Source organism: Lethenteron reissneri, chromosome 68 (genome assembly GCF_015708825.2).
Source record: "Lethenteron reissneri isolate LAM-NWPU_2019-01 chromosome 68, ASM1570882v1, whole genome shotgun sequence".
Lineage (NCBI taxonomy): Eukaryota > Metazoa > Chordata > Hyperoartia > Petromyzontiformes > Petromyzontidae > Lethenteron > Lethenteron reissneri.
Genome location: NC_083846.1, coordinates 866,807 through 1,003,822, shown reverse-complemented (window position 1 = coordinate 1,003,822; position 137,016 = coordinate 866,807). Strand labels below are relative to the sequence as shown.

General features: G+C 49.7%; 2 protein-coding genes and 1 pseudogene across 2 annotated transcripts in view; 2 read left to right on the top strand and 1 right to left on the bottom strand.

Moving 5' to 3' along the window:
* Positions 1-47,830: 47,830 nt before the first annotated feature.
* LOC133360423 (THO complex subunit 7 homolog) lies at positions 47,831-48,570 on the top strand (annotated as a pseudogene).
* A 15,990-nt stretch (positions 48,571-64,560) lies between these two features.
* On the top strand, positions 64,561-92,170 carry LOC133360412 (muscarinic acetylcholine receptor M2-like). Its single transcript, XM_061579127.1, has 3 exons — positions 64,561-64,694; positions 88,474-88,819; positions 89,255-92,170. The coding sequence occupies exons 2-3, from the start codon at positions 88,586-88,588 to the stop codon at positions 91,103-91,105; spliced, it is 2,085 nt and encodes a 694-aa protein (XP_061435111.1). The 5' UTR covers positions 64,561-64,694; positions 88,474-88,585; the 3' UTR covers positions 91,106-92,170.
* Positions 92,171-136,862: 44,692 nt separating this feature from the next.
* LOC133360292 (RING-box protein 1-like) overlaps positions 136,863-137,016 on the bottom strand; it is a 464-nt gene continuing 310 nt past the window's right edge. Inside the window, exon 1 of the mRNA XM_061578934.1 lies at positions 136,863-137,016. This exon is cut by the window's right edge and continues 310 nt beyond it. Within this exon, the coding sequence (XP_061434918.1) occupies positions 136,997-137,016 (20 nt within the window). The 3' untranslated portion in view covers positions 136,863-136,996.

Below are 137,016 nucleotides of genomic sequence, written 5' to 3'. Positions count from 1 at the left end.
AACACCAGAGATACACACGGGAGAGAAACCCTTCAAGTGCAGTGTGTGTGGGAAGGCGTTTGCATGTTCATCTACTCTTGTAAAACACCAGAGAACACACACGGGAGAGAAACCCTTCAAGTGCAGTGTGTGTGGGAAGGTGTTTGCATGTTCAGATCATCTTGTAACACACCAGAGAACACACACGGGAGAGAAACCCTTCAAGTGCAGTGTGTGTGGGAAGGTGTTTGCATGTTCAGCTCATCTTGTAACACACCAGAGAACACACACGGGAGAGAAACCCTTCAAGTGCAGTGTGTGTGGGAAGGCGTTTGCACGTTCAGCTCATCTTGTAACACACCAGAGAACACACACGGGAGAAAAATCCTTCACCAGAGATCACACAAGCATCAGAAGATCCACAAGGATTGGAGTCTGAAATCAGCTTGTGAAAGTCAAAGTGCCTCAATGAGCCCATCCCTCATCAAACAAGAACCGGAAGAAAATCCCAGCTTGGACGCTTTTAAAGGTATCGAGGTGAAATGTGAAGAAGTGATGGTGAAGAGCCAAGAAGTGAAGGTAAAATTTGAAGATGAAGATTCAACTCCAAAATGGGACCTTCGCATCGATGGAGGCAACGTGAAGCAGGAGGAGAATTTTGACTGTGAGGCAGAGCGAGGCAACTCCCAGCAGTTTGTGGAAGTGGAGGTGTGGGTGGACTTCCTCCGAGAATACAAAGTCAAATGGAGACCTGGTAGATGTGTAAGCCAGTGACGATGTCGCTCCAATAGATGCACCTTTGTCACAGGCCTTTAATGACAAGAATGTGAAGTTGAACACTCAATTGCTAGGTTCAACCTGCAGGGTAAGAGCGGCCAGTCTTTGTGGACCTGTGTGTTGGGTAGATCTCTAACCAGGAGCGAGAGCCAATAAGCTCCCAAGCATTCACTATGTTTTCATAATTGCATTTATATTGTGCTTGCTTAATTGCAATTCGTAGTTTTGTATCGTTTCTCGTCTCAAACACTCGAAGAGCATCCCCAAGTAGCAGCTGCCCCTGTGTGGCACAAGGTGGTGGCCCTGCACCGGCCTGCATGTGGACAAGAGCCTGTCAGTAGGGGGCGATGGTTGATGTGGCATCTCAGTTGTGGAGTTTGTAGGTAATGTTTGGAATTTGCTAAATTTTTACCCAGATGCCAGCATGCAATGGCCGACTCGTTTTGAATGGTGCATTAGTATGTTGTACATACACTGTTAAGCAGACGGTGCGTTTTTTTAAAATTAGCTTCTAGTTAATAGGATGTAACCTAATGCATTATATTTCAGTGCAGTAATTCAATTTTGTTAACATGCCTGTCACGAATTTAGAATGAATACTTGTCTGATGGTGTGCGTACATGTAACTTTTTGTCTATAAGGGTCAAACATTGAATAAGTCATGTTAGGACACAGTGTGTGTTTTGCAAGTAACCTGTACAGATAACTCAGGTGAGACTCATTGTTCTTGTGATACAGGTCAAAGGGTACTTTTGTGTTTTTAAGGAAGCATCTCCCTCTGCAGAAACTCATTGTCTTTGAAATAGGGAGCACACTCGGACCATTCATCTGTTACAAGACAAACCACTCAAAAGTTACACGTAGAGGAGATACATTCTCAACAACACGAATTATAATTTTGTATTATGTGTTGACGTAGATTTTGTCGAATTAGGACGAGAAATTGTCCTTGCCGATTAACGTCTGGATGTTCACAACCATGGGGTTGAAGCAAGCCTGATTGCGTGCGGTGCCCCTCACAACCATTTATGGCCTTGGGCCAGGAAAGTCACGAGGAAAATTGCACACGAACGACGCATCCACGCAAGCTCCCGATGCTCCGTTTTGAAGTTTTAAAATGAAACAACTTTGAATTGTATTATGTTTTGAATTGTGTTTCTTCAATAAAAGCTTATATCATTTTACATCGGGAAGACTTAATTGAAAACGACATTTCGTGTGAATTTTCTCTCGTCGTTAAGTAGGTGGCCTTGCCGGGGATTCGGTTTGATGCGGACTTTCACCTGGTTGGGATCGCGGGATTGAGATGAGGCGACACAGAGCTGGCCGTGCGAGAAGACCGCCGTCTGCAGATCGATTCTAACGTGATCGAACGTTTGTCTCTGCGCCTCCGTCGTTCATGCAGGGGGCCCGTAGGGTTATAGCGCCCCCTGCATGAAAACGACGGATAGTGCAGCATTCATCACAGATTAATTCTAGATTTGAAGCTTTCGTGACTGCAAGGATTCATATTCTTAGTTCTTTCTGTAAAGTCACGTAGGTAAAAAATGAAATCAAAATTAATAACTTTAAGAAAAAACTAAGAATACAGAGAGATAAAGTTGTGCACTTATATAAAAGAGCATCGCCAGTGGGTTTTCAAAGTACCTTCGTCTTACAGAAATCAATTTCGCGTGAGCCCACCGCATTAAAACAATGCTCAGCTGTAGCTCACGTGACTTCTGCCGCGACAATGTCTGGATGTTTTCGCCTGAGGACGACCGCTCGTGTTGCGATCGAAACTTCGTCATTTATTTATTATTTTATTTGTTCTACCTACGTGACTTTACCGAAAGAACCAAAGAGTATGAAAGACGTCTTGTATGCTGATGATGTTCATGTCCGTGTACATCGATATCCCACATGGCTAACACTACACACCACACACAATGAAAACAGGTCCCTGCGGGGTGGGCTGGTAGGAACGAATAACCAAAGAATATAAACATAATGTATTATTACACTTGTTTAGCCAGGAAAGCCTCACTGAGTGTAAAGGTTTTTGTAGGGTCCTGCCAAGTGTTTGCAGTAGGGGTCGATGTTGCTACACCTAATCGGACGATAGTGTCGTGGTTATCATTCGTCTATGTTTAATGAATATTCGTAATGCTCCTCGTCACATTATTATTTTGGGGCTTCGCCAAGTTTAGCTCTCCAGAGATTGGTGTTTTATTCCGAGTTATATTTTAATGTCCTGAGGTCAAGCGTAACCATGTCTCCACTTAAGCTCTCTGGAATTCGCACTCCTTAGTTTTCAGAAAGGCCGTGTAGGTAGGAAACATATACTAATAATAAAAATATTATTGTTTGTTGGTTAATTATCTTTGTTAAGTTTCTACTCTTCGGTAAGGAAAACGTTAAGAAAACGCGAGTTGCAACCGTCACTTACTCTGCACCTTATCTGTACATCTCCAGATGTCCTGGGAGGCTAGTCCATACATCTTTTGTCCATCTGGATGTCTATGCCCTCTCCGTGACCGAATTCCTATCATTTCAACCGCCCTCCATGTCTCATGGACTCCCGGTGTGGCCGTGAGGAGAAGTGAGCCGTCCTCATTATTAAAAAAATATATATATATAATAAAAACAAAATTTTGTTTTCTTAATTATTCTTAATATTAATAACGGAAAACAGGGCATAGATACAACACCTACCCGTACCCTACCCGAAATGAGTGACAAACAGTTACTCACCAGTGACTCACGGTCTACCCGTATCCGTACCCGGCTACCCGTACCCGGCCGGGTACGGGTAGCCGGGTATCGGGTAGGGTATGGGTATCGGGTACCCGGTTGCGACCTCTGCCGTGAAGACGCCGCACAGCGCCACTGCTGCTGTCACCGCGACAGGCACTGCAGTATTACCACGTGACCACACGGTGGCGATACAACACCATGCTGGTTAAGTTGTTTAGCGAGTGTCCATGTTGGTTAGGTTATTTAGCGAGCGTCCATGTTGGTTAGGTCATTTAGCGAGTGTCCATGTTGGTTAGGTTATTTAGCGAGTGTCCATGATGGTTAGGTTATTTATCGAGTGTCCATGTTGGTTAGGTTATTTAGCGAGTGTCCATGTTGGTTAGATTATTTAGCGAGTGTCCATGTTGGTTAGGTCATTTAGCGAGTGTCCATGTTGGTTAGGTTATTTAGCGAGTGTCCATGTTGGTTAGGTCATTTAGCGAGTGTCCATGTTGGTTAGGTTATTTAGCGAGTGTCCATGATGGTTAGGTTATTTATCGAGTGTCCATGTTGGTTAGGTAATTTAGCGAGTGTCCATGTTTGTTAGATTATTTAGCGAGTGTCCATGTTGGTTAGGTCATTTAGCGAGTGTCCATGTTGGTTAGGTTATTTAGCGAGTGTCCATGTTGGTTAGGTTATTTAGCGAGTGTCCATGTTGGTTAGGTTATTTAGCGAGTGTCCATGATGGTTAGGTTATTTAGCGAGTGTCCATGATGGTTAGGTTATTTAGCGAGTGTCCATGATGGTTAGGTTATTTAGCGAGTATCCATGTTGGTTAGGTTATTTAGCGAGTGTCCATGTTGGTTAGGTTATTTAGCGAGTGTCCATGATGGTTAGGTTATTTAGCGAGTGTCCATGTTTGTTAGATTATTTAGCGAGTGTCCATGTTGGTTAGGTCATTTAGCGAGTGTCCATGTTGGTTAGGTTATTTAGCGAGTGTCCATGTTGGTTAGGTTATTTAGCGAGTGTCCATGTTGGTTAGGTTATTTAGCGAGTGTCCATGATGGTTAGGTTATTTAGCGAGTGTCCATGATGGTTAGGTTATTTAGCGAGTGTCCATGATGGTTAGGTTATTTAGCGAGTATCCATGTTGGTTAGGTTATTTAGCGAGTGTCCATGTTGGTTAGGTTATTTAGCGAGTGTCCATGATGGTTAGGTTATTTAGCGAGTGTCCATGATGGTTAGGTTATTTAGCGAGTGTCCATGTTGGTTAGGTTAATTAGCGAGTGTCCATGTTGGTTAGGTTAATTAGCGAGTGTCCATGTTGGTTAGGTTATTTAGCGAGTGTCCATGTTGATGTGTATGTTTAACTTCTTTCACACCTTACATAGCCAACCAAGCGCATCGGAGGTACGGGGAAAGGACAACAAACTCAGCATAAAAAGCAGTCCTAGAGACAATGTATTTTCAATGTAAATAAATAAATAATGCGCTGCTCCAGTCACTTCCTAATATCGGAAGAACATTCCAGACGGCTGCACAAGTGCATCTGAACGCGTGCAATGCAGAGACCGTCTTCATTCGATGACTTGCCAAAAGCTGCTGCGAGGATGACCAAATTTTGCGTGATGGTTGATGCTCTTTGATGATACCAGCAAGGTATTGGGGTTCATTTGTGGCAAGCGCTTTGTATGTAATGCGTGCAACCTTTTCATGTATGAGTTCGGTAACAGGAAGCCAAAGCATTTCCGTGAGCACTGGACAGACATGGTCGTATTTTGCAGTACCCGTCATGACGCCTGCCCAAGGATGTTGTACTCGCTGCAGCTTGGCCATGTTTTTGCCAGATGTGTCGGAGAGTAGTGAGTCAGAATAATTGAGCCCTAACGCTATCCCTAACACTAACCCCTAACCCGAAACCCGAACCCTATCCCCTAACCCCTACTCCTAACCCAACACCTCTAACCCCAACCCATAACCCTAACCCCTAACTACTAACCCATAACCCTAACCCATTACCCTAACTCAAACCCAAACTAACCCTAGCCCCTAAGTCTAAACCCAAACCCCTAACCCTAACACCTAAACCTAAACACTAACCCTAACCCCTAATACTAACTCTAACATTGACCCTAATCCTACCCTAATCCAACCCTAACCCCTAACCTCTAACACTAAACCTAACATTGACCCTAATCCTCCCCTAATCCTACCCTAACCATAACCCCTAACCTTTGTTGGATCTATGCCCTGTTTTCCGTTATTAATATTAAGAATAATTAAGGAAAAAAAAAATTCTCTTTTTATTATATCTATATATACCTTTTAATTAAAAATTGAAAACAACCCACTACAAACACACCAGGAATCTGTGAAACGGCCATTAAACTGGTAAGAAGTCGGTGACAGAGAGGTCATAGACATCCAGATAGACAAAAGATGTATGGACTAACCTCCCAAAGACATCTGGAGATGTACAGATAAGGTGCAGAGCAAACAACGGTTGAAACTCGCGTTTTCTTAACGTTTTCCTTACCGAAAAGTAGAAACTTAACATAGATAATTAACCAACAAACAATAATATTATTATTAGTAATTCCCTTATATTCACCGCATACATATTATTTAGAAGTATATGTTTCCTATCTACACGACCTTCCGAAAAACTAAAGAGTACGAATTCCAGAAAGCTTAAGTGCGTGCACTTAACCTCAGGACATAAAAAAATTAACTCGGAATAAACACCAATCTCTGGAGAACTAAACTGAGCGAAGCCCCAAAATAATAATGTGACGAGGAGCATTACGAATATTCATTAAACATAGACGAATGATAACCACGATACCAAGACCGAAGGAACTCATAAAATATAATTCAAGAATAAATGTAACACACAGGACCACATAAATGTATTGCAAACATCTCCTCAGCCACCTTTGTCTTCCAGCAGGGCCTGACAAGCAAGGAGGGAGCAAAAGGTCACAAGGGGCGGGGGGGGGGTTTGTGCTGACATGGTTTGTTTTCTCTCGCAAGAGACGCGGAGAAACGAGTGGGTGCTCGCGTGTTTGAGTTAAGCACGGCCGCCTTTGTCTCCCCGCAGCACAAACAGATGGCCCAGGAATGCTTGGAGGGTTAGGAAAAGGTCACGAGGAGGGATCGCACCGGTGTCTGGTTCTTCTCGCTCTGTTTGTTTGTTTTTTTTTTGTTGCCCGCTCGCAAGGAATGCAGAGAGAAGGGAGTCACGTTTTAAGTTAGACACACACAGCGAACGAGCAGTCTAGTCCGAGCCGAGCTCAGCGTTGCGACGGGGCACGCAAGGGAGCTGTGGCAGTCGTGCCTCGAGGAGAGATGGAACGACGAGACATCGTTAAAGTGACAGTCTGAGAGCAGTCTGTTCGAGTCGCGCTCAGTCTCGCAACTCGGCTTGCGACGCAGCGTTGCGACGGGGGCTCGCAAGAGAGCTGGGGCGGTTGTGCCTCGAGAAGTGATGGAACGAGAAGGAGTCGTTCGAGTCGCAGAAGTCTGAGTTCAACCTGGGTCGGGGCTGGGTTTCAGCCGTGCTCCGGCTGGTGGAGCGTCGTGAGGACACGAAACACCGATGCCGATAGCAGGTGTCGCTTCTCGCAGAACGAAGTTAAGTGCGAGTAAAGCTGGCAGCCGCACGAACAAAAGGAACACGGAGCAGAGAGAGAGTGACGAGTGACGATAAGCAATCAACCTGTAAAAGGGCGGAGATCGCCAAGCGTCGACCAAGCGAGCAAAGCAGAGAGCGCGAAGCAGTGGAGGAAGCCTGGTCAAACGGCTGCGAGGGAGAGGACAGCGACATCGAATGCGCCGTGTGCCTGAGGGCACACCGACCAACGACCAGTGTGAACACACAAGACGTCCAGAGCGACGGCGAGCATCGTGCCGACTCAACAATCAATCGAGCAGTGGAGAAGCCGGGGGCTGCCACCAAGAAAGCGCGTGCGCCACCTTGCGCCACCGTGCGCCACCCTGCGCCACCGTGCGCCACCGGGCGCCACCGTGCGCCACCGAGCGACACCGAGTGACACGAGCGACCGAGCATCTTCAAGGACAGCATCGTGCCAACGCCGCTCAATCCAGCAGTGGAGAGAGAGAGAGAGAGCAAAAGCCGAGCGACACGCCGAGCGAGGGAGCAGCAGGAGCTTGCGGCGGCCACGCCCAATCGAGAGGAACACCTGGCCGCTGTTTGTATCCTCCTACACCACACAAGCTAACGACACAATTAATATTACGAGAGGACAACGCACACACAGCACGCACACGAATAAGACTTTCAAAAAGTGATCTTTGCGTTTCAAAAAGGGTTGCCATTTCGAGGTGGTGCGTTCAAAATCAACTGATCGTGCAAAGCAGTTGCTGCCGTCGAGTTGCATGAATAAGAAATGTTTTAGTCATTCATTTTCGTTAACTGCATAATTTCGCCAATGAAGAAGTATTTTTAGTCATTCAATTTCGTTAATTGCATAAGATTGCCCATGAATTTATTGACGTATACTCGCTTTCGCATACTAGAGTGTCATGTGCTTGTTTAGAATAAAAATTGCTTAACACCAACTGTTCGAGTGCTTCTTTCCAAGTCCATGCAAAACTGTCTTATTCTTGACAACTGTATCCTGTGATGAGATCTGAACCTGGAGACTAAAAATAATAAACACACTAAGATAATCAGCAAATGTTTAATCGATGATAATCGTGTTATCCTGATTGATATAACCCTGGATAAACGAAACCAAGCCTAATTAACATAACTGCACACATTAACATAACCGCAAGCATCCGCATAAATTACTACGATTATCATAATTTATGCATATAAATTACACGCATTATCATAATTTATGCATATTAATACACACACTATCATAATTAATGCGATTTGCGCATTTTTCGGAAAATTATTAATTTTTATTATTTTTATCAAAATTTCATAACACAACACATACAACATAATGGGTGGCGTCGTCCGGGATCTCTCGCAGACAGTGTTTTGCATGGATGATGGAATGAATCACTTCGTGTTAACCAGAATATCAGGATCGAACATTGCATGGTGATTGTGAACGGGCGGAAAACTAAAAAACGCCCTCTAAGGTTAAAACCCAGAATAGCAGGTTAAAACAGAGACAGTGGAATTAAGATAATATCGTATCAAACCAATTGCATCCTCTGATAAATGGTGTTAGAGGTACGCACTCTGAATCGGAAAATAACAGATAGCTCGAGTCAAATTGACTACACTCTGTGAGATAATTGTTTTATATGCACTCTGAAAAGAAATGTCAAAGTAACTTCCGCCATACCTAAGATGCTAGGATTGAGAATAATTTTTGAATGGGTTACGGGATGCGGGGAGCTCGTATTTAAACGTACCGACCAATCTGTTACAAAGCAGTACAGTCAGAGAGACATATGGGAAGGGAGCTGTATCGATAACACGAACACACCTCGGGGGAAACTAATTGACTGGATAAAAGGTAACGAAGGCGAACACGATGCAAAAACTGCAGAGAAGGCAGGACAGGACTCATTCCTTCTCACACAGGCATACAGACAGGGATTGTGGAATGAGGGAAAATTTGGAAAGGAAACGGGAGAGAAATCAGTGCTCGCGACACCAGCGAAACTCACAGACGTGGATCCACAGAATAAATATGGAAGTGACATTAAATCACACTCTTGGGTACGTGGACAGAGTCCAGGGATTGATCGCACAAAAATTATGGATATCGAACAAAAAATCCTTGACAAAGGGAAACCCTCACAATTCGAGAGAAGGGATGGAGAGATACATATGCAAACAAAAACATGTGAGACTGACAACTTCACAGATAGAGGGAGGAAAAATGTTAAAGTAAAATCGCCAGGACATGGTACACTAAGGGCAGAGGCAAAAACTGAAGGGAAATGGCAACACGAGCGACACGGCACTGGGCGCGCACACAGAAAATGCACACCACTTAAACACAAGCGACACAGCACAGACCAAAGTGACAGATTGCCTGATGATAACTTGTTTGATGATGACGCTGTCGGCAATCAACTTTCGGAATACCTATTCACCAGTAAAACCCTTAAATTGATGGACAAGGCTCTAGTCAGAATTCCCGATTTTGACCCCCACAATAAGACTATGGATATCCACACACATATCGCAACCGTAGAAGAGGAGGCAATGATTAGAGGGCTGAGGAGACGGGATGAAAAAGCGAGTTTGTTGAAACGGACCTTACATAAAGAATCTATTCCATGGGTAAAGTCACTACCACACAAGGTTAGAAATGATTTTAAACAATTAAGCCTGGCAGTGATTCGGAAGTTTGGAGAATATTCGACACTCACTGAAGGGTTTTATGCTGTAAAATCGATGACCCAGGGCATGGACCAAGATCCACGTGACTACCTCGTCCAATTTAAAAGAGCGTATTATGCAGGCGATGTGAATCAATACCACGAAGGAGATAAAATGTTCAAAATTATGTTTTTTGAATCCTTGAGCCCAGAGATTACAGAAAGGGTGAGGATGGTTTTGAATCCAGAAACCGCATCCTTACACCGCATAGAGAGCAAGGCGTACATGGCATGGTTATACAGAGCTAAGAGTCATAATTCGGATCCAGAACACAGGGAGAGGGATAAGGAACCCAGCCTCTCAGAGAGAAATAAAAATCACCGAGCAGTCCCACGATGCAGGGAGGAGCAGAAACGCACGCACACATGGCAAAATAAACCAGAGAGAGGTTGGCACGAGAATGAGAGCGGCACAAAGCCGAACATTCAGGAGAATCACAGAATGTGGAGGCCAAGGGCAGAATCATATCAACACCCCATGCCCCGACACACGCAAGGTCAAAATTACCCACAGGGATGGCGAAGTAACGATCCAAAAAAAATTTGGCACCCAAATGGGAGAAACACTGGGCCAAAAATGTACGAGAATCGCAGGAGGGAGAGGTTCAGAGCAGAACCATATCAACACCCCATGCCCCGACATGCGCAAGGTCAAGATTACCCACAGGGATGGCGAAGTAACAATCCAGGAAAAATTTGGCACCCAAATGGGAGAAATACTGGGCCAAAAATGTACGAGAATCGCAGGAGGGAGAGGTTCAGAGCAGAACCATATCAACACCCCATCCCACGACACACGCAAGGTTCAAATTACGCACAGAGATGGGAAGATAACCACCTAGCGGGAAGGTGTTACACAGACCGCGGAGGTATGGATGCGAACATTCAGGAGAATCGCAGGATGGGAGGTCAAACACAATCGATCCAATTCCGACCAATTCCTCCACCGGCTATACCAGGAGGGAATAGAGGAATAACACAGAATGCGGTCCAAATACGTGATGAACCATCCACAGTGATTGAGAGCGGGCAGCCCATACGCGCCACGCACGCTGAAGTTTTGTTAAACCCTGAGCTCATCGGGAAATACAGGCAGGCTGCAAGTGACAGGGCGGGCAAACACGTGGACAGTGCTCCCGTAAATGATGCGCGGATCGAATACAAGGACAGGGTTGCATTGAAGCGTGATCGGACAGTACAAAAACAGACAGCAGGGACACGCCCTGAGGAGCGCAGGCATGAGCCTTTGAATGGAAAATATCCAAGGGAAACCAAAAATTATGTGGATCGGAGTGCTAAAATGGAGACGAATGTCCATGACGTATCGGGAATGGTGTTGAAATCCAACACACTCGTAAAAACAAAGAGGGCAACATTACGAGGGACAGAATTAAATCGACACACTGACTCGGCAAATGTGCATGTAATCGCAGAGAGAGCGAATGCCTCGAACCAAGTGTCAAAGTGGGTCGTGTGCGCGAATTCTGGTTATATGCAGCACAATTTTTCACCACACACTCCCACGACGCGAGAGAGTGAGAGAGGAAACTACAAAAACGAACCCGAAAACCGTGATCGAATTATCAAAGTGATAAGTGGTAAACGAGGCAACATGAGGAAGGTAACGCATAAATGCGTTCGAAACCGCTACCTAGCGTTTCCCAGGATTTAACAAAAACAAAAATGAATATTCGTCGGAGTTATGATGTATCAGAACCGATGTAACGCAATATCGATGTTTAACGTTTGTTTAATTTTCTTTGCTCAATTCAAATGTAACCATGTTAAGCAAAAACAAAAATGAATATTCGTCGGAGTTATGATGTATGAGAACCGATGTAACGCAATATCGATGTTTAACGTTTGTTTAATTTTCTTTGCTCAATTCAAATGTAACATATCAAGACTGTAATACGTGCACGCGCGTCGTAAGAAATAACCGCCGAGAGTGAGGGCGGCTGATGGATTTATAACGAAAAAAAACAGGGCATTTACTTTGTTTAAAAATTCGCCAGTGGCCGAATCGACCACTGAAAATTTTTAAAAGGGCGGTTTGTTGGATCTATGCCCTGTTTTCCGTTATTAATATTAAGAATAATTAAGGAAAAAAAAAATTCTCTTTTTATTATATCTATATATACCTTTTAATTAAAAATTGAAAACAACCCACTACAAACACACCAGGAATCTGTGAAACGGCCATTAAACTGGTAAGAAGTCGGTGACAGAGAGGTCATAGACATCCAGATAGACAAAAGATGTATGGACTAACCTCCCAAAGACATCTGGAGATGTACAGATAAGGTGCAGAGCAAACAACGGTTGAAACTCGCGTTTTCTTAACGTTTTCCTTACCGAAAAGTAGAAACTTAACATAGATAATTAACCAACAAACAATAATATTATTATTAGTAATTCCCTTATATTCACCGCATACATATTATTTAGAAGTATATGTTTCCTATCTACACGACCTTCCGAAAAACTAAAGAGTACGAATTCCAGAAAGCTTACGTGCGTGCACTTAACCTCAGGACATAAAAAAATTAACTCGGAATAAACACCAATCTCTGGAGAACTAAACTGAGCGAAGCCCCAAAATAATAATGTGACGAGGAGCATTACGAATATTCATTAAACATAGACGAATGATAACCACGATACCAAGACCGAAGGAACTCATAAAATATAATTCAAGAATAAATGTAACACACAGGACCACATAAATGTATTGCAAACATCTCCTCAGCCACCTTTGTCTTCCAGCAGGGCCTGACAAGCAAGGAGGGAGCAAAAGGTCACAAGGGGCGGGGGGGGGGTTTGTGCTGACATGGTTTGTTTTCTCTCGCAAGAGACGCGGAGAAACGAGTGGGTGCTCGCGTGTTTGAGTTAAGCACGGCCGCCTTTGTCTCCCCGCAGCACAAACAGATGGCCCAGGAATGCTTGGAGGGTTAGGAAAAGGTCACGAGGAGGGATCGCACCGGTGTCTGGTTCTTCTCGCTCTGTTTGTTTGTTTTTTTTTTGTTGCCCGCTCGCAAGGAATGCAGAGAGAAGGGAGTCACGTTTTAAGTTAGACACACACAGCGAACGAGCAGTCTAGTCCGAGCCGAGCTCAGCGTTGCGACGGGGCACGCAAGGGAGCTGTGGCAGTCGTGCCTCGAGGAGAGATGGAACGACGAGACATCGTTAAAGTGACAGTCTGAGAGCAGTCTGTTCGAGTCGCGCTCAGTCTCGCAACTCGGCTTGCGACGCAGCGTTGCGACGGGGGCTCGCAAGAGAGCTGGGGCGGTTGTGCCTCGAGAAGTGATGGAACGAGAAGGAGTCGTTCGAGTCGCAGAAGTCTGAGTTCAACCTGGGTCGGGGCTGGGTTTCAGCCGTGCTCCGGCTGGTGGAGCGTCGTGAGGACACGAAACACCGATGCCGATAGCAGGTGTCGCTTCTCGCAGAACGAAGTTAAGTGCGAGTAAAGCTGGCAGCCGCACGAACAAAAGGAACACGGAGCAGAGAGAGAGTGACGAGTGACGATAAGCAATCAACCTGTAAAAGGGCGGAGATCGCCAAGCGTCGACCAAGCGAGCAAAGCAGAGAGCGCGAAGCAGTGGAGGAAGCCTGGTCAAACGGCTGCGAGGGAGAGGACAGCGACATCGAATGCGCCGTGTGCCTGAGGGCACACCGACCAACGACCAGTGTGAACACACAAGACGTCCAGAGCGACGGCGAGCATCGTGCCGACTCAACAATCAATCGAGCAGTGGAGAAGCCGGGGGCTGCCACCAAGAAAGCGCGTGCGCCACCTTGCGCCACCGTGCGCCACCCTGCGCCACCGTGCGCCACCGGGCGCCACCGTGCGCCACCGAGCGACACCGAGTGACACGAGCGACCGAGCATCTTCAAGGACAGCATCGTGCCAACGCCGCTCAATCCAGCAGTGGAGAGAGAGAGAGAGAGCAAAAGCCGAGCGACACGCCGAGCGAGGGAGCAGCAGGAGCTTGCGGCGGCCACGCCCAATCGAGAGGAACACCTGGCCGCTGTTTGTATCCTCCTACACCACACAAGCTAACGACACAATTAATATTACGAGAGGACAACGCACACACAGCACGCACACGAATAAGACTTTCAAAAAGTGATCTTTGCGTTTCAAAAAGGGTTGCCATTTCGAGGTGGTGCGTTCAAAATCAACTGATCGTGCAAAGCAGTTGCTGCCGTCGAGTTGCATGAATAAGAAATGTTTTAGTCATTCATTTTCGTTAACTGCATAATTTCGCCAATGAAGAAGTATTTTTAGTCATTCAATTTCGTTAATTGCATAAGATTGCCCATGAATTTATTGACGTATACTCGCTTTCGCATACTAGAGTGTCATGTGCTTGTTTAGAATTAAAATTGCTTAACACCAACTGTTCGAGTGCTTCTTTCCAAGTCCATGCAAAACTGTCTTATTCTTGACAACTGTATCCTGTGATGAGATCTGAACCTGGAGACTAAAAATAATAAACACACTAAGATAATCAGCAAATGTTTAATCGATGATAATCGTGTTATCCTGATTGATATAACCCTGGATAAACGAAACCAAGCCTAATTAACATAACTGCACACATTAACATAACCGCAAGCATCCGCATAAATTACTACGATTATCATAATTTATGCATATAAATTACACGCATTATCATAATTTATGCATATTAATACACACACTATCATAATTAATGCGATTTGCGCATTTTTCGGAAAATTATTAATTTTTATTATTTTTATCAAAATTTCATAACACAACACATACAACACCTTAACCCCTAACCCTAACTGCTAACCCTAAACCCTGAACCCTATCCCCTAGCCCTAACGCTAACCCCTAACCCCTAACTCCTAACCCTAAACTCTAACGCTAACCCTAAGCCCTAACCCTAAATAACCCTAACCCCTACCCCCAACCCCTAACCCCTAACATTCACCCTAACCCCAAGCCCCTTGCCCTAACCCCTTCCTCTAACCTCTTACCCTAACCCCTAACCTTCACCCAAACTGAAACACAATTTTGTCCAAAAACGGCATAGATTAGAATGCCAATTTGCTTTTTGGCCAAAAAAGGTGTGTCGATTTTCTGTGAGTTGAGAAATTTATCGTGAAATTTTTAATTTTGTACGTAATATGTAGCATACTACAGCAAACACCAAGGAGGAATGAACTTGTTGTTGAAAAACTACAGCTATGGAAATTTGGCTCATTTTGGCCATAAACAGCAGAGATTAGTATGTCGTTAATTTTTTTTGGGACGTGAACATTTCATCGTAAAATTTTCCACTTTTAATCTAATACATAGCATACTAAGGGTAAATACAATGGATGAATGAACTTTTGTTCAAAAATAAAGCTGTGAAAGTTTGGCCAATTGTGGCCAAAAACGGAATAGGTTAGCATAACGATTTTCTTTTTGTGGGACGTAAACATTTCATCGTGAAATTTTCCCCTTTTAATCTAATACATAGCATAAGAACGCTAAATACAATAGAGGAATGAACTATTGTCCAAAAAAAAGCTGTGAAAGTTTGGCCACTATTGGCCAAAAACGGCGTAGAATAGTGTGCCGATTTTCTTTATTTACTTGAAAATTTCATGGTGAAATTTCCAACTTTTTAACGTAATATATCGGATATATAAGGCTAAACAACCCCGAGGATTGCACTTTTGTTGAAAAAGAAAGCTGTAAAAATTTGGCCAATATTGGGCAAAAACGGCATAGGTTAGTATGCCGATTTGCTTCTTTTTTACATGAAATGTTCATGGTGAAATATCCTACTTTTAATGCAATATATAGCATACTAATGCTAAACAAAAGGGAGGAATTAACTTTTGTTGAAATAGAAAGCTGTAAAAATTTGGCCAATATTGGCCAAAAACGGCAAAGGTTAGTATGCCGATTTGCTTCTTTTTTACATGAAATGTTCATGGTGAAATATCCTACTTTTAATTCAATATATAGCATACTAATGCTAAACAAAAGGGAGGAATTCACTTTTTCTTGGAAAATGTAGCTATGAAAATTTGGATGATTTTGGCATAAAACTGCATAGGTGCCCTAATCCTAACTACCCCAACCCTAACCCTCAGCCATAACCCTAACCCCTAAACCTAAACCCTAGCCCCTAACCCTAAACTTAACTCCTAACCCTAACCTAAACCCCTAAAAATAACTAACCCGCACCCTAACCATAACCCTAACCCGTAACCCGAACCCCTAATCCTAACCCCTAAACCTAATTCCTAACCCTAATCCCAAACCCTAATTAATATGCCTTTAAACGCATCTTAGCGAGATGAGTTGAAGTGTATATGGCGCGACTCTGTCGAGTAGAGTCGAAGGGCACACACCACTTGCTTGTTGTGTGCCTTGTGGAACCGGGGCGGCATTTTGCCTTGAAGTCAATGATGGCTGTGATTGTTGCCGATTTGAAGCGCACGGTTTGGGAATGTAGTGCGTTTCACTATTTCAGCACCGATGTTCACCAAATATGCAACGGTGTAAACGTATGGGACAGCTTGGGATGTCAATGCAGTAGTTTGTTACTTGAAAATTCGTGAATAAATAAAGAATTGCGGTGCAAATCGGCCGCAGAGTTTCGTTTTTTTCCCGGCGCTGGACGTGTTACGTGTGCCCTCTAGTGGACAAGTTCAGTACCACAGTCAATATTTACTACCACAAGCATTCAGTCCGTGGTGACGTCTGCGATGTGGTGGACATGTGCAGTGTAGGCCAACACAGCACGCCAGCAGTTGCCGCTGTCAGGCGTCACCCCGCGCGTTCCCCGCAGTTGTGAGTCGCTGCTGCTGCTGCGGCGTCCTGGCGTTAGTCCCAAGCGCGTTGGCGGCGATGAAGCCGTGAAGACACCGCACAGCGCCACTGCTGCTGTCACCGCGCCAGACACTGCAGTTGTACCACGTGACCACACGGTGGCGCTACAGCACCATGTTGTCTTCTTGTTTCTTTCGGTAAAGTCACGTAGAAGGGAAGTAATAAAATAATAAAAATAAAACATAATAAAACAATTCTCACGACGTTTCGGCTACAACGCAAGCAGCCGTCTTCAGGTGAAGAATGAGACACTACCAAACTAGGAGCTTATATATAAGCTGCATTGGGGGTTGAAGAGCGCCTTAACAAAAAGAATGTGCATGTGAAGAGGAATTTAGCATATTCATGGAAAATGCGTAGGAGTTGGGCGGGGGGGTGTCAAAGTCATATTATGCCCATGCATTATGCAGGATCAGCAGCAACCAAGGGGGGTGCAGGGATTAGCAGTAACAGAGGAAAGGAATGTTAATGATATGTAGCTGCAGTTACTCAACAACCACGTAGAAAACTAAAGTATAAACTACATAAAAAAAAAAACAACTAAAGTATAAACTGCATCGCACCATCAGTATACTTACTATACTCTATAATAAGCTGAGTTACTAACAGCAAGTAATACATTACAATTCTACCTCGTAAAAATTCTATAATATGCTTCCATCTAAACCTTATTCTCTTACATCACACGAGCATATACCGTACTATATACTGCCATAGATAAACCCAACATTAAATTATATACTGTATTGCTGTAAACCAACCTATATCTTATACATTTAATATAACACTATGTATTATTCTACACACCCTAATGTGTATCGAAATGGTTTATTACGTCCTTCCAATGATTGCTGAGCCAGAATCCATCTTCTCGGTTAAAATTGTCTCTGTGTTTGTATATGTGGATCGCCTCATGAACGAATCTCTCATGATAGCCAGATGGCTTGCAGAGAACCTCTGTCTTGGAGAAGTCGATATCATGTGAGCCCACTGAGTTGTAACAGTGATCTGCCACGGCTGAGGTGTTTGTCCTACCGTGTTTCAGGTCAGCTTTATGTTCACGGATGCGGTCCGAGACATGTCGTTTGGTTTCCCCAATGTAACTGCTACCACAGAGGCAACTTAGTTTGTAGACGCCAGGGTACTGTATGTCTGGAACCACATCTTTTACAGACGGTACCAGATCACGGATTTTATGTACTGTGTTTAATCGGACCTGGATCTTGTGTTTAATCAGGATTTTGGAGATCTTTTTTGTGACCCCAGCAATGTAGGGTAAGGTGATGGTCTTGAAAGGCTCCTCAACAGGATCCTTCTTGATGGTTGGAGTGATGGCTTTGCGGATTGTATAGTCGGAGTAACCATTTGCCTTAAGAGCTTGGCGTACGTGTTTGAGTTCACTGGAAATGTGTTCATGGTCGGAGATGCATTGGGCTCTATGATATAGAGTCTTGATGAGGGAATTCTTCTGGGATGGATGGTGGTGGGAATCCGGTTTTAGATAAGCATCCGTGTGGGTGGCTTTCCTGTAGACAGAGTGGCTCATTGAACCATCAGGTCTCCTTTTGATTAGGACATCCAAAAAGGGGTAGCTTGCCATCATTTTCGACTTCCATGGTGAATCTGATGGCTGGGTGTATGGAATTGATGTGGTCGAGAAATTGGTCTAGAGCAGGCCGGCCATGTGGCCAGATGACAAAAGTGTCGTCTACGTACCTCTTCCATAAGGTCGGGCGTAGAGTGGCAGTCTGGATAGCGTCCGTCTCAAATTTCTCCATGAAGATGTTGGCTACAACCGGAGATAGGGGGGAGCCCATTGGGGTGCCCTCAATTTGCTTGTAGAAGGTTCCATTCCAGGTGAAGTATGTATTGGTTAAGCAGTGTTTCACCAGGGGGGGTACCCCAGCATTCAGTCCTTGATGAACCAAGTCTTCAATGATTGCGATGGTGTCAGGCACAGGTACCTTGGTGAACAAGGAAACCACATCAAAACTGACAAGCAGGTCGTCTGGGGACAGGGCAATCCCCTTGATTGTCGATACCAGGTCAGTAGAGTTTAGTACTGCAGAGGTGGTTTTTCCAGTGAAAGGCCGTAGGATTTCGGACAAAAAACGAGCCAGTTTGTAAGTGGGGGAGTTGATAGTAGAGACAATGGGACGAAGAGGTGTATCTTCTTTATGTATCTTTGGCAAGCCGTACAATCTTGGTGGTCTGGCTGCAGAAGGTTTCAACGAGAACTGTTTGGTCTGATCAATTAATGCGGTTGAAGCAGAAATGATGTTGTTGGTTTTGGAGACGAGGCTGTTGGTGGGGTCTCTTTTTATTTTTGTATAGCTGCCATCGTTTAATAGTTCTTGAATTTTGTTGTTGTATTCTATTTTGTCCATGATGACAGTGGCATTGCCTTTGTCGGCTGAGAGGATGACAATGTCATCCCTCTTTTTTAATTGAGCTAATTCAAAACGCTCCTCTTTGCTGATGTTGCTAGCTGGCATCTTAGCGTTTTTGAGGGTTACAGAGATTTCAGATCTTGCTACGTCTGCAGCGATGTGACTCAAGCCCTTGAGAGCTACATCTACTCGAGCAATTATATCATTAACTGGTATGTGTCTAGGTGTGACTGCAAAGTTTAGTCCTTTAGCTAAAACGGATTTCAAACCTTCAGAAATAGGACTGTTACTGCGATTAATTACGACTTTGTTAATATCTAGCTTTTCAATGTGTGGGTCCGGTTTCTTGTTTGAGAGGCGATTGAATTTGGAAATCAAGTTGTCCTTACATTGTTGGTTAAGTTGTTTAGCGAGGGTTCATGTTGGTTAGGTTATTTAGCGAGTGTCCATGTTGGTTAGGTAATTTAGCGAGTGTCCATGTTGGTTAGGTTATTTAGCGAGTGTCCATGACGGTTAGGTTATTTAGCGAGTGTCCATGTTGGTTAGGTTATTTAGCGAGTGCCCATGTTGGATAAGTTGTTTAGCGAGGGTCCATGTTGGTTAGGTTTTTTAGCGAGTGTCCATGTTGGTTAGGTTATTTCAGCGAGTTTCCATATTGATGTGTATGTTGAACTTCTTTCAGACCGTACATAGCCAACCATGCTCATCGGAGGTGCAGGGGAACTGCAACAAATTAAGCACAATAAGCAGTTCTAAAGAAAATTCATTTTCAATCTACATCTTTAAAATGCGTAGCTCCAGTGACTTCTTAATTTCGGAAGGAAAACATTCCAGATGGCTGCAGAGGTGCATCTTAAAGCGTGCAATACAGCGACCGTCTTTATTCGATGACTAGCCAAAAGCTGCTGCGAGGATAACCAGAGTTTGCGTGATGGTTTATGATCTTTGATAATATCAGCAAGGTATTGGGGTTCATTTGTGGCAAGCGCTTTGTATGTAATGAGTGCAACCTCTTAATGGATGAGTTCGGCAACAGGAAGCCAATGCAATTCGGTGAGCACTGGACGGACATGATCGGATTTTGCAGTACCCGTCATGACGCCTGCCAAATAATTTTGTACTCATATTCCTTGGTTCTTTCGGTAGTCACGCCGATAGAAAAAATAATAATAAATTGAAATTAATTAAATTTAAAAAAAACACAATACAAATAAAAAATTAAAATAGTAAAATAAATTTGTATATATTTTTTAAATAAAAAATAAATAGAAAATAATAAAAGCAAAAAAACACACCACGTTTCGATCGCAACACAAGCCGTCTTCATCAGGCGGAGAGAAAAGAGGGGGCAAGCCTCCAAATGTAGCTGCTTATGCGGGTTCCAAAGTGAGTGGACGGGGGACGAGAGCTGCGCAAGCAAATGAGCTGCGCGAGCAACACGTGAATGCAGGAGCAGAACAATGGGGGGAGTTGGGAAGGAGGTGGTGGTGGTGGTGAGCTTGTGCAGCGCAAACAGCATGGGCGGGGCAGCCAGTCAGCCAGCGCTAATGCATGAGCAGACAATGGGGGGAGGGGGACAGAGACAAAGGAGGGAGGGGGGGGGCAGAGATAGGGGAGGAAGAGAGGGGTAGAGATGGGGGGGTGGTATTGCACCTCGCTACACATCCACACTGCTGACGGTAGAGGTTGACAAGAAAACACATTTTGCTTTTATTATTTTCAAAAAAATTTTAATTTCAAATTTATTTTACTGTTTTTATTTTTATAGTGTTTATTATTTTCTATTTAGTATATTCATGTTTTATTTTATATTTTTATTTCATTAATTTTATTTTTTGTTTTCTATCAACGTGACTTCATCGAAAAAACCAAGAATATTAGTTCCCGCAGTCACGAAAGTTTTAAGTCAAATTTTTTGACATGCTGCAGTTTGGTAATGTTTTTGCCAGATGTTCCGGAGAGTAGTGAGTCGGAATAATCGAGCCCTTACCCTATCCCTAACCGTAACCGTAACCCTAAACCTAACACCTAACCCTAACTCTAACCCCTAACCCTAATCCCTAACCTTAACCCTAACCCTCTAAACCTAACCCTCAAACCCTAACCCTCTAACCCTAACCCTAAATCCTAACCCTAACATAATCCTAACCCCTAACCGTAATATACCCCTAACCTTAACCCTAACCCCAACCCCCTGACCCTAACCAATAACCCTAAACCCTAACCCTATCCCTAAACCCAAACCCTGACCGTAATCCCTAACCCCTAACCGTAACCTCTAACCCTAACCACTAAACCCTAAACCCTAACCCTAACCCCAACCCCTAACCCCTAACCCCTAACCCCTAACTTCTAACCCTAACTTCTAACCCTAACCCCTAACCCAAACCCTAACCCTAACCGAACCCCTAACCCTAAACTCTAACCCTAAACCTTAACCCTAAACCCTAACCCCTAACCTTAACACAAAACCAAACCCAAACCCTAACCATAACCTCTAATTCTAACTCTAACCCAAACCCAAACCCTAACCATAACCCTCTAACCCTCCAACCCTAACCCTCTAACCCTAACTCATAACCCTAACCTAACCCTAACCTCTAACCTTAATATACCCCTAACCTTAACCCCTAACCCCTAACCCCTATCCCCTAACCCATACTCCTAAACCCTATCCTTATCCCTAACCCTAAACCCAAACCCTAACCGTAATCCCTAATCCCTAACCCCTAACCGTAACCATTAACCCTAACCCAACCCCTAACCCTAAACGCTAAACCCTAACCACTAACCCTTAACCCGTAACCCTATATAACCCTAACTTCTAACCCTAACCATAACCCCTAACCCAAACCCTAACGCTAACCCCTAACCCTCAACCTTGATCCTAATCCTAACCCCTAACCATAACCCAAACCCATACCCAACCGTAACCCCTAATTCTAACCCTAATCCAAACCCTAACCAAAACCCCTAACCCTAACTAAACAGATGAAAGAAAAATGAAAAGAAAGATACAGTTTGCCACCTGGAATGTAAGAACACGCATGGGCAACATGAAGAGTGATTGCCCTGAACAAAGAAGGGCTAATCGCGTCCAGAGAGTTAGCGAAACACAACATTTATGTTGCTGCTCTCAGAGAAACACGACTTCCCGGAGAGGGACAACTGAGGGAAGTGCGATGAGGGTAAACCTTCTTTTGGATGGAGAAGCTGGACAGTGAACCTCGGATCAATGGAGACGGCTTTGCGGTCAAAAATACAATTGCTGATGTGCTCCTCGAAATCCCCACAGAAATCAACGAAAAGCTGATGACCCTCCGCCTCCCCCTCAACCAAAACCAACACACAACTGTCATCAGCGTCTATGCCCCGACCCTCGACATGGATGATGGCATCAAGGAGCAGTGTTACTCCGATCTCGATTATGCCCTCACTGACATCCCAAGGAGTGACAATGCCCGGGTTGGACGTGACACCAGCATCCGGAGTGGAACCATTGTCAAAGACGAGGTGGGAAAAGTCAACGCCACAGTTTTTCTCCGAGCATAACAATAAAAGACCACATGGAAGCACCCCAGGTCCAAGTACTGGAACCTCCTGGACGATGTCATCGTCCCTGCCAGTGATCTGAGATGCATTATTTTACAAAGGCTATGAAGGGATCCGAGGACTGCTGGACCAACCATCGTCATGTGTGCTATGTGATGGTTATTCACCTGGCGCTGAGACACCGGAAAACCAGGAAGGCCAACCAGAGAAAGCTGAATCCTTTAGAATGAAAGGCCCATGGAAAGCAAGAGGAGCTTCAAGCTCAACTCTGTACCACATTGACAAACGTTCGGGCACCAGAGTCTGTCACCCTCCACGCACAATGGGACCAGCTCAAAGCCACTGTACTACACCAATGTGCCCAGACCATCGGCGATGAACCCCAAAGACAAGAGGGCTGGTTCGATGCAAATGACACCCAGATCCGCGACCTCCTCGAGTGCGAGCATGCAGCCTTCCTCGCCTGCCAAAACCACCTGAGGACACGGCACAGGACCGCAGCATACCACCAACTAAATGTCGAAATGCAATGGCAGATCCACACCATCAAGAACAGCTGTTGGGTGGTAAAGGCACAAGAAAATGAGGGATATGCCGACCAGCATGACAGGCATAACTTCTTCCAGGCAACAAGGACAATTGTTGGACCTCAGTCTACCAGATGGAGCCATGGACAGCTTCTCGAACTACATGGTCGAAAAATGTGTTAAATAATGGAGCCAGAGGACATCAATGTCACACTCCAAGGTGAACAGGGAATGGCTCTTAATCCTGGCCAAGTAGCTTTACCCGGGCCCACATACCATCATGAATGATTGTGAGCATAGAAACAGGGACTCCGAAAGCACGAAGAACAACCCAGAGCCCAGGACTATTATGCTATCATCGGCCTTGGCCAGGTAAATAGAGCAGAGATGTAGGTTCTGTTGGAATTCCCTACACCTCTGCTGCAGCAGCCAGACAAAAAATATGGCGTCTGTGCAGGACCATCCTGGTCTGAACCACATTGGGGCTCCACAAGCCTCCTCAACATGACTGACAAGGCTATGTCAAATAATCATTGCCAGGATCTGTCTTGGCACACTGAGGAGGGAGATGCCCCTGTAGACTCACAAACTCACACACGCACTCACACTCACACATGCACTCACATACACGAAATTGGTCCTCCCCCCATGGCACTGCTCACCACAACGTTACTGTCCGGCACCAACGAAGAGGTCGGGGGTTGTTTTGTCGGACTACTCACACACTCACTCACACACTGACTCACACACTCGCTCACTCACTCACACGCTCACTCACTCACACTCGGCAGAACACGGAGAACACACACACTCACGCCCGCACGCACTCAAACACTCAGTCACACACTTAGGCACTCACTCACAGACTCACGCATGCACTCACACTCACGCACCCACATAATCACTCAATCACAAACGCACTCACACATGCACGCAGGAAGATGAAATGGACGTATGCGATGGAATGAATGCAGCGTGGATAGATGGATTATTGAATATGGTCATGAATAAATAAATGACAGCTCTACAAAATACGTTCCGCGTTCAATCGTGTAATGCCCTATAACCTCTGCTGCCGCATGCAGCCCGGTCGCTGCGCTGGCCATGTCAAAGGAAACGCGCGCCCCGGCGCAGAAAATGAATTAATCAAGCAGCTATTAAAACCCCTGTATTATCTGCCAGACAAACATCCGCATGCCTATCAATTCACCCTGCCTGCGTTGTGTGTGAGGAGTGGCGCACAGGGCGGCGTTGATTCGAGGCAGAAACGGCCAGTTTCTAGAACTGCGCTCGGTATTGATAGAGAAAGGCGAGATGTTAACCACCTCGCCTGGGAAACAAGAGGTCGTGGATTCGATCCCGACCCTGACTCCTGTTGTATATTTTGAGTGTGCGTGTCTCTCTCCTAGCGGACGTGTGGATTTTTACTCGGGGTGTTCCGATTTATTTCCTCCACATTTAGAAACCATTCGATTAGAGTATTTGGTTGATGTAAATTTCTACACGATAAGCCACTTCGTTGAGCTATCATTCACATAGCGCCATAATCTAACGCGATTTACCACAATGATTGTATTTAAGATGCTAGTGGTTAAAATAAAGTGGTGGTGTTGTTATTAAAAGTGGTAGAATAGTTCTGTTGGCACTTGCCCCATTAGTCAGCAGTTTACCTGCTGTATTTTTTCACCTGAAGACGATTGCTTGTGTTGCGATCGAAACGTCGTGATTTTGTATTATTTATCTATCTACGTGACTTTACCGAAAGATCCAAAGAGTATGCTGTTAGCAAGTAGCAGCTATTACGGCCGGCACGGCACACGAGGGGGTGGGTGGCCAGGAGCTCACTTGGCCTCCTTTGTCTCCCTAGTGGGTTGGTAGCGCAGCGCACTAAGCACTACATTACCTGTCCTCATTCACACACTCAAACACTCATGTTCTCACTCACCCACTCACCAAACTCACCAATGTGTAATAAAAGGACTCAGACGCTTCTCGCTGACTCCGTGTCCTTTATTTGGGGTTCGCGTTTTCCTTCCCACACGGCACTCCTCCTGAGACTCTCTCCCTGGCAGCCCCACATCTGCCTTCGCTCCCGTAGCCTTCCACGCTCCTGCAGTTCCGCTGCAGGCTCTTGGTACAGCCCTCTGGCTGCTCCCCCAGCAGCTCCATCGCTGCTCCCTGTTCCTCCGTGCGTGGCGATCTCGCCACCTCCCAATGTCAGCCCTTCGTGGCCTCTATGGCTATCTCGCCATTTCCTACCTCAGCCCTTCGTGGCCTCTGTGGCTATCTCGCCACTTCCTACCTCAGCCCTTCGTGGCCTCTGTGGCTATCTCGCCATCTCCAACCTCAATCCTCCACTCTCCCTTCCACCCCGCTGGCTGGCGCCGTCATGAGCCCCTCAGCCACCAGGCTGAGGCACGGCGACCACCCAACGTGTTCACCACCCTTCACTCCCCCGACTCCCCCGACTGACCCAGATAGCTTCCTGTCTCCCCGCTATAACTTCTCCCCCACGTCACCCTGACTCCTCCCTCTCGGATCGTCATATCCGCCCCGCCCATTTACGCCCGCATTACAAATGTATCCACTAACCTACTCACCGATTCACTCACCCACTCACTCCATTTTACGAAGCTAAATAACTTATTTTCTCAGAAGCCATCTGGCTACAAATCATAGTTCAACGAAGTCACTTATCACGTGGAACTATAAAAGCAGCCAAATACTCGACACGCACGTGGATTCTAAATGTAGAGGAAAAACCCGGAAGACTCGGGACAAAACCCCCATGGGGAGAACACGCACACGCCAAATATACAACAGGTGTCAGATTCAAGATCGAGCCCACGACCTCCTGCATACCAGGCGAGGGAGATAACATCGCACTGCATAACAGTGGGAGGCCATACAAACTCCACACAGAAGGTGGCGCCCGAGTCAGGAATTGAACCTGGTTACTTCTTGCTGTGAAGCAGCTGTAATGATTCCACCGGCCCGCCCGTTCAGGCAAAGGACGCACTATCTCCATTACCGTGCCAGGGACATGGCGCAGTGCAGTTCATCTCCCTTAGCTGTGGAGTGACTCAGGCTATTGATGGGGAGTGGAGGGCGGAGTGGGTGGGGGAGAGGTGGGTGGAGAGGAGGGGGTACCCAGCCGAGAGTTTAATTTCGCGATGTTCTCCGTGACTCGGATTACCGAGACAGAGAAAGGAAAAAACCCACCGAGCAAGCAGCCAACATTTTAAATAAAATTACAATCACTAAACAATCCGCAAGGTAATTGGGCTAACACATGACACAAGATCCACGCTTCATCTGCTAATCGGAGGCTTCCACCTTCGACCTGGGCGAGCAGAAGATGGGGTGGAAGTCATCTCCTTAATGCGTTTTTGTGTCACTTTCCCCCCTACCGCGGTGTTCTATCGTCATCTCGCAGATCTCGCCACTGCTGCTGCTGATCCTGCTGCTGCTATAACCGGCGGCGTCGCGAGGATGTGGAATGCGTTCGGAAATCTCTCACAGCCGTGCGGCCCCTCCGTGTTGTTGGTGTTGTTGTTAGAGATCGCGGCCCGTGGATGTGGATGTCGCAGAGCTACCTCTGAGATCCCTTCTTCAAGTGACACTCTGGTCCACGTAGAACGCTCTGTAGAAGTGGATACCAAAGAGCTACCTCTGAGATCTCTTTTTCAAGTGACACTCTGATCCGCACGGAATGGTCCGTGGATATTATAGAGCTCACTGAGAGCCCTTCTTCAAGTGACACTAGTCCACGTGATTCTACTGGTCTCTGTGTGTATCGCGCATTTTCATATGCGCTTTTGCGGCCGTCTGAAATGCTCTTTCTTCTGATATTAGGAAGCCGCTGGACCTATGCATGGTGATTTTGATTACACTGAGAGACGGAGGGAGGAGCACGTGCTTTCGAAAACACACACACAGAGTACAGACATCACCATAATTACCAGATTGATCTTCATCCAGCCGTAGATTTAACATGGTGATGCTTCAAACAAAGACGGTTACCGCATCGCGCGCTTTGAGATGCATTTCTGCGGCCTTTTGGAACGCTTTTCCTTCCGATTTTAGGAAGCCACTTTTTAAATCATCATCTAGGATGGAAAACTCATTTCTTCAGAACTGCCTTTTGTGTTTATTTGTTGTTCTTTCCCCCGCATTTCCGATTAGTCCGGTTGGCGACGTACGGTGCGACAGAAGTTCAACATACAGACCCACATACGTCGAGTTGAACACGTATCCTTGCAAAGCACTGTATTGTTAATGTGCCCCTATCGTGTTCATCAATGCCGAGTCCCTTGATCCACTTGGGTCCCCCGAACATTTACTTTGCTTTACCAGACCCAGCACACCGTGTCTCTCTCTCTCGTTCTCCCCAATCTCCCCAGCCATCAACTCGCTCTCACTTTATAGCAATCTCTTGTTTGCTGAATTGTGTGTGTGTGCGTGTATGTGAGAGAGAGAGAGAGCGCGTGTGCGAGTGGGGAGCGGTGGCGTAGCAGTTAGCGTGCTGCGCTATGAACACGGCGTTCCGAGTTCGATCCCTGTTCACGATTATCTGAACGTGTCCTGGGACTCCCCTTAAATTAATACCTGGTGTGGTGTGTTAACATCACCACTGGATAGACAAAGGCGGGCGGGCGTGGTGTTGGTCATCCACCCCCTCGTGTGTCGTGCCGGCCTTCATATGTGCTCTCTAACAGCACTTACCCCAACAGTTGGTTAAGGCTATACGGGGGATTTTTGTCTTTGTTGTGTAGCAGTGTGTGGGTGTGTGCTTGTGCACGTGCACGTGTGTGCCCTCAGTCAACCGTGAAATTGGTTGAGGCCCGGGGCGTCACTTGTCCGAAATTCTTGAGAGTGAGAGAGAGGAATGGAGAGAGAGAGAGAAAGGGAACACACATATGCTAGAGAGTAAACAACATTGTACTCACAACTCACGCACACACACAGAGGCGCACACGCACGCACGTGTAAGTGCGGAGCGGTGGTGCACCGGTTAACGCACTCTGCTAGGCAACCCGTGCGGGGTGTATACAACATGAACAACCGTGGAGGAGATGGATCGATTATGGTATCGGCTCCTCATGTGTGGTGGAGCGGGTGCCGGGTTAATCGTTACATCCAGCAGTGGATAGACGTTGTCTGCTATGATGATGATGATGGTGACGAATCCAAGTCGTATGTGAAAGCCCTTGTTAATCCACTGCCGTGCGGGGACCTCCCCACGCGGTGCGTAGCACACACACACACACGTGATTACTAACATCGACTCTCTGTCCTCCACGTGCTGTGAAATGGACTCGCGAGTCAGAGATTGCCGGTTCTAAACGAAACTATTTATACTTGTTTTGTTTACCAGATAAAGCCCGCTGAGGAAGGTCGATCAGTTTCCAGAAGCGACCTGGCTATAACAATGCATAGCTTCACGAAGTGGCTTCTTAGCATTACGTGGAAATTTATAGCAGCAGCAAAACAACTCTAAACGCGTGATGCTGATTATAAATGTGGAGGGAAAAAAACCGGAGGACCCGGAGAAAAATCCACGCGACCACGGGGCGAGAGAGAGAGACACGCAAACTCCTAAATAGACATTAAGGCTTTGTTAAGGTCGGGATCGAACCGACGCACGACATCCTGTTTATCAGTCGAGTGAGTTAACATCTCCCCACCGCGGGAAACATGGTTGGACTCCATCTCCCGGCGCGGCAGTTGAATCAATGGGGGGGGGGGAAATTGTGGTTACTCCCTCCTCTTCATCCTAGACTTCCAAGACGTCTGGGGGAGGGAAGGGGGGCAGCGTGCAAGAGGATTCAAAGTACCCTTCCTCTCGAGGGGCGAGCACTTTCAGGCCCTGCGCCTTCGTCTGTCGCACCGCGCACGCCTCTTGGCTTCATCGGAACCTCCAGCTGCGACGCTTGCGCCGACCGCACAGCGAGAGGCGCCTGGGTTTGATGACCGATTCCAGTCGCCTTCTCTGTGTGGAGTTTCTGTGTGTGGGTGTATTCTCTCCCCTGTTCTGCAGAGTGTGCAAGTGGATATGTGAGTGTGTGAGTGAGCGTGTGTGTGTATGTGTGAGTGTGCGAATGTGTGAGTGAGTTTGTGCGCCCCCCCCCCCGTGTTCTGCAGAGTGAGTATGTGTGTGAATCGATTTTACGTGTTTTCCCACTGTTCTGCAGTGTAAGTGTGCTAGTGAGTGAACGTGAGTGTGTGAATAAGTGTGAGTCGAGTTTGTGTGTTCTTTCCCTGTTTTGCAGAGCGTGAGTGAGCGACCTTGCGAGTGAGTGAGTGTATGAGTGAGCGTGTGTGAGTGAGTGAATAAGTGTTTGTCAGTCTAGTTTCTGCAGAGTGTGAGTGATTGAGCGTGCGAGTGAGTGAGCGAGTGTGTGTCAGTGTGTGAGTGAGACAGTGTGTGTGAGTAGTCCGACAAAACAACCCCGAACCTCTTCATTGGTGCCGGACAGTAATGCTGTAGTGAGCAGTGCCGTGGGGAGATGACCAATATCAATTGGCCATTCCCCTCATGGCGTTTGTAGCCACCACACCTTCAATTAATAACCTCAAAACTACGGAAAAAATATCTAGCTAAGCTGTGCCATAGGCCCCAGGGGGACAGGCGTCTATGAAGTGTCCTGGCCAAACCTCATTTGGTGGCGCCAGGAGACTGATTCTGTACCCCCAGTGTTCCTCCAAAAACAACAAAAGCCACTACGGGTGGTCACGTGGAATGTTCGAACGCTCACTGCGGAGGAAAGGCTGCAACTCCTCTGTCGGGTGCTGGACCAGTACCGTCTGGATCTCTGTGGTATTCAGGAGGTCCGGTGGACTGGTTGTGGCTCCTGTCTGCCTCAGTAGCCCGCGATCACAAATCACTCTTTAACTCCATCAAAAAGTAACTTGCAGTGCCACACCTATTGCCATAATTAGGGGAAAGAAAGGCGATCCGATCTCAGACTTCCAAGGACATGTTTGCAGATTGGCTGAGCATTTCTGTGAGGCCTTGGGGGAGGGGAAATCATTATGGGCCAAAGTGGGGATGACCCTGCTGAGGCTGTTGTGCCTCAAATATCTGATTAAGTACTTACCCGCTGTGAGTGGCTGGCTGAAGTGCCATCCATTGAGGAAGTACAGAAGGCGATCCAGAGTCTGAGACCAGGAAAAGCACCAGACAGAGATGATCTCCCGAGCGAAATTCTGAGGGAGGGTGGCATTTGTGCAAAGACTGCCCCACATAACATAGTAACAGGCTGGACAACTGGACAGGTTCCGCGGGATTGGGAGGAAGTCCTGGTGGTCCTCCTCTTTGAGAAGGGGGGCCACGCAGACTAACAACTATACGGGCATTATATCCTTAGTGTGCTGGGAGAAGTCCTGGCAAGGATGATTCAACATGGCCTTGCTAGGCACGCTGTAGAAAGGCTTCTGGAGCCGCGATGTGGTTTCAGGAAAGGGTAGTCCTGCACAGATGCCATATTTTCTGTTCATCTGCTACAGCAGAGTTGTAGGGAATTCCACCAGGACCTACATATCTGCTTTATTGACCAGGTCAAGGCCTATGCTACCATCAGTGGGCCTGGGCTCTGGGTTGTTCTTCATGCTTTCGGAGTCATTGACTCTCTGCTCAAAATCATTAAGGACCTACATGATAGTGAGCAAGCCCGTGTAAAACTACATGGCCGGGAGTCGGAGCCATTCACTGTTCACCGTGGGGTGCGACAGGGATGTCCTCTGGCACCAACATTATTTAACATCTTTTCGACCATGCAAATTGTGAAACCTTCGATGGCTGTACCGAAAGATTTCCATCTGGTACAGATACAATCGGAGGCTGATCGATGCCCGGGTTCGGTCAAAGGATGGCTCCCTATTGATCTGGCGATTGCTGCTCACTCAGAGGAGGAATTGGTTATGCTGCTGCTGAACCTGGAGCATCCCACTAAGAGGTGGAGTTTAACAATTAGCCCCACCAAAACTAAGCACCTGCCTGGGTATTTTATGCTATCAGACACCCCACCCCATAACTCCCAATTGGTGCTGGGGCAGTTGTTGAGAGAGTGGGGAGTTTTCCATACCTTGGCAGTGTGCTCATGACAGGCTCCGGATTGACTGCAGAGGTCTCAATCCGAATCAGTTCAGCGGCAGTATATTTTCATTTGCTGCGTAACACTGTGTGGAAGCTACCTGGTCTGTTGCTCCACATTAAACTTCGGGTCTTGTCGGCTTGCAAAACGTGGACACCCCTAATGGAATTTCTTCGCCGGTTAAAATATGTAGGCTGGCCTACCTACGATTCACCCTGGTTTAATCAGGCTGGGTTGTGTTAGGAGCTCACAAATCCTTGAAAGATCGGGACAAAGTCCCATCGGTAAACTCCGCCAGCAGGCAAGGCTGCGTTGGCTGGGTCATGTAGCCCACATACCCAGCTACCGCATGCCTAAACAGCTTTTGTTCGGCCGGATATAGGGGGCGAAAAACGCCCGGCATGGGCTCGAGAAGAAATGGAGTGATGTAGGACAAGAGGATATGAAGCTGAATGGAGTTGACGATGACTGGTACCAGCGGTGTCAAGATCGGCCACTGTGGAGGAGGCTCGTGAAGGATGCTACTGGGCAGTTGGAGGCATTCGCCCTCCAGAAACAACCTAGAGCAGTGGAGCGACATTAATATCAACGTGCGTAGCGCCGGGTGACTAAAACACAGTAAGTTAGCACAGTAGGAGGCACAGGTGGTGCATCGGCCAATTGTTTCAGTCGATCCATGGCACCTGGGTCTGTCCGTTGACCTCCTGCCAGCGGGCAATCGACACTTCACGTGGCCTTAACGTGCACATAGCCTGGCAGAAGCGACGTGGTGACGTTACCACCATGTAGTGACGAATGGCGATTGTTGTTGTGTGAATGAGCCGGTGGGTGTGAAGTCTGTATCTTCTCCCCAATTCTGCGTGAGTTTTCTCCTGGTTTTACGATTTCCTTCTCCCATAGCTAAACCCACACACACAGTGGAACTGCTTTTGGCCAAAACCACACCCCCCTATGCTGAGCAATCCCCTGCAGATCACGCAGCAGCAATCTCGTGACAAACCTGGCAGTGTTGAGACTCGGCGAGGCTCTCCTGGGTATCACGAGCAGAATAACCACCACAGTAGCCACCACAACCACCGCTCCAACGCCTTAGCCCCTTCCATAGCTAAGCAGTTCCATACATCCATCACCCCCACATTAGCCTCAGCCTCAATCTCCTGCCACCCTCTCCATCTTCCTGCCACCCCTCATCTACGTCAGCCCAGCGTCCACAACCGCATCTCACCAAATCACGCAAACTAAACTAAACCTATTTATTTTATTTTACCAGGTAAGGCCCGCTGAGCTATGTAATTTTATTCAGAAGCGACCTGGCTATCAAAAATGAAAGCTCAACGAAGTGGCTTATCATCACGTGATGATGATAAGCCACTTCGTTGTCAAATACTGCAAACGCCTGATGTTGATTCTAAACGTGGAGAGAAACACTGGAGGACCCTGAGAAAAATCGACGGGACCATGAGAAGAGAGAGACGCAAACTCAAAATATACAGCAGGCGTCAGGGTCGGGATCGAACTCATGACCTCATCTTTACCAGGCGAGGTAGGTAACATCTTGCCACCGCCTTGACCAAGGCGCTAAACAGAGACTTAGCAATGCTACATTAAAACGGTTGTGATGAGGTAAGTTTATGTGGAGGATGGTAGTACAGGAATAACCCTGCACTACACCCAGGATGCGTTCCTGAAAACCATAACGTAAATATAAAATACTTAAATCGAAACGAAAAGATGGGATAGTGGATCGTAACGTGGTACAGAACCTACTATAGTTCTACTACTAGTAGTACGTTCTCCTGGAGATCGGACCGTGGATTGTAACGTGGTAAATTACCAAGAGGGAGGATGCTTAGTAACCCATTGCATATCTATATTTTACAACCATCAGTGTGAAAAGTAAGTGTATATGATTAATATATTACCTCGTCTGTTATACTATATTTATGATTAGTTGTTTATCTTATAAAATAGTTTACACTTGTATGAAAAAATAGTCGCCATCAATATAGTATATGGTGGATAAAATCTGAAAAGAGTCCAGTACACGTGAGAAAGACGAGAGCCAGTCAGGAGACACCCCAATGGGTTCTCCCTTGTCTCCGGTTGTGGCCAACATTTTCATGGAAAAATTTGAGACGGACGCCATCCGGGCACCCACTCTACGCCCGTCCTTGTGGAAGAGGCACGTGGACGACACGCTCGTCATCTGGCCACATGGCCGACCGGCTGTGAATCAATTCCTCAACCACATAAATTCCATACACCCAGCAATCTAATTCACCATGGAGATAGAAAAGGATGGCATGCTACCTTTCTTGGATGCCTTAATCAAAAGAGACCAGATGGCTCAATGAGCCATTCTGTCTTCTTGGTTCTTTCGGTAAAGTCACGTAGAAGGGAAGTAATCAAATAATAAAAATAAAACATAATAAAATAATTCTCACGACGTTTCGGCCACAACGCAAGCAGCCGTTCTCAGGTGAAGAATGAAACACCACCAAGCTTGGAGCGTATATTTAAGCTGGTTTGGAGGGGGGGAGGTGGGAAGAAGAGCGCCTTGACAAAATAATTTGCATATCAAGAGGAATTTAGCATATGGAAAATGCGTAGGAGGTGGGCGGGAGGGTTTCAAATTAATATTATGCCCGTGCATTATGCCATTCTGTCTACAGGAAAGTAACCCATACTGACGCATACGTAAAACCTGATTTCCACCACCATCCATCCCAGAAGAATTCCCTCATCAAACCTCTACACCATAGAGGTCAATGTATCTCCGACCATGAACACCTAATCAGTGAACTCAAACACGGACACCAAGCTCTCAAGGCGAATGGATATTCTGACTACACAATCCGCAAAGCCATCACCCCAACCGTGAGGATGGAGCTATCTGAAGATCCAATTAAAAAAAAAAACATCACCTTGCCCTACATAGCAGGAATAACCAAAAATATTTCAAAAATCTTGAACAAAGATCCAGGTCCGATTTAACACTGTGCATAAAATTCGTGATCTGATCCCATCTGTGAAGGACAAGATTCCTGACATGCGATATCCTGGCGTCTACAAACTAAGCTGTGTCTGCGGCAGCAGATTACATTGGGGAAACGAAACGACATGTCTCGGACCGTGTTCGTGAGCATAAGGCAGATCTTAAACACGGTAGGACTAATACTTCTGCCGTGGCTGATCATTACTTTAATGCGGCCGGCTCACGTGAAATTAATTTCTCTAAGACGATGGTACTTTGCAAGCCGACTGGCTATCAACAAGGATTCGTTCACGAAGCCATCCATTAATACAGACACAATTTCAACCGAGACGACGGGTTTCAACTCAGCAATCATTGGAAAAATGTCATCAACCACTTTGGGTCATTACTTGATTTGTGTTTTCTTGTCAACCTCCACCGTCAGTAGTGTGAATGAGGTGTAGCGATGTGCAATGCCCCCCCCATCTCTACCCCCCTCCCTCCCCTCTATCTCTACCCTCTTCCTCCCCCCCATTGTCTAGCACACTTGGACTGCGCCCTCGCCTTCAGCTCCACCTCTATCTCTACAACCCCCTCCCATTGTCTAACGCACTCGCTTCGCTTGTACTTCTGGTGCTTTGCTCCTACATTGGCGCTGGCTGCCCCGCTCATGCTGTTTACGCCGCACAGCTTTGAAGACCGCTGGTGTTGCATTCGAAACGTCGCGGTTTTTTGCTTTTATTTTGTATTTTTACTTATTTAAAAAAACATATATATTGTATTTTTTATTTTCTATCTACGTGACTTTACCGAATGAATCAAGAATCTCGGTCATTAACGTTAACGCTTGGGCGCCATCTGGCGTCTCAATGTCGCTGTGCAACGTCAAAAACGTTAAACTCAGCGGTAATGTTCGTCAATGCTGTCGTGTACGTTATGGCGAGGCAACACGGTGTATAAAACCTAACTGGGTATCAATACGTGGAGCACGTTCTAGCGAGAGTAGGTACACCGGTAGTGTGTAAATCGGGGTGTTCCTGTACTTGAAAATGATGATGCCTGAAGTAAACGATGATGAGTGACGACGAGCGGTTGATGACGAGTGAGTGTGAGTGGGTAGGGAAGTTGTGAAGAGGGATGGTGGTGTTGATGGCTCCACCAGTGGTGAGTGATTTTGGTGAGCGAGTGATTGAGTTTATGGGTCCACCAGTGCCTTCGAGGAGGACATGTGAGCCTGGAGGTGTGTGACGATGATTGTGTGGGTCTCCGATGAGGAAGTATTTATGCTGGACGCTGGTCGTGATGCTGGTCGCTTTGTGACGCCATCTGCTAAATTCGAGCCCCCTCAATTAACTGGGCCCAGAGAGACAGCGAGAGAGAGCGAGAGAGAGCGAGGAAGAGAGCGAGAGACTTATTGACTTTTAAAAACTTTTATTGCCGCCAGCAGCAACAGCACTGGAGGCGATTCCGATATGAAATACAGTCACCAGCAAACAAATGCAAATAAACACGAAAGAAACGTCACGTGGTGGTGGTGGTCATCGCGCACGCCACGGTGACGAGCGAGCGCTTCAGAGGTGAACACGAGGGTGCCGTCCACGCTGGTGCAGAGGGCGGTGTACAACACGAGGAAAAAGATGCTGGAAGGTGACACTGACGGCTGCTCTGTGCTTCCAGCGTTCAGGGGCCTGCTCAAGGCGCGGCGCGGCTCCGACTGGAGCACGTGTACCACTCACATGCCGGTGATGTGCACGTCTTCTTCGAACGCTGGGGAGCCGGAAGAGAGCGATAGAGAGAGGTTTGACTTTTAAAAACACCTGACTGCATTGCTCACCAGAAGCAACACAGATTCATAATTTTGTTGAACAGTGTCAACATCTTCGGAACTGCGCAGGTTAATTTGATATGCAAAAGATACAGAAAATATACAAGAGATGGAGAGAGACTAACCAAGAGGGATAAAGAAAGCACACGCGAGATAGAGCAGCAGAGAAAGTTAGAGACGGATCTGGAGAGAGACAGACGCAAAGGGACACAGAGACAATAAGGCACACATAGAGAGAGAGAGTGTGATGTGTGTGTGTGATGCGTGTGTGCGTGTGATAGCTCCATGTATGCGATGGGTGTGTGTGTAAGCCACCAAAGGCAGAAGGCAGGCATGAGCGTTTAGTTTCAATTTTGAACTCGTGATCAAAAAACAAGTAAATTCCCCCAACACATCTCAGTAATAATGCTGCACACTCACCCTATCTCTTCACATGAATACAATTCACCCACTCACTCACCCACTCACCCGCTAACCCACGGATTCACTCACCCACCCATTGGCCCATGCAATCCTACCTGGTTAACCCGCTCATTCACTCACCCATCCCACTTACGCAATCAAGTGACGAAGGAACACGCGGATTAGAGAACACAGGCAGGTTAATGACGACGACATCATCATCATGGATCTTCATCCAGCAGTATAGTAGACCATTACGATGATAAAATCGTGGGGAGATGCATTATGAGAATGACACTGAGAGGCAGAGAGAGGAGCATGAGGATGAGAGGACATGCGGAGAAATCAGGGACAACTGCCCTCATAATAAAAATTGTCATATTTTTACCCTTTCTGGCAATAAAGCAAAAGGCGTGTTAAGATGTTGAATCACCAAAAAGACACACCTATCACAGGGCGTCACACACACTTGTGGCAAACATGCAAACAAACATGCTCTGATAGAAATGTATTAATTGTCTTTGAGACTGATTGGCCTACCCCAACAACCTTCTGCATGGCCTTGTTTCTGCACCAGTGTTAGATCAGAGAACAACGCCACAATGCGAATAGTACAAAGCCAATGCAAGTATCAGGACATGTATAGCTCTGGTTGAGCAGAGTAGCTGTCCTCATGTTTACTCTCTTCTCTCAGTCATCCTGCTTTTTACGTAAGAATACAATACCGAGACAATGTGCTTTTTGCAGTTTATTTCGTATATTCTCGAGCATTTAAAGAATATTCTGGCGACAGAACATACGTTCATAGGATCACAAACTGAAACGTGACAGCGAATATAAATAAACCGCGGTCAATCTTCTGTATTCGCTACTCAACCCAGTCACGTCCAACACCAGTGCCAATTATCTAAAACGGTCGTGGGTCACCCCTAGGTCGACTCAGCCTCAAATGACCTGCTGCTGTGTGTAAACATCGCCACTAGAAAGACAAAGGCGGCGTGGTGTTAGCCACCCACCTCGCTTGTGCGCCGTGCCGGCCTTCATAGGAGCTCGCGAACTGCCCAGACAGTATCCCGAACATTTCTTCCGGCTCGATGTGCAATTAGCGTCATTAAGACAGAGATATGGGTTGTGATTCAATTAAGCAAACTCAATAGCACCATTACAAGCTGCACGCATTCTCGCTCGTGTGCACGCAACACAGGCAAAGCTCCCCCGTAGAACCTTCCACAGACTGTTGGGGCAAGTGCTGCGGTAGAGTGTCGTGGTGGCGAGATGTTAATTCCCTCGCCTGGTCTACAAGAGGTCGTGGGTTCGACCCTGACGCCTGCTGTACATTTGGAGTTTGCGTGTCTCTCTCTCCGTGGTCGCGTGCCTTATTACCTGGGTCCTCCGGAATCATGCCTTTGAAGTATTTGGCTCCTACACAGTTCCACACGATAAGCCACTACGTTGAGCTATTATTTGTGGCCAGGTCGCTTCAGAAAAGAGCTACATAGCACAGTGGGCCTTACCTGGTACGATAACAAAAAATGTGTATAGTTTTTAGTCGGCTGTTAGCGAGCACCTAAGAAGGTTGGCATGGCGCACATACAAGGGGAGTTGCTATAGGTGATGGATGCTGGCGGGCCCGGCCACCCTTTGTTCGCTAACCGTGGTTCACTTCTCTCTCGCTCCCCCCACACTCGCAACGCGTTACATTCTCACCGCGCAGCCACCTTCTTCCACCACGTGGTGCCGTGCCGAATCGGCCTAACGTTCCAGAGAGAACTAATGGTGATGATGCCGCTTGTGATGCTGCTGCTGCTGATTATGGTGATGATGTGGTTGCGCTTTTCGATTTGAGGCCCACTAGCTTAATTTTGGGAAGAGATTAACAGAGACACCGGCGAGGAGGCCCAGAAGACGGCAGGGGGGTGGGGGTGGGGGGTGGCGACGTTTGTTGTTGGGATCAACTTGGAAACAGCGGCGAATTTTGCCATTCACTGCTGCTTAGTATTTTGCCTGGCTGTGTTTTGCGTGGTTGTATTTCACGTGGTTGTAATTCACGTGGCCGTTGTGTTTGTGCGGTGTTTTTGATTTCTCAATGTGTACGCAGTTACTTTTGCTCTCCATAATAGAGGTCTTTGGGTTAGATCGCATAAACCTCTATTTTTGGGTCTTTCGGTAAAGTCACGCAGATAGGTTCAAAGAAAAAAAACTAAAACCACGACGTTTCGATCGCAAGATAAGCGGTCGTCTTCAGGAAAGACCCAATACTACGAATTCCTGCAGTCACGAATGATTTAAGTCAAGATTTGTCGTTAAACTGTCACCGCCTGACACAGTCAATTAGTAAGGTTTGTCACGTAAACAAAACATGCCAATTCGTTACTAGTTCAGCACCCATAACAGTAATTACAACTGGCATCATCAGGAGGACAGCCAGAGTTGGCTGTCTCATCAGAGTTGGCTGTCCACTTGATGATGCAAGTTGATATTATCGGCAAAACGTCGTATTCTAATTGTACATTTTGTGGGTTTACTCTCCAATACGCCGGTGTGCTGACCTAGTAACACATTTACATCACGGGACCTCCTTTGCCAGTACCAAAATATGATCATAGGTTTATCCCCTTTTTGGCAACAAAACAGGTGTTAAGATGTTTAAACACCAAACTGAAACCTTTTACAAGGAATCATGCTGCATCAACCACAATGCTTGTGGTCAGATTGCAAACAAAAAACATACTCTGATAATATTTGCATTGTCCTTGAAACTGATTGGTCCACACCAGAGACAGCTTTTTTTTGAGCCTCGTCTCAAACGGTGTTAGACCAGAGGACGCCAAAATCAATCAGTTGGAAGCGACCTGGCACTTCGGCATGGCTGGGTGGTGCAGTGGAAAATAGGCATTGGTAGCTTAGTTGCAGACCTCGACCTAAGCGATGTCAACAATGGAGAAGAACATCGCTTATGTGACCCGGCCTCATGCGAGCCTCGGGCAAAAGGGGAGAGAGATCGATATGGAGAGAGAGAGAGTGTCGAGGAGAGAGTGAGGGATGAGCGAGTGTTTCAGAAGGTGAACACGAGGGTGCCACCCCCGCTGGTACAGAGGGCTTTTCCGGCCCCCCAGCGTTCGAAGAAGACGTGCACATCACCGGCATGTGTTTGGTACGCGTGCTCCAACCGGAGCCGCGCCTTGAGCAGGCCCCTGAACACTGGAAGCACAGAGCAGCCGTCAGTGTCACCTTCCAGCATCTTTTCCCTCGTTCTGTGCAGCGACAGGGAGAAAGAGCGAGAGATCGAGCGGGAGTGTGTGACAGGGAGAGAGGGGGAACGAGAGAGAGACAGGAAAAGAGCGAGAGAGACATGGAGAGGGAGTGAGGGACAGAGACGGGAGAGATAAATAGAGAGAGAGAGGGGGGAGAGAGAGATGGAGGTTGGTCGGAGCCAGGGTGTGGCTGGAGTTCCGCCATGCGCGGCTGACCCACGCTGTCCCGGCCTTCAAGAAGCAGTGGGCGAGGGAGGAGGCCGTGTGCTCGGTGGCAGATGACGGAAAGCTCTGCATGCAGTTATGAGCTACCCGTCGGAGGCCGTCGGACTGCGAGAAGGGCTGCGTGCGTGTAGAACGAGAGTGAGCGAGAGAGTGAGCGAGAGGTGGGGGTTTACATAAAGCAAAGTTATAAAAAAATTTTTACGAAATGATGAACGAAGCAAAGGGCCGACGACACCGAGCATCTTCTTGTTTCCACTGATCGTAAAACAAAATAGAGGGAGTGAGGGACAGAGACGGGAGAGAGAAAAGAGAGAGAGAGAGAGAGGGGGGAGAGAGACAGGGAGAGGAAGGAGAGAGAGAGAGAGCCGTGCGGGACGGGTTAATAACGGGAGGTCACGGAGTAATGCGGTTCGCGGGGTTCGCGGGGCGCGGGTGAATAAATTGCATTTCCCAATCCCGCGGCCATGCAGAAAGGGGGTCGCCGCATGAGAATGAGATGTTGATGTTGTTGTTGAATGCGATGTTGTTGCTGCTGCTGCTGCTGTTGCTGTTTGGGGTTATTTTGATCGTTAGTTAAAATGATGGAAATGGAATGTGGACAGAGCTGGTTTCTGGGTTTTTGCGTCATTCTAAATGGAAATACATCGGGCCAGTAAAACGAGTCGACACACACAGACGCACAATGAAACATTTGATAATTTCCCTTTTTAACATGCGTTATTTAATATTGAAGGGTATTGCCAATCACTACTACTCTTTAACTATTCGTAGCTATATTCTAAAACTGGTCATAAGAAAACAAGTTTAAAATATGAGTCTCCACCGGCCCCACGCTGTAAACAAGACTGTGTTGGTGAGTGGCTGGGTGGCTGGGTGGGTGAGTGGCTGGGTCAGTGCGTGGCTGGGTGGGCGAGTGGCTGAGTGGATGAGTGACGGGTGAGCGTGTGGCTGGGTAGGTGAGTGAATGAGTGGGTGAGTAGCTGGGCGGATGAGCGAATAACTGGGTCAGCGAGTAACTCAATGGGTGGGTGAATGGCTGGGTAGGTAAGCGAGTGGATGTGTGGGTGAGTGGCGAGGCGGTATCTGACCAGGTCACTGGGCCTCTCGGCGTGTGTGCCGCCCACGCCATGTGCAGGGGACCGTCCCACGCCGTGACCTCCACTCACGCACTCAGCCTTCCATGGGCGACATTCGTTAGCGCACAGTGGACGGGTTGAGTCGGCGGACGGAGTAGGCAACGAAGCGGTTCGATTTCCGGCTATGGCATCTTTCTGTATGGATTGTCTGAGCGCGTGTGTGTTCTCCCCCTGTTCTGGTGTAGCAGTTAGGGGGAGCGGTGGTGCAGCGGTTAGCACGCTGCACTACGAGCCCAGCCACCCGAGTTCGATTCCTGCTCACAACAACCAACACCAGTGACGGTTTTTTTGAACTGGTCCTGAGCCTCCCCTCGGTCGACTCAGCCTCAAAAGGAGTACCGGATGTGGTGTGTCGTAAACATCGCCACGAGGGAGAAAAAGGCAGCCAGACGTGGGGCTGGCCACCCACCCCCTCATGTACCGTGCCGGCCTTCATAGGTGCTAATCACAAACACCACTTGCCCCTACAATCTGTTCTGGCTATACAGGGGATCTTTGTCTATGTTCTCCGCCTGTTCTGTATGGGATTGCCTCTGGGTTCTCCGGTCTCATTATCCCATAGCTAAATACTGTAAAGACATATCCGAATGCTGACACACACAGACCCGAGACTCACACAGGGACCCATAGACTCACACAGAGACCCAGACTCACACAGATACCAATAGACTCACGCAGATACCCATAGACTCACTCAGAGACTCATAGACTCACTCAGAGACTCATATATTCACACAGAGACCTACAGACACACACTCAAAGACCAACAGACACAGACTCAAACAAAGACCTACAGTTTCACAGATACCAATAGACTCGCACAGGGAACCAGAGACCTACACAGAGACCCACGCCATCGTGCCACTGCACACGGGTTGTGATACTGCTGGAGGCAGTCAAGTGGCGAGGAGCTGTGAGTCTGTGACACCGGCAATTGACACGAAACTGATTCTGTGAGAGTTGAGAGAATTCCCTGCGCGTGGCTCGTGCCGAGTTCACCGCGAGTGCTCTGTTCAGAGACGCCCGTAGAGGTAGATGCGCAGTCCCTGCAAGTGCCTGACGATACTTGCTGCTGTATTTTAGGAGTTTGCGTCTCTTTCTCTCTCCCCGCGGTTGCGTGAAAAATGTATCCGGGTCCTCCGGTTCTTACCTCCACATTTATAATCGACGTCACGCGTTTGAAGTATTTGGCTGCTGCTATACATTTCCACGTGATGATAAGCCACTTCGTTGAGCTATAATTTGTGAGCAGGTTGCTTATGAAAAATAACTTAATAGCTCAGTGGACTTTGCCTCGTAAGATTAAAAATATGTATATTTGTATATGTTTAAGTGATTTGTTTACCTTTCCTATACTTTGCACTCCTATTGTGTTATTGTATTGTTTGTTGAGGAGGGAGATACCCCTGTGGTTGTTAGTCTGTGCGGTCTCCCTTCTCAAAGAGGGGGGCCACATGGTATCCTTCCAATCCTGCTGAACCCGTCCTGCTGCCCATAATATTATTATGATATCATATAGGGCAGTCTCCACACAGATGACACCCTCCCTCAGTAGTTCGCTTGGGAGCTCATCTCTGCCCGGCGCTTTTCCTGATCTCAGACTCTGGATCCCTTCCGTACTTTCTCAACAGATGTCACCTCAGCCAGCCACTCACAGCAGCGGGTGGCTACTTCCAATATTTGAGGCACCGGGTCCCAGCAGTATCATCCCCACCTTGCCCCATGATATTGTCTGGGCTGGGAGATTTCCCCTCCCCCGAAACCTCACAGACATGCTGCGCAAACCTACAGACCTGTCCCTGGGGGTCGGAGATCGGATCACCGTTCTTTCCCTTAAGGATGGTGATAGGTGAGGCGCTGCAGCCGGAACACCTCCTCCTTCAGCCAGGGTCTCTGGGGAGGTCTGGACTGCGTACCCAATACTGCCATTGCAGCTGCATGAGCCACAGTCCTGAACCTCGCCAATTCCCACTCTGCATCAGGAAGAGGGAGGGGGGGACAATGCAAACCCCAGCTGCAAACGATTATGAAATTCATAATACCTCCTGCTTTGCCAATTTGCTGTATTTTAGTCGCCCAGCACTGCGCTCCGTTGTTGCTAGAGGGCGACTGCCTCCAACTTCCCAGTAGCGTCCTTCACGAGCCTTCTCCATAGAGGCCGATCTTGACATCGCTGGTACCATTCTTCGGCATGTCCACTCAGCTCCAAATGCTCCGGTACCGCATCATTCCATTTTTTCTCCAGCCTGTGTCGTGCCCATTTAGCCCCCTCTATCCGGCCAAACAGAAGCTGCTTGGGTATGTGGTGGTTGGGCATGCGGGTTACATGACCCAGCCAACGCAGCCTTGCCTGCCAGATAAGCTCACTGATTGGAATGTGTCTAGATATTTCAAGGATTTGTGATTTCCTCACACAATCCTGCCTGGTTAAATCCAGGATGGATTGTAGGCAGGCCAGCCTAAATGTTTCTAACCAGTGCAGATGTTCCATTACAGGGGCTCCACTTTTCCAAAACATAGAGAATGGAGGGCATGACTGTAGCCGAGAAGAACCCAAGCTTTGTTTTACAGCGACAGACCAGTAGCTTCCACACATCATTACACAGCCGATAATAAAATAGTGCTACCCAACTGTTTCAGAGTGAGACCCCTACTGTCAAACATACACATACATTAATATACATATATCCCACGCTCCTCAAAGACTTCTCGCAGACGATACAGTTTCCCTGACTGCTCGGTAGCAGCGCAAACTCGAACGTCCTTGGGTCCTTGCTCAAAATCAATGCCAAGTGGGTGGGTGCGTGAGTGCAGAGAGGGTGAATTAGAGAGTGCGTGAGATTGTGCGTGGTTAGGTGCGTGGGTGGGTGCGTGGGTGTGTGGGTGGGTGACCACGTGAGTGGTGGTGAGTTAGTGTGTTGTCGTGACCTGCAATGGGGGTGACGGCTGCATGCGGCGTGACGGATGAGAGAAGATGGACACAGCTGGCAGCGCGGGGGTGGGTGGATGCGGAGGTGGTAGGTGGGGCTATTACTATTCTACTATATTCATTTTACCAGGTAAGGGCCACTGAGCTATGTAGCGTTTTTTTCAGAAGTGACCTGGCTATCACAAATGAAAGCTCAACCAAGTGGCTTATCCTCATCACCGTGTGGAAATTTATATCAGTAGCCAAACTACTCTAAACGCGTGACGTAGATTCTAAGTTTGGAGGGGAAAAAACGGAGGAGGACCCGGAGAAAAATCATCCACGCGACCATGGGGAGAGAGAAAGAGATGCTAACTCCAAATATACGACCTCCTGTATACCAGACGAGGTTGTTAACATTTCCTAGCCACCGTGGAGTGGCTGGGTGTGGTAGGTGGGGGTGGGGGACAATGACACGAGCGAGCGGAAAGTTCACCACAGGAGCGGTGCCCTGGCGGTTGGCAAAGTGGCGAGAGGCGGTGAACAATTGGCGACGTCGCTTGAATGTTACCTGCCCGAGCTCCTCACCGCGTGAGTTTTAGCGCGCCGCTTGTGGCCCTCGGATGTGTTTTTTTTGTTCCGCGGGGCGATGAAAGGAAATTACAGCACGGCAAGGAGCTGCCAAAAGTTCTGCTGCTGCGTCGGCTTCGACTGAAGAAGAGTCGTCTCCCCGGGGCTGCCGGATATAACGCGACTGTGGGGAAACGTCAAGAGCTCCCCCCTCTACTTGCCAATAATCTAAGAACGTTTATTGAACTCGCTCGTGCGCCCAGGATGAGTGAGATGGGAATTATATTGTTGGGTTGTTGTTGGTGTTGTACTTTTCCCTTTTTTACGGATTAGTTTTGCGTGCGTGGGTGGGTGCGTGTTAGATACTCACTAACAGCACTTAAGGCTACACGGGGGATCTTTGTCTGTGTCTTTTGTTAGGTATCAGCACTTGCCCCAACAGACTCTTAAGGCTATACGGGGGATCTTTGTCTTTGTGTATTGGTGTCTGCGCACGTGTGCGGATGTGTGTGTGTGTGCACAGTGGGGGGCACAGGTGGTGCATCGGCCAGTCATCTCAGTCAGTCAGCCCATGGAACCTGGGTCTGCCGCGTGACCTCCTGTCAAACAGTGAGAGCCTTCCACACCTAATATGGCCTCAATGTGCACCTAGCCTGGCACAAGCACCGTGGTGACATCACCTCTACTTGCTATCGAACGGCGCTTGTCTGTTGGAGAGGCGCAGTCGATACTAAAATACAGAAACAAACACACACGGGTCTGCCCCTCTCTCTCGCACGTGGCGGCGATGTGCAGCGCGTCTTCTTCGAGCGCTGGGGAGCCGGACAAGCCCCTCTCTGCACCGGCGTGGACGGCACCTCGTGGTGTTCACATTCTGAAGCGCTCGCTCGTCACCGTGGCGTGCGCGATGACACCACAACCACGTGACTTTTCTTTTGTATTGTGCGCGGTGCTTTCAGCACCACAGCGCGTGTATTTGTAACGATTTGTAACGTTTGTTTTCTTTTGTTTGCTGGTGACTTTGTGTATTTCATATTGAAATCGCCTCCAGTGCTTTTTCTGCTGGCGGCAATAAAAGTTGTTTAAAAGTCAAGTCTGTCTCTTTCTCTCCCGTATGATTCACGTACATTTGTAAAATAATCTCTACCATGGAATATTTCAGGGTTTTTTACATCGCACAGCAAAATCGTGTTGCTTTTGCTGAGAAATAGAACGGATTTTAAGAGTTAAACGTCTCTCTTTCTCTCTCCCTGTCCTCTCTATTTCTCTATCTCTCTTGCTCTCTCTTCTAACTCTGTCTTTTTCGCTCACTTTCTCCTCTTTCTGTTTTTCTCTCTTGCTCTCGATATCTCTTTCCCCTCTCAATTTCTCTCTCTCTCTCTACACGCCGGGAAGGGGGCGTGTCCTCATGCCGCTACTGCTTACCACTATACATCCTGACCTCACCTGGGAGTTCACGTACCTTTGGTGGACTATTTTATTTTCCTGTCGGAGTCGGCTTGCATACGCAAATCTTCTCCCCTTCACTGTAAGTAGTTGTTACTGCACATGGTGTTGCTTATTTCTGTTTATATCTGTTTCTTTCTGGTGCTTTTTCTGCCCCTACGGCTCTCGCCATGCTGCAGGCCTGCTCGTATTCCCCCCACCCCACCCTCTATTCTTATCACGTTTGTTTTACTGGTGCTGTTCCTATATCAATAATGGCACAGTATGATAAGTACGAGGCTCTAACTCGGAAGAATGGCACCAGAGGACAGCGCAACTGCTTCCTGGAGTTGCACTTCTGCACTCAGCCTCCAGCCACATTGACTCTGGGAAGCTACTGAAGCTCGGAGGCTGCAGGGACGTGTCCCTGAAAAGCGCCCCAAAGAAAGTGCTCTGCAAATGCTGCTTAAAGGTGCTGCATGTTCAGGACATGGCAAACCTACCAGACACAAAAAGGAGAGATAATTGATCTCCCTTAATTGAGACCGCTCCACCAGTGGCAGCAGATGTACAAGCCTCCCTTAGTCAAACGCTGCGGTGACCTCAAGTGGAGGTTAGCGCACTCGACCATGCCCTCGGCTGTGTGGCCTTGCCACACAGCCGAGGGCGTGTGTTCTGTGGAGCCAGGGAAGATCTGGCCCACCAGTTCTTGGGTTGTCTGTGGCACAACCCAATGTTCCAGATTTTGGGGTCGATTTTCAGGAGACTGTAGGTGCCTTTTTACAAAAGCAGTTTCATATACAGTATGGGGTTCCTTACCTGGCAAATAAGCGTGATGATCTTGCAAACTTCGTCAGTGCCCAATCAAAAGCGATAATTTACAAGACCAAGAAAATTATACTTCAAGGCAATGCTGACGGCTGCTCTGTGGTGGCAATGTTGATGGGTCTGCTCAAGGCACAGCTGGAGCACGTGTACCACTCCAACGCTGGGGATGCGCATGTGTTTTTTGAACGGTGGGGGGGCAGTCAAACCTTCAGCACCAGTGCAAACGGCAATCTGCATTTTCCTTTTTAACGAGCTCATTTGTCGCACGTGGCGTGCGTAACGACGTGTTTGTGTTGCGTGTGGCACTAGCAGTGGATGTACTGCGGGTAGTGTTTGTGACGTGCACACATAATGCTGTATTCACTGTAACTTGTATCGAAATAGGCTCCAGTGCTTTTTCTGCTGGCAGAAATATAATTGGTTTAAAACTATTTTACTCTTGGTTTTCATTCTATCTCTCACTCTCTCCCAACCTCTTCTTTCTCGCTCTCGCTCCCCTCTTTTTATCGCTCTCTCCACTATCTTTCTCTCTCTATCTATCTCGCTCTGAAAGGTGCTGCAAGGTGACACTAACGGCTGCTCTGTGCTTCCAGTGTTCAGGGGCCTGCTTAAGGCGCGGCTCCAAATGGAGCACGCGTACCACACACATGTCGGTGATGTGCATGTGTTTTTCGAACGCTGGGGAGCCGGACAAGCTCTCTCTGCACCAGCGTGGACGGCACCCTCGTGTTCACCTTCTGAAGCGCTCGCTCGTCACCATGGCGTGCGCGATGACCACCACCACCACGTGACTTTTCTTTCGTGTTGTGCACGGTGCATTTAGCGCCACAGCGCGTGGATTTATAGCGTTTATTTGTTTTCTGGTGACTGTGTATTTTATATCGGAATCGCCTCCAGTGCTGTTGCTGCTGGCGGCAATAAAAGTTGTTTAAAAAGTCAAAAAAGTCTATCTCCTCTCTATTTCTGTCTCTTTCTCTATTTACTTTGTCTCTCTATTTCTCTCCTCTCTCTATATGAGGACAGGTATCATGGGTAGCGTGGCTGCTACTGACGACGAGGTGATGCTGATTGATGGAAATGGAGGCGGAGACGATCCCCATATCAATTTCCTGCTGAAGAGCTTCATTAAGTGGTGTAGCAATGACTTGCCCTCGCAGGAGAGCTACAGACAGTACCAGCGGATGGTTGGAGCCCTGGCACCATGCCAGTTCTCTTAGCAGAACTGTGTGTGGTGCACAACACGAACCTGCGGAAGATCAACAACTACGGGAAGATCCACAAACATATCGGGGACAGCATTGCAGTTGGCCATGGAAGGATCACGCAGTGCAAGTAGGAGATCCTTCACGCCAAACGGATATGCAAGAATCGTCACGAGATGATGTTTTGGCCAAGTAATTGAGCAGCACCCTGATTGAAGAAAGACACTCAAGCAACTTGATGAGCTGGACAAAGATCTTCAGAATCGGTTACAAGCCTAAGAGTGTTTTTTTCTTATCTTTCCACCTGAAGAAGACCGCTTGTGTTGCTATCGAAACGTTGTGGGTTTTTTGCTTTTAATTTAGATTTTTGTTTTCTATCTACGTTACTTTACCGAAAGAACCAAGAATATGTTGAGAACAAGTTGGAGCTGCGGAAGAAACAGTTCCACGTGCTTCTAAACACCAACAATGAGCTTCAAGAGATGCTGGAGAATGATGAAAAAGTTGCAGAGGCTGAAGATTATACTTTGATGGAGGTGAACAGCAATTAAACCTTATTCCGCTTTTTTTGCTCATTCCACGTAAATTTATGTACTTGGCTCATTGTGCATACTTTGTTTTTCCATAATCTCGTGAAATGTATGTCTTATTAAGTATTTGAAAGTGGGTGCCATTCTCTGTAACTGTTATTAAAGCTCTATATCTCTCTCCTCTCTCGCTCTCTTTCGCCCTCTCCTCTCTTTTGCACTCACTCTCTCCACTCTCTCTCCCTCGTTCTCTCCTATATATATCTCTTTCCTCTCGTTGTCTCCTCTCTATCTCCTCTCTCTGTCTCACTATCTACACTCTCTCTCCTCTCTCGTCCCCCCCCCCCCATCTCGCTTTCCTCTCCCTCGCTGTCTCTCCTTTTCAACTCGCCATCAGAGACGTTGTGCGCACTCACAGGAGATTATCTTTTCGGTAATAATAACCTGCCGTTGTCTGAAAGCCTTTGATGGCAGTTGTGGCAGATTCTCTCTCTCTGTGTGTGCGAGAGAGGGAGAGACACGTCGTCTCTACTTAACCCATTGGAGTGAGGATTTGTCCTCTACGAAGACAATAGAATTACTACTGTGAGCAATGGTGGGGTAAAGTGTGGGTAACTCTCACCCTCTTCTTCCAAGGGACGCCGCCACGAACAAACCACAGACATTCCACTCCAGACTCGGCTCTCTGGAGCTCCCCTGAGTGGAGGAGACACCTCGACTCACACAGAGACCCATCGACTCACACAGAGACCCATAGACTCATACAGAGACCCATCGACTCACACAGAGACCCATAGACTCACACAGAGACCCATAGACTCACCCAGAGACTCATAGACTCACACAGAGACCCATTGACTCACCCAGAGACTCATAGACTCACACAGAGACCCATAGACTCACACAGAGCGCCATAGACTCACACAGATACGTATATTTTGTTGTTGTACGGTGCGAAAGATGTTCAACTTACATGCGTATTTGTTAAATATTACCCTGTGCCACCCGGGCGCGCAATGATCGACTCGTTTAATAACGACGTCACGAAATAATTTAATTTGTCCGCTCTAACCAAGGCAAGCGTGGACTATGCGTGCAGTGTGTTTCAGTTAACGCGGCGCTCTGGGGATTAACCAGGGCTGCCTGCGTGGGTCGAACCGCAAGAGCTCTGCAGCAGCGCTGGAGGCGTCGCAACCTACCACTGACAACACTCCCCTATGATGGGGCTGCTGATGAGAACGGTGGTGATGATGATGATCGTGTTGATGGTCTTTGGACTTGCCGAAGACCGCTACCAGCGGTGTCAAGAACGGCCTGTTTTGAGGAGGCTCGTGAAGGAGCCGAGTTCGATTTTAACTCACGGCCAACACCAGTGCCGAATATCTGAACCGTTCCTGGGCCTCTTCTCGGTCGAGTCAGCCTCAAATAAGTACCTGGTGTGGTGGATAAAAACATCACCACGGGGGAGACAAAGGCGGCCGGGCGTGGTGCTGGCCACCCGTCCCCTCGTGTGCCGTTTCGGCCTTCATTTGTGCTCGCTAACAGCACTTGCCCCAACAGTCTGTTAAGGCTATACGGGGGATCTTTGTCTTTGTTGCAATTCTGTGTGTCTGTGTGCTGCTGTTCTGTGTTGCTATTCTGTGTGTGTTGCCAATTATGTGTGTCTTGCTATTCTATGTGTAATGGGTTCCCGGAGACACTTTGTAGATGCAACTTCTTTATTACAATACACCACTCCAACAGTCCTGATACACTGTTACAGCATAGATACACAGCCTACTTCTAGCGTGCCTGACACTGGCTACGCTCTCGGGTCCTCCGGCTACAATTACCCTAGGGGAGGCTACCTGACCAGACCCAGCCAAGGTGCGGGTCTAGGCTCTGGCTTCCTCGGACCTCGCCCTTACAAGGGCGTAGAGCCTGGAGTCCCAGAGTCCCACCACTGGCCCGCACAGCGTCCTGGCCCTGACAAGTACAAGCGGGGCGAGGGGGTCCAGGGTCCTAAGCTGGCTGGTCTTCGTACTTGGTCTGCGACTGGTCCCAATCGGCTGGGTAGGTCCCCTTTTATGCCCCTTTGCCCATCGAGGGGTGGCGTTGCGTGGGATCGTAGATCCCCCGCAGCCCCCCCCCCCCGTTGGTGGCGCCGAGGGGATTATCTGTCTGGGGGCCTGGGCCCCCAGCAGCCCCTCCCCTCTTGGGCTGGCACGGCAGCCCCTCCCCTGGCAGGACGGGGTACCCGTAGCAGATGGGCCTCGTCTACGGCACTACATTTGTGTGGGTTTTGCTATTCTATGTGAGGGTGTTACTATTGTGTGTGTGTTTCTATTCGGGGTGTGGGTGTTACTATTGTGTGTGTCTTGCTGTTCTGTGTGGGTGTCGCTATTTTGTGTGTGTTTCTATTCGGGGTGTGGGTGTTACTATTGTGTGTGTTGCTATTCTGTGTTGGTGTTGCTATTTTGTGTGTGTTTCTATTCGGTGTGTGGGTGTTACTATTGTGTGTGTGTTGCTGTTCTGTGTTGGTGTTGCTATTCTGTGTGTGTTTCTATTCAGTGTGTGGGTGTTACTATTGTGTGTGTGTTGCTATTCTGTGTTGGTGTTGCTATTCTGTGTATGTTGCCAGTGGTGGGATGTATGTTTCTATTCGGTGTGTGGGTGTTACTATTGTGTGTTTGTTGCTATTCTGTGTTGGTGTTGCTATTCTGTGTATGTTGCTATTCTGTGTATGTTTCTATTCGGTGTATGTGGGTTGCTATTTTGTGTGTGTTGTTATTCCCTGTGTGTCTATTGCTATTCTGTGTGTCTGTGTGTGGGGAGCGGTAGTGCAGCGGTTAGCAAGCTGGGCTACGAAAGCCGGCGTCCCGAGCTCGATTCCCACTCAAGGCCACCAACACCACCAGTGGCAATTATCTGAACCGGTGCTGGGCCTCCGCTAGGTCGACTCAGCTTCAAATGAGTCCCCGGTGCGGTGTGTAGTAAACATCGCCACTGGGGAGGCGAAGGCGGCCGGGCGTGATGCTGGCCACTTGCCCACCTCGTGTGACACAGTGCCGGCCTTCACCTATCAAGGCCCAACAGCCTGTCAGACTAATACGGGGGGGGGGGGATCTTTGTCTTTGTGTGGGGACGTGCGTGACAGGAGCTTCCTCAACATTGGCCGCGCTCTGAGGAGAAGAGGCGTTGATAATTAAAATTAGGGGTTGAACGCCAACGTCCCCAAGTTTATTGTACGTCTCGTCTTACAAACGTGAAGCGTTCGTACTGTTCCAGCTGCTGTTCCTACTTATGTTCGTGCTGCTGCTGATCCTCCTGCTGTTGTTCCTGCTACTATTCATGCTGCTGCGCGAGATTCCCACTAACTAATTTCTTTAGGATAGTTTTTGTGTTTAGTTTGTTGTCCTTCCCCCGTACCTCCGATTAGCGCGGTTGGATGCGTACGGTGCGAAAGAAGCTGAACATGCATACATACAAACATGCGTGTGGTTCAGGAACCGTTTGTTACTGGCCGTTTAGCGTCGCTTCATTGTCTTTGACGCCAATGTTAGAGAGAAGCGCTGCAGGTCACGGGGACGCGACACGGATTGATTGTCACGGATAAAGGGTTTGGGGTTGGGGTTATAGGTCACAGGAGCAGCTCTAATGGGTTTTTTTCGAGCGAGATTTGGGGTTTCTCTTGGGATAAGCATCGGGGGGGGGGTCACGTGACCCCCCCTATCCACCCCCACCGTGCCCCTTCCGCGGTATTCACCCTCACCGGATGAGCGTTCTCACGGATTGTTAAGACGCACCGCACACAAAAATACATAATTTGAGTAAGACACACTTAATAATGTTCTACGAATTAAAGACAAAGATTCCCCGTATAGCCTCAACAGCGTTACCTGCGTATTGGTGTGAATCTATCTGCGCCATCTCATTGCTACGTTAATACATAAAAACACACGCACACATATAGACACACACACACATAGACACACTCACGCACACATATAGACACACACACACATAGCAACACTCACGCACACAACAAAAACCGCAAATTCGCCAAGTGACGGTGACGTCACCGTCACTTGGTGCTCGGAAAGGTGCACTTTGCGGTCACGTGAAGTGTCGAAGGCTCGCTGACAGGACAGACCCAGCAGGTGCCACGGGTTGGCTGACTGAGATGACCGGTAGAAGCACCAGCTGTACCTCCTGCTCTGCCGATTTGCTGTGTTTTAGTCGCCCAGCACTGCGCTCGCTGTTTTAAGCGTCGCTCCTCTGCCCTCCGTTGTTGCTAGAGGGCGACTGCCTCCCACTGCCCAGTAGCAGCGTCCTTCACAAGCCTTCTCCATAGAGGCCGATCTTGACACCGCTGGTACCAGTCGTCAGCAAGTCCACTCAGCTCCACATCCTCCCATATCGCATTAGTCCATCTTTTCTCCAGCCAATGTCATGCCCGTTTATCCCCCTCTATGCGGCCAAATATACGCTTCTTGGGCATACGGGCTTCATGACCCAGCCAACGCAGCTTTGCCTGCCGGAGGAGCTCACTGATGGGAATTTGTTCAGACATTTCAAGGATTTGTGAGCTCCTCACACAATTCATCCTGGTTAAACCCCGGGTGGATTGTAGGCAGGCCAGCCTGAATGCTTCTAACTAGCGCAGATATATATATATATATATTCCATTAGAGGGGTCCACGTTTCACATGAGTATTTACGGGAGGGCAGGTCTGTGGGCGAGAAGATCTGAAGCTTCGTGCGGAGCGACAGACTAGGTAACTTTCACAGAGCGTTACGAAGCCGATGAAAAGAGAATGCCGCTCGACTGATTCGGAGTGAGACCTCTGCTGTCAAACTGGAGCTGGCCTGCCTTACAAAGACAAATATCCCTCATATAGCCTTAACATTCTGTTGGGGTAAGTGCTGATAGCGAGCACCTACATCAACATGCACGTGCCAGAACGTTAGACGCACCCACCTAAACGTGTGCTCAGTACGCAAATCTGATCTCTCACGCAGACAGGCGCACGCCGGCTGAACATCTCGCCACGGTGGCTATAAGCACTGGCGGAGCCAGGGGGGTGGCACGTGCCCCCCCCCCCCCCCCCCAATGATCCGATCTAAATCCCTCATTTCGATCGGATCATTGGGGTTTATTAGTAATGAATCGGCATTTTGCGACCCCCACTGCCACTGTGTAGCATATTATTAAGTGCCAGGGACTCTAGGAGATGATAGGACAATAGTCTGAGTCCACAATTGGCAATACGTGACGGCAAAGCAGTTATAAGTGACTCACAGAATTGTGCGCAGTTGCGTACACAGGACACGACTTCCCTGACGGCATTCACCTTCAGCGAGCGCGATGCCGATCACACCACGCGGTTCGAATTCGACCCTCGATCGAGATGCTGCGCCATCGCCGCACACGCGTCGAATAAAAAGCAAGGGACAAGTCCTTGCTTACTAACAACTCTTTACTCACTAACAACTCCTTACTTACTAACAACTCCTTACCTACTAACAACTCCTCTATCATTTTTCATTGCTAGAGGGGTTGCCCCCCCTACCTGAACATCCTGGCTCTGCCATTGGTGGCTAGGAGATGTTCACTACCTCAGCTGGTACACAGGAGGTCGTGGGTTCAACCCAGCAGACCCTGACGCCTGCTATGTTATTCGAGTTTTCGTCTCTCTCCCCCCGTGGTCGCGTGGATTTTCTCTCCGGGTTCTCCGGTTTTTCTCCTCCACATTTAGAATCAACGTCACGCGTTTGGAGTATTTGTCTGCTACTATAAATGCCCACACGATGATGATGATGATGAGCCACGATGTTGAGCTATCATTTGTGATAGCCAGGTCGCTTCTAAAAAAGAGCTACGTAGCTCATTGGGCCGTACCTGGTAAAATAATGTCAATATAATACGAATATGCCTCGAACGAATCAACGCACATAAACAACGCACACACCGGATTTTAAGACACATTCAAGGGGTCGGCAACCCAAATTTTTTTTTTTACTTTATATGATAATAGGGTTTTCCCCTTTTTTCTGGCAACAAAACAGTTGTGTTGAGATGTTAAAACACCAAACTGACACCTTTAACAAGGAATCATGTCTGCATTAACCACAATGATTGTGGTCAGAATGCAAACAAAAACATACTTTGATAATATATGCATCGTCCTTGAAACTGATTGGTCCACACCAGAGACAGCTTTCTTTCCAAAAACCCCCTCAGTATGTCATGAGCCGCAATGCAATATGATGAATACGAGAGGGTGATGGTGCTTTGTAAATAATGACACAGGGGTTGCCGACCCCCTGAGTTCGAGGGCCCGGCTAAAGAGGTCCTCTCTAGCCCTGTCTAGCCAGGCCTTCTCCAGAGAGACACTCTCTAACTGTCTAGCCAGGCACTCTCTAATTGAGACACTCTCTAGCCCTGTCTAGCCAGGCCTTCTCCAGAGAGACACTCTCTAACTGTCTAGCCAGGCACTCTCTAATTGAGACACTCTCTAGCCCTGTCTCGCCAGGCACTCTCTAATTGAGACACTCTCTAGCACTGTCTCGCCAGGTACTCTCTAATTGAGACACTCTCTAGCACTGTCTCGCCAGGCCTTCTCCAGAGAGACACTCTCTAACTGTCTAGCCAGGCACTCTCTAATTGAGACACTCTCTAGCACTGTCTCGCCAGGCCTTCTCCAGAGAGACACTCTCTAACTGTCTAGCCAGGCACTCTCTAATTGAGACACTCTCTAGCACTGTCTAGCCAGGCCTTCTCCAGAGAGACACTCTCTAGCACTGTCTAACGCGGCCCTCTGCAGAGGGCCGCGTTAGACAGGGTTTCTCCAGAGAGGGCCTCTTCACAGAGCTCCCCATTCTACCAGCAGTGACGTACGCGAGCACTTCCGAGGGCTGCGCCTTCATCCCTTGCGCTGTCTCAGTCCACGAGCGCAGCGCCTGTGTTGGCCTTAGACTCGGCGGGGGGAGGGGGCCCTCCCCGCCCCCTCGATGTTGAATGTTTAATGCATTCATTGTGGTGCGCGTTCAATCACAGCCGCCAACACGTTTACGCAACACGCGCAACACACGTGTGTGTGTATGTGTTTATGGCTGTGTGTGTTTATGCGCTTGTGCGTGTGTTTTACTGAGCGGTAGTATAGCGGTGAGCGCGCTGCGCTAAGAACTCGGCGACGCGAGTTCGATTCACGCTCACAGCCAATGCCAGTGACGCTTATCTGAACCGGTCTTGGGCCTCGACGAGGTCGACTCAGCCTCAAATGAGTACCTGAAAGATCACCCGTATAGCCAGGCTGTTGGGGCAAGTGCTGTTGGCGAACACCTCGCACACAGACACACACAGGCACACACACGCAGACACACACAGACGCATGTATACACAGACACACAAAGAGACACACATGGACACAGACATACACAGGCACACACACACACACAGGCACACACACGCAGACACACACAGACGCATGTATACACAGACACACATGGACACAGGCACACACACACACACAGGCACACACGCAGACACACACAGACGCATGTATACACGGACACACAAAGAGACACACATGGACACAGACACACACAGGCACACACACACACAGGCAGAGAGCGAGATAAGGCGCGGCGTGTAGAGCCATGCTTGAAATCGGCCGTGCTTATGGTGCGACTACCTGGCTGCCAGAGTCCGTGTGGACCGCGCGCTGCGAACTCCGTCTCGACATCGTGAACTCGCACGCACAGGCGGGCACACACACTCGCACGCACAGGCGGGCACACACACTCGCACGCACAGGCGGGCACACACACACACACAAAGATCTCCCGTGTAGCGCCGATGAAGGCCGGCAAGGCACACGAGAGGGTTGGTGGCTAGCACCACGCCCGGCCGCCTTTGTCTCCCCAGTGGTGATGTTTATGCACCGAGCCAGGTACTCATTTGACGCTGAGTCGGTCCAAATAATCGGTCCCAATAATCGTCACTGGTGTTGGCCGTGAGCGGGAATTGAACTCGGGTGGCCGGGTTCGTAGCGCAGCGCGCTAACTGAAGCACAGGCATACACGGCCACACGAGACAAACACTGACACAATCATATATACACAGATAAATAAATACTCAGTGACTCACCCAGAGACACACACAAGGATACGCATAGGCACACTTCTTATTTTTCCAGGTAAGGCCCACTGAGCTATGCAGCTCTTGTTCAGAAGCGACCTGGTTAGCTTAACGAAGTGGCGTATCATCATCATCATCACCACGTGTAAATGTATAGCAGCAGCCAAATACTCTGAACGCGTGACGTTGATTATGAATGTGGTGGGAAAACCAGAGCACCCGGAAGATAAATCGACGTGACCACGTAGAAAGAGACACGCAAACTCCAAATGTACAGCAGCAGTAGCAGGCGTCAGGGTCTGGATCGAACCCACGTCCTCCTGTAGACCAGGAGAGGCAGGTAACATTTCGCCACCCACAGACAAAGATCCCCCGTATAGCCTTAACAGACTATTGGGGCAAGTGCTATGAGAAAGTAGCACCTATGAAAGTTGGCACGGCATACGAGGGGGTGTGGATGGCCAGCACCACGCCCGGCCCATAGACCCAACACTGCCCATAGACCCAACACTGCCCATAGACCCAACACTGCCCATAGACCCAACACTGCCCATAGACCCAACACTGCCCATAGACCCAACACTGCCCATAGACCCAACACTGCCCACAGACCCAACACTGCCCATAGATCCAATACAGTCCATAGACCCAACACTGCCCATACACTCAATACTGCCCACAGACCCAACACTGCCCATGTACTCAACAATGCCCGCCCATATAATCAACACTGCTGATAGTCTCAGCACTGCACCATACACTCAACACTGCCCGGAGACCCAAAACTGCCCAAAGGCCCAAAACTGCCTATTTGAATGAACACTGTCCATTAACCCAACACTGCCCATTGACCAAACGCTGCCTATCGAACCAACACACGGATGCGAATAAGAACCAGAATATGTATTTGTATTGGAGGAAGAATCTGCTGAACTATGAAGCCATTTTCCACAGATGTCCAGTAAAAGGGTACTGGGTCCGAATATTACAACAACAAATGATACGAAAACACGATCGGAGAGCAAAGTATAATACTTAAAAAATACATACAAAACTAAAAATATTATGTTTTATTTCATCAGGTAAAGCCGACTAAGAGAAGCGCTTTTTTGGAAGCGACCAAGTCACAAATGATAGCCCCGCGAAGTGGCTTATCATGACGTCAACATTTACAGCAGCAACATTTTTTGATACTCTAAACGCGTGACATCAATTCTAAATTTGGAGGGAAAACTGGAGAACCCAGATATATATACGCGACCACGGGGGGAGAGAGAAAGAGACACGCAAATTCCGAATATACAGCAGCAGCCAGGGCTAGGATCGAACCTGGGACAATCACTGCCTCTCGCCGTGTTGCAGGGTATTTGTGAAAAAACACAGCTTCATAGCTCATCGGATTCCTCCAGAATAAATACATATTCTGATTCTGTATGCAAGGCCTTGGCCATGAGTTATTATCTGCTGTCAACGTTCCCCGTTATTAATAAAAAAAAGGTCGCAATACGAGCTTTGGCTAAATTTTTCCCCTTCTTTAATAGAGAAAGCATATTTATTTAACACATAATAATGAATCAATGCATCTTCCACAACGTGTAACACGTATATTTATTTTATGGAAGAGGCTGTATTTCATTAATATTTTATGAAATGGTAATTTTATTTTTTAATGAATTTTTTTTCACACATCCCATCAGCCACAAACAAGCCCCTGCTTTAGAGCAGGGCAGCTTCTCAGCAGAATGGGTTTTTGTTCGACCACGACTCTGGGGCTGGCTTCGACATTCAGTGGCTCATCAGCAGTTGTCAAGATTTGCAGATACAGTACCTGGAGGAGACGTATACTCCGATTATTTATATTGCTTCTCTGCTCATAGAGAGGGGACCGTAAAGCTTGGGAAATTATTTGGTAGCCCTGGCATCACCACCGGTCTGGCTCATGCTGCCTCTCCCTCCGTGGTTTGTCGCTCCTCCTCGTCCCCTCCCTCTGAGTCCACCCCTCTCTGAGTCGTCCTCTTGCTCAATCTGAGTCATCCTCGCCTCTCTGTCTCTCTGAGTCGCCCTCTCTCTCTGAGTCGTCATCTCTCTCTCTCTGAGTCGTCCTCTCTCTCTCTTTCTGAGTCGTTCTCCCTCTCTCTCTCTCTCTCTGAGTTGTCCTCTCTCTCTCTCCGAATCGTCATCTGTCTCTGTCTCTATCTGAGTCGTCCTCTCTCTCTTTCTGAGTCGTTCTCTCTCTCTGAGTCGTCCTCTCTCTCTTTCTGAGTTTTAGTGCCACAGCGCGTGCATTTGTAGCGTTTACTTTCATTCGTTTGCTGGTGACTGTATTTCATATCGAAATCGCCTCCAGTGCTGTTGCTGCTGGCAGCAATGAAAGTTGTTTAAGAGTCAAACTCTCTTTCTGAGTCATTCGCTCTTTCTCTGAGTCATTCTCTCTCCTTGACTGGACGCGTGGCGGAGCTTCGAGTGGAGCAGAACGCACGCGCCCTATGACCTCGCGCAGCTCCTGAACGAGCCCTTGTTCTGCAACGGCCTCTTCCAAGGGATCAGAGGAGAGAGGACCCTGGCTCTACGCCTCACATCAGCAGGGCTGCGGACAGTCTCCCACCTCGTGCAGGCCCACCAGCCCAAGTGGAAGACCGCAGCTGAGATCACCAGCACCGCTAGGGGACTTTGCTCCGTGCTCGCCGGGGAGAAGCTGCTGCGGGACGTCCTCTGCGCCATGCAGGAGTTGCGCCTGAAGCTGGAGGTGCTGGGGGATGGTGGCGGCCCTCCCCCCTCTTCCTTCCCGGAGTTGTGCTTCTCCTGCGCGCAGCCCCCTGGCCACAGCGACTCCGGCAAGCTACTGAAGCTCCGAGGCTGCAGGAACGTGCCCCTGAAGAGTGCCCCGAACACGGCGCTCTACACGTGCTGTGTCAAGGCGCTCTACACGTGCTGTGTCAAGGCGCTCTACACGTGCTGTGTCAAGGCGCTCTACACGTGCTGTGTCAAGACGCTCTACACGTGCTGTGTCAAGACGCTGCATTCCCGGGACCTGGCTGACCTACCGGACACAAAATGGAGAGACCATTTCTCCCCCTTCATAGCGGCCGCCCCCCAGTGGAAACAAATGTACAAGTCTCCCGTAGCCAAACGCTTCGTTGACCTCCAGTGGAGATTGGCACACTGCACGTTGCCATCGGCCGTGTGGCTCAGCCGAATCTCGCCGGGGGTAACAGACTTGTGCATTTCCTGCGGTGCCAGGGAGGATCTGCCCCACGAGTACATACGCTGCCAGTACCTCAAACCAATGTTCCGCCTTTTTGGGGAAATCTTCAGGAGACTGGGGGTGTCCTTCTACAACAGCAGCTTCGTATATGGGGTGGTGCCTTACCTGGCTAACAAGCGCCATGACCTCGCTAACTTCGCCTGTGCTCAGGCGAAGATGGCGGTGTACAGAACGAGGAAAAAGATGCTGGAAGGTGACACTGACGGCTGCTCTGTGCTTCCAGTGTTCAGGGGCCTGCTCAAGGCGCGGCTCCGGTTGGAGCACGCGTACCAAACACATGGCGGTGATGTTCGCGTCTTCTTCGAACGCTGAGAAGCCGGACTAGCCCCTCTCTGTACCAGCGTGGACGGCCCCTCGTGTTCACCTTCTGAAGCGCTCGCTCGTCGCCGTGGCTCGCGCGATGACCACCACCACGTGACTTTTATTTTGTGTTGTGCGTGTCGTATTTAGCGCCACAGCGCGTGGATTTATAGCGTTTGTTATTTGTTTGCTGATGACTTTGTGTATTTCGTATCAAAATCGCCTCCAGTGCTGTTGCTGCTGGCGGCAATAACAGTTGTTTAAAAGTCTCTGAGTCATCTTCTCCTCTCTCTCTGAGTCGCCCTCTCTCTCTCTCGGAGTCGTCCTCTCGATCAATCTGAGTCGTTCTCTCTCTCTGAGTCGTCTTCTCTCTCTCTCTCTGAATCATCCTCTCTCTGAGTACCTCTCTCTCTCTCTCAGTCGTCCTCTGCCTGTCTCTCACTCGGGGTGAGATCAATCTGTGTAGCATCGCGCTACGAGCTGAGATGATCAACATTATTCATCAATACTATAATTCATGATGAATCATAATATTAATGATTAATAATATTTATAATATTATTCTGCGCTTGCTGCTGCTGCGTTCTGCCCGAGGCGATGTCGCCAAAGCCACTGAACGTGCCCACAGCCACGGAGCAAAATGCAAATCGAGCATTCAAGTCCCGTACGCTGTCTCAGCAAACACTCATTATATCATCCGTATGTATATAGGCACAAAAGACAAACATCCCCCGTATAGGCTATTAACAGACTGTTGGGGAAAGCGTTGTTAGCGAGTAGCACCTATGAAGACGACACGGCACACAAACGGATATGCGTGGCCATCACCACGCCCGGCCGCCTTTGTCTCCCCGGGTGGTGATTTTTAGACACATCGCAACCGGGTACTCGTTTGAGGCTGAGCCAACCTAGTGGAGGCCTATGACCAGTTTAGATAATCGTCACTGGTGTGGGTGACCATGAGCGGGAAACGAACTCGGGTCGCCGGGTTCGTAGCGCAGCGCACTAACCGCTACACTACCGCTCCCTATGTGTATTTAGACACATACACACACACATACGTATAGTATATGGACTCTCTGGGAGGGTGAGTGAGTGTGTGTGGATATTGTGGGGAGCAGTGGCGTAGCGGTTAGTACGCTACTATTACGAACCCGATGACCCCGAGTTGGATTTCCGCTCACGGCCACCAGTGACGATTATCTTCGTCGGTGCTGGCCTCCCATAGGTCGACTCAGCATCAAATGAGCACTTGGTTGCGATGTGTAAAAACTTCGCACACTCGGGAAACAAAGGCGACCGGGCGTGGTGCTGGTCATCCACTTCATCGTGTGCAGTTCCGGCCATCAATAGTGCTCGCTAACAGAGCTTACCCCAGCAGGATGTTCAGGCTACAGGAAGAGGATCCATCTTATTGGTTCTTTCGGTAAAGTCACGTAGAATGGGAATAATAAAATAAAAAAATAAAACATAATAAAATAATTCTCACGACGTTTCGGCCACAACGCAAGCAGCCGTCCTCAGGTGGAGACCAGGTCTGTCAGAGTCGACAGACCTGCTCTCCACCTGAGGACGGCTGCTTGCGTTGTGGCCGAAACGTCGTGAGAATTATTTTATTATGTTTTATTTTTATTATTTTATTATTTCCATTCTACGTGACTTTACCGAAAGAACCAAGAAGATGAATCCCTGCAGTCACGAAAGCTTCAAATAGGAAGAGGATCGTTGATTCCCAGCAATAGAGCGCCACGTTATAGTGACGCAACATGAGCGAGATATTCACTACCTCGCCTGGTGTTCAAGAGGTCGTGGTTTCGACCCCAACCCTGACGCCTTTTGTATATTTGCAGTTTGATTCTCTCTCTCTCCTCGTGGTCGCGTGGATTTTTCTCTGGGTTTTCCCTCCACCTTTAATTATAATCAACATCACGTGTTTAGAGTATTTGACTGATTCTATACATGTCCACGTGATAAGCCACTTCGTTGAGCTATCATTTGTGGCCAGATCGCTTCTGAAAAAGAGCTACATAGCTCAGTGGGCCTTACCCTGTTAAAAAATATAAAACAATGTATGTGTGTCTTTGTCTTGTGTGTCTCTGTGTGGTCGCGGTGTTGGCCACCCACCCCCTCCTGAGCCCTACCGGCCTTCATAAATGCTAAGAGCTAACAGCACTTGCCCCAACAGTCTGTTAAGGCTATAGGGAGGATCTTTGTCTTTGCTTTAGTTTGCACTTTGCGTTTCCCTCTCGCGATATTCGCGCGGATGTAGCGTCCTCTAGCGGCCGGCAGGCAGACGCCAATTGCCATTACAAAGCAGGAACAAATCGAGAACACATTCCTGCAGAGGGAGCTGCTGGTAGGAACGTTGGGTTGCTCGGTCAATGGCCAGGGTCAACTGCGGCGTGGTGCATTCCGCAAATATGGCCGACTGTGAGGGCGGACCAAGCCGGCGTGAGTAGGTTAAACGTTGAGTTTTATAAGGGCACCACGGGGTGACCAGCCTCTTCCCACCCAGCCCCACCCCTCCCACCCCCCACCCAGCCTCACCCCTCCCACCCCCCACCCAGCCCCACCCTCCCCACCCAGCCCCTCCCCACCCTCCCCACCCTAGCCACCCCACCCAACCCCACCCTCCCCACCCTGCCCCTCCCTCCCCACCCAGCCCCTCCCTGCACGACGGACGGACGGACACAATAATCCCCTGTGGGCTGGTCTAACGAGGAGTTTCCTACCAGTATTATCATAGTTATTACTGCTACTACTACATACAAAGAGGGTTGAGAGGACTTCATCCTAGGAGATGGAGCGATGGTGGAATCGGCTCATCGAATATAGTGGAGCAGGTGCCGGGTGGATCGTTACATCCAATAGTGGATTGACCATGGCTGGTGGTGAATGTATAGGTGAGTGTATAGGTGAATCTTCTTGGTTCTTTCGGTAAAGTCACGTAGAAGGGAAGTAATAAAATAATAAAAATAAAACATAATAAAATAATGTATAGGTAAACTTTAGGTGAGTGTGGTGGTCATGTTGTTAGGTTGTTAGTCCCCTGCTGAGTGAGATTTACTTGGCAATCGATGCACCGATTTAGACACCAATCGTCACTGATGTTCGCCGTAGCAAGGAATCGAACTGAAGCGGCCGAGTTTGTAGCGCAGAGCGCTCGCCATTGCGCCACCGTGACCCACACAGACTCACACTCGAGACAAAGACAAAGACCTCCCGCGTAGACTCAACCGACTGTTGGGGCAAGCGATGTTAGCCAGCACGGCACACGAGGGGATGGGTGACCAACCCCACACCGGCCGCCTTTGTCTCCCGAGTGGCAATGTTTGCACATCGGAGCAGGTATTCATTTGAGGCTGAGTCGACCTAGGGGAGACCCAGGACTAGTTCAAATCATCGTCACTGGTGTTGACCGTGAGCGGGAATCGAACTCGGGTCGCCTGGTCCGCAGCTACTCACACACATGCACGCACACACACAAACACACACCCGTGTATAATTTCAACTGGAGCTGTCCAGGGCTGATCTCAGGAAAATCTCCGTCCCCCCATAGCTACCACCCCAGCCCCCCACCCCTCTGCTATCTGCAACTAGGGGGAGGGGGAGCCTAAAAAATATTCCATAAGAAATTAAGCTCCGTGCATCACCCCTACCCACCATATACACACGCACACACAACACCCATGCACACACACACCACCACGAGCTCTCTCGCATAGAGAACGCGGTCCAGGGACTGCTCCTCTATCATAGCTGTGCGTGTGCGTCCTGTGTACACAGACACACGCGTACACACACCACCCATATATATACACACCACCGCTCGCGATCTCGCATAGAGAGAACACGGTGCAGACACAGTCGCGCACGATTGCTCATCTCTCATTGCCGTGCGTGTGTGCGTGCGTGTGTACACACACACACAGACACACAGGCACACAGAGAGACGGCAGCGTATACACACAGTGCTACAGGCTACACACAGGCTACACACAGGCACACAGGAGACACGTCAGGGAGACACGGCAGGGAGACACGGCAGGGAGACACGTGTAGCCTATTGCAACCGCAATGGAAGCGTAGCGTTGAAATTGCATTGCGGGCAGGCAAAGATCATGTTTAGATATTGAATTAAAAAAAATCATTGTTTTATTTTATTTTCTTAAATATTTTACGCGAAATAGCCACGACCACCACCACCACCCCACCTCACCCCCGGGGGGGGGGGGTGTTCGTGACATGCGTGGGAAGCAAAGCCGCGGGGAACAATGGAAGAAGAAGGACCGCTAAGGAACATCGCCAGCGGACACCGCGGTGGAGGGGGTCGCCGGGGAGGTGGGGGCGCGGAGGATGCAAAGGCGGCCGTGGGGAGGTGGACTGCAGTGCGCGCAATGTGACTGACGCTGGGAAGGAATTATTCATCGATATTTAATCACTGAGAGTCGGATCGTCTAGGTGAGTTACATTTTTATTTTTTATAATCAACGGAATTGGTGATGATGATGGTGGTGATGGTGGTGATGATGATGGTAATGATGATGGTGGTGATGGTGGTGATGGGGAGCGGTGGTGCAGTGGTTAGCGCTACGCTGCGCAACGAACCCGGCCAGTCCGGTTTGATTCCCGCTCACGGCCAACACCGGTGACGATTATCTGAACCGGTCCTGGACCTCCCCTAAGTCGACTCAGCCTCAAATGAGTACCTGGTGCGGTGTGTAAACATCGCCACTGGGGAGACAAAGGCAGTCGGGCGTGGTGCTGGCCACCCACCCCCTCCTGTGCCTTCCGGCCTTCATATGTACTTTGAACTTCTTTTGCACCGTACGTAGCCAACCGTGCTAATTGGAGGTGCTACTCGCCAACAGCACTTGTCCCAACAGTCTGTTACAGGCTATACGTCTTTGATAGTGGTGGTGGTGATGGTGGTGGTGACGGTGGTGGAGATTGTGTTGGTGGTGGTGATGGTGGTGGTTGGCGATGGTTGTGATGATGTTGGTGATGGACAATACTGGGGGGGTTAGAGGCGAGGGAGCATTCCGGATCTAACCGTGCGCTCTGATTGCGAAGACAGTATGTGTGTATACTGTCATAATAACAACGCTACCAGATGCTGTCAGTAATGCAATACGCGTCGGGGTAGGCGAAGATGTGGCACGTGCGACATATAGAGACGTGGGGTGGCAAATGACGGCAGCTCCCCTTCCGAGGACAAAGTCTGTAATAATAGACACAGCGTATATATACTATCACTTACAATATATACTATCACTTACAATATATACTATCACTTACAATATATACCATCACCTACACTATATACTATCACTTACAATATATACTATCACTTACAATATATACCATCACCTACAATATATATTATCACTTACAATATATACTATCACCTACAATATATACCATCACCTACAATATATACTATCATATTACAATATATACCATCACTTATAATATATACCATCACTTACAATATATGCCATCACTTACAATATATACTATCACTTACAATACATACTATCACAATATATACTATCACTTACAACATACACACTATTACTGGCAGTCGATATATTGTAAATCATTGACGGACGAGAAGGCGGGGTATGATAATAGTACGAGAAGGAGGGGATGCACGCGGAGCCAACGCGCAGGTCAGTTCGCCTGAACACTACAGGTGTAACACTACAGGTGTGACACTACAGGTGTGACACTACAGGTGTGATACTACACGTGTGACACTACAGGTGTGACACTACAGGTGTGATACTACAGGTGTGACACTACAGGTGTGACACTACAGCTGGGATACTACAGGTGTGACACTACAGGTGTGACACTACAGGTGTGACACTACAGGTGTGACACTACAGGTGTGATACTACAGGTGTGACACTACAGGTGTGACACTACAGCTGGGATACTACAGGTGTGACACTACAGCTGGGATACTACAGGTGTGATACTACAGGTGTGAACACTACAGGTGTGATACTACAGGTGTGGCACTACAGGTGTGACGCTACAGCTGGGATACTACAGGTGTGAACACTGCAGGTGTGACAACTGTGAACACTACAGGTATGATACTACAGGTGTGATATTACAGGTGTGACACTACAGCTGTGACACTACAGGTATGACACTACAGGTGTGACAGGTGTGACGGCCGGGAATGGTGCTGGTCACCCATCCCTTCGTGTGCTGTGCCGGCCCTCATTGGTGCTACTCGCTCACAGCACTTGCCCCAACAGTCTGTTCAGGTTATACGGGGTATCTTTGTCTTTGTATAGGGAGCGGTAGTGGAGCGGTTCGCGCGCTGTGCTACGAACCTGGCGACCCAAGTTCAATTCCCGCTGATGCCAACACCAGCAACGGTTATCTAAACCGATAATGGGTCTCCCCTAGATCGACTCAGCCTGAAATGAGTACCTGGTGCTGTGTGTAAACATCGCTACTGGAGAGACAAAGATGGCCGGGTGTGGTGTTGGCCATCCACCCTCTCGTGTGCCGTGCAGGCTTTCGTAGGTGCTCGCTAACAGCACTTGCCCCAACAGTATGTTCAGGTTATACGGGGGATCTTCGTCTTTGTCATGTCAGTGTAAGTAGTCTTGCATACGTCTGCCTGTGTGTTGTGAGTTGAACTTCTTTCGCACCGCACGTAGCCAACCGCGCTCATCTGAGGTGCGGTGGAAGAACAACAAACTAAACACAACAAGCAGTTCTAAAGAAATGAGCTCGAGTCTCTTCCTCATATCTGAAGGAAGAGCGTTCCAGACGGCCGAAGAAGCGCATCTGAAAGCGCGCGATGCAACGACCATATTTGTTCGAAGGCTGAGCCAAAAGCTGCTACAGCGAAGATGATCGGAGTTCGCGTGATGGTTCATGCCCCTTGACGAGATTAGCAAGGCATTGTGGTTCATTTGTGGCTTGTGTGTAATGAGTGCAAACTCATAATGTATTCGTTCAGCAACCGTATGTCTCTATGTACGTGTGTCAGTGTACCTGTGTGTGTGTACGTGTGTCAGTGTACCTGTATGTATGTACGTGTGTCAGTGTGCCTGTGTGTGTGTACGTGTGTCAGTGTGCCTGTGTGTGTATGTACGTGTGTCAGTGTACCTGTGTGTGTGTACGTGTGTCAGTGTACCTGTATGTATGTACGTGTGTCAGTGTGCCTGTGTGTGTGTACGTGTGTCAGTGTACCTGTGTGTGTGTACTTGTGTCAGTGTACCTGTGTGTACGTGTGTCAGTGTGCCTGTGTGTGTACGTGTGTCAGTGTACCTCTGTGTGTGTGTACGTGTGTCAGTGTGCCTGTGTGTGTGTACGTGTGTCAGTGTACCTGTGTGTGTGTGTACGTGTGTCAGTGTACCTGCGTGTGTGTGTACGTGTGTCAGTGGACCTGTGTGTGTGTACGTGTGTTAGTGTACCTGTATCTTCGCCGGTTGGAAACATTTAGGCTGGCCTGCCTACGATCCATCCTGGGTTTAACCAGGCTGGATTGTGTGAGGAGCTCACAAATCCTTGAAAGATCTGGGCAAAGTCCCATCGGTGAGCTCCTCCGGCAGGCAAGGCTGCGTTGGCTGGGTCATGTAGCCCGCATGCCCAGCCACCGCATGCCTAAACAGCTTTTGTTCGGCCGGATCGAGGGAGCTAAACGGGCGCGGCACGGGATAGAGAAGAGATGGAGTGATGTGGTACAGGAGGACGTAGAGCTGAATGGACTTGCCGATGACTGGTACCATCGGTGTCAAGATTTGCCTCAGTGGAGGAGGCTCGTGAAGGACGCTACTGGGCAGTTGGAGGCAGTCGCCCTCCAACAACAACGGAGGGCGGAGGAGCGACGATCACAACAACAAACGGAGCGCCGGGTGGCTAAAGCACAGCAAGTTGGTACAGTAGGGGGCAAAGGTGGTGCATCAGCCAGTCATCTCAGTCATCTCGGTCATCTCGGTCAGTCGACCCGTGGCACCTGCTGGGTCTGCCCCGTGACCTCCTGCCAGCGGGCGTTCGACACTTCACGTGGCCTCAAGGTGCACTTGGCCTGGCACAAGCGTCATGGTGACGTCACCGCCACTTAGTGGCGAATGGCGGTTGTTGTTGTTGTGTTGTTGTTGTGTACCTGTGTGTGTGTACGTGTGTCAGTGTACCTGTGTATGTACGTGTGTCAGTGTACCTGTGTGTCTGTACGTGTGTCAGTGTACCTGTGTGTGTGTACGTATGTCAGTGGACCTGTGTGTCTGTGTACGTGTGTCAGTGTACCTGTGTGTGTGTACGTGTCAGTGTACCTGTGTGTGTTTACGTGTGTCAGTGTACCTGTGTGTGTACGTGTGTCAGTGGCGAATGACAAATATCTGAACCGGTTATTGTTCATGGATTCTCATAGGTCGGCTCAGCATTAAATGAGTCGCTGGTGTGATGCGTGCACTATTAACACTGGGGAGACAAAGGTGGCCGGGCGTGGGTCCTTGGCCCAACAACATCTTACACCATGCCGACCTTTATCGGCGCTCGCGAACAGCACTTGTTCCAATAGTCTATGTAGGCTATACGTTGGTCCTTGTCTTTGTATGAGTGTAGCTGTGTCTTTGTGTGTCTGTGTGTAGCTGTGTGTAGCTGTGTCTGTGTGTAGCTGTGTCTGTGTGTAACTGTGTGTAGCTGTGTCTGTGTGTAGCTGTGTCTGTGTGTAGCTGTGTCTGTGTGTAGCTGTGTCTGTGTGTGGCTGTGTCCGTGTCAACGCACTGCGCTACGAACCCGGCGACCCGCGTAAAATTTCTGCTCACGGCCAACACCAGCGGCGAATCTGTGAATCGTTCCCGGTCCTGTCCTCGGTCGAGCCAGCCTCAAATGAGTATCTCATGCATTGTGTACATGTCAGCGATAGGGAGACAAAGGCGGCCGGGCGTGGTGCTGGCCACCCTCCCCTTCGTGTGCCGTGCCGGCCTTCATAGGTAGGAGAATGTGTGGAGGGGAGTGGAGTGAGATGAGAGGGGATAGGAGATCGTGGGGATGAGCAGCCTCCCGAATAATCTGTGGCGTGTGGAGAAGCCGGATTCGAACCAAACGAAGCTCTTCATTTTAGTCCGAGCCTACCTAGGGGATGGCCCGTGCCAGGTGTCGCCGTGGCGAGATGTTAATTATCTCGCCTGGTATACAGGAGATCGTGGGTTCGATTCCGACCCTGCCGACTCCTGCTGTATATTTGGAGTTTGCGTGCCTCTCTCCCTGTGATGGCGTGCGTTCTTCTCCGGCTCCTGCGGGTTCTCCCTCCACGTTTCGACTCAGCGCCACGCGTTCATAGCATTTGGCTGCTGCTTCACATTTCCGCGTGATGATGATGATGAGAAGCCACTTCGTTGAGCTATCATTTGTGATAGCCAGGTGGCTTCTGAAAAAGAGTTACATAGCTCAGTGGGGCCTTATCTCGTAAAATTAAAATAGTGGCATCGTGTAATAATAGGTGTTGATGCTACAGAGACAAATTAACGATGGCAGGAGTCGAGCTCGGGTAGGGGATGGCCAACAGCGCGTGGATTGCCGGCACCCGACTGCTGCAGGTCGACCTACAGCGGGTTGGCAACTGGTGTCTGAACTCATCTAGGTCGACTCAGCCTTATATGTATAATACATTTGGATGCGTAACTTGTGCCATATGCGTAAAGAACAGCAGTTCTGGGGATACAAAGGCAGCCGAACACACTTCCGTGTGCCCCGTTGGTATTTATAGGCGCTGCAACAGTCTGGTGAGGCTACACGTGGGATGTTTGTCTGCGTGTGCGGGGAGTAGTAGTGTAGCGGGTAGTGTAGCGGGTAGTGTAGCGGTTACCGCGCTGTATTATCACCCCGGCGAACCGAGTTCGATTACCGCTCACGGCCAATACCAGTGACGATTATCTGAATCGGGCCAGGGCGCCCCCTAGGTGGACTCAGCCACAATGTATGTATGTGGAACTTCTTTCGCACCGTGCATAGCTAACCGTGCTAATCGTGTGCTGATGTAAGCCTTCAATGGCGCTCGCTCACATCACTTGCCCCAACAGTCTGATAAAACTTCACCGGAGACCTTCATTGTATTTGTGTTTGCGTGCTCAGGCCGATTACAGCACACGAGGGGGTCGTGTGGCTAAAAACCACGCCCGGACCCTTTGGCTTCCCCAGTTCTGATGTTTTTGCACATCGCAACAAATACTCATTTAGGGCTGAATCAGCCTCAAGGAGGCCCAGCGCGGGGGGGCTCAGATGTCGGTGGCCATGGACGAGGATATCCAACGCAGTGCGTAGCGCAGAGTGCGCCAACCACTGCGCCACCGCTCCTGACGTGTCTGGGTGCTGCTCCCTTCACAACCCTTGTGCCAGAGGTCGCAAACGGGTTTTGATTCCTTACCCGTACCCGGCCACACCAGGGTCGCAAACGGCTACCCGTACCCGGCCGGGTACGGGTAGCCGGGTATCGGGTAGGGTACGGGTATCGGGTACCCGGTTGCGACCTCTGCCTTGTGCCCCCCCAACAGTCCGTGGCGGGCGATGGGGGCGGTCGTTGTCTTTGCGTGACGACGTGTTGTTATGGGGAGCGGTTTGTGTAGTGGTTAGCACACTGCGCTACGAACCCTACGATCCGTGGTGTAGGTCTGGAACTGGTCGTGGGCATCCGCTAGGTTGACTCAGCCTCAAATGAGTATTTGTTGCGACGTGTTAAAACATCAGCACTGGGGGGGGGAGACAAAGGCGGATGGGCGTGGTACCCCTCGTGTGCCGTGGCGGCCTTCATAGGTGCTGCTAATCGCTTACAGCACTTTCCCCAACAGTCTGTTAAGGTTAAACTGGGGATCTTTGACTAGGTACATGCGTGTGTGTGTGCGTGGGAGCGTTACGAAGCCGGCTTCCCGAGTCTCATTCCCTACCCCAGAGACGATTACCTGAACCGGCACTGACTGGGCCTTCCCTCGGTCGACTTCAATGTGTAGATGTTGAACTTCTTTCGCACCATACGTAGCCAACCGTGATAATCACGGGATATGTAGGCGTCGTAGGTGCTCGCTCATAGCACTTGCCCCAACATTCTGATGAGACTATACGGGGGTTTTTGTTTTATATGTGTGTGGCGTGGCCAGCAACCACGCCCGGCCGCCTTTGTCTTCTCCAGTGCTAATGTCTTACACATCGAATCAGTTACTAACTTAGGGCTATGTATGGACGTGTGTCTGTGTGTGTGAGTGCGTGTCTGTGTGTGTGGAAGCGGGAGTGTAGCGGTTAGCGCGCTGCGTTACGAACTCGGTCGCCCAACCCCAGTAACGATTATCTGAGCCGGTCCTGACCTCCCCGAGGTCGACTCAACCTCGAATGAGTACCTGGTGCGGTGTGTAAACATCTCCACTTGGGAGACAAAGGCGGCCGGGCGTGGTGTTGGCCACCCATCCCTTAATGTACAATGATAGGTGCTCGCTAACAGCACTCCCCCCAACAGTCTATTCAGGGTATACGGGGGTCGTTGCATTTGTATGTCCGACGCACGTGTGTGTATGTGTGTGTATGTACGTGTGTACGTGTGTGTGTACGTGTGTGTACGTGTGACGTGTGTGTGTACGTGTGTACGTATGTGTGTACGTGTGTACGTGTGTATGTGTGTGTGTACGTGTGTACGTGTGTGTACGTGTGTACGTGTGTATGTGTACGTGTGTACGTGTGTACGTGTGTATGTGTGTGTGTGTATGTGTGACGTGTGTGTGTGACGTGTGTATGTGTGTACGTGTGTGTGTACGTGTATGTACGTGTGACGTGTGTGTGTGTGACGTGTGTGTGTGTGACGTGTGGTTTATCGAGAGTAACAGCATTACGGACGGCAATTTGATTGCACAAATGGCATCAGGGCCTTTTAGCTGATGAATTCCCTCTTACGCAACAATGTCCCAACAGAGCAGAGTCGTGAGCACGCGCGGGGAAGGCGACAGAGCGGCAATACCCCGCTTTACATCACGGCGGGGGGGATGCGTTCACTGAAAGGCGCTAACGAGGGATATCGAAACGACGTCAATCGATACGAAGGACAGAGTCGGGCGGTGTGGTTCTGCATTGTCAAGGCCCCGCGCGGGGTCCTGGCAATGCAGACACGAGGAACACTCAACCCCCCATCGCCGTCGTGCTGATGTCTAAACCCCAAATGGCTTGAAACTCGTGGCGGCCCTCACCTCGCTCCACGCTGACTCGGTCTCATCGGCTAAAGCGACGCTCCCCTCTCTCTCTCTCTCGTCTGAAAATGAGTGAGGAACAGTACTTTGGAGCCTCATCGAGTCTCCGTGGGTTTCTGTGCGTGTCTGTGGGTCTCTGTGTGAGTATGTGCGTGTCTATGGGTCTTTGGGCGGGTTTGTGGGTCTGTGTGAGTCCGTGCGTCTCTGTGCGTGTCTATGGGTCTCTGTGTGAGTATGCGTATCTTTGTGTGAGTCTGTGGGTCTCTGTGCGTGTCTGTGGGTCTCTGTGTGAGTATGTGCGTGTCTATGGGTCTTTGGGCGGGTCTGTGGGTCGGTGTGAGTCCGTGCGTCTCTGTGCGTGTCTGTGGGTCTCTGTGTGAGTATGCGTATCTTTGTGTGAGTCTGTGGGTCTCTGTGCGTGTCTGTGGGTCTCTGTGTGAGTATGTGCGTGTCTATGGGTCTTTGGGCGGGTCTGTGGGTCTGTGTGAGTCCGTGCGTCTCTGTGCGTGTCTGTGGGTCTCTGTGTGAGTATGTGCGTGTCTATGGGTCTTTGGGCGGGTCTGTGGGTCTGTGTGAGTCCGTGCGTCTCTGTGCGTGTCTGTGGGTCTCTGTGTGAGTATGTGCGTGTCTATGGGTCTTTGGGCGGGTCTGTGGGTCTGTGTGAGTCCGTGCGTCTCTGTGCGTGTCTGTGGGTCTCTGTGTGAGTATGTGCGTGTCTATGGGTCTTTGGGCGGGTCTGTGGGTCTGTGTGAGTCCGTGCGTCTCTGTGCGTGTCTGTGGGTCTCTGTGTGAGTATGTGCGTGTCTATGGGTCTTTGGGCGGGTCTGTGGGTCTGTGTGAGTCCGTGCGTCTCTGTGCGTGTCTATGGGTCTCTGTGTGAGTATGCGTATCTTTGTGTGAGTCTGTGAGTCTCTGTGCGTGTCTGTGGGTCTCTGTGCATGTCTTTGTGAATATTTGTAAGTCTATGGGTCTCTGTGTAAGTTTGTAGGCCTCTGTGGATATCTGTGGCACTCTGTGAGTGTCTATGGGTCTCTGTGTGCATCTATGGGTCTTTGTGAGTCTGCGTGTCATCGCCATCATCATCAGCACCGCAATCATCATAATCGCCATCATCTTCATTAACGTTACTGTCCGTTATGATCCCCGAGTGAACAGATTTTAAACTTTTACTATTTTCAACAAAATTACTTCAATAAATTCCTTATCTCCATTTTATTTAATTACATGTAATTCCAATTTCATATTCTTTACTATATAGATAAATCTAGCTGCCGCTATTGCAGAACCAATTCGACTTTTGAGATCGGAGAATGCTGAGAGAGGCGAGCGCTGTGCACAACAGGGTTGCTGTAGGCTGCGTAGCGGGCAGCACAGCAAACGCCACAGTTGTACTGTACTTGCATGCTCCCGTGTGTGTGTATGGGTGAGTCGTCTCTTATGTGTGGGGAGCGCTAGCGCAGCGGCAAGCACGGTGCGCTTTGGACCCGGCAACCCAAATTCGATTCCCGCTCACGGCCAACGCCAGTAACCATCACTATTTTAATCGTTCCTGGGCTTCCTCTAGGTCGACTCAGCTTCAAACGATTACCTGCTTTGATGTATAAACATCGCCACTAGAGAGACAAAGGCGGTCGGACGTGGTGCTGGCCACCCACCCCCTCGTGTGCTGTGCCGGCCTTCATAGGTGCTCGCTAACAGCACTTGTCCCAAAAGTCGGTTAAGGCTATGTGGGGGATCTTTGTCTTTAGTGTCGTGACCTCACAGAGAGAAGTGCCTATCGTGAGTGGAGTTTGTATGAGTGGAGTTTGTATGTTCTCGCTCTGTTATGCAGAGTGTGAGTGAGTGTGTTAGTGGGTGTGCTCGAGTGTGAGTGAGTGTGTGAGTGACTGAGTGACTGAGTGATCTTGTGTATGTGAGTGTCTGTGTGAGTGGAGTTTGTATGTCCTCCCTCTGTTATGCAGAGTGTGAGTGAGTGTGCGAGTGACTGAGTGAGTGAGTGTGCGAGTGAGTGAGTGTGCGAGTGACTGAGTGATCTTGTATATGTAAGTGTCTGTGAGAGTGGAGTTTGTATGTTCTCCCTCTGTTATGCAGAGTGTGAATGAGTGTGCGAGTGGCTGAGTGACTGAGTGATCTTGTTTATGTGAGTGTGTGTATGTGGAGATTTTACGTGCTTCCCCTGCTCTGCAGGGTGTGAGTGAGTGTGTTAGTGGGCTCGAGTGTGAGTGAGTGGAGTTTGTATGTTCTCCCTCTGTTATGCAGAGTGTGAGTGAGTGTGCGAGTGAGTGTGCGAGTGACTGAATGAGTGAGTGTGTGAGTGTGTGATGAGTGTGCGAGTGAGTGTGTGACTGAGTGTGTGTGTGTGAGTGTGTGTGTGAGTGAGTGAGTGTGTGTGTGAGTGTGAGTGAGTGTGTGTGTTAGTGTGCTCGAGTGAGTGGAGTTTGTCTTCTTTCCCCCTCTTTTGCCAGGTTCTCCGGTTTCCTCCTCCTTATCGCTAAACCTACACCCACAGTAGCACTAACTGCTATCGGCAGCTCTAACGCTATATGTTTCACCTGATGACGATTGCTTGTGTTGCAATCGAAACGTCGTGAAATTGTAATTATTTGTATTATTTATTCTATCTATGACAAGAATATTTAAATCACAAATGAACTGCTACTTAAAAACTCACAATCTCCTTCACAGTAAACAGTCTGGTCTTCAAGAGGATTATTGCACCACCTCAGCAATGGTGAATGTGTGACATTTCATCTTCAGTAACCTGGATAAAGGCCACTACTGCTGTGCACTATTCCTCGACTTGTCAAAAGTCTTTGATATGATATTCTACTCACAAGACTTGGTCAACTAAAATTTTCAGAGAATACGATAAATGGTTTTGAAGCTACCTCTGAGACCGTCCTCAAAAGGTGCATCGTGATAACATCTCGTTCATAAATATTTAAATAACAAAGAGTGTTTCACAAGGTTCCATGCTGGGTCCAATTCTGTTCTCATCATATTTCAACTATCTTGTATTAAACTGAACTCACACAGAATTAAATATCTTTGCTGATGACACTGTCATACTGGTATCATGTAAATCTCCTACCGAAGTCAAACAGAATCTCCAACACGATTATGATTTAATTCAACATCAATTGTCCTCACTAAATTTGCTCCTAAATCCCAAAAAACAGGGATCATGGTCTATTCCTCAAACAAAAATCCAGTTAATTATCTTCACTCATATCAGAAACAATATCATTGAACAATGTGTTTACTGATTGATTCAAAACGTATATTCCAACCCCATTTTTTTTGACACATTGTTTTTTCATTCGAATACGCCTCCAAATTGTTGAAGTTATCATTCTACCACTGTTTGACTACGATGATGCTGCTTACAGATCAGTTCGTAATAAATCACTAAACAGACTCAACCCGTATTCTTGGTTCTTTCGGTAAAGTCACGTAGAAGGGAAATAATAAAATAATAAAAATATAAAACAATAAAATTATCACGACGTTTCGACTGCAACACAAGCAATCATCATCAGGTGTGAAATCCACATCAAGAAAATTTGAAAAAAGTGGCAGTTTTTTCTAAACGTCAGCACCACGGACAGCGATTTGGCAGTTGGTCAGATGGACGAGTGGGGTAGAGGAAGAGAATGGAATGCGGTCTGAAAGTCACCGTTAGCGTGAACACAATCAATTAAGACCCGAAATGGTTTATCAAATCCTTCCAATGATTGCTAAGCCAGAATCCATCTTCTCGATTTAAATTGTCTCTGTGTTTGTATATGTGGATAGCCTCATGAACGAATCTCTCATGGTAGCCAGATGGCTTGCGGAGAACCTCTGTCTTGGAGAAGTCAATGTCATGTGAGCCCACTGAATTTTTATTATTATTTTATTATTTCCCTTCTACGTGACTTTACCGAAAGAACCAATAATATGAATCCCTGCAGTCACAAAAGCTTTAAGTCAAAATTTAGACTTAATCCGCTTCATCATTCTGCTATTCGATTCGCACTGGATGTACCATACAGGACCCACCATTGTGACCTCTCCTTAAAATCCAATCTCACATCACTTCATGCAAGAAAAAAATCGACATTGGGCTCTGTTGATCCGTGAAATACTTATTGGCAAAACTGCACTATACTTCGCTAATTCATTACAACATCGTAAAATCAAAAATCCTAAGGATTCCCTCTAAATGCCTTTTAACCTTCCCGATAACAAGAATCGGAATAGGTGACAAAGCCTTATAACAGTAACGGCTATTTTAGTGCACACAATCGACAAGAGGTCCAAGAACAATGCGCTTGCATAATGTACGTTGATTACCAAATAAATAACCCAACCGGCAATGGATTCTCATTGTCATTTATATGCATTCATTGATCCCCCTTCACTTCGCTCAAAAAGGGCTCGCAAAGTGATGTCATCACATCTACCCCACTATTTAAATAAAGATTTCTCCACAAATCTGGCGGTCGCCTGATGAAGCTGGTTGTAATTACTGGCGAAACTTCGTACTCAGATTGTAAATGTCGTGGCTTGGCTCTCCAACACACAAGCGGTGTGCTGTACTAGTATATTACACTATACACTACACTATATACTACACTATACACTACACTATATACTACACTATACACTACACTATACACTACACTATACACTACACTACTAAACGGTACACTATACACTACACTATACACTACACTATACACTACACTACTAAATACTACACTATACACTACACTATACACTACACTACTAAACACTACACTATACACTACACTATACACTACACTATACACTACACTATACACTACTAAACACTACACTATACACTATACTATACACTACACTACACACTACACTACTAAACACTACACTATACACTACACTACACACTACACTACTATGCACTACACTACTATACACTACACTATACACTACTAAACACTACACTATACACTATGCTATACACTACACACTACACTACTAAACACTACACTATACACTGCACTACACACTACACTACTACACACTAGTGCTGTACTAGTAACGAATTGCCACGTTCTGTTTACGTGACGACCCTGGCTAATTGGCTGTCGGCTGATGGCGGAGTTACCGACACATTCACATTCACGTGATCTAACCCAAAGAAACTGAATTACGGATTATATTGGTCGCGAAAGCCTGCTACGTGTTAAGTTGTATTTTAATATTTTGAAGTGATATGTTTACTTTTCCTACACTTTGCACTCCTCTCGTGTTTTTGTACTGTTTGTTGTGTAACGTTCTCACCCCGTGTCACGACTGGACATCGATGAAAATTGCTTCATAGCTCATCGGAATCCTCCTCCAGTCGGTAACAAAGATTCCGATTCGAATCACTTCCGCCACCTTGCCCCCCAACCTCCTTGCCCCCCAACCTCCTTGCCCCCCACCCTCCTTGCCCCCCACCCTCCTTGCCCCCCACCCTCCTTGCCCCCACCCCCTCCACCACCGCGTTCATCGCGCGCCTCCCACACCGAGACCATGCGGTGATTGCGTGCCGTTGGGAATCTGGAGATCAAACAACCCCCTCCACCCACCCACACACTCCACCCTCCCCCACCCCCTCTACCCACCCACCCACTCCACTCTCCCCCACCCCCTCCACCCACCCACCCACTCACTCCACCCTCTTCCACCCCCTCTACCCACCCACTCACCCCACCCTCCCCCACCCCCTCCAACCACCCACCCACCCCCTCCACTCACCCACCCACTCCACCCTCCCCCACCCCCTCCACCCACCCACCCACTCCACCCTCCCCCACCCCGCCCATCCAACTCCACCCCCACCCTCCCCACCCCAAAACAAAGATCCCCCATTTAGCCGAAACAGACTGTCGGGGCAAGTGCTGTCAGCGAGCATTACCTATGAAGGCCGACGAGGGGGTGGGTGACCAGCACCACGCCCGGCCGCCTTTATCTCTCCAGTGGCGATGTTTACTACACACCGTACCAGGTACTCATTTGAGGCTGACTCGACCTAGGGGAGGCGTCGGACCGGTTCAGATGATCGTCACCGCTGTTGGGGGTGAACGGGATTCGGACTCGGGTCGCCGGGTTCCTGTGCAGCGCGCTCACCGCTACCCCACCGCTCTCCCCCACCACCCCCACCCCACACCTCCGATTAGAGCGGTTGGCTACGTGCGGTATGAAAGAAGTGCACACACATACAGATCCCGCCACAGAGCGCCACTCCATCACAGCCGTGAGCAGAGATTCATGAGCGCGCGTTGATATGTGCGGTGCCTCGGTGTGAATGGACGGATGCGTGAGGTGCTTGGCAGGGTGAGTGGCAGTAGTTGGGATGTGTGGGTGGATGTGTGGGTGGATGTGTGGTGCAGGAGAGTGGATGGCTGGGCGAGATGGGTGGTGTGCGTGAGATTCGTGGGTGGCAGGGTGGATGGATGAGTGGCTGGGTCGGTAGTGGCTTGGTGGGTGGCTGGGTGGGTGGCTGTGTGGGTAGTGTGTGGGTGGGTGGCTGGATGGGAAGTGGGTGGGTAGTGTGTGGGTGGGTGGCTGGATGGGAAGTGGGTGGGTAGTGTGTGGGTAGTGTGTGGGTGGGTGGCTGGGTGGTGCCTGGGTTGTTACTGGGTGGGTCGCGGTTTGAGTGGCTGGGTAGAGGGTCGGGTGGCTGGCTGGCTGGGTAGTGGTTTAGATGGCTGAGTGGATAGTGGATGGGTGGCTGGCTGGATGGGTTGTGGTTTAGATGGCTGAGTGGATAGTGGATGGGTGGCTGGGTGTGTTGGTTAACCATTGAAAGAAGACGACCACTGTATCGCACGCATTCAGATGCGTTTTTGCGATTGTCTGGAACGCTCTTCCTTCCGATATTAGGACGCCACTGGAGATATGCAATTTCAAATAATCGAAGTGGAAAACTAATTTCCTCTAGAGCTGCTTTTGGTGTTTAGATTGGTGTCCTTCCCCCGCACCTCCGATTAGCATGGATGTCTATGTATGGTGCGAAAGAAGTTCAACACATATACACGACTATACACTACACCACTATACACTACACCACCATACACTACACCACCATACACTACACCACTATACTAAATTGAAAACCAATTTCTTTCGAAGTGCTTTTTTTGTTTAGTTTATTGTCTTTCTCCACACATCTCCGATTATCACGGTCGGCTACATACGGTGGTGCGATAGATGTTCAACATACGCACATATATTCATCAGGGTGGCCTGCAAGCTTCGAACCGTGACACGTTGCGACAGGTTGCGGTCTCCGGTCGCTGTCGTACGGTGCGAAAGAAGTTCAACACATACGTACACGCTTGGAGAGGGAGGACGAGGTTTATATGGGCACATTGTGGAGGATGGCGTCTGCGATTCGAGCTCGCCATTGCTGCGTGGTCGCGGCGCAGGCCGCAGTGAGAGTCCTCGTTAATGGATTTTGTTTCCTCGTCAATAGGGGATTAAAATGCCATCAGGGCGCTGTAATTATTCACTCGCTCAGCAGAAGCCCGAGAGCGGGTGGGGTGGTGAGGGGTAGGGCGCGCCGCGTGTAAATCTGACGTTTAGAGAACATTGGCTCCGTGACTTCATTCATCGTTTTGCCGGGGTGGGTGGCAGAGGCTCTCGATTCGAACAGGGCGGGCCGCCCTGGTTAACATCTCGCCGCGGTGGCTAGAAGATGTCAACTACCTCGCTTGCTTTGCAGGAGATCCTATGGGTTCGATCCCAACAATAATGTTGCTGTATATTTGGAGTGTGCGTGTCGGTCTCGCGCTCTCACCTTGGTGGTGTGGAGTCTCTGTCCGGTTCCTCCAGTTTTTTCCCTCCACATTTAGAATCAACGTCACGCGTTTGGAGTATTTGTCTGCTCCTATAAATTTTCACGTGATGATGATGATGACAAGCCACTTCGTTGAGCTATCACTTATGATAGCCAGGTCGCTTCTGAAAAAGAGCTCCATAGCACAGTGGGCCTTCCCTGGTAAAATAAACAATAGTTTAGTTCTTTCGGTAAAAGTCACGTAGAAGGGAAATAATAAAATAAAATTTATATAAAACAATACAAATTCTCACGACGTTTCGACTGCACGGGATAGGCGATGACTGTTCGTCGTCCAGCTTAACGAACCTTGACCTTAGCCACACAATGAATATCTCATGGTCGATGGCGTCGAAGGCGGCTGAGAGATCGTGGCTAACCAACGCTGCGGCACACCGGTCATCCATGCCCTTGTAGAAGTAATCGGTGATCTTTAGCAGAGCTGTTTCAGTGCTGCGGAACTTCCGGCACAACGGCTGCAACAGCCCTTCGCTGAACGAAAGATTTTCCAGGTGGACAATCAGCGGCGCAAGCAACGTCCGAGCGTGATTTGAGAATCGACGCGTGGATGTAGTTGAGCGGCGATGTCTTATTTGGCAGTCGTGCAATCGACACCTCTGCCCTCGACGTTGTTGGCAGGGTCTCGAGTTCTGCATCGGTTCCAGGTTGATCAAACTCAGACGGCAGACCGGGAGAATGCGTTGCCTTCAAATTAGAAACCGCCGTCTTCGTCGTCACTGTATTATTGGCGAGGAACGTCGCAAGTGCTGTGCACAGACCGGGTCGCCTGGCCGATGCGTGGTCGGAGTGCAGCCAGGACCCTTGACGACGAGCCACAGAGCATAGGGGTCGGGAGCCGACTCATTGACGCGCAGAGCGCAGAACGATCCGGCAGACTCAATGGCGAGCCGGTTGGTAGATCTGCAAGGCGACTCTCTCATCGTCTATTCCAGGGGAAGGGCCGTGAGCGAATCTCCCTGTCGTGCATGGACGGAATTACTCCGCTTCCCCGCTCGTCATCCCGGGCCCCTGGCCCAGTGAGAGCGGACGCGGCGTCGCGAGGTTATAGCGAGTCGATATATAAATATAAACTGGCGATGATGCTGCCACTCTGCTGATACTGCTGCTGATTTTGCCGATGCTGATACTACTGCTGATACTGCCATAGGCAGGCGCTCCCACGTTCGCCACTCGTTATGCAGACATTCGCAGTTCAAATATAACTTTTATTGAGCCATTTGCACTGCCCTGCCATCAGTCACTCGATTTTTGTTGCCGTTTTTAAATTGTGTTATGTAGCACGCGCGCGCCTTGAGTAAAGGTGGCAGCGCTCTATACAAACATATATAAAACAAATACATAAAATACATACAAATAAACCGAAAACTATTCAAACTAAACCATTTTTTTGTTTTACAAGGTAAGGCCCACTGAACTATTTAGCTCTTTTTCAAAAGCGATCTGGTCAGAAATGATAGCTCAACGAAGTGGCTGATCACGTGGGCATTTATAGCAGCAGCCAAAGACTCTGCACGCGTGATGTTGATTCTAAATGTGGAGAGAAATATCGGAGGACCTGGAGGACACGCAAACTCCAAATCTACAGCATGCGTCAGGGTTGGGATCGAGGCAACAACCCCCTGCATACGAGGCGACGTAGTTAGCACCTCGCCACTGCGGCACGGCGCCGCTAGCAACGCAACTTCACACTTGATGAAGGTTGGTTTCCCTCTCTGACCATGGCTACAACAGAAAGACCCAACGCAGAAGACGCCTGGGTTTATAGGTTGGATCTTACATGAAACTCACGGTCCATCCTAAACTGCATCCACTGCACAGACCATGGCAGCAGATGCGGAAGCCTTATGCACTAAATGAATTATGTTAAGTCGTCTCCAGTCGTGTGCCGACTGTGGTCATCCAGAACAGACCGTATAACGCAATGCCTCGATCCACAAGCACAAAGGAGACATCACAGCGATACACTCCGCCGCTCCTCACGCCGCTTTCTGCCTTGACCACCTGGATGTGTGAATTGTTCGTGTTGCTCTGCAATCTGCATCATCCGTAGGAAGGTACGAGAAGAAGAAGACCACCACCGCAGTGATCGTGACCTCGCGACACAGACGGACGTTCATTTGAATGCGTGAAACAGAACGGCTAAACAACAACATAAAACAATGCGTGTGCATTTCGATTTAAAGCTTTCGTGACTGCAGGGATTCATCTTCTTGGTTCTTTCGGTAAAGTCACGTAGAATGGAAATAGTAAAATAATAAAAATAAAACATAATAAGATAATTATCACGACGTTTCGGCCACAATGCAAGCAGCCGTCCTCAGGTCACGCTGTCTCCCCGACAGACCTGGTCTTCACCTGATGACGGCTGCTTGCGTTGTGGCCGAAACGTCGTTATAATTATCTTATTATGTTTTATTTTTATTTTATTATTTTATTATTTCCATTCTAAGTGACTTTACCGAAAGAACCAAGAAGAAGAATCCATGTGCCGTAGTGTATAGTAGTGTATCATAGTGTAGTGTATAGTGTAGTGTATCATAGTATAGTGTATAGTGTAGTGTATCATAGTGTAGTGTAAAGTCGTGTATATGTGTGGAACTTCTTTCGCACCGTCAGTAGCTAACCGCGCTAATCGTAGGTGCGGGGCAAGGAAAAGAAGCGAAACACACAAGGAAAGTGAGAGAAGTGACGGGGCCATGTGTCCCATCGTCGCACACGGCGCCTCCCGAGTCGGCGGGCGAGTGTGAAACCCGTGATTCCGATCGATCGCGCGGCCCCTCGAGAGAGAGAGGGGGGGGGGCACTCGCGAGCGATCTGCGTTGCCCAAAGTTTGTAAAGCGACGAGCGCGAGAGGAGGGGGGAGAATGGGAGGCGAGCGAGCGCCGTCCGTGATCACCGGGGAGGGAGAGGGGCGACGGCTGCTGATGGCGGCATCGATTTTGGTGAATGACACCAATCTCGATGTGTTGTGTGCGTGCTGTGCGTGCTGCGTGTGTCACGAAGATGATACTTGCACACATAACGGATCTTTGTTCGCAACGTTGTGAGATGCAGGTAGAGATGGGGCGGTGACGCGGGGTGGAGGGGGGGCTCCTTGTTGCAGAGGTTCGCGGTTCGAATACAAAAATGGACGCCATGGTTAATCCTGCGGGTGCAAAGAATGTAGTACGCGTCGTCTCTGCTTGAAAACGAACTTCAAATATCCCTCCTAGCACCCCTCCACTGGAATAAAACCCCCTGTACATTGAGTAGCACTGCCCATAGACTCAACACTGCGACTCAACACTGCTCGTAGGCTTAACATTGCCCATAGACTCAGCACTGCCCATAGACTCAGCACTGCCCATAGACTCAGCACTGCCCATAGACTCAACACTGCCCATAGACTCAGCACTGCCCATAGACTCAGCACTGCCCATAGACTCAACACTGCCCATAGACTCAACACTACCCATAGACTCAGCACTGCCCATAGACTCAACACTGCCCATAGACTCAACACTGCCCATAGACTCAACACTACCCATAGACTCAGCACTGCCCATAGACTCAACACTGCCCATAGACTCAACACTACCCATAGACTCAGCACTGCCCATAGACTCAACACTGCCCATAGACTCAACACTGCCCATAGACTCAACACTACCCATAGACTCAGCACTGCCCATAGACTCAACACTGCCCATAGACTCAACACTACCCATAGACTCAGCACTGCACATAGACTCAGCACTGCCCATAGACTCAACACTGCCCATAGACTCAACACTACCCATAGACTCAGCACTGCCCATAGACTCAACACTACCCATAGACTCAACACTACCCATAGACTCAGCACTGCCCATAGACTCAACACTACCCATAGACTCAACACTACCCATAGACTCAACACTGCCCATAGACTCAACATTACCCATAGACTCAACACTACCCATAGACTCAACACTACCCATAGACTCAACACTACCCATAGACTCAACACTGCCCATAGACTCAACACTACCCATAGACTCAACACTACCCATAGACTCAGCACTGCCCATAAACTCAACACTGCCCATAGACTCAACACTGCCCATAAACTAAACACTACCCATAGACTCAACAATACCCATAGACTCAACACTGCCCATAAACTAAACACTGCACATAGACTCAACACTACCCATAGACTCAACACTACCCATAGACTCAACACTGCCCATAAACTAAACACTGCCCATAGACTCTGCACTGCTACCTATAAACTAAACACTGCACATAGACTCAACACTACCCATAGACTCAACACTACCCATAGACTCAGCACTGCCCATAAACTAAACACTGCCCATAGACTCAACACTGCCCATAAACTAAACACTGCCCATATACTCTGCACTGCTACCTATAAACTAAACACTGCCCATAGACTCTGCACTGCCCATAAACTAAACACTGCCCATAGACTCTGCACTGCTACCTATAAACTAAACACTGCCCCTGTACATGAAGCAGTCCCCTCCTCAACCTCCTTCCGTTCCTCTCTTAAAGCCTCACCACCTCTTCTCCATCATCGCCACTCCCTTCCTCTTCCCTCCCCCTCCACTCATTCCCGTCCCTCCCCTCTAGCCCCTGAGTGACCCCCTCCGTAAAGTACTCCTCCAGCACTGTCACTCAACCCTTGTAGCACGCTCCCTGCCATCTAAATCATTATCTTCTCTATGCGACTGTTGAAATATGATCGTTTACAAGTGTATATACCACCGCCTTAATCCGAGTCGCTTTACAGCAATGATCTTGTACGTGAGATGCTCGTGATGACAGTAAAGGGTGGGTGGGTTGTTATTAAAAGTGGTGGTGGACTCATGGTGACAGGAGGGCAGTTGGGAGTGAGGAGGGGTTGGGGCAGGGATCGTGATATGGGTCGGTTTATCAATAGGGGTAGTGAGGGGTAGGGGTAGTGATAGGGGTAGTGAGGGGTAGTGAGAGGGGTTGAGGTACTAATAGGGTAGTGATAGAGTTGGGGGTAGTGATAGGGGTTGGGTAGTGATAGGGGTTGGGTAGTGATAGGGGTAGTGATCGAGTTGGGGGTAGTGATAGGGGTTGGGTAGTGATAGGGGTTGGGGTAGTGATAAGGGTTGGGGTAGTAATAGGGGTTGGGGTAGTGATAGGTGTAGTGAGAGGGGTTGAGGTACTAATAGGCGTTTGGTAGTGATAGAGTTGGGGGTAGTGATAGGGGTTGGGGTAGTGATCGAGTTGGGGGTAGTGATAGGGGTTGGGGTAGTGATAGGGGTTGGGGTAGTGATAGGGGTTGGGGTAGTGATAGGGGTTGGGGTAGTGATGGGGGTTGGGGTAGTGATAGGGGCTGGTTAGTGATAGGGGTTGGGTAGTGATAGGGGTAGTGATAGGGGTAGTGATAGGGGTAGTGATAGGGGTTGGGGTAGTGATAGGGGTTGGGTAGTGATAGGGGTAGTGATAGGGGTTGGGGTAGTGATAGGGGTACTGATAGGGGTTGGGGTGGTGATAGGGCTAGTGATAGGGGTTGGGGTAGTGATAGGGGTACTGATAGGGGTTGGGGTGGTGATAGGGGTTGGGTAGTGATAGGGGTAGTGATAGGGGTAGTGATAGGGGTTGGGGTAGTGATAGGGCTAGTGATAGGGGTTGGGGTAGTGATAGGGGTACTGATAGGGGTTGGGGTGGTGATAGGGGTTGGGTAGTGATAGGGGTAGTGATAGGGGTAGTGAAGGGGGTTGGGGTAGTGATGGGGGTTGGGTAGTGATAGGGGTAGTGATAGGGGTAGTGATAGGGGTACTGATAGGGGTTGGGGTGGTGATAGGGGTTGGGGTAGTGATAGGGGTTGGGGTAGTGATAGGGGTTGGGGTAGTGATGGGGGTTGGGGTAGTGATGGGGGTTGGGTAGTGATAGGGGTAGTGATAGGGGTAGTGATAGGGGTACTGATAGGGGTTGGGGTGGTGATAGGGGTTGGGTAGTGATAGGGGTAGTGATAAGGGTAGTGATAGGGGTAGTGATGGGGGTTGGGGTAGTGATAGGGGTTGGGTAGTGATAGGGGTAGTGATAGGGGTAGTGATAGGGGTAGTGATGGGGGTTGGGGTAGTGATAGGGGTAGTGATAGGGGTAGTGATAGGGGTAGTGATAGGGGTAGTAGCACATTCTGGTTTATTGCTCGAGGGGTAAACACCTTTTATTCGTTTTCATCATTGCGTGTATTGAGTTTCTGTCCACTTTAGGTAATCTTTTACAGAACAGTTTGTTGTATATTTTGTCGTCACCAAGACATCTCATAGTGACTCCATTCCCTCTCACATTTAATATAATGTATTATTATTTTTGCTATTAAATTACGTTTAAAATTTAAGTTTTGTTTAAAATAAACCCGGATGCCTGTAAAGGGGGCAGCCAAAGAGCGGCAGGCTGCCGGGCCACGTGGGAGAGAAGGGGGGGGGGCAGCCGCACCCCCACTGCCTGTGAGCCCCTCGTGAGCCCCTTGTGAGCAGACATCACCCAGTGTCTGTACCCCCCCCCCCCCCCCGTCTAGCCTCCCCCCGTCTCCCCCCTCGTCTTGCCCCCACTGTCTGCTCCCCCCACCCGTCTCCCCTCTCCCCCCCAGAGACTCCTCCCCCAATACCGTCTCCCCCCCCCCCCCTACTGTCTCCCCCCCACCACCCCCCGTCTCTTCTCCCACCCTCCATCGTCCCCCCCACCATGCCCCCCCCACCACCCCCGTCTTTCCTTACCCCCCACCGCCTCCCCCTCCGTCTCCATCCCCCGTCTCCCCCCCCCCGCCGCACGCTGCCCTCTCCCCGAGTGCGCGGCTCTAACTAAGCGGGCTCACCTCGGCCTGCTGCCTCCTGACCTCTGTAATTGGCAGCGCGCGACCCCTGGGTGACGATGCGCGCCGCTCGCCCCGGGGAAACTGAGAGGCGCTCCCCCCTCCCTCCCTCCCCCCTCCCCCCCTCCCTCCCCCCCTCCCTCCCTTCCTCCACGCCTCTCCTCAGCCTGCCCTGACCCCCGTGCAGGGGCCAACGAACGCGCCGTCGAGAGACAGAGAGACAGAGACAGGGAGACACAGACATGGAGAGAGACACAGGGAGACAGAGAGACAGAGACACAAAGAGACAGATAGACAGAGAGACAGAGACACAGAGAGACAGAGAGACAGAGACACAGAGAGACACAGAGACACAGAGAGACACAGAGACACAGAGAGACAGAGACAGGGAGAGAGACAGAGACAGAGAGACAGTGAGACAGAGAGACAGAGAGACAGGGAGACGGAGACACAGGGAGAGAGACAAAGAGAAACAGAGACAGGGAGAGAGACAGGGAGAGAGACAAAGAGAGACAGAGACAGGGAGAGAGACAGGGAGAGAGACAAAGAGAGACAGAGACAGGGAGAGAGACAGGGAGAGAGACAAAGAGAGAGGCAGAGAGAGCGAGAGAAGAGAGGGACTCTGTGTGTCGAGAAGGGCAGCGACGATCACAATCGCCCCTCGCTCTGCGAGGATGAATGATCGCATGCAGCGTGACATTCAAATACAATGGGTGACACTTCGTACATTGTATTACATTACTCGTAATAATAATATCGTTGTTATTATTACTGCTACGATTCCACTTGTGCTACCCAAAAACGACTCACCGAGTCGAATGACTTTGTCAGCAGGATCCTGCCAACTCTTCACAGCCTTCGTACCCCCGATCAGCATGGTTGGCTACATATATTGCGAAATAAGTTCAGCACACACACACAAACCACTACAGACATGCACTACTATAGATAACACTACTATATAATACACTATACACAACACTATACGCTACACCATACATTACACCGCCACGCTATACACTAGTAAACAATACGCTACACTAATATACACTCCACTATACTGTACCCCCTAACACCTTAATTCCCATTGAATCAATGGTTGTTACAACGTGATCTTTCCATAACGTGGTGTGTTTCAGGAACGCAACTACCACCGCGTTCTAGGAGACTGTGATCGTCCATACGGGTGCCGCCGTGACCCCACAGGCAGCCGCCGTGACCCCACAGGCAGGAGCTCCTTCTCGAATGCTTGTCAACCCTGTTGGAGACTGAAGACAAATCCTTTCGAGAAATAACGCACCCACCTCCATCTCGTCTTCTCTCTATCCACAGGACTGGCTTCAACATCACCACCACCATCATCATTGTCGTTATCATAGCCATCACCACCACCACCACCACCATCATCATCAGAAGACATCTCCCCGATCATCTCATCAACATCATGGAGAACCTCACTCTGTTGGGCGACCCGGGTCCCTATGGGTCCGCCAACACCAGCAACGGTTCCCTGCCCGTGGACGCGGCCGTCAACGGCACCGCGGGCACGTCGCTGGCGATGGCGACGGCGACGGGCGGTCCCTACCAGACCTTCGAGGTGATCCTCATCGCCATGGTGACGGGCTCACTGAGCCTCGTCACCGTGGTGAGCAACATCCTCGTCATGGTCTCCATCAAGGTGAAACATGCATGGATGGGTTATTTAGATGATTCGGATTATTCACATGACTCGGATTGATCAGATTATATGGACCATTCAGATTATTTGGGCTCATATTAATTTCCAAACGATGGTGGTAAGCCACGTTGTTGAGCTATCATTGTGATAGCCAGGTCGCGTCTGAAAAGTGAGTTCATAGCTCAGTGGGCTCTGCCCGGTAGGATGGGGAAGTTTGAGTGTAATTTGTATGTTTTAGCTGTTATTTATTTGCCTTTCCTGTATTGTGCACTCCGATCGTGTTTGTGTATTATTTGTTGTTGTTGTTGTAACGCTCTTACCCCTGCTGCCCCCCTTACTGGACATCTGTTTAACAAAAAGTAAAGAGCTTCGCTGCTCACCGGATTCCTCCTGCTGCAGTCTAAACCAACATTCCGCTGATTCCGATTCCCGAAGGTGAACCGCCAGCTGCAGACGGTCAACAACTACTTCCTCTTCAGCCTGGCGTGCGCCGACTTCTTCATCGGCGCCTTCTCCATGAACCTCTACACCCTCTACATCATCGCGGGCCGCTGGCCCCTGGGCGCGCTCGTCTGCGACCTGTGGCTCGCCCTCGACTACGTGGCGAGCAACGCCTCCGTCATGAACCTGCTCATCATCAGCTTCGACCGCTACTTCTGCGTCACCAAGCCGCTCGCCTACCCGACCCGCCGCACCACCCGCACGGCGGGCTGCATGATCGCCGGCGCCTGGGCGCTCTCCTTCGTGCTCTGGGCGCCCGCGATCCTCTTCTGGCAGCACATCGTGGGCGAGCGCACCGTGCCCGACGGCGAATGCAGCATCCAGTTCCTGTCCAACCCCGCCGCCACCTTCGGCACGGCCATCGCCGCCTTCTACCTGCCCGTGGCCATCATGATCGCGCTGTACGCGCGCGTGTCCCGGGCGAGCAGGAGCCGCGTGGGACGCCGCGGGAAGAGTCGCAGGACGAGGCGCGGGAAGGCGGACGCCATCGGCAAGATGCTGAGCGGCGAGATGGGGAGGAAGGCGTCGGGACGCGGTGGCGGTGGTGCTCAGCCTGGCCGCTACGCGATCCTCTCGCGGCTCAGGCTGACGCGGCGGTTGGTGACGGAGCGCTGCGGTGGTGGTGGTGGCTGTGGTGGTGGTGGCGGTGGTGGTGGTGTTGGCTGCGGTGGTGGTGGTGGTAGTGGCTGCGTGAAGTCGAAGGTGTCGGACGCGACGGCTGTGGTTGTGATGAAGAACGCCGACAACAACGGGCTGCTCGTGCTGGAGGCCTCCTGCAAGCGACACGCCGAGGAGGAGGAGGAGAAGGAGTCGGCGGCGGTGGTGGTGGTGATGGTGGTGGATGAGGAGGAGGCGGCTGCTGCTGCTGCTGCCGCGGCTACCGGCGAGGGGAGGTGCGACGGGGAGAAGGAGACCTCGGAGTCGAGTTCGCAGACGCCGAGTTCCAAGAAGGGTCCCGAGCTGTGCGACGAGGAAGACGACGACGAGGAGGACGACGACGACGACTCGACGCCCGAGGAGGAGGAGGAGGACGAGGCGGCCACGGGGGACGCGTCCGCGCCGCGCGCCGTGACGCGCTGCGCGGGCGGCAGCAACGCCACGTGCCTGACGGTCATCGATACGACGCCGCCGGTGGCAAGCGGCGGCAGCAGCGACGCGGCCACCACCACGAGCACCGGCAGCGCCACCGCGGCCACCACCGCGGCCACCACCACCACCACGTCCTCGTCCTCCTTCTCCTCCGCCTCCGTAGCCGCTGCCACCAACGTCAACGTCACCGCGGCAGCGGCAGCCTCGGCGAGCAACGGCGATGGAACGGACGGGGCGGTGAGCAGCGGCGCTTCCAAACGACAGCGGCGGCAACAGCAGCAGCAGCAGCAACAGCAGCAGCAACTGCAGCCGAGGCAACAACAGCAGCATCAGCAGCAGCAGCAACGTCAGGCGGACGTCGGGAAGCAAGTCGGGCAGGCGCTCGGCGGAAAGAGCGGCGCCGGGAAGAAGAAGAAGCAGCGGCAGGCGGCCGCGCGCGAGCGGAAGGTGACCCGCACCATCTTCGCCATCCTGCTGGCGTTCATCATCACGTGGACACCCTACAACGTCATGGTGCTCATCACCACGTTCTGCGACCGCTGCGTGCCCGCCGCCGTGTGGATCATCGGCTACTGGCTCTGCTACATCAACAGCACCATCAACCCCGCGTGCTACGCGCTCTGCAACGCCGCCTTCAAGAAGACGTTCAAGCGCCTGCTCCTCTGCCAGTACAAGGACATCGGCACAGCCAGATGAGGAGTCCCGGATGGGGAGGAACGCGTGGCCACTCGGGAGAGGCTGTAGTGCGGTGGTGATGGTAGTAGTGGCGGGTGGTAGTGGTGGTGGCTGGTGGTGGCGACGGTGGATTTGTAGGATCCGTGGGTTGCCCGATGGCCGTGTTTCACCTTCCCATGACCGTGTTTGATCGAACATCCCAATGTAGCAAGGACCCTCGTGTAGCAGATATCTTGGGGACTCTGCGTGGACTTGCTGGGTAAAGAGTAGCTTCGTGTATCATGATAGCAGTCGTCGTATTGTCATCATTCGTCTCAATGTCGTCGACGTGGCCTGCCTTCGTACAGACGCGGCTTGCGCCACACAGTGCCGCCATCTGTTGCGATCAAATCCGAAGATCGAGCAAGCGAACAGAGACAACCACATTCTGGCACGTCTCTGTCGGGCACATTTATCGGAGTATGTGGATACACGTCACGGAAACTACAGCGGGATTCCGCAACACTTTTCTGCACCGCTCCCCTCCTCGAAGTGCAAGATACATACATTCATCGAGACCCACAGACTTACACGGACCCACAGACCTAGACAGAGACCCACAGACTCACACAGAGACCCACAGACTCACATCGAGACCCACAGACTCATATAGAAACCAATAGACTCATACAGAGACCCACAAACTCACGCATAGACCCACAGACTCACATAGAAACCCATGGACTCATACAGAGACTCAGAGACTCACACATAGACCCACAGACTCACATAGATTGGAAAATGATTTCTTCGGAACGGATTGTTGTGTTTTTAGTTTGGTGTTTGGCCCCCGCACCTCCCATGAGCATGATTGGCAATGTATGGTGCGCGACATACATTCCACATACAAACGCACATATATCGTGCGTTACACTTTTAAACTATTTTTTTATTTGACCAGGTAAGGCGATCTAGTTGCTCTTTTTCAGAAGCGGCCAGGCCATCACAAATGATAGTTCAACGAAGTGGCTTCTCATCATCATCATCATCATCACGCGGAATTTATCACTGCAGCCAAAAACGCGTGATGTTGATTCTAAATGTGGGGGGGGGGGGGGGGGATGGGAGAAACTGAGGACCCGGAGAAAACTACACGCGACCACGTGGAGAGAGAGGCGCAGAATCCAAATACACAGCCTCCACCTGTACGGCAGGCGAGGTAGTTAACAGCGCCTGGCAAGCGTGGCACCCCCATGGTGGCGAGATGGTCGAACGACGCCACTCCACCGCGAGATTTCCAAACATCAACGCCAACAAATCGTCTCGGCTTCGGTTTCTCAAAAACCCGGCCGGTTCGGTGATTTCATTTCAAAATACCAGTCGTGGTTTAAACAAATAAGAACGGTAACAATAATACATCATTATTAATGATGATCATTATAATCATCATGACGGCGGCGGCAGCAATGCGCCACTAACCGCACTGGTGGTGGAGGAGGCGGCAGCGGCGGCCCTGTTAATTACAGCAACACGGTCATTTTGGTTTCGTGTTTTCGAGGTTGAATGGTGGTAGTCAGATTCGGTATAATGATGATTATTATTTTGATTGTGTCCGTTGGTGGTCGTGGCTCTAAGTCTTTGTGTGCCACGTGGACCCTTACACATCGCAGCGTCGTCAGAGGTGGCTGCGGTGGTAGAATCGGAGTCGCGGAGGAGGCTGATGATGATGGTGGGAATGATGACCATCGTGCTGATGTTGGTGACGGTAGAATCCTGTCAACGGTCTTACAATACAGAGACTGGCGGCGAGGATTCTAAGAGCGTCGTCTGTCCGTGTGTGTCCCGTGTGTCCGTGCAAGTGTCTCCCTGTATCTCTGTGTCTCCGTGTGTGTGAGTCTCTCTCTGTATCTCTGTGTCTCCGTGTGTGTGAGTCTCTCTCTGTATCTCTGCGTCTCCGTGTGTGTGAGTCTCTCTCTGTATCTCTGTGTCTCCGTGTGTGTGAGTCTCTCTCTGTATCTCTGTGTCTCCGTGTGTGTGAGTCTCTCTCTGTATCTCTGTGTCTCCGTGTGTGTGAGTCTCTCTCTGTATCTCTGCGTCTCCGTGTGTGTGAGTCTCTCTCTGTATCTCTGTGTCTCCGTGTGTGTGAGTCTCTCTCTGTATCTCTGCGTCTCCGTGTGTGTGAGTCTCTCTCTGTATCTCTGTGTCTCCGTGTGTGTGAGTCTCTCTCTCTGTATCGCTGTGTCTCCGTGTGTGTGAGTCTCTCTCTGTATCTCTGCGTCTCCGTGTGTGTGAGTCTCTCTCTCTGTATCTCTGTGTCTCCGTGTGTGTGAGTCTCTCTCTGTATCTCTGTCTCCGTGTGTGTGAGTCTCTCTCTGTATCTCTGTGTCTCCGTGTGTGTGAGTCTCTCTCTGTATCTCTATGTCTCCGTGTGTGTGAGTCTCTCTCTGTATCTCTGCGTCTCCGTGTGTGTGAGTCTCTCTCTGTATCTCTGTGTCTCCGTGTGGTTGTGTGTGAGTCTCTCTCTGTATCTCTGCGTCTCCGTGTGTGTGAGTCTCTCTCTCTGTATCTCTGTGTCTCCGTGTGTGTGAGTCTCTCTCTGTATCTCTGTCTCCGTGTGTGTGAGTCTCTCTCTGTATCTCTGTGTCTCCGTGTGTGTGAGTCTCTCTCTGTATCTCTATGTCTCCGTGTGTGTGAGTCTCTCTCTGTATCTCTGCGTCTCCGTGTGTGTGAGTCTCTCTCTGTATCTCTGTGTCTCCGTGTGTGTGAGTCTCTCTCTGTATCTCTGCGTCTCCGTGTGTGTGAGTCTCTCTCTGTATCTCTGTGTCTCCGTGTGTATGAGTCTCTCTCTGTATCTCTGTGTCTCCGTGTGTGTGAGTCTCTCTCTGTATCTCTGTGTCTCCGTGTGTGTGAGTCTCTCTCTGTATCTCTGCGTCTCCGTGTGTGTGAGTCTCTCTCTGTATCTCTGTGTCTCCGTGTGTATGAGTCTCTCTCTCTGTATCTCTGTGTCTCCGTGTGTGTGAGTCTCTCTCTGTATCTCTGTCTCCGTGTGTGTGTCGTCTGTCCGTGTTTGCTCGTGTCTGTCAGTGTCTCTCCTCGTGCGAGTGTGTCTTTTTCGAGTTTGTGCTTAATTTGTGATTAGATTAAATACATTTGCACAACGTTATTCCGATAATTATGTTACGTATTTATTGTCCGAGCAATAACTCGGCTCTTAGTTTGTCAAGGGTTTTTGGGTTACCAGTTTGGACTTCATCGTTATGATAGATCATTGTTGTTGTAATTATTGCGATGTGTCTTTGAAGATGTGGAATCTTGGGACCTGCTTGCTTTGTGGGGTTTAGGCCCAGCAGCTCCCTAGCAGGCGATGAGGTCTGCAAAAAGTGCAAAACAATTGTAATTGAGCTCCGTGACGCGGGCGCCAGACTCGAGCGGCCAAACGTCGCAGGGAGTCGTCAACGTTCGTCGCGAGTTGGAGTGGATGGGGCGGCAGGGAGTTAAAACAAAAAGATATAAACTGTTGTGGCGAACATTCTGCCACCAAATATCCGCTAGAGGCATCGCGCAAACTGCACAGGGAGCTGAAACGTTTTCTTAACAACTGGCAACCACCACCCACAACCATCATGTCAACTAAAACATTTAAACAGGTAAGACCCACCGCTGAGCTACGAAGCTCTTTTTCAGAAGAAATCCGTTGAGTGCCACGGTGGCTAGGAGATGTTAACTACCTCGCCTGGTATGCAGGAGGTCGTGGGTTCGTTTACGACCCTGACGCCTGCTGCTGCTGTATATTTGGAGTTTGCGTCTCTTTCTCCCCGTGGTCGCGTGGAGTTGTCTCCGGGTTCGTCCGGTTTTCTACATTTAGAATCAACATCACGCGTTTTTGGCTGCTGTTATGGTGATGATAAGCCACTTCGTTGAGCTATCATTTGTGATAGCCAGGTCGCTTCTGAAAAGAGATAAATAGCTCAGTGGGCCTTACCTGGAAAATTTTAAAATAATTTAATTCATAGTCTGTATTTCCCCCGAGATCCTGAATACTTCGGGAGGAGAATGAACGAAATTTCTGCGCGTTAACAAATTTTTAATCATCATTTACTTCGACAGAACTACCACGCAAAAAACAACGACAACGACAACGACGCCCCCGTATAGCCTGTTGGGCCAAGTGCAATGAGGCAGTAACACCTACAAAGGCTGGCACGGCAAACGAGGGGGTGGGCTGGCCAGCACCACACGCCCAGCCGCCTTTGTCTCCATAGTGGTGATGCTTACACACCGCAATCAAGTATTCATTTGAAGCTGAGTCAACCTCGGGGAGGCTCTGAACCGGTCCAGATAATCGTCATTGGTGTTGGTGGCGTGAGCGGGAATCGAACTCGGGTCGCTGAGTTCGTAGGGCAGTGCGCTAACAGCTACGCCACCGCCACTTAACTTCTACAGAACCACCACCATCATCAATCACAGCTCCATTGACTGAGCCTGGCGCTGTTATTGGCAGCGGTGCTGCTGGTGCGAGAGGATGAATCAGAATCGGAATCTTGATTTAGACTGCGGGAGGAATCCAAAGAGGTGTGAAGACCTTTGTCACAGACTTCCAATATGGGCGGTGCCTTGCCCCGAGGTCCCCACGTGGCGAGTATCCGTTTGTAACCTCATTGGCCTTCTAATTGTGAACGCTGATCACCTGTTGAGAGATTCCATTGTGAGAAATCCTATCTGGTGGCGAGATGTTAACTACCTCGCCTGGTATACAACAAATCGGTGGGTTCGAGATCCAGACCCTGACGACACCAGCTGCATATTTGGAGTTTGCGTGTCTCTCTCTCCCCATGGTTAATTGGATTTTTCTCCCAGTCGCACAGCTTTCCCCCTCCACATTTAGAATCAATATCACGCGTTCAGAGTATTTGGCTGCCACTTTAAATGTCCACACGATAATGATGAGCCACTTCGTTGAGCCACCATCTGGCCACGTCGCTCCTGACAAAGAGCGACGTAGCTCAGTTGGGCCTCACCTGCTAAAATACAAAAAAGAGTATAGTTTTAATAGTTATAGTTTTATCTTATTTGTATGCATTTATTGACATATTCACGTATAAAGCGCTGGCACCTTCGTTGAAGGCGCGCGCGTGCTATATACATAACAACATTTAAAAGCGGTAACAAAAATCGAGTGACTGGTGGCAGGGGCAGTGCAAAGGGCCGCAGAATGAGTTGACCGATACCAGCCGGGTCCTTGGGGGGTCACGGCAGGGGCTCGAGGGGGAGGGACCGGGAGCATTTGGAGGGGTGAGGGGAGGAGGGGAGGGGAATGGGAATGGGCGATGATGATGGAGAAGAGGTGGTGAGGCTTTAAGAGACGAATGGAAGGAGGTGAAGGAGGAGGATCGCTTCGTGTGCAGGTGGCAGGATGACTGCCCGTGAATTGTCTATCGCTGCAGTATCGATGAGTAGACAGTAATAATAATAATAATTCCTGGGCTTCCCAAATGCAATTATATGCAAATAAGGCGTGTACATATTATGTGGTGGAAGTATATTTATATTTTTATATATGGGCACTCCGCATACATACCACAACAACAACAATCGGCATTCGCCACTAAGTGGCGGTGACGTCACCACGGCGCCTGTGCCAAGCTAGGTGCACGTTGAGGCCACGTGTCGTGTCGAACGCCCGCTGGCAGGAGGTCACAGGGCAGACCCAGGTGCCATGGGTCAACTGACGCATACATACAGACGCACATATACATGCATACTTGTGTACTCACACGTATATATAGACACGTGTAGAAGCACACACGCATTGACTCAAACACGCGCACATTATTCGCTGCGCTGATACAGAGACAAAGGTAAAGATCCCTCGTGTAGTTTTTTAAAGGCTGTTGGGGAAAGTGCTGTTAGCGAGTAGCAGCACTTATTATGAATGCCGAGATACGGCACACGAGGGGGCGGGTGGCCAGCACAACGCCCGGCCGCCTTTGTCTCCCCAGTGCCGATGTCTACTACACACCGCACCAGGTACTCATTTGAGGCTGAGTTGACCTAGGGGAGGCCCAGGATCGGTTCAAATAATCGTCACTGGTGTTGGTGGCCGTGAGCGGGAATCGAACTCGTGGCGCTGCATTCGTAGCGCAGCGTCGCGCTAACCGCGACACTCACATCGCGTCCCCCACACCACCAGACCCGAGGGAAATCCTAGCTCCGGCAAGCAGCTTTTGAGAAGCAAAAGCTGTTTTAAAAGTGGATCCAGGGGGAGTGTTTAATGAGGAGTCATATTCCTCGTCGTTGGCATCTGCAGCATTGAAACCTCGGACGAGTTCAAGAACAAAAACCACGAGCGCGAATGTCAAACCCCACGAACGCGCTTCGTGAAGAGGGCCGCCAATCCTCCAGCGCGAAACATCGATCCAAAGCTGTTTCCTCCAAGTCCTGCACACTCATCTTCGTTGGACCAATAGCGCCACAGACGCACACGTACAGGGACACTCCGAAAATGCGCCATTCAATCAACCCTCCACTCCTTAAATCCGCGATAACCCCCCAGCTCCCCAACGCCACCTCGCCCCCTGCCACCCCCTCAGGGGGCCAAGCAGCCCCCCCCCTCACCCACCCCCTCTGAAGCCCCGAGCGCTAAAGGCCAGCGGCGTTTCCACTCCCGAAATCCGCGCGCGGTTTAAAACACAAAACCGCTCCTTAAATCCTCGGTCGCTTTAAAAGGTTGGGCGGCTGCCCGACTCCTAAAATCCGCTATAAAATAAATCTTCGCGGATTTTACGAGTCACGAAGCGCGGCTGCAACAACAACAACAACCCATGCTAAAATCTGCAATGTGTTTTTGTTTGGGGATGGTGGTCGCAGTATCTGTACACACGCACAGCGGCCATGCCCCTTATCCAGCGCGGATTTCTCTTTGGGGAGATTCTCACCGTCCATACAGAGGGGGCTGCCACAGGTGTATGACGTACAGACAGCTTGTACGCGCAGACAGTGTATGACGTACAGACAGCGTGTACGCACAGACCGTGTATGACGTACAGAGAGCGCGTACGTATAGACCGCGTGTGACGTACAGACCGTGTCTGACGTACAGACCGCGTGTGATGTGCAGCCTGCGTGTGATGTACACACCGCGTGTATTACATATATATGTGTGTGTGTGTGTCGTCGCGTGTGATTTTTATGGCTTTAGGCGCGACGTGGCGGGCGAGCGGGCCGGCGAAGTTTACCGCGCGTGAGTTTTTGTAAGGTTAACCTTTGGTGAATTTTAAAGCAATATTGCTGCATCGTAAACTTTTTTTTCGAATGAGAAATATTTAAGGAAACAAAAAATACAAACAAACATTGTGTTATTGGTGGTGGTGGTGGTGTGAACATAATATTTACACGTCTTGTGTGAACACACGCAAAAAAATATCCTGGTTTAATTACGCTTAAAATATATAAAGAAAACATTTAGTCCGTTTATTAAAAGGTTGTTGTAAGAGTTTATATATGAATATTGTGTCGCTTCCGTGAGCATTTGTCGGTGCCAGCGACGGTTTTCGATCTTTGTGTGCCCCCGGTAACGTAATAATAATAATAATACCAACACGAGCCAAGTCGATGGAGATGGAAGAGTCGAATTCCATGCGGAGAGACGGGGATGGGGAGGAGGCGACATTCAGTTCGGCGGTAACATTCTCCACAACGGCGCTCAACGATCGTTTCGAGAGCTTTGCGAGCAACGAGGAACCTTATCTCACACAGAGAGAGAGAGAGACTTTGCCTCCAAACACCCGGGCGTGTTCACCAGCGTTAGTTCAAGCGAGCCTGACTTAGCTGATGATGAGATACTGAGTCTCGAAACCGGTCCTTGCCGAAAGCATCTGACTGTTCACCAGCATTTGTTCGAGCAAAGCCTGACTGGTATGAAGGAGGTTGTGGGTTCGACCCCGAACCTGGCACCTGCTGCTGTTTATTTGGAGTCTTCGTCTCTCTCTGTGGTCACGTGGATTTCTCTCCGAGCCGTCCGGTGTTTCCCTCCACATTTAGAATCAACATCACTCGTTCAGAGGATTTGGCTTCGGCTATGAATTTCCACGTGATGATGATAAGCTACTTCGTTGAGCTGTCATTCGTGATAGCCAGGTCGCTTCTTAAAAAGAGCTACGTAGCTCAGTGGGGCATTACCTGGTAAAATACAAAATACAAATTCTAGTTGGTTTAGGGGAGAACTTTCTTGTGTTGAACCAATGCTGCTGATGAGATGCGTGATCCCACGGTGGGCGTTGAAAAGGGGAATGGTGATTTTTTTCTGGCACCGGAATCCTCACCCCAAGTCCATTCCGTAAAATGCGACTCATTCCACGTCTCGCTGTGCGGGTTTTTGTTGCGGTGTTGACGTGGTGGAGGTGATGGCCGTGGGAGAATCCATGGAATTATTTACTCGGGCCCAAAGTTTTTTTTATCGTGTGTGCTTGACTGTTCCGTAAGCAGTGATATAATAACGACGACGATGATGATGACGATCATGATGATGTTGATGAGGATAATGATGATGGTGATGTTGTTGCCCCAGCGCTCATGTGCAAATTACGCGTCCCACACAGACACGCGCGTGTACATGGGGCGTCTGTGGTCTGTGTGTTGCTTGTCATGTGTTCCAGAATTCCGGGAATAAAACATTTAATATATATAACAATATAAATAAATAATTGGGTTGCAAAATAGGAAAGTTCGGCTTATAATCTACAAAAAAATCTCTGTAAATTCATAATAAAATATTTTTTGGGGAAATATTGCGTAAATATAAATGTGCCGTTTAACCCACCACCACAACCCGACACAGCTAATTAGTAAGGGTTGTCACGTAAACAAAACGGACCAATTAGTCAGTAGTTCAGCACATCGGTGTGTTGGAGTGCGACTTTCCGCTGGCAATTACAACCAGCTTCATCAGGCGATTTGCCAGAATTATCTGACAATTGAATAATCCTGCAATTGACTGGCAAATCGGCTCTGATATTTACGCGATCTAACCCATAACACCTTTATTACGAAAAACATTGGTCGTGAAAGCCTATAAATTATGATTGTTGCGAAAATGTGACGTCAGACGTGAAATGACGTCACGCGGTGTGAAGTCACATGGAATGACGTCACACGGAATAACGTTACTTGAAATGGCGTCACAGTTGAGGTTCCGTGGTGCTGAGTGACGTCACTTGTTTGGGCGATGACGTGATTGTGATAGCGAAACAACATTTCCCAAATCATTCTAAATTCATCAAATTCCGCCAATTCGCATCTTTTTTTACTGGGAAACTCAAACCTATCGCCAGCCGGGGTCATGTTTCCGAATTTCGAATTCAAACGAAAAATGATTTTAAAAAAATGTTAGACAATCGGGCCCCATACACACATTTCGGACGATCTGATTGTGTTCTTGGTTCTGTCGGTAAAGTCACGTAGAAGGGAAGTAATACAATAATAAAAATAAAACATAATAAAATAATTCTCACGACGTTTCGGCCACAACGCAAGCAGCCGTCCTCAGGTGAACAGAGTCTGACTCTGTCGCCTCGACGGACCTGGTTTTCACCTGAGGACGGCTGCTTGCGTTGTGGCCGAAACGTCGTGATAATTATTTTATTATGTTTTATTTTTATTATTTTATTACTTCTCTTCTACCTGACTTTACTGAAAGAACCAAGAAGATGAATCCCTGCAGTCACGAAAGCTTTAAATCGAGATCTGATTGTGGCTACCAGTTCGGATTGTTCTCAAGATGTGACGTCACAGGGAACTAACGTGAGTTTGCCGTGGCGTGCTGCTCACCACTGCACCACCGTTCTTCCACACACGTTGACACGCAGGCAATAACTCATTCACGGTAGGTATGAATTTGGCATTTTAAATGTTCTGATTCTCTAGAAATTATAATAAAAATTATAATTTCTAAATATTTATTGAATATTTTGCAACGGCTTCCAGCCGCGGAGCAAACTAACCCCTGCGTCCTCGTGCAGATGGCAGTGACGTCACACGACGCAGCGTGACGTCACATTGCGTCACGTGGTAATATTCTGACCAGTCCAAAATGTCGCTTCTGGTCTCGAAATTCGGGGGGAATTTTGGGGGATTTTTGTTTTTCGGAAATCTGGGACCACGACGCTCGTACACACAGACAAAGATCCCCCCAGACTTGGGGCAAGTGCTGTTCGAAGCGAGTATCAGCACCTTCGAAAGTCGGAACTGTGACACACGAGGTCGGTGCGTGGCCAGCAACTCCGCCCCAATTTGTCTCCCCAGTGGCGATGTTTACTACACACCAGGTACCCATTTAAATGCTGAGTCGGCCTAGGGGAGGCCCAGGATCGGTTCACATGAACGTCACTGGTATTGGTGGTCGTGAGCAGTGGTGCAGCTAACCACTGGACCACCGCTCCCCACAACCGACGCACACGCGCACACATCCGTTCGATTCCCGATTCCATCTCTCGGCGTAGCAGTGAGTTTGTGTGCTAAAGACAAGAGTGTGTGTTTGCTAAAGACAATAGGGAGCGGTAGTGTCGCGGTTAGCGCTGCGCTATGAATCCAGCGAGCCGAGTTCGATTCCCGCTCTAGGCCAACACCAGTGACGATTGTCTTAAACGGTCCTGGGCCTCCCCTAGGTCGACTTAGCTTCAAATAAGTATCTGGCTGCAGTGGGTAAACATCGCCACTTGTAGACAAAGAGGGCCGGGTGTGGTGCTGGCCACCCACCCCCTCGTGTGCTCTTCCGGCTTTCATTAGTGCTGCTCGCTAACAGCACTTGCCCCAACAGTTTATCAAAGGCTATAACGGGGGATATTTGTTAAACACTTACGTGCACCATGAACCTCGCTATGATAACCACCAGGGATGACATCAGCAGCATCATCATCATCATCGGTTGGTCCAGTAAGTCCAGCTGAGTCATCATCACCTGTCACGGCTAAAGGCTCAGCCCTGCAACGGCGTGCTCACGCTACTGCTATCGAGGGGGAAGCTCTCGACGAAAAGCGCGCCTGTCCAGTACGGGTGTCTCTTGGCCTACTCTTTCACGCTGGCGGGACGTCACGGTGGCGAGATGGTGCCATGGTTGGCGAGATGTTATCTTGCCTGGTATACAGGTGGTCGTGGGTTCAATCCATGTCCTGACGCCTGCTGTATATTTGGAGTTTGCGTGTCTCTCTCTCCGTGGTGGTCGCGTGGATTTTTCACCGGCTCCTCCAATTTTTCCCCTCCAAATTTCGAATCGACATCAGAGTATTTGCCTGTTGCTCTACATTCCCACGTGATGATGATGATAAGCCGCCACTTGTTTGAGTTGTCATTCGTGATAGCCAGATCGCTTCTGAAAAGAGCTGGATAGCTCAGTCGGGCCTTACCTGGTAAAATAAAAAGAGTGAAAAAATTGTTAGTTTCTCGGTGGAAGAGGTGGTGTGGGGAGGGGGGTAAAGTGTGGGTAACTTCCACCTCTCCCAAGGCATCAATCAGCGTTAAAGAAAGAGTGATCCGCAACACCACTCTAGTACAAAAGACAGAGGGGGGTAATCAAACCACCAACTAGTTTATTATTTTAGCAGGTGAGGCCCCACTGAGCTGTGTAGCTCTTTGTCAGAAGCGACCCGCCCGCCACAAATGGCAGCTCAACCAAGTGGCTTGTCTTCTTGGTTCTTTCGGTAAAGTCACGTAGAAGAGAATCAAGAAGATGCATCCCTGCAGTCACGAAAGCTTTAAATCGAAATTTAAGTGGCTTGTCATCATCATCACCACGTGGAAATGTAGAGCAGTGGCCAAATACTCTAAAGGCGTGACGTTAATTCTAAATGTGAAGGGGTGAACCTGGTAGACCCAGAGAAAAATCCACACGACCACAGGGAGAGAGAGACGCAAACTCCAAATATACAGCAGGCGTCAGGGTCGGGATCGAACCCACGCGCTCCTGTGTACCCGGCGAGGTAGTTAACACCACCTAGCCACCGTGACACCACAAATGCTCTCTCTCTCTCTTTAGAGAGTGGCTGGACGAAGGAAATTGCAGGACTCCACCTTTGCCTTTGCTGAAGTAGACACGTGCTCCTATGATGAGGTTGTTACGATGAGGTTGTTACGATGAGGTTGTGCTGCATATGAATCATAATAAACTCGCGCTGTCAGCAGCCTCATGAACCTACGCTCATTCGCGTGTTTTCTGTTGCGCTTCATCCATGACGTGTCGTGTTGTGCACTATGAAGGGCGCCCGCGGTGGCGAGGAGATGTTAACTATCTCGCCAGGTATACAAGAGGTCGTAGGTTCGAGCCCGACCCTGACTCCTGCTGTATATTTGGAGTTTGCATGTCTTTCTCTCTCCCCGTGGCCACGTGGATGTTTCTCCAGATCCTCCGGTTTTCCCACGACCTCCTGTATACCTGGCCAGGTAGTTAACATCTCCGAGCCAAAATTGCGCCCCTAGCGAGTAGCACCGACGAAGGGCGGCACGGCACACCAGGCGGTGGGTGACCAGCACACCGCACCATGTACTCATTTGAGGCTGAGTCGCCCTAGCGGAGGCCCAGTACTGGTTCAAATATTCGCCACTGTGATTGGTCGTGAGCCGGAATCGAACTCGTGTCGCCGGTTTCATAGCGCGGTGCGCTAAACATTGCACCACCACTCCCCACAGACAGCCACCGCCACCATCATCACTACCGCCGCCACCACCACTGCCACTGCCACCACCAACAAGACAAACAACCAACATTTGCCACTCAGTGGCGGTGACGTCACCACGGCGCTTGTGCCAGGCTATTTGCACTTTAAGGCCACGTGAAATGTTGAACGCCCGCTGGCAGGAGGTCACGGGACAAACCCAGTTGCCATGGGTTGACTGACTGAGATGACTGCTGCATTTTAGCCTCCCGGCGCTCCGCTCGTTGTTGTGAGATTTGCTCCTCTGATTTCCATTGTTACTAGAGGGTGAATGCCTCCAACAGCCCAGTGGCGTCCTTCACGAGCCTCCTCAACAAAGGCCGATCTTTGTACCGCTCGTACCAGCATCGACAAGTCCACTCAGCTCACATCCTCTTGTACCACATCACTCCATCTCTTCTCTAGCCCGTGCCACGCCTGTTTAGCCCCTCCATCCGCCCGAACAAAAGTTATTTAGGCATTGGGTGGCTGGACACGCGGGCTACATGACTTAGCCAACGCAGCCTTGTCTGCCGGAGCTTACTGATGGTACTTTGTCCAGATCTTTCAAGGATGTGTGAGCTCCTCACACAATTCAGCCTGATTTAACCCAGGATGTGTTGTAGGCAGACCAGCCCAAGTGGATCTCACTGGCGAAGATGTTCTATTAGGGGAGTCTACGTTTCATAAGCATACAGAAGAGAGGGCATGACTGTGACCGAGAAGACCCGAAGCTAGGTGTGGAGAGACAGACCAGGTAGCTTCCACACAGCATTACGCAGTCGATGATTCGGAGTGAGAAATCTGCTGTCAAACCGGAGCTGGTCATAACCACACTTCCCAGGTATGTAAAACTCTCACTTTCTCCACAACTACCCCATTACCAATGGTTCGTTGAGGGGGTGGAGTGTTAAATGGCACAACATACCCAGGCAGGTGCTAAGTTTTGGTGGGACTGATGGTAAGTCCCCACCTCTATATGGTATGCTCCAGGTCGAGCAGCAGCTCCTCCAACTCCTCTGAGTGAACAGCAATCACCAGATCATCGGCATACATAAGATGGTTGACCAATAGGGATCCATTCCTTTACTGCACCCAGGCATCGATCAGAGTACATCCTTGTCGCACCCCAAGGTGAACAGGTAATGGCTCTGACTCCTGGTCACGTGGCTTTACCTGGGCCTGCCGATCATCATGAAGGTCCGAAAGGATTTTGAGCAGGGAGTCAGGGACTCAGAAAGCATGAAGAATAAACCCAGAGCCCAGGCCTATTGATGGAATCATAGGTCTTGACCAGGTCAATAAAGCAGAGATGTGGGTACTGTTGGTATTCCCTACACCTCTGCTGCAGAAAATGGACAGAAAACATGGCATATGTGCAGAACCGCCCTGGCCTGAGACCACAATGGGGCTTCCCAAGCCTCTCCTTAGCGTGCCTGACAAAGTGATGTTAAATAAAACTGTGTAACAATTAGTTTTTTTGTTCCTGGGTAGTAAGTATTATTTCCAAATTGCCTATGCATGTAAAGTACAGAAAATGGCTATTATTCCCCGCAAACTTTGCTTTTGTGACCAGGACAATGATATTTAGAAATTTACGTATTTTCCAGAATATTCCAGATAGAGTCAGTCCTGAGTAAACTTGTATTAACTTCTACAACATTCTAGAACTTTCCAGTAATATAAATAGTAGTATGAATACAGGGGCCTTAAGCCCATAAGTTCAGTTTAGTTCCAGCTGCCTAAGTGGATACATATCTGCATTTTTCTGAGATGGCATCAAAAGGCTGCAAGCATCCGGCAGACTAATTTTTGCCATCTCTGTGGCCAATTTATCAAGACAAGAGCGACAAGTACTCTGTAGAAGCATCTACTCAGATGTGTGAGGCCTACAAGGCATATTTCGGCATCAAGACAAACCCTGGGCACCTAATTTCATCGGCGATCAATGCAACAAAACTCCGGAAGGTAAGATGGACAATTGTTGCTTGGAATTTTATGTTATAAAATTTGTAAAAAATAAATTGTGAAAGTTTTTGTTATTTAAAAATGTTTTACAATTTTCAATGTTATTGAAAAATATATGAAAAATGTTGCGAGAATTTCTTACACATTAATCATGGGTGAAATACATTTATTTTGGTAGGATGGTACAGAGGGGAAAAGAGAGCCATGAAGTTCGCTATCCCAAGAATTTGGTGGGAACCCACTGACCACTCAAGCAACTGCTACTTCTGCATGGTGGACCCTTCCAAACGTCGGACTGGCAAGAATGCACCTGCTATCACGTATCCGGACCTTCTTTCATCCATCACCCCGGTGCCACACTGCCATGAGCTCCCCGTGCCCACTCCTCCGGAGAGAGAGCAGCCGTCTTTAGAAGAGAGCAGCATGTCAGAGAGCGAGGAAGACGTTGTCGATCCAAATGACAATTTCAAAGGTGGAGCTGAGGAGAGAAACCCATACTTCCCCAACCAAAAAGACCTCAACGACTTGATCAGAGATCTTGGAGTGCAATGAATTCCCCAAGAAGCTCACTAGTAAGGAGAAAGCGGCTTGGGACAGCTTTGTCGCAGTGGTTCGTGGCTTCCTGGGCAATCACAAGGTAGAAAACTATTTGGAGCTGGTTGAGACTCTGGTGAAGAACTACAGCACAATGGGCTGTAGGATGTCCCTCAACGTCTATATCCTTGATACGCATCTTGATAAATTCAAGGGGAACATGGGAGCATACTCGGAGGAGCAAGGCGAGCGCTTCCACCAGGATATACTGGACTTTGAACGCTGCTACCAAGGACAGCATAACGAGAACATGATGGGAGACTACATTTGGGCGCTGATTCGTGAAAGTGATTTACAGTATAATCGTAAATCTTGAAAAACTACTCACTTCTAAATATTTTGTAGTCATGTTTGTATTGCTTTAGTATAAATACATGTTAATCTTGATTCATATGTATTTTTTTTTGACTTTATGTGAACGAAAAGACACAAATTCTCCCGTTTTCTCATTGAAAATAGATACATTTAAACATATCACTGTCCTGGTCACAAAAGCAAATTTCGTGGGGAATAATAGCCAATTTCTCTACTTTAGGCAAAAGCAATTACGAAATAACACTTACTACCCAGGAACAAAAATTGTGTTACAAAGTGTAATCATTGCCCAGGACCTTTCCTGTGCGGTCGTCTCTCCCCCCCCCCCCCCCGTCCCACACTTAATAGCTCAACGCAGTGGCTGATATTAAAATGAAAAAAGAAGGAATTGGCCATACACTTTCTGGCAATACAACAGGAGTTGTGTTAAGATGTTCAAACACCCAATAGACACCCCTACTGCAGGGCATCATGTCGGCATTAGCCACACATACTCATGGCAACCATCAAGCAAACAAACATGTTCTGGTAATAATGTATCCATTGCCTTTGAAACGGATTAGCCGACAGCAGAGTTAGACGAGAGAACTTCAACAGGTGAACAGTACAAAGGCGTCGCAAGTATCAACGTCTTAATAGCTCAGGTTGAGCAGTTACATCTACGAGACCTCTTGTGCCGCACGAATGTGTGGTCAATGCAGACATGATGACCTGCCTAGTTGGTGTTGTAATATTTTAACACCTGTTTTTTTGCCATAAATGTTCATGCATTTTCCTTTTGTTCATCATTTTGACATTGGCAAAAAGGTCCCACGGCTTAGCATCGTGTGGAAATTTATAGCAGTCCAATACGGTCTGTTCTCCTATAATGTGTGTGGTGTAAAAACGAGAATTTTATGTAACGCGATGGATGTATTAGGGAACATCGTTTTGTTATAACGCGGACGCGAATTGGATATAACGCGGTCGAGTGAATGGAACTATGTCGCGCGAGAAGGAATATGCAGTCTTTACGGCTGCCTCTGCGTAGCATCATCGTCAGACGAGGCACTGAGATGCTGCTGGATGCTTATGCTTCTCACGCGATCTCGCTGATTGTGCTCTACCCCGCTATGTGAGATAGTGTTTATTATAACGCGATTTTTCCATCACGCGTTGCACTTCAGGAACGCAACTCCTACCGCGTTATAGGAGAACAACAACAGACTGTACTCAGGTTATTCGGCTGCTGCTAGAAATCCCCACGCTTGGTGGTGGAGATGGCGATGATGATGATGATGATCTCAGCCACTGTAGCGACGATGAGCTATCATCACTTGTGGCCAAGTCGCCTCTGAACAACAGCTGATGATCATATCTCAGTGGGGCCTTATTGTGAAAATAATACAAGTTTTGGTTTATCTCTGCTTCTGCGGTTGGTTACAGCGCTGTCGGAGGTCACTCACAAAATCATTCCGCTACGTAATTTATCTCTTTCTATGTCTCTCTCTGTGTGTCTCCGTTAATGCACTCGTTAACAGTCGACTTGATGCACGCTCCGATTTCCCTATCACACTTGGCTCGGCGCGTCGCTCCCACTTTCTCTCAAACTTTCCATTTGCTTACTCTCTCGTGCTCTCTTTCTCTCTCTGGCTGTGTGTAAGCGATACGGGCAGATAGAGCGAGATGGAGAGAGAGATAGAGAGAGATGGGCTCTCTCCTCTCTCTCGCAGTCATCGAGGCACGGCCGCGAAATTAACATTTGAGACGCATTTTTGCTAAAATTACTCGTGTGTCAAATCGGCTCAGCACCTTATCAAACCTCCCCCCCTCTCTCTCTCCCTTCTCCCCCCCCCCCCTATCTCTCCCTTCTCCTCCCCTCTCTCTCTCCTTTCTCTCGACTCTCTCTCTGTCCTATAAGATTTATAGCGTTTATTTGTTTGCTGGTGACTGTGTATTTCATATCGGAATCGCCTCCAGTGCTGTTGCTGCTGGCGGCAATAAAAGTTGTTTAAAAGTCAAAGTCTCTTTCCTAAATCTCTTCTTTCTCTTTAACCGCTCTCACTCTCTCCACTCTCCCTCTGTCTCTCCATCACCGCGGACTCTTCGCTAATCGTCTGTCTGTGTTGTATCTATCAAGGAGCAGAGCGCCGCGCAGCTAAAACGCAGCGAGTTGGCACCGTGAGAGGCACAGGTGGTCCTCTCGGTCAGCACTTGTTGTTTATGTAGCGTGCGAAAACGATCGTCATAGCTCATCGGATTCCTCCGGTACGAATACATATTCTGATTCTGAGTTCGTGTGTGAGGAGTGTGATGGGTGTGTAGGGAGCGGCAGTGTAACAGTCGGTGCGCTGCTCTGCGAACCCGAATACCCAGCTTCGATTCCCGCTCACGGCCACCAACACCAGTGACGATTACCTGAACCGGCCCTGGGCCTCCCCTAGGTTGACTTGGCCTCAAATGAGTAGCTTGTCCGGTGTGTAAAATTTTGTCACTGGGGAGACAAAGGCGGTCGGGCGTGGTGGTGGCCACCCACCCGCTCGTGCGCCGTCTCGACCTTTATAGGTGCTCGCTAACACCACTCGTCTGTTACGGCCATACTGGGGATCTTTGCCTCTATGGGGGCATCTACCAGGCATCTCAATCAGTCCTGTGGGCTCCTGCCAGGGAGCATTCGACACTTTTAATCATTTTGCTGTTCTCCTTTTCCACGTGATAAGCCACTTATTGTTTTTAATGATTTGTTTACCTTTTCTATACTTAGCACTCCTATCGTGTATTGAGATTGTGTGTTGTTCTATCGTTCTAACGCTGTGCCCTGACTGGACATATGTGAACAAGAGCGTTGTATCTCATCTGATTCCTCCAGTCTAAATGAATATTCTGATTCTGAACAATGCCTTTGTGTCACTTCATTGTGACCGAGAGCGATGGTCGCTAACGATCTCTCTCTTCAACTCTCTCTTTATCTCTCTCCTCTCTCTCTCGCACGACTGCCACTCAATCCGAGGTGGGACATCGCGGGGCGGTGCTCTGCAGATTCGGGGATTCAACTGCGGGGGGAGGGGGGGTAAGGGACAGGCTAGGAGGGAAGGGGGAGGGGGAGATAAGGACCAAAAACATTCAGAGATGATTGAGAGGAAGAATCATTATTTTAATTGGAAGACGTCACCGCCAAAAAGAGATAATTCTGCAGCTATAGAGAGAGATGAAAAATGAAAATTCGTCTTTTTTGTGTAAATGATGATTGGGTGGGTGTGTGAGTAGGTGGGTGGGGTAGGTGGGTGGATGGGTGTGTGAGTAGGTGGGTAGGTGGGTGAATGTGTGAGTAGGTGGGTGGGGTAGGTGGGTGGATGGGTGTGTGAGTAGGTGGGTAGGTGGGTGGATGGGTGTGTGAGTAGGTGGGTGGGTGGGTGTGTGAGTAGGTGGGTGGGTGGGCTAAACGGGCACGACACGGGCTGGAGAAGAGATGGACTGATGCAGTACCACAGGACGTGGAGCTGAGTGGACTTGCCGACGAATGGTACCATCGGTGTCAAGATCTGCTTCTGTGGAGGAGGCTCGTGAAGGACGCTACTGGGCAGTTAGAGGCAGTCGCCCTCCAGCAACAACGGAGTGCACAGGAGCGACGCTCACAACAACGGGCGGAGCGCCGGGCGTCTAAAATGCAGCTGGTGCATCTACCAATCATTTCAGTTAGCCAACCCATGGCACCTGCTGGGTCTGTCCCGAGACCTCCCGTCAGCGAGCTTCCGACACTTCACGTGGCCTCAACGTGCACCTAGTCTGGCACAGGCGCCGTGGCGATGTCACTTAGTGGCGCATTGCGGGTGTTGGTATTGGGTGTGGGAGGGGGTAGGTGGCCAGCACCACACTAAACCGCCTTTGCCTCCGTCGTGCCAATGTTTACACACCGCACTAGGTACTTATTTGAGGCTGAGTCGACCTAAGGGAGGCCCAGGACCGGTTCAGATAATTGTCACTGGTGTTGGGCCATGAGCGGGAATCGAACTCGTTTGGTCGGTTTCGTAGCGAGTGCGCTGACCGCTGCACTACCGCCCCCCACTACCGCACCACCGCCCACACGGCCATTGCCACAATCACCACCATCACTACCACCAGGACCACCAACATTGCCACCACTAGCATCACCACCATCACGACCACCAGCACCATCACCATCACCACCAGCTCCACTCATCACCACCATCATTAAGCGGGGGGAGACTCCATCACATTCTTACGAGCTTTTTTGCAATGTACGACGTTTGTTAATTATTTTCCGCAGGAGAAAAAAAATACAAATATTACGTAATAAATATCTAGATATATAATTTGCCTGCTAAATGGAGTAGGTAAAGTTCAGCGATTTAGTGAGAATCCCAGCTGGGGCACTCGCCCCGTGATTAACGAGTGGCTCGGGCTCGCCAGGGGCGAGGCAGCCAGGCCAGGGCCGACTCGGCACGCCAGGCACCGCACGCGTGGCTCACCCCGCGTGGGGTGCCTGGCTCGGCTGGGTCTGGCTCAGCCGGAGCAGGGGCAGTACAGCAAGTAGGTTCGTGGCTTGCGAACCCGGCAATGCGCACGTTCACATGCGCTGCTTCTGCGGCCGTCTGGAACGCTCTTCTATGCAATTTTAAATCATCATCTAGATTTACAAACTAACTTCTTTAGAACTGCTTTTTGTGTTTAGTTTGTTGTCCTTCCTTATGCACCTCTGAACAGCATTGGAAGTTCAAAATACCAACCTACATGGCTTGTGTACTGAACCCACAGTCATTGCCATCGTCATAACCGACGAGAATACTAAACCATTTCCAACCATTTTCTGTCCCAGGTAAGGCCACACTCACCTATGTAGCACTTTTACAGGTAGGAACAACAGTTCCACACTGCCCACCAGGGATTATTTGTCTGTCGTGCATAGCCCCTCCCAAACATGTACGCTCCCTGATTGGTTGAAGTGCGTCACGTGACCGCGAGCTTTCTGTCGTGCACGAATGCGCTGTTCAACCAAGTTCCTACCTGCCCACTCCGAAGAAGCAAACTGGCCATCACAAATGATAGCTCAACAAAGTGGTTTATCGTCACATGGAGATGCATAGCAGCGGCCACATACTCTAAACGCGTGTTGTTGATGCTAAACGTGGAGAGGCAAAGCGGAGGACCTGGATACAAATCACGCGACTCCGAGGAGAGAGAGCGAGAGACGGAAACCTCAAATATACAGCGGGCGTCACAATTGGGATCGAGCCCACGACCTCCTGTATACCAGGCAAGGAAGTTAACATCTCCTAGCCACGGTGCCGCTCCTGAATGTAAATCACAAAACACATAAATCTGACAGAACGCCTCCTCCTGCACGTGATTGTCTCTCCACATAAAATGTAAATATCTATACAGTCCCTTCTGCTATAACGCCGCATGTTGTTTTCATAACGCTGAATTGGATATAACGCGATGATCTATTAGGGGACATATTTTTAATAACGCGAATTGAATATAACGCGATCGAGTGAACGGGACTACGTCGAAGCGCGAGTAGGAATACGCGCTTCCAATGGGTGCCTCGGTGAAGCATCGCACAAGGGGAATTGCCATGCTGCTGGATGCTTCTAAATGCTACCGACAAGCGCCTCCATCTTTATTCAGCCTGCATACGCATCCCACGTGTTATCGCTGACTCTGCTTTACCCCGATATTGTTCATTATAACGCGAATTTTTTTTACAATGCGGCGTTCTTCATGAACGAAAATACTACCGCGTTTTAGGAGAACATAATCTATACAAATGAGAGCGTTTTTGGATTAGATCACATGAATATAAATGCGTCGCTAAACCCGCCACCACACAACACAGCCAATTAGTAAGTTTGTCACCTAAAGAAAACATGTCAAATCGTCACTAGTGGAGTGGATTCAACTGAGTCGCAGACGTACTCTTTGGAGGCAGCACATTTATTAATACCAACACACTTAACACAAAGGGGTAACTGCCCCTTTACCAGATAACAACCGATGGTGGTGGACCACCAGGCTAACGACACTAGTTCCACTTGGACGTAGAACGTGGATCTTCAGATGGACCCGGTTGTTTTGCTCGCTGGCCGTGGCTGCATCCGCCCTTGGCCTCGGTCACCTTCTCGAACCCTCGAGCAGGATCTCGCCCCGGCACGTGACCACCCCCAGCCCCCACGTGGGGCCCCTGTGTAGATCTTACTGGTCACGTGCCTTCCGGGGTCAACCAGAGTGCCATGGCCTGGGGTAACCTCATCCCATGGCTGACACTCTCACACCCCATCTTGTAGGGGTCGGCACTGCACGCCACGCGTGGCGCCACTGAGCGCCATGACCCAGCGCTCACCCAGCCTCTCGAGGGCTGATACTACACCCACGTGCACGGGATGTCCGCGATGTGAAGACATCGCACGCCGTGCCTCGCTAGAGCCGGCATTACCCAGTGACATCTACGATGTCGCTACACTAGCACAGCACACACCGGCGTGTTGGAGAGTAAACCCACAATAGTATTGGTTCTTTCGGTAAAGTCACGTAGAAGGGAAATAATAAAATAATATAAATATCAAACAAATCCTTACGTTTCGACTGCAACACAAGCAATCATCATCAGGTGTGCAATCCACAGAAAGAAAATTTGAAAAAAGTGGCGATTTTCCTAACGTCAGCACCACAGACAGCGATTTGGCTGTTAGCCAAATGGACGAGTCCATCTATGTTCGGAAAAAAGGAGGGAGGAGCAGAAAATGTAATGCGGTCTGAAAGTCACCGCAAGCGTGAACACAGTCAATTAAGACCCGAAATGGTTGATAAAATCCTTCTAATGATTGCTAAGCCAGAATCCATCTTCTCTGTTGAAATTGTCTCTGTGTTTGTATCTGTATATAATTTTTTTGAAAAATTCAACCCACAATGTTTATACTTCGAGTACGACGATTCGCCAGTAATTACAACGAGCATCATCAGACGGCAGCCAGAGATGTGGAGAAATCCACAGGGGTAAATGTGATGTCATCACTTGTGAGTGAATCAGGTGCGAAGGACAGAGGTGGGTGGGTGGGGGGGGTAATGTGTGTAGCAGTCTGCCTCAGTAGCAGACCACGTGCTTTCCCACCTGATGACGGACGCTTGTGTTGCGCCTGAAACGTCGTGATTTATTTTATTTTATACCAACGTGACTTTACCGAAAGAACCAAAGAGTATGCATATAAATGACAATGGATATCCATTACCAGTTGGGTTATTCATAGTGTAATCAACATCCATTATGCATGAACATTTTGCTTACACACCCTGCCGTTGTTTGTGAGCACGAACATCGCACTGCCTGTTTGTTGTCTGCTCACAGTTAATCACCATCAACCTGTGTAGACATGCAGTTAAACAGTGTAATATAAATCGTTATTAGCTTCCAGGCCTGTAGTTATCCGAGCAGGTTGAGTGCTGCTATAAATGTGTCTCCAACACACCGGCGTGCTCTACTCGTAACGACTTGTTAAGTGAATTAAAACAAAAACTTGGGAGCGTAAATGAAAGCATTTTCATACAGAAGTTCGTGGGTTCGATCCCCGACCTAAAGGCGTGCTGTAGATGTGGAGTTTGCGTATCTCTCTCTCTACCCGTGGTCGCGTGGATTTGTCTCCGGATCCGCGAGGTTTTCCCCTCCGCATTTCGAATCAACATCTCGCGCTTAGAGCAATGTGGCTGCTCCACACTTGCACACGACGGTGATGATAAGCCACTGAATTGCGCTTTCATTTGTGATCGGCAGGTCACTCTTGAAAAAGAGCGGCATAGCTCAGTGAGCATTCCCTGGTTAAATATAAATGTTTTAGTTTTTTTAATGTATTTTACCTTTCCTATACTTAGCACTCCTATCGTGTTTTTGTATTGTTGGTTGTCGTGACGTTCTTACCCCGTTCCCTGACTGGACATCTGTGAAAATTGCTTTATAGCTCATCGGATTCCTCCTCCAGTATAAATCAATACTCTTACTCTGACGATTCTGAAGCAGAGAGTTTGCGCGTGTTTCTTAATCGTTAATCCTGCACAATGAGGAGTCACCCCCTCCTCCTCCCTCCTCCACGACCACCCCAGCCCCGCCACCCAGCCCCCCCCCCCTTCCCCCTCTCTCACCACCTCCCCCAAGCTCCCCACTCAACCCATCTCACCCTCCCCTCGAGGGGAGCAAACCCAGCAAACAGATCGGAGGTGTAAATGTTGTTAAGCCTCAGCACAAGCCGCGTAATGCCTCCACCACCGGCACACCACCCCGAGCGCATTGCGACTCTAAAGGCTCCTCCTGTGGGCGCGCGCTCGCTCATCCATCAGCGGCGGCGGCTGGGCCCAAGGAATTCAACCTGCCAAAGCGTTCGCAATCCAAGAGGCAACTCTTGATGTTCATTTCCGCGAGCATCAACACTCCCCCCTTGACTGCAGAGAGCGAGAGAGAGAAACAGAGCGAGAGAGAGATCAGCCTCTGGATGTTTGTGTGTTTTAAATTCACCCAAAAACTCACTCGGTATTTATCACTCGGAAACGCTGTCCCTTGACCGACTGACTGGCAGTCAGGACTATCGGCGTAAGGCACTACCACTAGAACGCAAGCACACGCATATCCGTTATAATAATAATCCTGTGTTGTTCGACTAAGCCCTGTAAATCTGTAATTCTGTTCACAGGTTTATTAGACAAAGTGGCAAATCGTCAATGAAAATTAAATAAACAAACAAAACGAATTCCTGGAACAGCCCGTACACCTTCGTGACCAATGTTATGGATTCATTATTTATTTATGTGTCACATCATCATCGCGACGCATGGGCACATATGCCATAGTAGGTGTCCACTGCTCACGTTGGCATTTGTTTCCACTTTACTCTCTGTCCTGTCGTGTCGGTCTGCTCAAGGTAGGGAGGAAGGACAACAAACTAAACCCAAAACTCAATTATAAATAAATGAGTTCACAATATTAATCATTTAAAAGTGAATAGCTCCCAGTGTTTTCCTAACATCGGAAGGAAGAGCGTTCCAGACGGCCGCATCATCAACATCACAACCATCAACGTCAACACCCCCCACTTCCTCATTATGTAGGTACCGCCTCACTATCACCACCATCACCACCATCATTGATGTCGAACTTCTTTCGCACCGTACGTAGCCAACTGTACTAATCGGTGTGAGGTGTAGGGAAAGAGCAATACAACTAAACACAAGAAGCACTTCTAAATAAGTGCATGTTCACTCTAGATGTATTACTGTAATAAACATTTATGTATTAAAAATAACGGAACATGAACTCAAAGGTGTTGGCAGAAGACCGCAGAAGCGGCCCAACTCCCCCACGTGGCAGCGACGTCACAAAGGGCCCCTCCCGGCCCAGAGGCGCGTGCCGCCTGGTCGCCTCGCTCACAGCGCGCGCGGCTCAGCCCCAGCGAAGTGGAATCGCGGCGTTGATTATGGTGGTGGTGGTGGTGGCGCGATTGTGAGTTTGGGCGTGAAGGGCAAGAGGGATTGTGAGATGGCTCTGGTCAATAGTGTTTATACGCCTGTGCACACAGCCCTTACGGGCGAGGGGGGAGGGGGGAAGGGTAGGGGGAGGGGGGCGGAGGGAGAGGGGGCTGTCTTCAACAGTCTTTTCTCCTATAACGCGGTCGTAGTTGCGTTCCTGAAGAACACCGCCACGTTATAGAAAAATGGCGTTATAATAAATTTATAATAAATTGTATATCGGCGTAAAGCACATTCCCCGATAACACGATGAGATGCGTACTCAAGCTGAACAAACACTGAGGCGCGTGGGTAGCGTCTAGAAGCATCCAGCAGCATCCAGCAGCATCTCTGCACTGCACCGAGGCGCCCATTATAACCGCTTGCTATAACGCGCCCGACGTATTTCCGTTCACTCAGTCGCATTATATCCAATTCGCATCCGCGTTATAGAAAATGCGTTCCCGAATACATTCGTCGTGTTTATGTCCAACTCGTGTTCTAAAACACGCGTTGTAGCAGAACTGACTGTGCAAGTCTTGTTTGACCACTGCTGGACGTAGCTTCTTGTCAGCAACGATCTCAATGCCACGAACGATATCTCCACGAAGTGGCTTATCACGTAGACTTGGATTTAGAAACATGCGTCGAGATTATTTAGATGATTTGCTCATGTAGATTTCCACATGATAAGCCATTTTATTGAACTGTCATTTGTGGCGAGGTCGCTTCTAAAAAAGAAACGTGAAGCTTGGTGCGCCTTACCTGGTAAGATGCATTTTTAGTTGTATTTGTAGATCTTTTTAAATTGTGTTTACCTTTGTTATACTTTGTATTCCCGTCGTGTTTTTGTATTGTTTGTTGTTCTCACGTTATGACCCCATGCCCCTACTCGATACCTGTGGAAAAGAGCTTCATAGCTCATCGGATTTACAAAGTAAATAAATATTTAAATAAAGCTGCTGCTTCTGGAACGACGCTCGCCGGTCCGACTCGTGCACGTGCGACACGAGCACGCGTGTCCATCAAGGTAAAGACAAAGATTCCCCATATAGCCTTGACCGGACTATTGTGGCAAGTGCTATTCTCGAGCACCTATGAACGCCGACACGGAACATGAAGGGGTGGGGGGGGGCAGCACCACGCCCGGCCGCCTTTGTCTCCCCAGTGGCGATGTCTTTACACACATCGCACCAGGTACTCATTTGAGGCTGAGTCGACCTAGGGGAGGCGCAGGACCGGTCCAGATAATCGTCACTGGTGTTGCCCGTGAGCGGGAATTGAACCCGGGTCGCCAGGTTCATAGCGCAGCGCGCTAACCGCTACACTACCGCTCCCCATTACACACACATACATACACATACACACATACACACATACACACACACATACACACACAAACACACATACACACACACACATACACACACACACACATACACACACATATACACAAACACACATACACACACATACACACACATACACACACACACATACACACACACACACATACACACACATATACACAAACACACATACACACACACATACACACACATACACACACACATACACACACAAACACACATACACACACATACACACACATACATACACATACACACATACACACACATAAACTCACATACATACACATACACACATACACACACACATACACATACACACACACAAACACACATACACACACACATACACACACATACACACATACACACACATACATACACATACACACATACACACACACATACACATACACACACACAAACACACATACACACACACACATACACACACATATACACACATACATACACGCACATACACACACATACACACACATACACACACATACACGCGCACACATAGAGGTAAAGACAATGATTTCTGCCGTATCGCTTCGGTGGTCTGTTGGGTGGCAGGCGCAGCAGCAACAACGACAACAGCTGCCGCTCGTCACTAAGTGGCGGGGGCACCATCACGGCGCTCGTGCTACGTGCGCTCTGAAGCTACAACGTGAAGTGTCGAAGGCTCTCGCTGCTAGCATGAGGCCACGAGACAAACTCAGATGCCATGGGGTTGAGTGTTGTGCCAGGCTAGGTGCAGAAGGAGGAGGTCAAGGGACTGACCCATGGGATGTGGGTTGACTGACTGAGATGACTGGCAGATGTACCACCTGTACCCCCTACTGTGCTAACGCGCTGTATTTTATCAGCCCTGCGCTCCGCTCGTTGTTGTGAGAGTTGCTCCTCTGCCCTCCGCTGGAGGGCGACTGCCTCCAACTGTCCAGTAGCCTCACAGTGCACCCAGCCTGGCACTGCCCGGTAGCGTCCTTAGTGAGCCTCCTCCTACACAGAGGACGATCTTGACACCGCTGGTCCCGCTCATCGGCAAGATCACTGAGCTCCACATCCTCCTGTACCCCGCGTCAGCTCCATCTCTTATCCAGGTCGTCCTTGAACCTCCTGTGAACAGCAGCAGTAGCACCAGGAGGATGAGGAATGTAGAATGGCCAAACCTCACCAGTCACGTTGAGTAAAGAGGTTGGCGTGAGTCACATTTGTGAATTTATTTTATATTTATTTTTCTCTCTCTCCGCGTTCTTCGTTGCATATTTAATTAAGGCAATTGACTTCTTCTGGGGGATGTTTAATTGTGGCTATAAAAAATGTTAGCCCGTTAGCCGAAATTATGAAATTAATCCGTGACGTAGATCCATCACGAAGCCTGATGGACGATCACTGCCTCGCTGCCCGGGTAATGAGACTAGGCCTGGGGTAGCGAGCGCGCGCGTGCGTAAGTGAGTGTGCGCGCTTGAGTACGCGCGCGTGTGTGTGTGTTCGTTTGCCTGCGTGTAAGTGTGAGTGTGCGCGCGTGTGTGTGTGTGTTAGTTTGCCTGCGTGTAAGTGTGAGTGAGTGTTCGTTTGCCTGTGTATAAGTGTGAGTGTGCGTGTGTGTGTTCGTTTGCCTGTGTGTAAGTGTGAGTGTGTGTTCGTTTGCCTGCGTGTAAGTGTAAGTGTGCGTGTGTGTGTTCGTTGGCCTGCGTGTAAGTGTGAGTGTGCGTGTGTGTGTTCGTTTGCCTGCGTGTAAGTGTGAGTGTGCGTGTGTGTGTCCGTTTGCCTGCGTGTAAGTGTGAGTGTGCGTGTGTGTGTTCATTTGCCTGCGTGTAAGTGTGAGTGTGCGCGCGTGTGTGCGTGTGTGTGTTCGTTTGCCTGCGTGTGAGTGTGCGCGTGTGTGTAAGTGTGAGTGTGCGCGAGCGGTAATTTCGCTGTTAGCGCGCTATGCTACGAGCCGAGCGACGCCAGTTCAATTCCCGCTCACTGCCAACACCATTGACGATTATCTGAACCGGTCCTGGGCCTCCCCTAGGTCGCCTCAGCCTCAAATGAGTTTCTGGTGCGGTGTGTGAACATCGCCGCTAAAGTGGGCACCATCCTGGTCACCCACCCCATCGTGTGCCGTTCCGGCCTGCATAAGTGCGAACAGCCCTTGCCCCAACAGTCTGTTTAAGGCGATACGGTGTGTGTGTGTGTGTGTGCACCAGAGTGACAGACGGTGGAGATGATTCTGAAGCGAGGCACTTGCAGTAATATCTGTGAGCCCCATCCATTTACCCGGGCACTGCATTCTGAATACGCACGCTCCATTAACCAGGCTAATATGCCACATTACGAATTGTTTTCTGAACATCTGCGCGTGGTATCCGTCCGCGTGTGTGGGATGGGTGGCCGATGGAGGTGACGCTCGCGCTGACTCACAGCGACAAGAACCTGGGTTCGATTCCCCCCCCACTCGTGCCACACTTTCTGTATGGAGTTGGTGTGTTCTCCTCCCATGTTCGGCATTGAATGAGTATAAGTGTGATTATATGAGTGTGGGCTTTGTAGAAGCTACCTGGCCACAGATAATAGCTCAGATAAGTGGCTGATAGTATCATCATCATGTGGACATTTATAGCGGCAGCCGAACACTCGAAACGCGTGATGTTGATTCTACATGTGGGTGGGAGGGCTGGAACCGGAGGACCCGGAGAAAATGTCCACGCGACCATGGGGAGAGAGAAACACGCCATCTCCAAATATACAGCAACAGGCATCGTCAGGGTCGGGATCGAACCCACGACCTCCCGTATACCAGACGAGGTAGTTAACATCTCCTGGCCACCGTGCCATGCTTGAGTAGCGGAGTGATGTAAAGTCACAACTCTGTAATTTGTCGGCCAAGCCGTTGCTGACGGAAGCGGCCTCCACTCGAGAACATTTAAAGGAGGCCCACCCGCCAAAGGAGGGCCTTTGGCATCCTCTTCCACGCTGGCACAGACGAAGAGGGAGAGGTGGGGGGTGCCCACACTCTGTCCCAACACACCTGCTGCCTGGTAGGGGGTGGGGAGAGAGATTTGTAAACATGTGTTTAGTTTGTTGTCCTTTCCCCACATCCGCCGACTAACACGGTTGGTTACGTACGATGCGAAAGAAGTTCAACATACATACTCTGCGGACAAATACATATTTTTATTTTTAAACTATTTAAACTGTCGGGGCGTGAGATCAGATTGAGCGGTCTCGTGTCCCGGGCTCGAAATGAGCCTCGTGGCGACTGTCGTCGCTCGCGTCTCCCAAAAAGATCCCCCGTGTGGCCTTGGGGGCCGTCCATAAATGACGTCACGCACCTATGGGGGACGGGAGGGGGTCAGACATTTGTAACGATGTGTGACGAGGGGGCGGGGGTTTGAGAAATATGACGTCACATCAAAATGCGCAGCTTTAACTGAATATAGACAACACGTTCTACGTAATAAAATATACTTTTTTTTAATAAATGTTTTCTCCTACAACATCAGAGTGCAGTGCGCCACGTTAAATACGCACTACAATGACAATGGTTTAAAGCGATTTGAAGCATGTTTTTTTTTTGGTGGGGGGGACAGAGCTTTGTGACGTCATATGTGAGGGGGGGTCTGACTTTTTGTGACGCCGTGTGACGAGGGGGGGGGGGGGGTCAAAAATCGTCCAAAATCGCGTGACGTCATTTATGGACGGCCCTTGACAGACTGTCGGGGCAGGCGCTGTTCGCGAGCAGCAGCAGCAGCGATGAAAGCCGGCGCGGCACGCGAGGGGGTGGGTGGCCAGCGCCACGCCGGACCGCGTTTGTCTCCCTAGTGGCGATGTCTGCTACACACCGCACCGGGTACCCAGATGAGGCGTCCCAGCGCGCGCACACAGACACAGACTCAGACGCTGTGTGCAGTGACAAAGTGAAATACAAATCTAAAACACGGGGGTTGGCATTGGGAAATAATTAGGAACGTGAAATAAAGAAAATATATCGTGACACAGAGAGGCGGAGTGGGGCGGGGGGGATGGGCGGTTTGGGGGGTATGGGGGAGGTGGGGGTGAGGTGGGGGTGAGGGGGGAGGTGGGGTTGTGGGGGTGAGGTGGGGGTGAGGTGGGGGTGAGGGGGGAGGTAGGGAGGTAGGGAGATGAGGGTGAGGGGGGAGGTGGGGAGATGGGGAGATGGTGGTGAGGGGGTAGGGTGATCTGGGGGTGAGGGGGGAGGTAGGGAGGTAGGGAGGTGAGGGTGAGGGGGGAGGTGGGGAGATGGTGGTGAGGGGGGAGGAGTGAGGGAGAGGTGGGGGTGAGGGGGGAGGTGGGGAGGTGGGGAGATGGTGGTGAGGGGGGAGGGGTGAGGGAGAGGTGGGGGTGAGGGGGGAGGTGGGGAGGTGGGGAGATGGTGGTGAGGGGGGAGGAGTGAGGGGGAGGTGGGGGTGAGAGGGGAGGTGGGGAGGTGGGGAGATGGTGGTGAGGGGGGAGGGGTGAGGGAGAGGTGGGGGTGAGGGGGGAGGTGGGGAGGTGGGGAGATGGTGGTGAGGGGGGAGGGGTGAGGGGGAGGTGGGGGTGAGGGGGGAGGTGGGGAGATGGGGAGATGGTGGTGAGGGGGGAGGGGTTAGGGGGAGGTGGGGGTGAGGTGGGGGTGAGGGGGGAGGTGGGGTTGTGGGGGTGAGGTGGGGGTGAGGTGGGCGTGAGGGGGGAGGTAGGGAGGTGAGGGTGAGGGGGGAGGTGGGGAGATGGGGAGATGGTGGTGAGGGGGTAGGGTGAGCTGGGGGTGAGGGGGGAGGTGGGGAGGTGGGGAGATGGTGGTGAGGGGGGAGGAGTGAGGGGGAGGTGGGGGTGAGAGGGGAGGTGGGGAGGTGGGGAGATGGTGGTGAGGGGGGAGGGGTGAGGGAGAGGTGGGGGTGAGGGGGGAGGTGGGGAGGTGGGGAGATGGTGGTGAGGGGGGAGGGGTGAGGGGGAGGTGGGGGTGAGGGGGGAGGTGGGGAGATGGGGAGATGGTGGTGAGGGGGGAGGGGTTAGGGGGAGGTGGGGGTGAGGTGGGGGTGAGGGGGGAGGTGGGGTTGTGGGGGTGAGGTGGGGGTGAGGTGGGCGTGAGGGGGGAGGTAGGGAGGTGAGGGTGAGGGGGGAGGTGGGGAGATGGGGAGATGGTGGTGAGGGGGTAGGGTGAGCTGGGGGTGAGGGGGGAGGTAGGGAGGTGAGGGTGAGGGGGGAGGTGGGGAGATGGTGGTGAGGGGGGAGGAGTGAGGGAGAGATGGGGGTGAGGGGTGAGGGGGGAGGTGGGAATGTGGGGGGGAAGGTGGGGTAGGGAGGTGGGGGGGGCAGAGAGGTGGGGAGTGGGAGGTGGGAGGAGGTGGCATGGAGATGGGGTAGAGGGAGTTGGGGGGGGTGGGGGGTGGGGGCGATCAAAGACGAATTCGCGCGAATGCCAAGAGAGGGTTTTTGGAGGCGATGATCGGATTTAATAAAACAGCGCTTATCAGCCAGCGAGTGTGAGACACCAGATAAAGTATATATATAGAGTGTATATACACATGTAGAGCCACACACTCTCGCGCAGCGAAATATACTCTCATACAGAGAGCCATGGACCCACACAGAGGCCCCGTAGACTCACACAGAGACCCATAAACTCACCCCAAAGATACCCCTGGACTTACGCAGAGACCATTAGACACCCAGCGAGAGTGGTTCCTGCTCACGTCAGGTGTAAATTACACGTTCCCGGCGAGAGTCGCCACTTCGGGCGAACATTGTAGACCTCTCCATAAAGAGGTGCTCACTTCATCGACCAACCCCCCCCCCCCCCCCCCACGGCCACTCACTAGGAGTTCAATTCGCGACCTTCCCGCCCTTCCACTGAGCCTCTGAGAATAACTCGACACGGACAGAGACACAGACTGTTCGTACCCACACACACACACAGAGACATTTTTATTATTTCGTCATAATTTTGATCCAGGCAAAAAGTTCCCATTTTTTGTTTGTATGTTAAATTTATTTTGCACCGTACGTAGGCGACCATGCTCATCATACACACTTAGCAACCATGTTATCATACACACACACACTTACCGTCAACAAATACACACACCCACTAACAAACCATTACACACACAACACATTCACCCGGAACAAAACACAAAGACAAATGTCCCGTGTAGCCTTAACGGGCTGTTGGGGCAAGTGCTGCGAGCGAATAGCACCGATGACGGCCAAACGGCACACACGAGGGTAAGATGGCCAGCACCACGCCCGGCCGCCTTTGTCTCCCTAGTGGCGATGTTTACACAATGCACCGGGTACTCATTTGAGGCTGAGTCGACCTAGGGGAAGCCCAGGTCCGGTTCAGATAATCGTCACGGGTATTGGCCGTGACCGGGAATTGAATTCGGGTCCGTGTGTTCGTAGCGCAGCGCGCGCACCATTGCGCCACCGCTCCCCACAACCACCACAACCAACCACCACCACAACCACCACAACCAACCACCACAACCACCACTGCCGCCGCAGCCGTGGGCCCGAGAACCCGGTCATGCAAATCAGCGCTCACGCCGCAGCGGTTATCAGTCGCCAGGCGGAGTGCGACTGCCGTGCAGAATGTGAATGCGACCCGTTGCGCCCGCGGTGGGGTGGACAGTGATGTGGGTTGTGGGTGTGGGGGGGGGTGAGCCGCTCCTGGGTCTTCCTCCCGTAGGTCCAGTCGGTCTACTCAGAACGAGAACGCGGCGCGGTGTGTGAAGTCAAACATCGCCACGAGGGAGACAAAGGCGGCCTTCACAGCTGCTGCTGCTGCTGCTGCTACTCGCTACTAACAGCACTTGCCCCAACAGTTTGTTCAGGCTGCACGGGGGATCTTTGTCTTCGTGGTGGTGGGGGTGGATGGGATGGGTGGGTTGGCTGCTAAATCCACAGCGCTCGGCTTCTTGCGAATTCGTATTCCGCCCGGAGCCGCGTGGCCGCGAACGCGACCGCTTTGTACACGGGGGGGGGGGGGGCTGGGGCACGCGCTCATTATTTAATATTATGTAATAATAATAATTATTATTATAATTCTGGAGCAGTGCAGACGGGTATTACCGCTGTGTTATTAATCACGGGGTATGTTGTAGAGTATGTGGGATGGCTCAGAGATGTGAACGACCTCGCCTGGTGTACAGGAGGTCGTGGGTTCGATCCCGTCCTTGACGATTGATGTATATTTGGAGTTTGCGTCTCTCTGTCTCTCTCCCCGTGGTCGCGTGGATTTTTCTCGGTGTCCTATCATTTGTAAACCAGGCAGCTTCTGAAAGCGAGCTGTATAGCTCAGTGTTGGGCCTCACCTAGTAACATAAAAATAACAACAAAATACCGCGATGTTAAATCACTGCGCGTTCTTTAGGTAGGCTGTCACGGAGGCAGGACAGATACACAACAATACGTTACACACGACACCACGATCCTACTCTAAATAAAGTGAATTACGAATGATAATATTGATTATTGAGATTGTTTTTGTTTTTGTTTCATTCAGGATCTCAAAGCGTCGTGCGTATCAAGGAGGAAGGGATGATGCCCATTTAACAACCCGAGTATACGCTGCGTATGAAGACAAAGACCCCCCGTGTAGCCTTAACAGACTTTTGGCATAAGTGCTGTTAGCGAGGCGCGGCACCCTTTGTGGGCCGGCAGGGCACGCGACGGGGTGGGTGGCCCATGCCACGCCCCGTTGGCGCTGGCTCGCTCTTCCTCTCCCGCTCACTCTCCCCGCGCTCTCTCGATCTCTCTCGCTCTGTCTCTCTCTCTCCCACTCTCTCTCGCTCTGTCTCTCTCTCTCTCTCCCACTCTCTCCCGCTCACTCTCCCCGCGCTCTCTCGATCTCTCTCGCTCTGTCTCTCGCTCTGTCTCTCTCTCTCTCCCACTCTCTCCTGTCGCTCCGTTGGACGTCGGCTCGCGCGATTGTTTTTCCAGCCCAGACGATTTGCGAGAGAAGCAGCCAGGGCAGGGGTCCTTATATTCCCCCCCCACCATCCCAATTAATTATAATTAAAATGAAATTGGCAAATTTAGTATTTTATGATGGCATTACAATGACCTACTTTTGCACGAATTCCCATCCCTAAGTCTTTATATAATGGTGGAATTTAAAAAAAAACAACAAGCATAATCATCTGTGCTCAATCCACTGCTGGATGAAGGCTTCCCCAAGCCTCCACTACCGCCACCATCATCATCAAAGCAGCCATGGTAAATCCACTGCTGGATGAATGCTTCCTCCTACCCCAATCAAGATTTAGATTTGATTCAATCTCAATTGCCATCACAAATTTGCTCCCAAATCCCCAAAAACGGAAGATCATGCTATTTTATAACAAAAAATAAAAATCCAGTTCTATTCCCTTCACGTATTATGGATATCAGAAACAACATCATTGAACAAACGGAGTGCTTCAAATGCTTGGATTCACTGATTGATCCGAAACTTACATTCCAACCCCATATTGATCAGATATCTCAAAGAAAATGAAATAAAAAATAAGGTTTGTATACAGACACAAACATTGTATTTCCATTAGATTACACCTGCAAATCGTTGAAGCTATCCTTCTATCACTGATTTACTACGCTGATGCTGCTTACAAATCAGCTACTAAGGAAACACTAAACAGACTAAACCCGCTTCATCATTCTGCTCTTCGATTTCTGCTGGATGTACCATACAGGACCCACCATTGTGACCTCTACTTAAATCTAATCTCACATCACTTGATGCAAGAATACATCTACATTGGGCTCTGTTCAGCCATAAAATCCTTATTTAAAAATATGCGCTATACGTAGCAAATTCATTAACCCCCTCGGCAAATCTAAGAAACATAAGACGTCCATAGAATTGCCTTTTAACTTTCCCAAGAAAAATAATTGGAATAGGTGACGAAGCCTTTTGCCGTTGCGGCACCAACGTTTTGGAACAACATTGTTTGCTCCATTAACATCGTAAATCTTCAAAAAGTATCCTGAAGCACAAGATTAGTGCTGCGTACAACTACAATTGTGATACGATAAAATCTGACTGGAATAAAAGCGGAGAGAAAGCTTCAAATCAAGATCAAATCAAGATTACAAGCGGAGTTGGAAATGGGCGTGTCTTTGACACGTCTTAGACACGCCCACTTCTAAACGTCAGCTTGTATCGTGTATCACAACTCCCACGCCTGCCATTCTAGAGGACGTGGGTCCGATCTCGACCCTGACGCTTGTTATATATTTGGAGTTTGCATATTCACCCCATGGTCGTGTGGATTTTTATCTCCGCGTTGGATAGGATGGACGATGCTGTCAGGGACGTGAGTTAGGGCCACGATGGGTCGCAGATGTTAACTACCTCGCCTTGTGTACAGGACGTTGTGGGTTCGATCCCAACCTTGATGCCTGCTGTATAATTTTAGTTTGCGTCTCTCTCTCTCGCGCTCTGTGCCCGTGGTTGGATTCTCCGCTCTGGGTTCTTGTCGGCTTTTTAACTCCACATTTAGAAACATGCGTTTAGAGTATGTGGCTGCTATAAATGTCACGTGACTCGCCACTCTTTTGAGCTATCATCTGTGGCCAGGTCGCTTCTGAAAAAGAGCTACACAGCTCAGTAGGGCCCTACCTGGTAAAATAAAAACACAGCTTAATAAAAGTTATATTTGAACTGCAAATGTCTGCATAACGAGTGGCGAACGTGGGAGCGCCTGACTATGGCATCATCAGCAGCAGTATCAGCAGTATCAGCAGTATCAGCAGTAGTAGCATCAGCAGTATCAGCATCGGCAGCATCAGCAGCGGTAGCTGCAGTATCAGCAGCAGTAGCAGCATCGTCATCAGCAGGGAATTCTGCAGGATGCCCTGACCTATGCATGCCACTTGTAATCGAACTTGCTTAACCTTGTGTAATGACAGAGTGCCATCTGTTGGCTACGAGGGGTAATCACAACTATGGGTGCGTTATATAATAACCAACCAGAAGCTCTGGGAACCTGCTCGAAGGTTCTAGAAGGGGGACGTGACCGAAGGTTCGGGGCTGTCGTGGGGTCCCGGGTCTTGGCTGCCGTCGCTGTCTTCGCCGTCATCTCTCTCCTCATCGTCCGGCCGCATGGATGATCCTCTGCACGGCTCCCATCGTCATCCTCGTTATATTAGTCATCCAGCTAGATAGTTAGACGCCGACGATGGGGCTGTGTAGATGGGTCAGCTATGCGTAGCCCCGTGTGTATATAATTGTCGCCCAGTGATTGTGTCTGAAGTGTGAGAATAAATAAGAAGCCCTCTACACGTCGTGTGCCGGAAGTCGCTCACTGCCCTTGTACAGCCAATCAGACTTCGACTCTACAGCCAATCAGACTTCGACTCTACAGCCAATCAGACTTCGACTCTACAGCCAATCAGACTTCGACTCTACAGCCAATCAGACTTCGACTCTACAGCCAATCAGACTTCGACTCTACAGCCAATCAGACTTCGACTCTACAGCCAATCAGACTTCGACTCTACAGCCAATCAGACTTCGACTCTACAGCCAATCAGACTTCGACTCTACAGCCAATCAGACTTCAACTCCACAGCCAATCAGACTTCGACTCTACAGCCAATCAGACTTCGACTCTACAGCCAATCAGACTTCGACTCTACAGCCAATCAGACTTCGACTCTACAACCAATCAGACTTCGACTCTACAGCCAATCAGACTTCGACTCTACAGCCAATCAGACTTCGACTCTACAGCCAATCAGACTTCGACTCTACAGCCAATCAGACTTCGACTCTACAGCCAATCAGACTTCGACTCTACAGCCAATCAGACTTCGACTGAATCGTGAATGTGGCATCTACTCTATAGCGAATCAGACATCTACTCTATAGCGAATCTTACATATGTAGTATTGTAAATACTGACAAATAAACTTCTTATGAGGCAACACTTTGGTTTACTGTCTGTACTACAAGGTGAAGGCTATATCGGTCCCCTCACCCGATACCTACGGAGCTATGGCCTCCGAACTATACGTGACCTAACACTGGTAACCCGTTCCCTATCGTCCTCCGGCTGGGACCTAGGGGAGGTTGACTGACCCGACCTCCTGGTCCGTGGGTCCTGACCACTGGCCTCACTGAGCTCCGGCCCTTAGAAGGACTGCGGAACTTGGGGTCCAGGGTCCTATTTTCCAGCCCGGTCTTCGGTCTTCAGTGTGGAGATAACTGAGCCCGAGCTCTGAGTGCTCTGGCTTACATTCTCGTCCGTGGCTTGCTCCGCCCTAGCCACGCCCTCCTTCTGGAACTCTCTGAAAGGTGACGTCATTCCCCCGGTCCCCCCCCCCCCCACCCGGGGGCCTGGGGAATGTGTCCCAGGATCCGTTTACTGGGATCCGCCGTTGGCCCCTTTCTGGCCCATGGACATTTGCCCTGGCGAGGTAATGCCTCTGCCCACTATTGACAATAGGTGAAACTACAGGCCTGCTGAATGGTGAGTAACAATCATCCCTACACATCTACTCAAGAGCGAATCTGACATCTAATTTACAGCGAATCTGACATCCACTCTGTAGTGAATCTGACATCCACTCTGCAGTGAATCTGACATCCACTCTGTAGTGAATCTGACATCTACTCTGCAGTGAATCTGACATCCACTCTGCAGTGAATCTGACATCCACTCTGTAGTGAATCTGACATCTACTCTGCAGTGAATCTGACATCCACTCTGCAGTGAATCTGACATCCACTCTGCAGTGAATCTGATATCCACTCTGTAGTGAATCTGACATCCACTCTGTAGTGAATTTGACATCCACTCTGCAGTGAATCTGACATCCACTCTGTAGTGAATCTGACATCCACTCTGTAGTGAATCTGACATCCACTCTGTAGTGAATCTGACATCCACTCTGCAGTGAATCTGACATCCACTCTGTAGTGAATCTGACATCCACTCTGCAGTGAATCTGACATCCACTCTGTAGTGAATCTGACATCCACTCTGTAGTGAATCTGACGTCCACTCTGCAGTGAATCTGACATCCACTCTGTAGTGAATCTGACATCCACTCTGCAGTGAATCTGACATCCACTCTGTAGTGAATCTGACGTCCACTCTGCAGTGAATCTGACATCCACTCTGCAGTGAATCTGACATCCACTCTGCAGTGAATCTGACATCTACTCTGCAGTGAATCTGACATCTAGTCTATAGTGAATCTGACATCTATAATCTATAGAATCTGACATCTAGTCTATAGTGAATCTGACATCTACTCTGTAGTGAATCTGACATCTAGTCTATAGTGAATCTGACATCTATAATTTATAGTGAATCTGACATCTATAATCTATAGTGAATCTGACACCCACTCTGTAGTGAATCTGACATCTATAATCTATAGTGAATCTGACATCTAGTCTATAGTGAATCTGACATCTAGTCTATAGTGAATCTGACATCAATAATCTATAGTGAATCTGACATCTAGTCTATAGTGAATCTGACATCTAGTCTATAGTGAATCTGACATCTACTCTATAGTGAATCTGACATCTCTAGTCTATAGTGAATCTGACATCTCTACTCTATAGTGAATCTCACATCTATAATCTATAGTGAATCAGACATCTATAATCTATAGTGAATCTGACATCTACTCTGTAGTGAATCTGACATCTACTCTATAGTGAATCTGACATCTAGTCTATAGTGAATCTGACATCTATTGTCTGTAGTGAATCTGACATCTACTCCATAGTGAATCTGACATCTACTCTATAGTGAATGTGACATCTCTAGTCTATAGTGAATCTGACATCTCTACTCTGTAGTGAATCTGACACCCACTCTATAGTGAATCTGACATCTAGTCTATAGTGAATCTGACATCTACTCTATAGTGAATCTGACATCTACTCTATAGTGAATCTGACATCTACTCTATAGTGAATCTGACATCTCTAGTCTATAGTGAATCTGACATCTCTAGTCTATAGTGAATCTGACTGTTATAGCGACATGCGCGATGCGACGCTGGTCTGTGCATCGTTTGTTTGGCTGCCCGGCTCTCTCGCCAGACGCGGAGCCCGGCGGTTGCCGTGTCCGCGTATTTATCAGCAGCAGCCTTGGCTTGGTCTGACACGCAGCAAGGCACCCCACCACTTCTCTATGCATGCAGCACACGAACACACACTCCCGCGGGACATACACACACACACAGGACACATACATACAGAGAGACACAAATACAGACATAGAGGGATATACACAGACAGAGCCACACCACAAAAAGAGACAACAAAGACAATGACAGGGATACACGCAGACAGAGACACACAGAGAGCCGCACCACAAAGACATACACACAGACAAAGACACACAAACACAGACGCACACAGTTCCACACACACATAGAGGGACACAGAAAAACACACACATACAGAGACACACCACAAACAAAGACGCACACAGACAGAAAGACACGTAGACAGAGAGAAACACCACGTACAGACACAACAACAACAACCGCCGTTTACCACTAAGTGGCGGTGACGTCACCACGACGTTTGTGCCAGGCTATGTGCATGTTGAGGCCACGTGAGGTGTCGAACGGTCGCTGGCAGGAGGTAACGGGGCAGACCCAGCAGGTGCCACGGGTCGACTGACTGAGATGACTGGCTGATGCACCACCTGTGCACCCTACTATGCCAACTTGCTGTGCTTTAGCCAAACGGCACTCCGCTCGTTGTGAGCATCGCTCCTCCGCTCTCCGTTGTTGTTGGAGGGCGACTGCTTCCAACTGCCCAGCAGCGTCCTTCACGAGCCTCCTCCACAGAGGCCGATCTTGACACCGCTAGTACCAGTCATCGGCAAGTCCACTCAGCTCCACATCCTCCTGTACCACATCACTTCATCTCTTCTCCAGCCCGTGCCGCGCCCGTTTAGCCCCCTCGATCCGGCCGAACAAAAGCTGTTTAGGCATGCGGTGGCTGGGCATATGGGCTACATGATCCAGCCAATGAAGCTCACCGATGGGACTTTGTCCAGATCTTTCAAGAATATGTGAGCTCCTCACACAATCCATCCTGGTTAAATCCAGGATGGATCGTAGGCAGGCCAGCCTAAATGTTTCTAATCGGCGAAGATGTTTCATTAGGGGGGTTCACGTTTCGCAATCGTAGAGAAGGGAGGGAATTACTGTGGCTGAGAAGACCTGAAGCTTCGTGCGGAGCGACAGACCAGGTAGCTTCCACACAGCGTTATGCAACCGATGCAAATATAATGGCGCTCGACTGATTCGGAGTGAGACCTCTGCTGTCAAACCAGAGCAGGTCATGAGCACATTGCCCAAGTATGGGGAACTCTCCACTCTCTCCACTACTGCCCTATCACCAATTGGGAGTTGTGGGGGTGGAGTGTCCAATGGTTCAAAATACCCAGGCATGTGCTTAGTTTTGGTGGGGCTGATGATAAGGCCCCACCTCTTAGTGGCACACTCCAGTTTCAGCAGCAGCATCTCCAACTCCTCCTCTGAATGAGCAGCAATTACCAGATCATCAGCATACATAACATGGTTGAGCAATAGGGAACCATCCATTGACCACACTCGGGCATCGATCAGTCCCCCATAGTATCTGTACCAGATGGAAATTCCTCCGGTACAGCTATTGAAGGCTTCACGAACTAGGTTGTCGAAATAGATGTTAAATAATGTGGGAGCCTAAGGACATCCCTGTCGCACCCCAACGTGAACAGGGAATGGCTCCGACTACCGGCCACGTAGATTTAGCCGGGCCCGCTCACCATCATGAAGGTCCTTAATGATTATGAGCAGAGGGTCAGGAACTCCGAAAGCACGAACCAGGAGGGGTGTTGGTGGTTGTAGGGGCGAGCCAGGAGGGGAGTTGGTGGTTGTAGGGGCGAGCCAGGAGGGGATGTTGGTGGTTGTAGGGGCGAGCCAGGAGGGGTGTTGGTGGTTGTAGGGGCGAGCCAGGAGGGGTGTTGGTGGTTGTAGGGGCGAGCCAGGAGGGGTGTTGGTGGTTGTAGGGGCGAGCCAGGAGGGGTGTTGGTGGTTGTAGGGGCGAGCCAGGAGGGGTGTTGGTGGTTGTAGGGGCGAGCCAGGAGGGGAGTTGGTGGTTGTAGGGGCGAGCCAGGAGGGGTGTTGGTGGTTGTAGGGGCGAGCCAGGAGGGGTGTTGGTGGTTGTAGGGGCGAGCCAGGAGGGGTGTTGGTGGTTGTAGGGGCGAGCCAGGAGGGGAGTTGGTGGTTGTAGGGGCGAGCCAGGAGGGGTGTTGGTGGTTGTAGGGGCGAGCCAGGAGGGGTGTTGGTGGTTGTAGGGGCGAGCCAGGAGGGGTGTTGGTGGTTGTAGGGGCGAGCCAAGAGGGGAGTTGGTGGTTGTAGGGGCGAGCCAGGAGGGGAGTTGGTGGTTGTAGGGGCGAGCCAGGAGGGGAGTTGGTGGTTGTAGGGGCGAGCCAGGAGGGGAGTTGGTGGTTGTAGGGGCGAGCCAGGAGGGGTGTTGGTGGTTGTAGGGGCGAGCCAGGAGGGGTGTTGGTGGTTGTAGGGGCGAGCCAGGAGGGGTGTTGGTGGTTGTAGGGGCGAGCCAGGAGGGGAGTTGGTGGTTGTAGGGGCGAGCCAGAAGGGGAGTTTGTGGTTGTAGGGGCGAGCCAGGAGGGGAGTTGGTGGTTGTAGGGGCGAGCCAGGAGGGGTGTTGGTGGTTGTAGGGGCGAGCCAGGAGGGGTGTTGGTGGTTGTAGGGGCGAGCCAGGAGGGGTGTTGGTGGTTGTAGGGGCGAGCCAGGAGGGGTGTTGGTGGTTGTAGGGGCGAGCCAGGAGGGGAGTTGGTGGTTGTAGGGGCGAGCCAGGAGGGGTGGTGGTGGTTGTAGGGGCGAGCCAGGAGGGGTGGTGGTGGTTGTAGGGTTGAGCCAGGAGGGGTGTTGGTGGTTGTAGGGGCGAGCCAGGAGGGGTGTTGGTGGTTGTAGGGGCGAGCCAGGAGGGGAGTTGGTGGTTGTAGGGGCGAGCCAGGAGGGGTGTTGGTGGTTGTAGGGGCGAGCCAGGAGGGGTGGTGGTGGTGGTGGTTTGGCCGAGCCAGGGAATGGACGAACATGGACCTCCTCACCTCCTCATCCGATGATGGAAGCGGCGCGCCCGACCACGGCGCACGATATCCGATACCTGCCACATCCACTCGGGGATTCCCCAACCACCCCCCCTCCATTCGTCTCCCTTAATTCAATCCGCGCACGCGAAGTGTCCGAGGGCCGCGTAAAAGTGATTGCTCCCTAACTTAGTTTAATGCACTGTCATTCCCCCCTCCGCCTCGGCACTCCAGCCCCGCCACCCTCCCCCGCCCCCACCCTCCCGGCCCCCAAGTCGCGCCGTTCCCGAATTGTCTCCGGGTCGAGGAGTGATGCCCTTAACATTCTTGTGCGCGCGATATTGATGATCATGATGACGTTGTTCGCAGAAAAATCCGTTTCGTTTCTAGCGATGCCCTCCCGCCTTCTCGTGGGGAACGGAGGTGGAGAGAGGAGGATTGAGGAGGGAGGTGGAGGGAGGAGGAGGGAGGTTGAAGGTGGAGGAGAGAGGAGGAGGAAGGAGGGATGATGGGGGAGGTTGATTGTCGATCTCTCGCGGTGTAAATTCAACGCCCGTGTTGTTTGCGTCCCATGATGGCGCGTGTCACGGGGGAGGGAGATTGAATGAATGATTGCATGAGTGAGTGAATGAATGAGTGACTGGGTTCACAGAGAACACAGCTAACCGGCACGATCCCTCTCGGCCTTTTGATAACTCTGCTCCACACACAAAGGATTATATTCTGTGGGTCTTTCGGTAAAGCCACGTAAATATAAAAATAATAAAAATTATCACAATATCACGGGGAATATCACGTGTGATATTGTGATTATTTTTTTTATTATTTTTTAAAATTTCTCTCTACGTGGCTTTAGCTAAAGACCCAAAGAATATGAATTCCTGCAGTCACAAAAGCTTCAAGTCAACAGGATTGTTTCCCATCGTTGTCGTTGTCAGCCATGCTCAACCCACTGCTGGATGAAGGCCTCCTCCCAGTGACTTCCTCCTTTCCTCTGTCTGCACTCCTTCTGCCGCGAGTTAGAATCTCTCCCCCCCTCAAACCTCCTCCACATCTTCCATCCTCCTCCTCCCCCCACACTTCCTCCTCCCCCTCCCCTCTCTCCCTCCATCCTCCTCCTCCATCCTCCAAGCACGGACCCGCGGGGTCCTGGCCCTGCCGCTCCCCCCCCCCCAACATCCCTCCCCCCGTGTGGGTCGCTCCGGAGTGGGGGGGAGGGGTGCGGGCGGTTTTGGAGGCATAGGTCACCGAGATAATGAAGACGAGAGAGAGATGGAGAGAGGGAGGGATAGAGGGACAGAGAAGGAGAGAGATGAAGAGAGACAGGGAGGGAGAGAGATGGAGGGCAATAGTGAGAGGAGTGAGATGGAGTGAGATGGAGAGGGAGGGAGAGGGAGGGATAGGGATGGAGCGAAGCGAAAGGCTCGAGAGTAAAAGAGATACGAAGAGAATCGAGAAGGAGGGAGATATGAAATAGATGGACACAGAGAGAGAGATAGAGAGGGTGAGAGGGTGAGAGAGAAGGGTGGGAGTGGGAAGCGGAGAGAGAACGCGGGCTCGGGAAATAGATGTAGAGAGTGCGAGGGGGTGATAGATAGAAGAGATGGTGAGACAGCGACAGAGGGGGGAGGGGGCAGAGAGAGAGAGAGGAAATAGAGAAATAAAATAGGGAGAAGGGGCAGAGAGAGAGAGGGCCTCTATAAAAGAGAGGCGGCATGGGGAGCGGGTGATGGACACCGCAGATCAAAGACGGAGGAGTCGCAAAGCGAATCGAAGAGCCACGCAGAGCGCCAGCGTGTTCCCACAGATCCACACAGACGCCAGAGACAAAGATCCCCCGCCCCCCGTGTAGCCTTAACATTCTGCCGGGGCAAGTGCTGCTAGCAAGTCGCAGCAGCACCCGTGACGATGCGGGAGCACGACGCGATGGGTGTCCAGCACCACGCCCGGCCTCCTTCGTCTACCCAGTGGCGATGTTTCCACACCGCACCAGGTGCACTCGTTTGAGTAAGCTGAGTCGACCTAGGGGTAGCCCAGGACCGGTTCAGATGATCGTCACTGGGTGTTTGTGGCCATGAGCGGGAATCGAACTGGGATCGCCGGGTACGTAGCGAAGCACGCTAACCGTGACAGCTCACACACTCACGCAGACACACTCCAATACCAATACCCACTATTCGCCACTAAGTGACGGTGAGGTCACCACGACGCCTGTGCCAGGCTAGGTGCACTTTGATGCCACGTGAAGCGTCGAAGGCTCGCTGACGGGAGGTCACGGGACAGACCCAGGTGTGCTCTTTCATTCAGACTCTGTCGCCTCGACGGACCTGGTTTTCACCTGAGGACGGCTGCTTGCGTTGTGGCCGAAACGTCGTGAGAATAATTTTATTATGTTTTATTTTTATTATTTTATTACTTCCCTTCTACGTGACTTTACCGAAAGAACCAAGAAGAGACCCAGATGAATTTTACGGTTGCACCCGAGTCAAGAGCCGCATGGCTCACAGGGTTAGACATCATATATGAAACTGAAAAACTGAAAACCGGCGCTCCGCTCGTTGTTGTGAGCGTCGCTTCTCCGCCCTCCGTTGTTGTTGGAGGGCGACTGCCTCCAACTGCCCAGTAGCGTCCTTCACGAGCCTCCTCCATAGAGGCCGATCTTGACACCGCTGGTAGCAGTCTTCGGCAAGTCCACTCAGCTCCACATCCTCCCGTACCGCATCACTCTATCTCTATGCGGCCAAACAGAAGTTGCTTGGGCATGCGGTGGCTGGGCATGCGGGCTACATGAGCCAGCCAACGCAGCCTTGCCTGCCGGAGGAGATCACTGATGGGAATGTGTCCAGGTCGTTCTAGGATTTGTGAGCTCCTCACACAATCCAGTCCGGGTAAACCCTGGATGGATCGTAGGCATGCCAGCCAGACTGTGGCCGAGAAGACCCGATGCTTCTTGCAGAGCGACAGATCGGGCAGCTTCCACACAGAGTTACGCAACCGACCACAGACGCTTCTGGAGAGTTGTATTTGACGTGTGTATTTCCCATTTGTGCAATAGGTATCCGCATCTGCTACTGTGGTCTGTGCAGTGGACGCGCTGTTTCTATAGAGAGGGGCGCAGAGCTTGGGCAACTGTTGAGTCGCGCCGGCACCCAGCGTGGCTGCTGTTGCTGGTTGTCAACTCGTTTGTGGTTCCTTCTCCTCCTGCCGCCTCCAAGTCTCTCTCCCCCTCTCTCTCCCTCTCTCTCTCCCTCTCTGGTTTAATTTTTATTTCAGAATCCACGTAACTTTATTGAAACCATGCCAAACGTCAATCCACTTCTGTCAGCAAACAGCAACACAGGCATACACACACTTCCAACAAGTAACAATACAACAAACTGAAGAGCAGGGTGGCGAAGGACAGTGCTTCATGAAGGGAGGGCATCCTTGGGCGAATAAAGTTTAATGTCCATACTTCTGGA

Excerpts from the sequence above, each read along its gene's own strand:
- LOC133360412 (XM_061579127.1), top strand. The coding sequence starts at position 88,586 with ATGGAGAACCTCACTCTGTTGGGCGACCCGGGTCCCTATGGGTCCGCC. Across the intron at positions 88,820-89,254 it reads TCGTCATGGTCTCCATCAAG|GTGAACCGCCAGCTGCAGAC; the intron begins GTGAAACATGCA and ends CGATTCCCGAAG.